Source organism: Blastomyces gilchristii (genome assembly GCF_000003855.2).
Source record: "Blastomyces gilchristii SLH14081 genomic scaffold supercont1.22, whole genome shotgun sequence".
In the NCBI taxonomy this organism is placed as follows: domain Eukaryota; kingdom Fungi; phylum Ascomycota; class Eurotiomycetes; order Onygenales; family Ajellomycetaceae; genus Blastomyces; species Blastomyces gilchristii.
In genome coordinates, this window is record NW_003101660.1 from 611,705 (window position 1) to 745,616 (window position 133,912).

A 133,912-nucleotide genomic window follows, 5' to 3' on the forward strand; every position below is an offset into this window, starting at 1 on the left:
GCGCACAGACACATACACCCGCAGACGTTCCTGAAACATGAAATGCGACAAATCCCCTGGTCAGCGAATGTCCGCGAAGATTTTTTGTTATAAACTTTCGTTCGGTGTCCGGCCGGACACGTAATCATTGTTCCGAAGCGATGAGAAACCAGCAAAGTTCAAAGAAGTAAGAGTAAAAGGGAAAGTAAAGAAAGCGAGCCGATTCGGGCATCCCATCCCTTAGTCAAATGCGCCGAATAAAATAAAAAGGAGAAATAACGCAACGAGAGAGCACCAAGCAGGGGGAAGTCGATAGAGAATATAGGGAAGTGGCGCGGATGAGGGAAGAAGGGACAGTTCGTACTTCCTAGGCCGATATGCAGTAGTGCGCGTCACGGTAGCGTCACGGTAGCGTCATCCCACGTTGCAGGCGTAAAAACGAAACAGAGCCCGGTGTAGGGTGGTTCGGAGGAGTGTTGTTGTTGAGCAAGACAGTAAATAGAAGTCGTAGAAAAGGAGACATGGAGTTAATGACAGCCGTACAGTGCCGAAATATGAAGTAGTAGGTGCGTCCGCGGTCCACACCAATCCCAGCAATAGCGTAAAACGGGAAAATATAGAAAATCCCAGCGATCGAAATGTTGCATCATTTCTTTCTGTTTGATAGTTCCATCATGCATCTCTTTCTGTAAATATTTTCTTCCTGGTTTTTATCTGGTTTTTATCTGGTTCTTTTTGTGTTTGATTTCCCCCTCTTCTATTAATTCAGAGGATCAGACATTTTAAGCCCCGCCCATGTCCTCTTTGGCGATTGTTTTGGAATCTTGCCGGATTGTCTACCCCGTTCTCCCCCCGCTGCGTACCAGGCGCTCTATTAAGTGGTTGTCGAACGCCCTGTTGTTGCCGTTGTTGCCTGAGCAGGCGAACTACATCATAGAATGCCTTCTCCACATTGATGCAGTTTTTAGCTGAGGCTTCAACGAAATCGCATCCAAGCTCCTTAGCCAGCGCGGACCCTTCCTGTGAAGAAACCGCTCGTTCGATAGCCTTGTCGCTTTTATTCCCCACTAGCATCACCGGAACTTTCATGCCGGGAGGTGGGGAGTTTATGGGGGCTCCAAGATAGCTGGCACCTGTTGGTGATCCAGAGCTTGCTGACTCCTTGACCAGCTGAATCTGGTGGTGGAACTTTTGTATCCGGGTGAACGAAGAGCGCGATGTGATACTGTAGACCAGCACAAAACCCTCGCCATCTCTAATCCATTGGTCCCTCAAGGCGGTGTATTCTTCCTGTCCCGCAGTATCCAGCACCTCCAGCATGCATGCTTGCTGGTCAATAACAACTTGTTTGCGATAAGAATCTTCAATGGTGGGGTCGTATGTCTCAACGAAATGGTTTAGGCACAGCTATCGTAGTGTAAGCAAGCGCCTTGTCACACAAAAAGCGTCACCTGCTTTCGAATGTGGAAAAGGGAGAGATTTTGTACGGGGTACGAACCTGGATAGTGAGGGCGGTCTTGCCTACACCTCCGTCTCCCAGCACCACCAGCTTGTACAGCTTCATTTTCCCCGCCATTGCTGCGGAAATTGTGGCGTCTGATAGAATGCCTCGCGAGCAAGAGCAGGACGAAGAAGAAGATGAAGGGAAAAAAAAAAAAGGGAGGGGGGGGGAGGGAGAAGAGAAATAACCGAAGAAGGGTTTAGAAAAAGCGCACAAGTGCGTTAGCGCCCGAACGAAGCCTACAGGCTGTTTTCCAAGCGGGGATGATAACGATTCGCAAAGATTCGCCGTTTCCCACGTATCGATATCGATAAGAAAGTGAAAACGCAGAGCCAGGCAGCTGCCAGAATGCCAAGATCTGGGGAGAAATAAAACGGAGGCGGGGGTTGGACCAAAGCAGCTCTGGTAGGTGAAAGAAAGGGTCTCTTTTTGTTCTTCAGGCGAGAGGCATCAAGGCATCAGAAATCCACTTCCAAGGTAGTAAGTAAGTAGAAGTTAGCAAGAAAAGGATCGTAATCGACGAGCTGGAGGTCAAGAGGAAGAAATAAATGATTAAAATTCAAAAATAAACCCTTAGATGGGACGTCGTCATTGGGGGAGGGAGACAAGAGCAGTATCGGATGAAGCACGCGCAGGGAATGCGACACAGCGATAGGCTTCGATGCTGTACAGCGTTGGGTCAGAAGGAGCTTACCTCTTGTGCCAATGGCTGGATAAGAACGACGGACGGCTGTTACACACTGACAGGCAGAGAGGCGTGGGAGGGGCGCAAGAGGAGATAAGGTAGAACTAAAAGTGTCCGGTGCACTTTGTCCGAGGTAGCACACAGGACCAGCTCTGAGAGGATGCAAATTATCACGGACAGCAGAGAAAGGCGAGAAAGGACATCTGCATAGAGATAGAGGGTGGGCTGAGTGATAGACCGGAGTCCCTTGAACTTCTCTGTAGCCGACAAGCACAGAATCGACTCGACGACGGGGAACAGAGCAGAACAGAGCAGAACAGAACAGAACAGAACAGAACAGACGAGAGCAGGCGAGAGCAGACGTTGAGGTTGAGGTTGAGTGAGGTTGAGGAGGCGAGGACAAACGGGCGGACGAGCGACGAACGAACGAACGAACGACGGCGGCGGCGGCGGCGGCGGCGGTGGAGAGACGGACAGAGACAGCGCCAGCACGTGAGGGAAAGGGAACCGGCGGGAAGATCCAGACACGACAGACAGGACAGGACAAGACAGGACAAGACAGGATAAGACAGGATAAGATGAGATAAGGAATGGTTAAATCAATAAATAATAATGCCTGGAAAATCGCTGACTATGCCGGAAGAAGAGAAAATAAGAGAAAATGATAGGTTGGTGGGCGCGGGATAATTATTCTAAATTCTATTTACTGGTTGGGTGTGGGAATAACAAGAATAGTAATAATAATAATTATTATTGTTATTATTGTTATTGTAACAATAATAACTAATGATTTAATTATAAATAACTCCGTCAATATTACTGCGCATTATCATTAACTAATATTACCACTTACCAATTTTATTCCCCCCTTCCCCCCCCGGCGCCCGCGGGCAAAAAGGCAGCCAACAGCCCGAGACACGCCAAGCGTACAGGGAAGCTTCGGTTAAGAGCGTCCTCCCTCCCCTCCTCCCGTGGTAGACTGGTAGTTAAAAGAAGGCCCAAAGAAGGCTCCCATCAGCCCCCAAGAACCCCCAAGGACCAGCGCCACTCTCCCAAGATTCAGGAAGCGGGGAATTAAATAAATTAAAAAAAAAGCATTTGGGCTCCTCCTACTGCTAACTTGTTGATAAATAAATAATTTTTTTTTTGTACTATCACTCCAATAATGCTCCATCCTATCCAGCAATCCGTTCAATTATCATTGCTAGGTGAAAAACACAGACTGAAGGACCAAAAACAAACAGCAGCGTTGGGTGGGAGAGGAGAGGGGAAACTCATCCATATTAACAACCCTCCAGTAACAATGATTTGTTCATTATTACTTCTGAATTCTGGACTATCCTAGTGCAGTGAGTGCAGTGTGTCCTTGTCCCCAAGTTGAAGAAGCCTCTTGTTATTCTTCGTTAGTTACTCGTCTCGAGGTCCCTTCTTCCACTCCACAACGAATCAGAAGAAATGCGCAGCGTAAATGCTACTACTCGCTACGACTAAGGAGCGACGAATAATAATAGCCCAGACGGCCCTCTTCAATAAATTTTCGTCCTCTTCTCCACCCTAAGAGCTCCTTAGTCCTTTAGCCCAAGGAACCATGCGGGCACAGGGTCTTCAGTCTACTAGAGAACAACACGGTCTGGTCTGTACGGAGTACTGCGTACAAGCCTAACGAAATGAATAACAAGCCAAAACCACGATGAAGAAAACGATTTACACTCTCACCGTCGTCCTGCTGGCTGCTTGACAAGCTGCAACAACCGGTTTCGTGGATGTTCATGTATATCGATCTGTATGTATGTGAGCTTCCCCCTTCTTGGTTTTGTTCTCCGAGTACCGGGCCAAACTATATATAAACTCCCCACGGCAAACCCGCGCAGAAACAGAGTGTGGGAGAGGAAATTTTGGAGTTTAACCATCTATTATTTTAGCTCATGCTGAGACAGTATCCGCACTTCTTGGCTCTGCTCTACTCTTTCTTTCGCTCGTGCCCGGCTTCGGGTGGAGATACGCAACCAAGATCGCAGAGAGCAGTAAGCTTGGAAAGCTTCGAGGAGAGCGAATTTACGCAGTACACCCATTTTATTGGCGCGCTTTTGCTGCGAGGCCATGACCGCCGTCAGGTTACAGAGTATTTTGGCTACGATCCACTCCTGGCTGGTCAAAATGTGCGGAATATCCTGCATCATATGCAAGTCTGGCTTGTTGGCTTGCTGGCTTGCTGGCCAATAATGGCGTTATCTACACTTTACTTGGCTCGCGAGTTCTTGTCAAGCAACAGGACAGCAGGATAACTAGAGAGGTTTTTAACTTTTTTTCGTCCCCTATTATTACGTTATTGTGTGTGATGCATTTGAAGAGGTATTTTGACTTTTGACTTCACCCTATGAACATACATCAATAACGCTCCATCGTCGACATTTATCACATTATATAATAGTATCCGACCAGGATTCCTTCCGATGCATCGCTCTCGTCTCGTGGCGGGCGCGGGACCTCCATCCCCCTCCTCCACTCCTCCCTCCACTCCTCTCCCCACGCATCCGCCGTCCAGTGGGCCGCTGCGCTGTTCTTCCGAGTCGAGACCTCACAGGACTCCAGGAGTGGGTGCCTTTATGCCGGAAGAGGCAAAACGTGGAGATGGAAAATGAGTTTGTCAAACTTGACACTGTTGACAGCCCGACCCCGAGCGGCGCTGGCTCTGGCGCTCGGATACTTTGCCAAATGATAATTGCTCGAGCTATTTTTTCCCCTTTTTTCTTCTTTTTTTTTTGGGTGGTTTTTTGTGGTTTCTATCTCCCGGTAGTTAACTAACAATGATGATATAATAAATGATATCGAGCTTGCAAGCCCGTCCCGTTCAACATACCTCGTAGAAACGCCGGTATATATTCTTCTACATGACTGTATTTATCATTATCTTGCTGTAGATAAAGAAGCAACACTCCTCCTCCTCCTCGTCCTCCTCGTCCTCCTCGTCGTTGATGGTATCAATACTGCGCACATTCATGTCACAAATCACCATCACACTGGACCATGTTTTTTATTGTTGGAACGAGCCGTCCAATCATCGTCCATAATACACATCACACAAGGCCTCTGGCACGATATGTGACACTCCCCGTTTCAGACACTACAAACTCTGATAATAGATTCCTTGAAATAGTTCATCAAGACGGTAGCTGAAGCATGGATCCAGAAGAAAGAAAGAGATAAAAGAAAGAAAAAAGGGGACATCATATCATGCCGTTTCATTTCATCTGCCAGCCAGGTCGATAATAATAGAGTAATTAATGAGGATTGCTCAAAAGGTACTTACTTCCCTTCATTCTTCATTCTTTCTGGAGTCAAGGATACATTCCTCTGCCCCCCGTAACTACAGGAGAGGAGAAACTTCTTCTCAACTTACTCTAATAGGATCATATTCTTTTTCCCTTTCGTCCCCTCCCGGCCCGTACACGTATCGTATGCGTTGTATTGATATCAGGCTTCCTGGCAATTTTACATACTACTAGTAGTACTAGAAACCCCCCGCCGACTTGATGAAACATCAAGAAAAACAGGGCCGATGGGAAGTTCCTTTGGGATTGGTTGTTTCTTGAAAGAAGAAGAAGAAGAAGAAGAAGAAGAAGAAGAAGAAGAATTGCGCTCGCCCGCTGGTTGATAGGTTCCATCTGTATCCTCGTTACAGGCTTATCCCGTCTTAGGTAATAACCCCTCAAAATTGGCGCGGCTACTATGACGAATATAGGGAATGGAGAGTTTACAAGACCAACCCAATTAATCGATTTGCAGATATCAGAATCGAGAGCTAAATATCAGAACTGGGGGTAAAAAACCGAACCAGCGCAAGGTTGCATCGCCCCTTGTCTGGAACCGCACGGCTGGCGAGCAACATTTGCATTTGCAGAGAGGGAAATCAGTCACATCAGTCACAAGCATCTCAGTTGGCTCACCAGCAGCTGCATAATGCAACCTTGGGGGGGAGTGCGCTCTTCCCGGAAAAAAAAAAAAAAAAAAATTCAATCCAAAATGGAAAAGGCCTGATACCATACCCCCCGGGGCATTCGGGATGTGAATGGAAATATATATAATCCGCCAATCAGTTGTTTCAAAAAGAGAATGGGATGGATTGCTTCATACAGGAAGAATTCGAGTTTCGCTTGTATGATGATGCGTACAACTTTCCACGAACGGCCCGTTCTCTTTCAAGGATAGTTACTCCGTACACATTTCTTACAGGGAATGAGAATTTTCGTTTCCCGATTGTGGCTCCCCGGAGGGAGACGCTCTGATGGCAAACCCGCAATAAGCACAAAGCTTATCCATTGAAACCAGCATGAAAAAGATAATAATACTATTTCGCTCTCCGAGTCGCTGCTCATCAGCCCTCGTCAAAACCGGGGACCGTACGCGGCGCTGCGTATATGCCCGTTCCGTTATCCCGTTAGCCTAGTGATTGTGGCTTACGGGGGTGAAGATATCTGGACTGTTTTGCAATCACATTCGACAGATTCATTCATTCATTCATTCATTCATTCATTCTTATTTTACCCGCCCTGTACTCTGTACTCTGTACAGAGTACTCCGTAGGTGAAAGCAAATGCGCAAAGTTTCGCCCAGGCAAACGAAAGCAAATTGCCATATCCATGGATAGAAGTAGCACCACGACATGAGTGGTTAAGCGTAATCCGTGTCTACTTGTCTACTTGTCTGCTTGTCTGCTTTCCTTTGCGGGTTGGGTTGGGCTCCCCTACACTACTAACTACCCGGATACAATAATAATACATGTAACCGTCGTCGAAACTGGCACGAACACACCTCGAGGCTAGCGGGAGAGAAGGCCACTAGCGAACGGTAACTAGTTAGTTACATAAATGCAGAGCAAAAGAGTAAGCAAAATTTTCCGAACCATCTCAACCATAACTAAGTTACCCCTTTCACCACGACACATTATTAGGCGCAGGCGCAGGGAAAAATCCAGTCACTCACTCACCTATTTCCAACAACCGCCGCCCCTTTCATGCAAGTGAGCATGCAAGCATCATCACTACGGACTTACTCTGTTGCCTTGTAGATTAAAACAACCCCCCCCCCCCCCCCCGCCCCTCTTTATTTATTTTTTATTTTTTTTCTTTCCCCAAAAACCCTGTCCATTTTCGCTTTCTGAATAGGGAAAGCTATACGACTCCCTGCTAATTCGAATGGCACCCTCACAGGCTCACATCCAAGCAGGCCATGGGGATGCGCGGCTAGCTGAAGATCCCCCCCTGGCCGACAATAGATTAATTAGGCGGCGGCCCTTTTTCTCCCAGGGCAAACACAGAGAAAGAGAAAGGGAAGGGGTGGGGGTGTTGGGGGGGGGGGTTGTCTGGCAGTCGCCGTTCCTATCAAATAATAGCTGGATTATCCCTTCGTCTGCTCTCACCTTGTTCGTTAGGGCCTTGCATCATCAACCTTAGAAACTGCCGTGGGCGGCCGAAACGGTCAACGGTCCGGGGATGGGTATGGTATCTCGTTGCTCCACCTCTTCCTCTTCCTCTCCCTCTCCCTCTCCCTCTTCCTCTTCCTCCCCCTTGCGCGAAATTACCCACTTTTCCACCGGGGCAATGGGGCTTTCCGCCGCTCTTCCACGCGGCTATGCTATGGAGCTTCTTTTGCAGCATAAGCCGCTTGTAGCTTCGAACAGAACATCTCATTTTAACCCCATGCTTCGTGGAGGGTGCCTTAAATTGCAGCGTAGTTAGGAAGCGGGTCGATTTTTCTTCTTCGGAGTCAGTTCGCGGCATTCGCCATGTGGCTTTATTTATTTATTTATTTTAGTTCTTCCTGAACCCCCGACTGATTGTCTTCAATGGGATCTACGCTGTATGTACGGAGTATATTGGCACAAGCACAACAGGTAACAGGACAAAACTCCGCTGAAATGTCTGAGTATTTCCCAGGGGTTGTTTGGGTTGGCTGTACAGAGTATTCAAGGCTCATAATGGAGGAGGAATCTTCTGGGAAAGGAAATCATGATTAACCTATAACTATGCTCTACATATATAGCTGTGAAATCCAAACACCACCAACACCACCACCACACATGCATATTCATGAACGAGAGTTGAATTAAGATGTTATGTCTCAGATTGGAAACCTGATCGCCTTGACCTATCATAATGATGATTTCAATGGCAAAATATCGGGGGATGGACCAGCAGGAACGACTTTGTCCGGGTTGCCCATTTTAACTTGCAGGGCGGAAAGATATGCTATTTTGTACTGGTTAATTTTGTCAGTTAGCATTCCCGATTCAATTTCGAAATGGAAATGGATGACCCTTCCAAGACGAAACAAAAATTGTTGGGAAAAATGAAAGAAGCAAAAAGGCTGACGGTCAACTCACCACCTCAAACTGCGTCGTTTTCCTAAAAGCTCCACCGTTCGTCTTCTCCGATTCATCCCAATACAAAGTCCTCAACCACCGATCAATCCGCGGATAGTCATGCCGGATCATTTTCAAATTACACTTGAAAATCCCATGATACGCCACATCGAAGCGGATAATGGTCGTATACAGCCTGATGTCCGCCTCGGTGATATGTTCGCCGAATAAGTACGGCTGATGGCCCGGCTGGCCCAGATGCTCTTCAATGCGGTCGAGCGACGCAAAGAGCGGATAGATACTCTGATCATACGCCTCCTGCGTCGTCGCAAAGCCGCATTTATACACCCCGTTATTCACCGTCTCGTACACCCATTCGTTCATCTCGTCAATCTGTCCCCGGAGGTTTTCGGGATATAGCCCGCCGCCAGGCCTATTAACCTCGCGCCGCGCCTCGTCCTCGCCAACCAGCAACTCGTCAAACTCCTCGTACAGAAACCGAATAATCTCGCCGCTCTCGTTGCTCACGATCGTCTCCTTCTTCTTATCCCACAGCATCGGAACCGTGAAACGGCCCTCATACCGCGGGTCGGCTTTGAAGTATAACTCCTTCAGATGCTTGAAGCCGTACAGCGGATCTGCGTCTGCGCTGCCGTATTCGCCGGAGAAGTACCAGCCGTCCGCAGTGAAGCGTGGGTCCAGGACGACGAGCTGGATTATAGATTCTAGCCCCTTCAGCGAGCGCACGATGTTGACGCGGTGCGCCCAGGGACAGCCGGTGTTTATGTAGAGGACATATCGGTCCCGTTCGGCGGGGAATGGGGCGGTTGGGGAGCGCGAGATGCTGGAGCGGAAGGCGGAGGATGGTCGTTGGAATTGGCCTTCCGGGTTGGCTTTTTGGTTGGTAAGTGCGTTCTGCCGGGTGGTGGTGGGGTGGTCAGTATATGCGGTCATTTTAAGTGCATACATACGTGCCCTACTGTCTCTGAATTTATATCATAGGGGGGTTAGTTACCTTGTCTGCCATTCTTGGTGCTAGATATTGATTGGTATGGAAAGTAAACGGTATTGGAGGGGACAATCAGGGCAAGAAATGATAGAATTATTTCATTCTTACCAAGTAAACATATGCCGCGAGAGAGAATATCCTTAGGAACCTACGGAACGGATTTACCCCCCACACCAGAGCCCCCGAGAGACGCCGAGCAGAAAATAGCGGGGCGGAGCGGATAGCCGAGCGAGGGGCAGGCCGTGATGAGGTCATCGTCGTCCCCTTTTAAACCTACTTGAGGATTTGCTTCCCGTTTTGGTGCTCAAGAGATGCCAAAAGAGAAGGAAAAGGGTCGGTCTGGAGCGCAGATCTCAGCAGTGATTCCAAATAAAATACTAGTTCAATTATGTGATTAGACAACATCAATCAATAATAATGGCGGGCGTGTGTACTTAGGTCTTCGTCTGTCTACATTATTGATAAATATCCGCGTTCGCACTGGCCTTGATGAAGCCTTTGTTCTTCACCTTCACGATATTTCCATATTTGTGATTTTTTTCCCGCTTCCCTCCGCTCCCGCCATAAGCATCCGTATGTCGTAAGACATCTATCTGACGGGCGGGAGTGCGAGCGGGAGGGTGAGAGGGGGTGGGGTGGGGCAGGGGGTTCAGTGTTTTATATTCCTCGGTTTCACGTTGTTTGCAATCAGTGTCCGCCCCCCGTTGTGGTCTTCCCTGTGGAGATGGCACTGGCGAGGCTACATTGTAGAGGGGGAGAGAATTGAAACCTTACTCAGGCGTGAGGACCAATTTGTTAAGCAATTGTTTCTGTGGCCTGTCGCTGGCGCTTGGTCTAGGTCATGAGCATTGAGCATTACATCTTCCTATCTTTAAACACTGACACGGGTGATTGACCCAGCTAACTCCCTATTCGATCAATTCTATCCTCAATTCTTATGCAAAGCCTATCAATTTCCTACTGTTGGATACAACGGGATTAAGCATCTAACAGTTCTCGACAATCCCCCCCCCCGCCCGGAGCCAGCCAGGGTAGAAACAACATCATCTAATAGAAAGAACATCATCATCCTGGGAGAGCTCCCCCATTGTGATATTTGGAATGGTCTGTATTGCCAATTTGCTTGCTTTGCTTGGTGTAAACTGGGCTGCTGCTATGATGGTTGCAGCTGCATCACTGTTGGCGCATTGAGAGGGAAGAGGGGTGATGTGGTGATGTGGTAATGTGTATTTTCCTACCGTCACTTAATTCATAGCCTCCTTTTTTCTTTACTTCCCTTTCGTTACCAGATCCCGTAGGACAAAGGTGGGGGGGTATATGAGAGGTAAATAAGTATATAGATAAATAGAGACCAAAAAAATATATCTTGAAAGTGCAATCATTACGTACTTCGTTTTCAGAATTGGTACTATTTTGCCAGACAAATGGCAGAACTGTGTCTGCCCTCTATACCGAGAAACCAATATGTGGCATCGTGGAGGTAGATATCTATTCGGTCCAAGGGCTTTCAAATGTGATGCTCCGACTTGCAAGGGCGTAAAAACAGTCCCTTATTTCTTTTTACTTGACATCGTTGAGTACCAAGGACCCATCCATACATGACAGAAAGAAGTGGCACGAGAGGTATGGACATAGATATACTCATTAGCGAGGACATGGTGCAGGATATTTTTCCTGATCTGTTTGTCTAGAAGAGGTTGTCTGCTTCTGTGGAAAGAAGCACATTAAATATTCATGTGAAGAAACGGAGAACACCAAAGCAAGGTGTGTAAATCAGACCCTTAGTGTCCATGACTATACTTGAATTATTGACCATGAGATAATGCAGATATCTCTAGTTATTCTCCGCTCAGATGAGGAAGAAAACCCATTGCGCCATTGGCAGAAGGGACGAAATAGAGTAGTAGGCATATGCGAAAGACAACACATAAGCCAAAGAAAATGCATAGCCATATGGTATCCAGATTACAGGAGTCCTGAGGGCTGTTGTCCATGTGATGTTTGGAAACCGTTTGTAATTCAGTTCCCTTGTTGAATTTGCATGTCAATTGCTCTCCAGGTCTTGATAGAAGCTGTTGCATGGTGCGGAAATGTGATGTTTTACCTGTAGCTTAGCAGGATATATATCTCAGCTCTCCTTTTGAGGACGTCAAGACCAAAATAAATTTCTAATCCTCAGACACCTAACTCCAGTTCCATTATAAATAAGAATGTTTCCTCTTTCTTTCTTTCTTTCTTTCCTTCCTTTCTTCACCAATTGGTTGCAGTAGAAATCGCTGCGCTTCACATGTAGGAAGTTAGGCTCCAAGGGAAGAAGAAGTAGCGGTGAGGAGAGAGGAAGTCAAATAAAAAGGGGGCAAGCGGAGAAAATGCGAATCCCAACAAGATTGGATAGCTTTTATTTATTTAAACCCTGGATGTGCAAGGAAAATGCAGACCTATATAAGAGTTAAACCGCGAAGTTTTGTTGAAGCGAGGATGGATGCCAGGGGTGGGGTGAGGTGGTGAACATTTTCTGGGTAGGCAAAAGGGTCTTCGCCTGTACATGTACGGAGTACAGTACGTAGTATATATTCCGATTGACTTTCGGGAGCTAGATTAGAGAGCCAGAGAAATGAATGGACCCTTTCGAGTGACAGAAGCTTGTTTGTAAGAGAGAAAAGAAAAGGAGGCGAGAATTGTCCATAACGAACATACCGACAGGAAAACAATATTGAACATAAAACAACAAGGATGAGAAATCACCAAAATATCCAACAGAGTGAACATGTACTGCGCCGCATACATGGAAGGTAATAAATATAGACGGGAGATGAAACCGTGATAGAAAGTCGTTGCATGAATAACGAGAGCAAAAATGGGGCGAGTCCGGGACTCAGGTGTATATATAAAATATCTTAATGCACACGAGCCTCTGTGTACAAAGACATTGCAGAGCTAAGCTCAAAACAGAAGACTCTGCAAGATTGATTTTACAGCTTATTAATAAAAGAGATAGAACTGTAACTACAGTGAAAGCATGTCTCTAAAGATGAAATAAGGTTGACTTGAGAATGAGTTGAATGATGACACAGATGATTGATGAAAGACTGAAGAGAGATCTATAGAACTGAGAGATGAATTAATTATTAAAGATAATAACTGCAGCTGTTTTCTTAATTGAGTTAAGAATGAAGTTAATAAGAGATATTCTCTATAACATCTGATAATATAGTGAGCTCTTTGAATGATAGTTTTCTTTTTATAGACTGCTGTTAATAAAGATATATCAGAACTATAAATCTCACAGTAATAAAACTTAATCTCAGATAATATATCTGTTTTAATAGACTGTTCACAGACTGTAAGAAATCTCACTTCTTACAGATTCTTTATCTCTATTTTCTATCTCTTATGTAATTAATAGAGTTAGCAGCTCTTGATTATATACAACTATATAGACTGAAGTTCATAAATACTATTTATAACTCAGCTTGAATACTATTATATATTAACTTTTACATTTTATCTTTCTACTGTGAATACTTCTAGTAGTTAACAGTATATATTATATCAAGCTGTAAACATCTGAATAATCATCTGTAAGCACTTATTCTTACACAGATTTAAAAGACTGCTATTAATTATATAAAGTGTTGATATATCTAGAATGATAGAGAGAGTTCAGACTTATTTATCACAGAATCTATGACTCTAGAAGAATCTGATTTTACTGTACATATTCATTTTCAGTTCTACACAGTGTAAAGAGATAATCAGTGATAGAAAAGATGTAATAAGTAGACTGATTATATAACTGTGTCTGTAAGAATAAGTGCTCATAGATGATTATTCAGGTGTTTGCAGCTTGATATGATATATACTGTTAACTACTAGAAGTATTCACAGTAGAAAGATAAATATAGAGATTAAATGTATAATAGCATTCAAGCTGAGTTATGAATAGTATTTGTGAACTTTAGTCTATATAGTTGTGTGTAGCCAAGGGCTGCTAACTCTATTAATTATACAAGAGATAGAAATAGAGATAAAGAATTCATAAGAAGTAGAATTTCTTACATACTCTCTTCTCTCTAAGACTTCATCTGTGAAGTCTTTCACTGAGTGACTTTATAGAATCAACTCAGCACTGCAGTGATACTCACTAAAAACTCTTCATATTTATAAAAAAAATCTCAGTGAGAAAAAATCTCTTATTATTATGAAGAGAAAAGAGTCTGTCACTCAGTTTCTTATTTTATAAAATTCTTTATAATCTACAGATTCTTCTCTGACTATTACACAGATTTATCTCACATCTTTTATATAAAAGAGTTTCAGTTGACTCTCAATTATTTTCATGAGATTCTTGTGTAATCATTACACAGATTCATCTTACAGATGAATCACTCTCTGTGAGATCACTCTTATCAAAGAGAAGTATTCACAAGTTAATTTTTCACTCATTCTCATAAATCATTGTTTCTTAACACTGTAGAATTGTGAGGAATTTTCCATTCTTTCATTAACTCTGTAGAATTATAGAATCAAGATATCTGTAGTCTGCAATCACTCTTTATAGTTGTCACGTCTCTGGCCGCGCCAAGGCCTCACTGTGGTTTTACACAGCTCATTACTTTCATGTGAATGATTTCATTCATTCTGCAGACTATTCAAACTGGTTTTCAATCACTCTATAACATCATTTGAATATATCATAGAAAGATTCAATTGATGAATAAGAGAACTCTGCTTCTATATAAGATCAGTAGATTACTCTTTCTTAGTAGTAAGACACTGCTGAGATATCACTTCAGTTATTCTTACTCATAAAATGAGAGAAGAGTATCAGCTCATTATCTATATAAAATAACTAGATACTAACTTCTTATTAAAGAAGTCAGTGATTCATTTTTCTTTTACTGAAATATATACAAGAGTTACTGTGTTTCTTATATAATCTTCTTAGTATATTAAGTATCATATCTGTGATATTCTTGTAATAACTCTGTAGCTCACAAGCTCACTATTCAAGTAAGATAGTTAAGCTCACTTATATAACTTCTTAAATAACTATTTCTATATAATATCACTGACTAGTCACTGCTTCAGTTTCATTATATTATAATTTAAATTACTTAATCTGATTACAAGTTTGAATCAGTTAAGCTCTAATAGACTGATATAATCTTATATATCTGTACTAAGACTGATCTGATCTCACTCTCTGAAGAAAACTCTACACTATTCTCTAGAGTGTATACATCTCTACTCTGACAGAAATCTGAGATTTCTGAACTTACTATATACTTTAATATAAGTTCTTTAATTACTCTATTACTGCTACAGTCTCTACACATCTACATCTATTATAAAGATAGAGAGATTAAGATTGAAGATTCTCTGAAATATAAGAGAAATATATTATCTGAATTTCACAGCTTTATCTATATTCTTGAATGAAAATTCTGTCTTAATCTGAGCTAGTATAATACTTATAAGATATAAGTAATATATATTATTAATCTTCTTGAAGACATCTCTGCAACTACTTGAATTATTAAGAAGAGAGAGCTTGAGTATACTGATACTATAATAACTTAGAAAGAATTCAAGAACTTTCTACTGAATTAAATTAAAGATTACTATAACTGTGACTTCACAGTAGTACAGTAGTTTAACTTATTATATTAATAGAATAATAAGAATTCTTCTGATTTCAATGTAAGATTTAAAGAATATTGAGAGAAATTAACTGATAATTTGAATTAATTAAAAATATAACTTTATCTTGTAAAGCTGACTTATAAGATGTAGATAATAATATCACAGTATCAGAGTTTATTAATTAATTATACTGAGCTTGTCAATCTGACTTTCTGAATCTATTTAAATAATCAATTCTCTGAGAAAAAGATTAATAAGATCTCTTCTAAGTAATTAATAATAGAATCTAAACAGTACTGTGATAGCTTCAGTGTGAAGAAAGTAAAGAAGAATTTTAAGTATTCTGATTCTTCACTTACTATGAAGAAATATTAAAAAAGATTTAATAAAGATCTCTATTTTAACTATGAAGCTGATAATCACTATACTAGTAATTATAAGAAGCTGAAGAAGAGAAGAAACTGAGAAGATATTTTCTTAAAGTTAACTTCTCTTCTGATAAATATATCTATAGAAGATAAAGAAGAGAAAGAAATAAAGAATTGATAATTCTCATATCTCTGAGTTTATATTACAATTATAATGTATACTCTGAATAAGAAGATATCAGTGAGATGTCTACTCAACTTCAGAATGAATATTAACTTTATATTCTATTTCTTTTCTTTAATGAAGAGTTGAAAGAAGATAGATCTATCAGATCATATAAAATTTATTAATAAAATAAAGTATCATTATTTTGACATAATTCAAGTGAAGTGTATAATCACAGACTTAGAAGAAATCTTCAAGAAAAACAGTCTACTTCTTCATACAGTTAATATTATAGATGAGAATATTATTTTAGATCTTTTATAATTAAGAGAAAATAATTCTCTTATTGACTGAGTTACTCAGATATAATAATACTGTCTTACTAATGAAGAGATAGTGATAGAGAAATCTGAAGAGTTTCATTGAAAGAATCTTGAGAAAAAGATAAAGTCAATATACTATATAGTAGATGATTAAGACTTGAGAATAGATAAAGAAGTTATCACTCTTACTGCAAGATTAGCAGTAGTATTTATTATTAAAGATGAATGAATATAATATTACTTTATAGATTATAAGAATATCTTTTTAAAAAGAGAAGTAGTGAAGTTTTCTGATATTAAAATATAATATAAGATTTGTCTTGAAGATGATGTAACAGTACTGTATAAGTCTCTTTATAACTTATCTGTAAAGAAATTAAATGTTCTGTGTAAATATCTTAAGAAAGTGCAATTAAAGAACTGAATATACTTATTAAAGAGTTCAGCAGAGACATCTCTACTCTTTATACTTAAGAAGAACAGTAGACTATATTTATATGTAGACTATAGAGATCTCAATAAGATGATAATTAAGAATTACTATTCATTATCATTAGTTAACAAGATAATTGATTGATTATCTGAAGTAAAGATATTTACAAAGATTGATATACAGAATATCTATCATAGAATCAGAGTTAATAAAGATAATATTTAAAAAATAACTTTTTATATCAAGAACAGTAACTTTGAATATCTTGTTTTATCTTTTAATCTTTGTAATACTTCAGTCATCTTTCAGATCTATATAAATAAGACACTGCAGAGCCTTGTTGACATCTTCTGTATAATATAGTTAGATAACATTCTAATCTTCTCAAAAACAGAGAAAGAACATGATACTCATATTTAAGAAGTATTAAGTCACTTAAGACAGTATTAACTCTATACAAACACTGAAAAATACTCATTCTACATACAGAAGATTGATTTCTTAAATTATATTATTAAGATAAACAGTATTTCAATGAATAGAAGCTGAGTCTTCATTATTAAGAACTGACTGATACTGCAGATATATTATAAGATACAGATATTTCTAAAATTTATGAATTTCTACAGATGATTCATCTATATATATTCATAGATTACTGTCTCTCTTACAGATCTGTTAAAGAGAAGTGTGAAAGACAGAAAAATGAGACTGTTTATTCTCATTCAAGACACTGTACAGATATTTGTAGAATTAAAACAAGCTTTTACAGATATTATAATACTGAATCACTTTAACTCTGACTTACTTAGTCAGTGTGAGACTGATACATTTAAGAATGAGATCTGTGAAATCTTTTCACAGTTGACACTGAAGATCTTTAACATTGAAAGAATTAGAGAATAATTATCTCTGAGAATACAGATAATGAAATGTCTGTAAGAGAAGACTTTTTCATAGAGTCTATAAGACACTATAAATAAAGATCAGTGATCTTCTTCTTTAAGAAGTTATCACTTATATAGAGAAGATATAATACTCATAATTAAGAGATATTAGTAATTATTAAATTCTTTAAGATCTGATAATATTATCTTTAGAGTAGTAAGTACTCAGTGTAAGTTCTTACTAATTAAATAAATCTATATTACTTCTTAATAATAAAGAGCTTAACAAAATGTTAAGTCAGATAAATGAAGCTGCTTTCAGAGTATAATTTCTATATCTGATATCATTCAGATCAGCTTAATTCTACTGATATACTATCTAAATAGTCTGATTATAATATTATTAATACAGAGAAGAATTCTATAAAAGAATCTCTATTATCACTGTAGAAGAAGCTAACTACAGAGAATTAAGATTCTCTAAAGCTTGAAAATAGCACTGATAAGACAGCTGTATAATTTAGTATAGAAGATGAAAGAAAACTCAGATCTCTGCAGAGAACTAACACTGAAGATTATAAACTTCTTATATTATATCTTACTATCATTGAATTAATAAAGAATAAAACAGTCTATAATCTTTCAATCTGACTACTTTTAAAATTCATTGATAAATTATAGAAGAGGAATATCTCTACTACAGCTTGAATTCAGAAGTTGAAGAAGAAAGAATCTGATTTAAACTTGAAAGAGACAGACTCTGAGTAGAGCAGTGTTACTAAGAAATCAAGTCACTGATAACTAGAAGAATATAAACTTCTACTACTGAATAATTCAGTCTTTATCTCTTATAGCAGAGCAGTGTGTCAGAAGTTATTAAGAATTCATTATAATAATTCTCATACAGAACACTTCAGATTAGAGAAGACTAAGAAGCTTCTAAAATATAAATATATTTAAGACAAGCTCTGAGCAGATATTAAAGAGTATATTAAGACTTATAATATCTATTAAAGAATAAAGATTCTGTGATATAAGTAATATAGTAAGTTGATATCACTATCTATTTCAAAGAGTTTATAACAGAATCTATTGATGAATTTCATAGTTAATCTACTGAAGTTGATAAGAGTTAAAGAATATGACTCAATTTTAATCATTATTAACTACTTTATAAAGATGATTAAATATATCTCTACTTATAAAAAGATTAAAGCCTCTGAATTGACTAATCTGTTTTTAGATATTATTATTTATAATCACAGTGCTCTGAAATTATTAATAATAAATTAAGAATTTCTCTTCATCAGTAAATACTGATCAGCTTTTTATTATCATCTTATAATAAGATATCTTCTCAGTACTGTATTTCATCTGCAGACAGATAGTCAGACTGAATACTAGAATCAGACACTAGAACAGCATCTTCAAGTGTTCTATTCATATTATCAGAATAATTAACTTAAACATCTTCTAATTACTGAATTTATATATAATAATGTAAAGAATGTAATCTTAAAGATATCTTCTTTCTATGCTTATTATAAATATAATTCTTCATTACTCAGTGATATCACAGATAACATTTCAAAGAAGAGAATAGACAGTCAGAATATTGAATAGATACAGAGAACAGAGTACTTCTCAGTATTAAAAGTAAAAATAAGATTAAAACTTTTAAATAAAATTCATAAGAAGATGATGAAAAGTATTTACTATACTCAGAAGTAGTAGATAGAATACTATAATTGAAAACATCTTTTAATGAAGTTCTTGATAGAGAATCAAGTACTACTTGCAGTAAAGAATATCAAGATAATAAGACTATATAAGAAGCTCAGTGAGTAATAACTAGAATCTTTCTCAGTAATAAGAGTGATAGATAAATAAATATATAAGTTAAAATTATTCTCAGAATTGAAATCAATTTATTCTGTTTTTCACATTTTCTATTTAAAGCTTTATAAATAATATCTTGAGACAGAGCTATCTCAGCTGAATAATATTGAAATTGAGAATGATACTGAATATCTTATGAAGAAAATATTAAATAAGTGAATATATTACAGCAAGCTTCAATATCTTATAAAATAAGAAGATTATTCATTATCAGAGAATTCATGAGAATTACTTAAGTATTTGAAAAATGCTGAGAAAGAGATTGTAAGCTATGAGACAGCTAGTAGAGACTATCTCATTATATATCAGAGATGTTGAGTAAGAAATACTGCTTAAGACTTCTTATTTTTTCTTAAAGAATTTTTTTAGAGATGATCTCACAGTAATAAGCTGATGTCTTATAAACTCTATAGTACTCTTCTTTTATTTTCTCTCAAAGAGGTTTTTAGAAGTTTAATAAGACTATACAAGTATAAAACTCCTGAAGTGATTAGAGAAAAGAGATATTTAAAATTAATAAAAAGATTAATATTATTAATTCATAGACTGCTGCTATTTTAATGAGATCACAGCTCACTGAAAAAGTAAAAAGAGAGAATCTCAGAGTCTACTTATCAATAATTACATTCTCATTAAACTCATTTTTCACTGTTAAAGTCTTTAATATCAGTATCTTTATCTGCTGAGAAGTTAGTACTGTGACACTGCAGAGAAGCATACTGTAGAAGAGTATATATGAAGAGTATAAGAGATACTGAAATTATTAACTTATTAACTTATAAAGTATCTTAATTATCTGCTTCAACTGAAGTGAGATTCTCTTTAATCAGTGATTAATCTTTATAGTGCTTTTAATAGTAGTGCTGACTGACTTCTTCTTAAGATCAGTCATTCTGAGATGTTTTTTCATCTCAGAGACTTATATTTTTATCTTCTTTTACAGATGAGTAAGAGAAACCTCTTCAATCTTAATAGAATTTATCAATACTTAAAGCTCTGAGACTCTTACTCTGTACTGCTTGAATATCTGAGCTTTTTATCAGAATTAATATGATATCTTCTTATAGAGTAGATAATACTTACAGAGAGACAGAAGTTATTATTACAGATATAATAAAAATAATGAGAGTAAGAGAAGAGATAGATATATAAAATTCTCTCTTTCTTCAGCTGCTTAGTATAGTGTAGATATGTAATAATACTGATCAGAGACTGTATCAGAGTCTTCTCACAGAGAGAAGATAAAGAAACTGCAGAACTCTGCAGACTTAACTTAACAGTATTTCAAGCAGAGCTCAGATATGTTATAAGAGAGAAACTATAAATTAAGCTTCTCAGAGTCACTGTCTCTGAAATCAAGCTCTCTCTGAGATTCTCTCTGAATGATCACACAGAGTCATACATTACTGTGTTAACTGAGAGAGAAGGCAGCATTACAATAGTAATAGAGAGAATAGAGAAAGAATCAGATATAGATGAACTGACTGACAGAAGAAATAATATTTCACTGTAAGATATGATAACTACTGCTGCAGCTGTAAGAGAAGCAGAAGAAGAAGAAGAAGAAGAAGAAAATGTGATAATAAGAGTGATGCTTTCACAGTCTATTAACACTGCTGTCTCTGCCTTCAATCAGAGACTGCAGCTGCATCATAAAGATATTTATTATTTACTAGAAAATGTCAGAATAAGTTTCTTATTATCTCTCAAGAATGATACTCTCATGCACTCACTATTACAGATGAGAGAGAGGAAAAGAAAAATATTTCATAGAGAGAGAGAATCTTTTCAAAAAATCCTGTCACTACTGTTAACTTTATCTCTAAAATACATCACTTTTATAGAGAATTTTATATATAGAATGAAATATAATAAGAGATCTGTAAGTCACTTATTAACTACATTTTTCATATCTCAAATTAATATATATAAGAAACTCACTTATCATATATTTGATTTGAATGAAGATGAGAAAAGAAAGATCTACACAGTCAGTAGAAAAACTCATCTATTTCTTTGTATTATATATAACATATACACTGTTAAATCAGTGAGTAACTATTACTATATAATAAAGATAATTTCTAATCTGATAATCTTAAGAGTATCAGAAATATATCTTTAAAGAAGAGAGTATTATCACATTTCTGACTGTGTCAAGACTCTGCTACAGTTTCACACAGCTCATTACTTTTATATGAATAATTTCATTTATTCTGTAGATTATTTAAACTGGTTTTTAATCACTCTATAATATTATTCAGATATATCATAGAAAGATCTGATTGATGAATAAGAGAATCTCACTTTTATACAAGATTAGTAGATTACTCTTTCTTGATAGTAAGATGCTGCTGAGATATTACTCTGGTTATTCTTACTCATGAAATGAGAGAAGAGTATCAGCTTATTATCTATATAGAATAATTAGATGCTGACTTCTTATCAAAGAAGTCAGTAATTCATTTTTCTTCTACTGAAATATATATAAGAGTTACTGTGTTTCTCATATAATCTTCTTAGTATACTAAGTATCATATCTGTGATATTCTCACAATAACTCTGTAGCTCATGAGCTTGCTATTCAAGCAAGATAGTCAAGCTCACTTATACAGCTTTTTAAACAACTATCTCTATGTGACACCGCTGACTAGCCACCGCTTCGGTTCCATCATGTTACAATAGTTATATAGAAAGATTCAGATCTGCAATTCATAATTACTCTTTATTTACTGAAGTAATCTGACTATTCTGCAGAATTATTCACAGTGTAAGTAAATCTCTCTAGAGTAGTATAAATATCTCAGATCTATTAATAGAATCTTATCTTCTTTTCTCTTTTTCTGTAACAGCTTTTATTCTTACAAACTATGAGTATTTCTCATTTATCTGTGAAGTGTTTTCACTTAGATAACAGAGAGAGAGTGTTTCTGACAATATTTATATATTAATTCAAGAACTTCTCAAGAATAAAAAATTTTTTCAATTTCAATATCTTTATAAATAATATCTGATTACTATTAAGCTTCTTATAAGCATCTCTGCAACTTCTCTGATCACTTTTTACTGACTGATGAAGCAGAGATATTATCACTTATAATAGTATCTTTATTCTTCTCAGTTCTGTCACTGCACTCAATCTTTGAGTCAGTAGTCAATTTCATGTCTTTCTCAGATCAGTCTCTGACTTTAAGTAGCACAGTTCTGTTCTTTACTGTAAGTCTCTCTGTAAGTAATTTCTTACAGATTCTAGCTAACAGTTCTTATAAAGCTCTCAGTGTTGTCAGTGTCTTCTATGACTCTGTGAATCTATAATTATTCTTTCTCTGTTCATACAATCTCTGATCAGGTATATATAAATATGTTTAGATTCTCTATTAATGATTCTCACACTGCAGCACATTTCTGCAATCTTATTATCAATGAGAGATGAGTTCTCAGATATCTGTAAAATTCACATAATTAAGACAATGCAAATGTCATGAATTTGTAACAAGAGTTGATCTGAGTAGATAAGCTCTCTCTTCATATCTTAATTATTTTCAGGCTGAATACTTCAGCATAACTAAGAGAGTAGACATAGCTTTATAAGAGATATCTGATCACACATACAGACAGCCAGCTCTTAAGACTCTGTCACAACTGTGTGTACTCTGATATTCAGCTTCTCTGAAGTCTGTGTATTTTTAACAGTCTTTATGCTAAATGCAATAATTGTCTGTATTATAAGTATAATACTTTCTGCTTCTTTGAAGAAGAAAATTGATAGTTATGAGAGAATTAAATATCATAGATATTGAGAATATGAGTGTGAGTTTTCTTTATTTTTTCTTTATTAATCTCTAAATTATATTCACAGTTCTGTTTCTATTTTCTTATTTTTTAGCTTTAATAAGAATATGATTTCTTCTTCTCTTTATATACATCACAGACTGTTCATCTCAGTAGAAACTCATTATCTTATAGATTAGAATTTACAAATGACAGTATTAATATCTTTATTACAATCAGATTCTTAGTGAAGACTGTATTATTCTGACTTATCAGAATTTACAGTATAAAAGTTATGTCTTAACTTCTACAGATATCTTATCTGCTTAGATAATTCTTAAGTGAACTCATTCATCTTATCAGAATACTCTTATCACTGAATCTTAAATCAGAGCTTATAATCTCACTTCTCTAAGTTAATAATCTCTTTAATCTGATATTCTCTTTCACTCTCTAGTACTTCATGAACAGAGTGATAAGTCACAGAGTTCTCTTCTAAGAATTTCTTATATTTATAAAGTAAAGAGATATGAAAAACATTATATATCTATAACTCAGATAACAGTTTCAATCTATAGAATAGTGAGCTAACTTTCTTTATAATCTTATAAGACTCTGTTTATAAGAGATTCAGCTTCTTACTAGATCTCTGTATAATGATATTTTCTAAACTCAGTCAGACTCTATCATCTTTTTTAAAACTCTTTATAATATACTTGAAGTCATAGTATCTCTTCTAATACTCTTGAGTCTTTCTCAAGAATTTGTGAACTTTCTTCTGAATATTCTGAATTCTCTCAGCTTATTCACAGATATCATCACACTCTATAGTATACTCTCATGAGTTTATCAAGATTATCTGCAGATAAGTCTCAGTAAGTATCTCAAAGAGAGTTTTATCTATACTAACATACTTTGAGTTATTGTATATAAACTCTGTAAGTGATAATCAATGCACTCAGTCATTCTGATTGTAATTGATAAAGTACTACAGATACTATTTTAATATACTTATCAGACATTCTGTCTGATCATCTGTCTATTAATGAAAAGTCATACTTAGATCTTATAAGATCTTCAGTATAGTTATTAGATCAGATCAGAACTTCTCTATAAAGATTGATTCTCTATCTGAGATAATATTTACAGATAATTCATATAACTGAATCATATTATAGATAAAGATATGAGCTAAATTCTTTAACTTTAAGTTCTTATAGATGAGTATAAAGTGTGTTATCTTGATAAAGTAATTCACTATCATCAATACACTGTTAAAGCAGATATTATATATATTCTTGCTTTCAGAAAGACTTATAAAAATGTTTATTTCTAGCTATTCTCAAGATTTTCATAAGATAAGTAGAGAAGTAAGTTCTTTATATAATCTGAACTGCACTACTTATAAACTCTGATAAATAGTATAAGAATTCACTATCTTCTTCATAAGTTCTTGTATCTTCAGTCAGAAGTATTTTCTTATAAGTAACTTATAAGTTCTAGTATCTGTAAAATGACTTACTAGAGAAGAGTCATGATATCTTTTAATAAGTTCTATGTATAGAAACTCATTTATAGATATATAAATTCAGCTCTCTCTTTATAAGAGACTATTTAAGTCTCTTTAATTCTTTATTTCTGCAGAATTAATCTCTGCTGTGAGCAGTTTTTAAATATACTGAGTATATTTATTCTTCAGTTATAGTTCAGACAATCTGAATAGAAGATCTTATAAAGACTTATACTCTGTTTCTTCTTACATCAGATCTTCTGCAGTACTTCTCAAAGTCTGTAAATTCTTCAGATTATAGATACTCTCTTCAAGAATTCTCACAGAGATTCTCAGAGTATTGACTCTTAGTATTATAGAGAGTAATTATACAGACTTCTTCTCTTTCTTCTCTTTCTTTTCTCATAGAGAATTAAGAGACTCTTCAGTCAATCTCTTTATAACACTCAGTCTGAGCATCTTATAAAGCTTTTCTATCTTCTCTAGTCTCTCTGTATCTGTTGCTCTGATCTTCTTAACATAGTCTGATCTGTAAGAGAGTCTGTCTGCTAAGTTCTTAGTTCTCTTGATATATTCTATCTTGAATCAGAACTCACTCAGTCTCTGAGCTCAGTAAATCTACTACTGTGAGAGTTTCTTGATTGAAGTAAACTATCATAAGCTGTTATAATTAGTTCTAACAGTAATCACTGTTATAAGACTCTTAAAGTAGTGATATCAGTGATGAAAGAATTTCACTATTATAAGAAACTTCTGATTATGAATATTATAGTTAATCTTCATGAGTTACATCTTCTATGAGAAAAAGACTACTGAAACTCAGTCCTTATTTAACTCTAGTTATAAGACTATTTCTGAAATTGTAAAGAAGAAGATATCTATCTTTAATCTGATTAAGAGTAAGAGATCAAAGTGAAACAGTATTACTATGTTTATAAATATCTGTTTTAATCTTGTAAAGACTCTGTAAGCTTCTGAAATAAGAAAGTTCTCACAGCTCTCTCTTCTTAATAATCTTTTTATTCTCTATTCATAGAGTAACTTCTTCTTATTTTCATTCTTCAGCATGTCTGTAAGAGTTAAGAAGATTCTTATAAACACAAAGATAAACTGTCTATAGAAATTCACAAAGCTGTAACGTGGCGGAACCGAAGCGGTGGCTAGTCAGCAGTATTATGTAGAGGTAGTTGTTTGAGAAGCTGTATAAGTGAGCTTGACTATCTTGCTTGAATAGTAAGCTTGTGAGCTACAGAGTTATTGCAAGAATATCACAGATATGATACTTAGTATACTAAGAAGATTGTATAAGAAATGCAGTAACTCTTATATATATTTCAGTAGAAGAAAAATGAATCACTGACTTCTTTAATAAGAAGTCAGCATCTAATTATTCTATACAGATAATAAGCTGATACTCTTCTCTCCTTTCATGAGTAAGAATAACCAGAGTAATATCTCAGCAGTATCTTACTATCAAGAAAGAGTAATCTGCTGATCTTGTATAAAAGTGAGATTCTCTTATTCATCAATCAGATCTTTCTATAATATATCTGAATAATATTATAGAGTGATTGAAAACCAGTTTAAATAATCTACAGAATAAATGAAATTATTCATATGAAAGTAATAAGCTGTGTGAAACTGCAGCAGAGTCTTGACACAGTCAGAGATGTGATAATACTCTCTTCTTTAAAGATATAGTTCTGATACTCTTAAGATTATCAGATTAGAAATTATCTTTATTATATAGTAATAGTTACTCACTGATTTAACAGTGTATATGTTTAGACTGACCGTGTGACCGTGTCTGAGACCAGGACCAGATTTTTTGATAGTTTCATTATCAATTCAACTGATTCCATTACACGGTTTTAACATTAGATAGTAGTCTCATACTGTTTCAGTGAGACTTACTGTCTACTCTTGTCACATTTTCCAAATGGGACCATGATTTCCACTTCTCAATTTAAATTATTTTTATTGCTTTAAATGACTTTAAATCTCATTTGAGTGTTATCAAAAAGTGTTACTTTTTAAAAAATTAAAAATAGTCTAAAAAAAACCTTAAAATGTCTAAAAATAGTAACTTTATGCCAAGAATAGAACTAAATGGGACCAAATGGAACCACTTTCTTATTTTTTTCAAGTCATGGTTTCATTTTAAGATCTGATATATAGTCACTTTACATGTTTTTTTAATAGCCAGTCCCAGCGGGATTCACGTCAAGAAATGTATGAGACCAGACCAAATGAGATCAAATGTGAAATTCATGATCTCAGCAGCCAGTCTATATATGTTATATATAATACAAAGAAATAGATGAGTTTTTCTGCTGACTGTGTAGATCTTTCTTTTCTCATCTTTATTCAAATTAAACATATGATAAGTGAGTTTCTTATATATCAATTTGAAATGTGAAAAATATAGTTAATAAATAACTTACAGATCTCTCATCATATTCTGTTCTATATATAAAATTCTCTGTAAAAGTGATGTATTTTAGAGATAAAGCTAACAGTAGTGACAGGATTTTTTGAAAAGATCTTTCTCTCTTATGAAACATTTTTCTCTCTCTCTCTCTCATCTGTAATAGTGAGTGCATGAAAGCATTGTTCTTGAGAGATAATAAGAGACTTATTCTGATATTTTCTAGTGAATAATAAACATCTTCATGATGCAGCTGCAGTCTCTGTGACTGTTAAGAAAGCTCAGTTAAAGATGAAGACAGTGATATTAACAGATCACAGAAGCATTACTTTCATTATTATATCTTTTTCTTCTTCTTCTTCCTCTACTTCTCTTACAGTCACAGCAGTAGTCATTATATCTTTGTAACGTGACGGAACCGAAGCGGTGGCTAGTCAGCGGCGTCATGTAGAAGTAGTTGTTTGAGAAGCTGTATAAGTGAGCTTGACTATCTTGCTTGAATAGTGAGCTTGTAGACTACAGAGTTATTATAAGAATATCACAGATATAGTACTTAGTATACTAAGAAGATTGTATGAGAAACACAGTAACTCTTATATATATTTCAGTAGAAGAAAAATGAATCACTGACTTCTTTAATGAGAAGCCAGTATCTTGCTATTCTATATAGATAATGAGTGAATATTCTTCTCTCATTCTATGAGTAAGAATAGTCAGAGTGATATCTTAGCAGTATCTCATTATTAAGAAAGAGTAATCTGCTGATCTTATATAGAAGTAAGATTCTTATATTCATTAATCAGATCTTTCTATGATATATCTGAATGATATCATAGAGTGATTGAAAACTGGTTCAGACAGAATGAAATTATCTGCATGAAAGTAATGAGCTGTATAAAATCATAGCAGAGTCTTGACACAGCTGAGAATATAATAATACTCTCTTCTTTAAGAGTATAGTTCTGATACTCTCAAGATTACTGAATTGAGAGTTATCTTTGTTATATAGCAACAGTTATTAACTGATTAATAGTACATGTACTGTGTGTGATATAAAGAAATAGATGAGTTTTTCTGCTAACTGTATAGATCTTTCTTTTCTCATCTTTATTCAAATTAAACACATGATAAGTGAGTTTCTTATATATTGATTTAAAATGTGAAAAATGTAGTTAATAAGTGACTTATAGATCTCTTATCATATTTCATTCTATATATAAAATTCTCTGTAAAAGTGATGTATTTTAGAGACAAAGCTAACAGTAGTAATAGAATTTTTTAAAAAGATCTTTCTCTTCTGTGATATATTTTTCTTCTTTTCTCTCTTAATTACAACAGTGAGTGCATGAGAGTATTATTCTTAAAGAATAATAAAGAACTTATTCTGATATTTTCTAGTGAATAAATATCTTCATGATGCAGCTGCAGTCTCTGTGACTGTTAAGAAAGCTCAGTTGAAGATAGAGACAGTAGTGTCAATGAACTGCAGAAGCACTGCTCTCATTATTACATCTTCTTCTTCTTCTTCTTCTACTTCTCTTACAGCTGTGATGATAGTCACTGTATCTTGCAGTGAGATGTTATTTGTTCTACTAATCAGTTCATCTATATTCAGTTCTTTCTCTGTCTTCTCTGCTACTGTTGTGATACTGTCTCTTCTCTCAGTCAACACAGTGATATATGATCTCATGTGATCATTTGAAGAGAAACCTGAAGAGAGCTTGATTTCAAAGACAGTGATTTTAAGAAGCTCAATCTGTAGTTTCTCTCTCACAGCACATCTGAGCTCTGTTTAAGATGCTGCTGAGTTGAGTTCACAGAATACTGCAGTTTCTTTATCTTCTCTCTGTAAGAAGACTTCAGTGCAGTCTCTGACTGATATTATTACTTATCTACACTACACTAAGCAGCTGAAGAAGAAGAAGATCTTATATATCTATCTCTTCTCTCACTTCTGTTATTTTCATTATATCTGTAACAATAACTTCTATCTTTCTGTAAGTATTATCTACTCTATAAGAAGATGTCATATCAGCTCTGATAAGAAGTTCAGATACTTAAGCAGTATAGAGTGAGAGTCTCAGAACTTTAAGTATTAATAAATTCTGTTAAGACTGAGAAGATTCTTCTTACTCATCTATAAAAGAAGATGAAAGTATGAATCTCTGAGATAAAAAAATATCTCAGAATAACTAATCTTAAGAAGAGATTAATCAGTACTGTTATTAAAAGCACTGCAGAGATTAATCACTGATTGAAGAGAATCTCACTTCAGTTAAAGCAGATGACTGAGATGTTTTATAAGTTAATAAATTGATAATTTCAGTATCTCTTATACTCTTCTATAGCATGCATGCTCTTCTGTAGCATGCTTCTCTGCAGTATCACAGTACCAACTTCTCAGCAGATAAAGATATCAGTGTCAGAGACTTTAACAGTGAAGAATGAGTTTAATGAGAGTATAATTATTAATAAGTAGACTCTGAGATTTCTTCTTTTTACTTTTTCAGCAGACTGCAGTCTCATTAGAATAGCAGCAGTCTGCAGATCAATAATATTAATCTTTTTATTAATTTCAAATATCTCTTTTCTCTAACTGCTTCAGAAATTTTACACTTGTATAGTCTTATTAAACTTCTAAAAAACTCTTTAAGAGAAAATAGAAGAAGAGTGTTACAGAGCTTATAAGATACTGACTTATCATTATAAGATTATCTCTAAAAAAACTCTTTGAGAAAAAATGAGAAGTTTTAAACAGTATTTCTTACTTAACATCTCTGATATATAATAAGATAATCTCTACTAGCTATCTCATAGCTTATAATCTCTTTCTCAGCATTTTTCAAATGCTCAAGCAATTCTCATGAATTCTCTGATAATAAATAATCTTCTCATTTAATAAGATATTAAAGCTTATTATAATATATTCACTTATTCAATATTTTCTTTATAAGATATTCAGTATCATTTTCAATCTTAATATTATTCAGTTAAGATGACTTCATCTCAGAACATTGTTTATAGAACTTTAAATAGAAAATATGAAAAATAGAATAAATTGATTTTAATTCTGTAAGTAATTTCAACTTATATATCTGCTTATTTATCACTCTTATTACTGAGAAAGATTCTAGTTATCACTCACTAAGCTTCTTATATAGTCTTATTATCTTGATATTCTTTGCTGAAAGTAGTACTTGATTCTCTATTAAGAACTTCATTAAAAGATGTTTTTAATTATAGTATTTCATCTGCTGCTTCTGAGTGTAGTGAATACTTTTCACTATCTTCTCATGAATTTTATTCAAAAGTTTCAATCTCACTTTTACTTTTAATACTGAGAGATACTCTGTTCTCTGTATCTATTCAATATTCTGACTGTCTATCTTCTTCTTTAAAATGTTATCTGTGATGTCACTGAGTAATGAAGAATTATATTTATAATAAGTATAGAAAGAAGATATCTTTAAAATTATATTCTTTACATTATTATATATGAATTCAGTGATTAGAAGATGTTTAAGTCAATTATTCTGATAATATAAATAGAACACTTAAAGATGCTGTTTTAGTATCTGATTCTGATATTCAGTCTGATCATCTGTCTACAGATGAAATGCAGTACTGAGAAGATATCTTATTATAAAATAATAATAAAAAGCTGATCAGTATTTACTGATGAAGAGAAATTCTTAATCTATTATCAATGATTTCAGAGCACTGTGATTATAAATAATAATATCTAAAAATAGATTAGTCAATTCAGAGGCTTTAATCTTTTTATAAATAAAGATATATTTAATTATCTTTGTGAAATAATCAATAATGATCAAAATTAAGTTATATTCTTTAACTCTTATCAACTTTGACAGATTAACTATGAAATTCATTGATAGATTCTGTCATAAGCTCTTTGAAATAGACAGTGATATCAACTCACTGTATTACTTATACTGCAGAATCTTTATTCTTTAATAGATATTATAAGTCTTAATATACTCTTTAATATCTGTCTGAAGTTTGTTTTAAATATATTTATATTTTAAAAGCTTCTCAGTCTTCTCTAATTCAAAGTGTTCTGTATGAGAATTATTATAATAAATTCTCAATAACTTCTGACACACTGCTCTACTATAAGAAATAAAGACTGAATTATTCAGCAGTAGAAGTTTATATTCTTTTAGTTATTAGTGACTTAGTTCTTTAACAGCACTGTCTTACTCAGAGTCTATCTCTTTCAAGTTTAAACTGAATTCTTTCTTCTTCAACTTCTGAATTTAAGCTGCAGTAGAGATATCTCTCTTCTATAATTTATCAATGAATTTTAAAAGTAGTTAAGTTAAAAGATTATAGACTATTTCATTCTTTATCAATTAAATAATTATAAGATATAATATAAGAAGCTTATAATCTTCAGTATTAGTTCTCTACAGAGACTCAGGTTTTCTTTCATCTTCTATACTGAGTCACACAGCTGTCTTATCAGCACTGTTCTCAAGCTTCAGAGAATCTTAATTCTCTACAGTCAGCTTCTTCTGCAGTGATAACAGAGATTCTTTTATAGAATTCTTCTTTATATCAATAATATTATAATCAGACTGTCTAGATAATATATCAGCAGAATTAAGCTAATCTGAACAGTATCAGATATAGAAATCATACTCTGAAAGCAGCTCTACTCATCTGACTTAACATTCTATCAAGCTCTTTATTGTCAAGAAGTAATGTAGATTTATATAATCAGTGAGAACTTACACTGAATACTTATTATTTTGAAGATAATGTCATCAGATCTTAAAGAATTCAACAATTGTTAATATCTTTTAATCATGAGTATTATATCTTCTCTGTATGAGTGATAACTTCTTGAAGAAGAAGATCACTGATCTTTATTCACAGTGTCTTATAGACTCTGTGAAAAAGTCTTCTCTTACAGACATTTCATTATCTGTATTCTTAGAAGTAATTATTCTCTGATTCTTTCAACATTAAAAGATCTCTGATATCAACTGTAAAAAGATTTCACAGATCTCATTCTCAGATATATCAGTCTCACACTGACTGAGTAAGTCAGAGTTAAAGTGATTCAGTATTGTAATATCTGTAAAAGCTTATTTCAATTCTGTAAACATCTGTATAATGTCTTGAATAAGAATAAACAGTTCTGTTTTTCTATCTTTCACACTTCTCTTTAACAGATCTGTAAGAGAGACAGTAATCTGTGAATATATATAGATAAATTATCTGTAGAAATTTGCAAATTCTAGAAACATCTGCATCTCACAGTATATTCACAGTGTCAGTCAGTTCTTAATGATGAAGACCTGACTTCTGTTTATTAAAATGCTGTTCATCTTAATAATATAATCTAAGAAATCAATCTTCTACATATAGAACAAGTATTTTTCAGTGTTTATATAGAGTTAATACTGTCTCAAGTAGACTGGCCGCTGAGATTATGAATTTCACATTTGATCTCATTTGGTCTGATCTCATACATTTCTTGGCGTGAATCCCGCTGGGACTGGCTATCAAAAAAACATGTAAAGTGACTATATATCAGATCTTAAAATGAAACCATGACTTGAAAAAAATGAGAAAGTGGTTCCATTTGATCCCATTTAGTCTCATTCTTGGCATAAAGTTACTATTTTTAGACATTTTAAGGTTTTTTTTAGACTATTTTTAATTTTTTAAAAAGTAACGCTTTTTGGTAACACTCAAATGAGATTTAAAGTTATTTAAAGTAATAAAAATAATTTAAATTGAGAAGTAGAAATCATGATCTCATTTGAAAAATGTGACAAGAGTAGACAGTAAGTCTCACTGGGACAGTATGAGACTACTATCTAATGTTAAAACTGTGTAATGAGATCAGTCGAATTGGTAATGAAACTATCAAAAAATCTGGTTCTGGTTTCAGACACGGTCACACGGTCAGTCTAGTCTTAAGCAACTCAACACTTCTTAAACATAAGTATCATGTTCTTTCTCTATTTTTAAGAAGATTAGAATGTTGTTCAGATATACTATGCAGAAGATGTTAACAAGGTCTCACAGTATCTCATTTATATAGATCTAAAAGATGACTGAAGTATTATAAAGACTAAAAGATAAAACAAGATATTCAAAATTACTGTATTTGATATGAAAAGCTGTTTTTCAAATATTGTCTTTATTAACTCTGATTTCATAATAGATATTCTGTATATCAATCTTTATGAATATCTTTACTTCAGATAATTAATTAATCATCTCATTAATTAATGATAATGAATAGTGATTCTTAACTGTTATCTTATTGAGATCTCTGTAGTCTATGCATAGATATAGTCTACTGTCTTTCTTAAGTATAAAGAGTATAGACATCTCTGCTAAACTCTTTGATAAATATATTCAGTTCTTTGATTACACTTCTTCAAGATATTTGCACAGAATATTCAATTTCTTTATAGATAAGTTATAAAGAGATCTGTACAGTGCTGTTGCACTGTTCTCAAGATAAATCTTATATTATATCTTGATATTGAGAAACTTCACTGCTTTTCTTTCTGAAAAGATATTCTTATAATCTGTAAAGAGATATTATATATATCTGTCTTTAATGATAAATACTACTGCTAATCTTACAGTGAGAGTGATAACTTTTTCATTTATTCTCAAGTCTCAGTCATCTGCTATATAGTATATTAACTCTATCTTTTTCTCAAGATTCTTCTGATGAAACTCTTCAGATTTCTCTATTACTGTCTCTTTATCAGTGAGATGATATTATCACATCTAAGTGACTCAGTCAATGAGAGAATTGTTTTCTCTCAATTATAGAAGATCTAGAATAACATTCTTATCTATGATATTAACTGTATGAAGAAGCAGACTGCTTTTCTTAAAGATTTCTTCTAAATCTATAATCACATACTTTGCTTAAATTATATTAAAATAATAATATTTCATTTTATTAATAAATTTTATATAATCTGACAGATCTATCTTCTTTCAATTCTTTATTAAAGAAAAGAAATAGAATATGAAGTTAGTATTTATCTCAGAGTTGAGTAGATATCTCACTGATATCTTCTTATTCAGAGTATGTATTATAATTGTAATATAAACTTGAAGATATGAGAATTATTAATTCTTCATTTCTTTCTCTTCTTTATCTTCTATGAATACATTTATCAGAAGAGAAGTTAACTTTGAGAAGATATCTTCTCAGTTTCTTCTCTTCTTCAGTTTCTTATAATCACTGATATAGTAATTATCAGCTCTGCAGTTAAAATAGAGATCTTTATTAAATCTTTTTTAACATTTCTTTACAGTGAGTGAAGAATTAGAATACTTGAAATTCTTCTTTACTTTCTCTACACTGAAGCTGTCACAGTATTATTTAGATTCTATCATTGATTACTTAGAAGAAATCTTATTAATCTTTTTCTTAAAGAATTAATTATTCAAATAGATTCAGAAAGCCAGATTAACAAGCTCAGTGTAATTAGTTAATAAACTCTGATACTGTGATATCATTATCTGTATCTTATGAGTCAGCTTCATGAGATAAAGCTATATCTTTAATTGATTCAAATCATCAGTTAATTTCTCTCAATATTCTTCAAATCTTATATTGAAATCAGAAGAATTCTCATCATCTTATTAATATAATAAGTTAAATCACTATGTTACTATGAAGCTACAGTTACAGTGATCTTTAATTTAATTCAGTAGAAAGTTCTTGAATTCTTCTTAAGTTATTACAGTATCAGTATGCTTAAGCTCTCTCTTCTTAATAACTCAAGTAGTCACAGAGATGTCTTCAAGAAGATTGACAGTGTATATTACTCATATCTTATAAGTATTATACTGACTCAGATTAAGGCAGAATTTTCATTCAAAAGTATAGATAAAGCTGTGAAATTCAGATAATATATTTTTCTTATATCTTGAAGAATCTCTGATCTTAATCTCTCTATCTTTATAATAGACATAGGTGTGTAGAGGCTGTGACAGTAATAGAGCAGTTGAAGAACTTATATCAAAGTATGCAGTGAGTTCAGAAATCTCAGATTTCTATCAGAGTAGAGATATACACACTCTAGAGAATAATGTAGAGTTTTTTCCAGAGAATGAGATCAGATTAGTCTCAGTATAGATGCATGAGATTATATCAGTCTGTTAAAGCTTGACTGATTCAAACTTATAATCAGATTAAGTGATTTAAATTGTAATATAATAGAACTGAAGCAGTGACTAGTTAGTAGTATTATATAGAGATAGTTGTTTAAGAAGTTATATAAGTGAGCTTAACTATCTTGCTTAAATAGTGAGCTCATAGACTACAGAGTTATTATGAGAATATCACAGATATAATACTTAGTATACTAAGAAGATTATATGAGAAACATAGTAACTCTTGTATATATTTCAGTAGAAGAAAAATGAATCACTAGCTTCTTTGATAAGAAGTCAGCATCTAATTATTCTATATAGATAATAAGCAGATACTCTTCTCTCATTCTATAAGTAAGAATAGTCAGAGTAATACCTCAGCAGTATCTCACTGTCAAGAAAGAGTAATCTACTGACCTCATATAGAAGTGAGGTTCTTATATTTATCAATCAGATCTTTCTATGATATATCTGAATGATATCATAGAGTGATTGAAAACCAGTTCAGACAGAATGAAATCATCCGCATGGAAGTGATGAGCCGTGTGGAACCGCAGCGGGGCCTTGACGCGGCCGGGAGCGTGACAATCTTACAGTGAGATATCATTTCTTCTGCTGATTGATTTATCTATATCTGATTCTTTCTCTATCTCTCTCACTACTGTTGTAACACTGCTCTTTCTCTCAGTTAATATAATAATGTATGACTCTGTGTGATCATTCAGAGAGAATCTCAGAGAGAGAGCTTGATTTCAGAAACAGTGACTCTGAGAAGCTTAATTTATAGTTCTTCTTCTATGATATATCTGAGCCCTGCTTAAAATACTACTGAGTTAAGTTCACAGAGTTCTGCAGTTTCTTTATCTTCTCTCTGTGAAGAGACTCTGATATAATCTCTGATCAGTATTATTACATGTCTGTACTGTACTAAGCAGCTGAAGAAAGAGAGGATTTTATATATCTATCTCTTCTTTTACTTCTGTTATTTCTGTTATATCTGTAATAATAACTTCTATCTCTCTGTAAGTATTATCTACTCATAAGAAGATATTGTATCAGTTCTGATAAGAAGCTTAGATGCTCAAGTAGTACAGAGTAAAAGTCTTAGAGCTTCAAGTATTGATAGATTCTATTAAGACTGAGAAGATTTCTCTTACTCATCTGTAAAAGAAGATGAAAGTGTGAATCTCTGAGATGAAAAAACATCTTAGAATAACTAGTCTTAAAAAGAAGTTAGTCAGTACTGCTGTTAAAAGTGCTGCAGAGATTAATTAATAATTAGAGAGAATCTCACTTCAGTTAAAGCAGATAACTGAGATACTTTATAAGTTGATAAGTTAATAATTTCAGTATCTCTTATACTCTTTATATATGTTCTTCTATAGTATACTTCTCTGCAGCACTGCAGCACTGCAGCACTAACTTCTCAGCAGATAAAGATACTAATACTAAAGATTTCAATGATAAAGAATGAGTTTAATGAGAGTATAATTATTAATAAGTAGACTCTGAGATTCTCTCTTTTTACTTTTTTAACAGGCTGTGATCTCATTAGAATAGCAGTGATCTGCAGATTAATAATATTAATCTTTTTATTAGTTTTAAATATCTCTTTTCTCTAACTGCTTTAGAAGTTTTACACTTATATAGTCTTATTAAACTTTTAAAAAATTCTTTGAGAGAAAATAGAAGAAGAGTGTTATAGAGCTTATAAGATATCAGCTTATTACTGTAAGATTATCTCTAAAAAAATCCTTTAAGAAAAAATAAGAAGTTTTAAGCAGTATTTCTTATTTAACATCTTTAATATATAATAGAGTAATCTCTACTAGCTGTCTCATAGCTTACAATCTCTTTCTCAGTATTTTTCAAATACTCAAGTCATTCTCATGAATTCTCTGATAATAAATAATCTTTTTATTTTATAAGATATTGAAGCTTACTGTAATATAGTTATTTATTCAATATTTTCTTTATAAAATATTCAGTATCATTCTTGATTTTAATATTACTCAGCTGAGACAGCTTCACTTCAGAGTATTGCTTATAGAGCTTTAAATAGAAAATGTAAAAAACAGAATGAATTGATTTCAATTCTGAGAATAATTTCAACTTATATATCTGTTTACTCATTACTTTTATTACTAAGAAAGATTCTAGTTATCACTTACTAAGCTTCTTACACAGTCTTATTATCTTGATATTCTTTGTTAAAAGTAGTACTTGATCCTCTATTAAGAACTTTATTAAAAGATATTTTTAATTATAGTATTCTGTCTACTACTTCTGAGTACAGTGAATACTTTTCACTGTCTTCTTATGAATTTTATTTAAAAGTTTCAATCTTACTTTTACTTCTAATACTGAGAAATACTCTGTTCTCTGTATCTATTTAATATTCTAACTATCTATTTCTCTCTTTAAAACATTGTCTGTGATGTCACTGAGTAATGAAGAATTATATTTATAATAAGTATAGAAAGAAGATATCTTTAAGATTGCATTCTTTGTATTATTATATATAAATTCAGTGATTAGAAGATGTTTGAGTTAATTATTCTGATAATATAAATAGAATACTTGAAGATACTATTCTAGTATCTAGTTCTGATATTCAGTCTGATTATCTATCTATGAATGAAATACAGTACTGAGAAGACATCTTATTATAAGATAATAGTAAAAAGTCAATCAGTATTTACTGATAAAGAGGAATTCTCAATCTATTATTAATGATTTCAGAGCACTGTGATTATAAATAATAATATTTAAAAATAGATCAGTTAATTCAGAAGCTTTAATCTTTTTATAAGTAGAAATATATTTAATTATCTTTATAAAGTGATTAATAATAATCAAAATTAAGTTATATTCTTTGACTCTTATCAACTTCAGCAGATTAACTATGAAATTCATTAATAGATTCTATTATAAGTTCTTTAAAATAGACAGTGATATCAACTCACTGTATTACTTATACTACAGAATCTTTATTCTTTAATAGATATTATAGATCTTAATATACTCTTTAACATCTATCTGAAGCTTGTTTTAAATATATTTATATTTTAGAAGCTTCTTAGTCTTCTCTAATCTAAAGTGCTCTGCATGAGAATTATTATAATAAATTCTTAATAACTTCTAATATACTGCTCTGCTATAAGAGATAAAGACTGAATTATTCAGTAGTAGAAGTTTATATTCTTCTAGTTATCAGTAACTTAATTTCTTAGCAGTATTACTTCACTCAAAGTCTATCTCTTTTAAGTTTAAACTGAATTCTTTCTTCTTCAATTTCTGAATTCAAGCTGCAGTAGAGATATCTCTCTTCTGTAATTTATTAATAAATTTTAAAAGTAGTCAGATTAAAAGATTGTAGACTGTTTCATTCTTTATTAATTCAATAATAGTAAGATATGATATGAGAAGCTTATAATCTTCAGTGTCAGTTCTCTGCAGAGATCTGAGTTTTCTTTTATCTTCTATACTGAATTATACAGCTGTCTTATCAGCACTGTTCTCAAGCTTCAGAGAACTTTAATTCTCTGCAGTCAGCTTCTTTTACAGTGATGACAGAGATTCTTTTATAGAATTCTTCTCTATATTAATAATATTATAATTGAGCTGTTTAAACAGTGTATTAGTGAGATTCAGCTGATCTGAATAGTATCAGATATAGAAATTATACTCTAAAAGCAGCTTCACTCATCTGACTTAATATTCTGTCAAACTCTTTGTTATCAAGAAGTAACACAGATTTATATAATTAGTGAGAACTTACACTGAGTACTTACTACTCTGAAGATAATATTATCAGATCTTAAAGAATTTAATAATTACTAATATCTCTTAATTATGAATATTATATCTTCTCTGTATAAGTGATAACTTCTTGAAGAAGAAGATCACTGATCTTTATTCACAGTATCTTATAGACTCTGTAAAAAAGTCTTCTCTTACAGATATTTCATTATCTATATTCTCAGAGATAATTATTCTCTGATTCTTTTAATGTTGAAAAGCCTTCAGTGTCAACTGTGAAAAGATTTCATAGATCTTATTCTCAGATATATCAGTCTCACACTGACTGAGTAAGTCAGAATTAAAGTGATTCAGTATTATAATATCTATAAAAGCTTATTTTAATTCTACAAATATCTACACAGTATCTTGAGTGAGAGTAAATAGTTTTATTTTTCTGTCTTTCATACTTCTCTTTAACAGATCTGTAAGAGAGACAGTAATCTGTGAATATGTATAGATGAATTATCTATAGAAATTTATAAATTCTAGAAATATCTACATCTCACAGTATATCTGCAGCACTGATCAGTTCTCAATAATAAAGACTCAGCTTCTATTTATTAAAATGCTGTTCATCTTAATAATATAATCTAAGAAATCAATCTTCTGTATGTAGAACAAGCATTTTTCAGTATTTATATAGAGTTAATACTGTCTCAAGTGACTTAATACTTCTTAAACATGAGTATCATGTTCTTTCTTTATTTTTAAGAAGATTAGAATGTTATCTAAGTATACTATGTAGAAGACATTGACAAGATTCTACAGTGTCTTATTTATATAGATCTGAAAGATAACTGAAGTATTATAAAGATTAAAAGATAAAATAAGATATTTAAAGTTATTATACTTGATATGAAAAGCTGTTTTTTAAATAATATCTTTATTAACTCTGATTCTATGATAAATATTCTATATATCAATCTTTATAAATATCTTTACTTCAGATAATTAATCAATCATCTCATTAATTAATAGTAATGAATAGTAATTCTTAACTGTTATTTTATTGAGATCTCTGTAGTCTATACATAGATATAGTCTACTATTCTTCTTGAATATAAAGAGTATAGATGTTTCTGCTGAACTCTTTGATAAGTATATTCAGTTCTTTGATTACACTTTCTCAAGATATTTATACAGAACATTTAATTTCTTTACAGACAAGTTATAAAGAGATCTGTACAGTACTGTTATATCATCTTTAAGATAAATCTTATATTATATCTTAATATCAGAAAACTTCACTACTTCTCTTTCTGAAAAGACATTCTTATAATCTGTAAAGAGACATTGTATTCATCTATCTTTAATAATAAATACTGCTGCTAATCTTGTAGTGAGAGTAATAACTTCTTCATCTATTTTCAAGTCTCAGTCATCTGTTATATAGTATATTGATTCTATCTTTTTCTCAAGATTCTTTTAATGAAACTCTTCAGATTTCTCTATCACTGTCTCTTTATTAGTTATTATTATTATTATTCTTCAATTATAGATGTATGCAGTCAGAGACTATGACATCTACCTGAGAACTTTTAGTTCTCAGGGTTTTTCCTATATCTGTAAAGTTAACTATTATACATTCATCAATTTCAGATATGCAAAATCAGAAAATTCTAGCCCAGAATACAAAAACTGTTTACAAATTGCAGTGTTTTAACATCATCTCATACTTTGAAATCATTTGACAATATCATGACAAAGGAAAAGAGAACACAGTCTTAAAGATAGACATATTAAATAGATAGACAGAAAGAAATTGAAATGAAAAGATAAAATAAAGAAAGACTGTAACAAAACAAATTATTAAAAGATAGTATATAGCTGTTTTAACAGACTATATCTGGTTGATTTCCTCCTCTTCATATTCGGATAATTCTGAATTTAGCCATTTTCTTGTAGCTGCTTGAGTTTCTGATAGAAAGTCTATTAAGTATTTAATTCCTGTCTCAGTTGAGAATAAGAATCTCATATTTAATTGATTTAGATCATACTTCTCTTTCAATCTGGCTCTGAGACTATTGTATAATGCACAGTGCATTACAATATGCTCAGAATTCTCATTTGTATTGCAGAATGAGCATTCTATTGAGTCAAATCTATCATCAAATCTTTGTATATAAGATTTAAAATAGCCATGTCCTAGTTTCAGCTGTATTATAGATGAGAATATTTTCTTTTTACATTTAATTGAACAAGATTTCCACTTGGGTTTTGTTTCAAATCTTGAATAATGTATACTCTTCTTTTGTTTCTGCCAGCTTTCATTTCACTTGTCTAAACAAGATTCTTTTATTTTTCTCTTTATAAAAGACCAGGACACAATTTTTTGAATAGATCTGCTTAATTCTGCACCCTTTTTTGCAGCTGAATCAGTCAATTCATTGTCATGAATATTCATATGAGCAGGAACTCAGTGCAGATGAATTATCAGCTTTGATGTTCTTCTCTTTTGAATTTTCAAAATAGAGTTTAAGATCAGTTCAAGATTCATTTGATTATTATGAATCTGACTATTTCTAAGTCTTTTTAAAGCAGCTTGACTATCAGAGAATATTTATGCCTCTTTCAAACAATTTCCTCTTTTATGAGATTTTATTTTAATGAGTTTGAAAGCTTTCACTATTGCAAATAGTTCAGCATCAAAGACTTCACATTCAGAGCCTAGATTTCAGAAATCTGAGATAAAATTGATATTATCTTCAGTATAAGCAATGCCTGCACCTAATCTATTCAAGTTCTCATTTTTTGAGTCATCTGAATAAATCAGAATAGAGTTCTTTATATTGATTGTAGAAATTCTCTTCAAATGCTGTTCATATTCTTTCTCTTTTGATAGTTCACTTATTTATAAGTCTATAAGAGATTCAAGCTTTTCTCTCCAGAGAGATAACTTCTCATGATCAACTTTTTCAACATTTAAAGAAGAAAATTGATTTTTAATCAGAGAGCATAGTCTGTACAGTTGAGAAGGCATTTTCTTTGAAGAATTATTTTCATTTCAATCAAGAAATCTATTCCAATCCAGTTCATTTCCAGAGTTAATTGATGGAAATGAAGGAGAGACTCTTTCTCTGATTATATGATTTGAGCTCATCTTTACAACTCTCAGAGCATAGTTCATACAGGCCTTTTCAAATCTAATAGCAGGAGGAGGAATTGAAGCTTCAATTTTCATTACTTTAATAGAAGATGATTTGAATACTTTCAGAATTCTTCTCAAGGCTCTGTTTTGCAGACTTTGAAAGAGTTCAGTGAAATTCCCTTGATTATTCCATCAAACTTGAACTTCATAATCAGCTACTGATGTAATACAGGCTATATATAACATCTCTTTATTAGTGAGACAGTACTGTCACATCTGAGTGACTCAGTTAATGAGAGAATTGTTTTCTCTTAATTATAAAAGATCTAGAATAATGTTCTTATCTATGATATTAACTATATAAAGAAGCAGACTGCTCTTCTTGAAGATTTCTTCTAAGTCTATGACTATACACTTCACTTAAATTATGTTAAAATAATAGTACTTTATTTCATTAGTAAATTTTATATAATCTGATAAATTTATCTTCTTTCAACTTTTTATTAAAGAAAAGAAATAGAATATAAAGTTAATATCTACTCTGAAGTTGAGTAGATATCTCACTGATATTTTCTTATTTAAGATATATATTGTGATTATAATATGAACTCAGAGATATAAGAATTATTAATTCTTCATTTCTTTCTCTTCTTTATCTTTTATAAATACATTTATCAGAAGAGAAGTTAACTTTAAGAAGATATCTTCTCAGTTTCTTCTCTTCTTCAGCTTCTTATAATTACTAGTATAGTGATTATCAGCTCTGCAGTTAAAACAGAGATCTTTATCAAATCTTTTTTAATATTTCTTCACAGTGAGTGAAGAATCAGAATACTTGAAATTCTTCTTTACTTTCTTCACACTGAAGCTGTCATAATGTTATTTAGATTCTATTATTAATTACTTAGAAGAGATCTTATTAATCTTTTTCTCAGAGAATTGATTATTTAAATAGATCTGAGAAGTTAGATTGATAAGCTCAGTGTAATTGATTAATAAACTCTGATACTGTAATATTATTGTTCATATCTTATAAGTCAGCTTTATAAGATAAAGCTGTATTTTTAATTAATTCAAATCATCAGTTAATTTCTCTTAATATTCTTCAAATCTTATATTAAAATTAGAAGAATTCTCATTATCTTATTAATATAATAAGTTGAACTGCTGTGTCACTGTGAAGTCATAATTACAGTGATCTTCAATTTAATCTAGTAGAAAGTTCTTAAATTCTTCTCAAGTTATTACAGTATCAGTACACTCAAGCTCTCTCTTCTTAATAGCTCAAGTAGTTGCAGAGATATCTTCAAGAAGATTGATAATGTATATTACTTATATCTTGTAAGTATTATACTGACTCAGATTAAGACAGAATTTCTGTTCAAAAGTATGAATAAAGCTGTGAAATTCAGATAATGTGTTTCTCTTATATCTCAGAGAATCTCTGATCTTAATCTCTCTATCTTCATGATAGATGTAGGTGTGTAGAGACTGTGACAGTGATAGAGTGATTGAAGAACTCATATCAAGGTGTGCAGTGAGTTCAGAAATCTCAGATTTCTGTCAGAGTAGAGATGTACATACTCTAGAGAATGATGTAGAGTTTCTCTCAGAGAATGAGATCAGATTGATTTCAGTGTGAGTGTATAAGATTATATCAGTCTGTTAGAGCTTGACTGATTCAAACTTATAATCAGATTAAGTGATTTGAATTGTAATATAACAGAACTGAAGCAGTGACTAGTTAGCAGTGTTATATAGAGATAGTTATTTAAAAAGCTGTATAAATAAGCTTAACTATCTTACTTAAATAGTGAGCTCATGAGCTATAGAGTTATTACAAGAATATCACAGATATGATACTTAGTATACTAAGAAGATTGTATGAGAAATGCAGTAACTTTTATATATATTTCAGTAGAAGAAAAATAAATTACTGACTTCTTTGATAAGAAGTCAGTATCTAGTTATTCTATATAGATAATAAGCTGATACTCTTCTCTTATTTCATGAGTAAGAATAACTGAAGTGATATCTCAGCAGTGTCTCACTACTAAGAAAGAGTAATCTGCTAATCTTGTATAGAAGCAGAGTTCTCTTATTCATCAACTGAATCTTTCTATAATATATTCAAATGATGTCATAGAGTGGTTGAAAACCGGTTTGAACAGCCTGTGAAATGAATGGAATTATTCACATGAAAGTAATGAGCTGTGTGAAACCGCAGCAGGGTCTTGACGCGGCCAGAGACGTGATAAAAGCTCAGAAAGATCTGAATCTCATAAATACTAGTTGACTTCAGTCATAATAGAATAGTATTAATCTGTGAAGATTTCATCTGAATATTATCTGCAGTAATTACATATTCTAGGAAATTAATCTGACAGATACTGAAGTTATACTTTATAAGCTTAATATACAGTTCTGTCTTATCTAAGGCCTTCAACACACTTCATACATACTCAGTATATTCTTTCTTCTTCACAGAGTACATCATCACATTATTCAGATATATTATTATAACAACATTCAGATATACATGAAGTATTTTATTAATAAAGAACTGAAATACTGTAAGAGTATTAATCAAATCAAAAGACATTACTAGATATTTAAACAATCTCAGTGCAGTTCTAAAGACAGTCTTTCATTTATTCTCAGACTGTATTTGCAGCTATGTATATATATTAATCACATTCAGTTGTGTGAATATAACAGCTTCTGTAAGACAGTTAATTACATTCTCAATCAGAGATAGAGAGTAGTAACTCTTTATTATCTTAAAGTTCAGATTATAATAGTCTATATATAATCTGAGATCTTTATTCTTCTTTTTTATAAATATCACAGAGACTTCTGTGAAGATCTGTGAAGATCAGATAAAGTCATTCTTCAGGTTCTTCTTCATATAGATCTGTAAGACCTCTGTCTTATAATGAGAGAGTTCATAGATTAGTTCTCAGAAGAGTTTCTGCTCTTCTATTAAATCTATTATCAGATTCTTCTCACAGTGAGAAGAAAGCTCAGCTGTCTTTACTATACTGAATATCTCTGTAAGATCTCAGTATTTCTCTGATATCTGAAACTCAGTTTTTATAATTACAAAGTTCTCAGATATTTGTAAAGTTATTATATAGATAAGCTTGTCTTCTCTAATTAACTCTACAGTATTAACTGATTCTATCTCTGTAAGTGAGTCTATCAACACTGATCAGAAGTATAAACCTGACTCATAAACAGCTATGTATGAATTGTGTCTTTGAAGTTATACAAGTCTCAAGTATATATTATCTGTGATGTCTGTGATAATCACAGTTTCTGTAAATCTTCTTCAGATTCTGTAAATCTTCTTCAGATTCTGAGAAGATCTTGTAATTCAAAGATAACTCTTATAAATCTCTCAGCTCTTAGATCTGAGTTCTCACATTCTGCTTATTATAAAAGCAGATTCTCAGTTTTCATTATTCAGCTCATTCACTTCATGAGCTTTAAAAACACTACAGTGATCTGAGATTCTGAGTTTATCAATACTTTTCATACTTACAGAGCAGTAGCATCATAGTGCAGTCTTTTCTCATAAGTAAGCATTTTCATTGAAGAAGTAATAGATTCAGATATCAGCTTTAAGACTCTTAAGAAGACTGTTACTGACTCAATTACTCTCAAATCACCGCTCCACCACGAACTCGCTCGATTTTTCGAATAAGAACCCGCCGATAGATCCATCGAAAAGCCCTCGATCATACGAGCATTCTGACCCCATCGCCGACCGCATACCCTGTGTGGTGGTGGAGTTATCCAGCCAAATGTGAACCGGACGTTGTTCGAAACTCCTGTGTGGGATTATCCCCCGTTCTCCCCTACCACACCACAACCCCGGGCCAGAGTGTCATACAAATTGTAAGGTGAAGTGACCTAGCCATATGCACCAATCTTCTTGATTTTGGAAGATCCCCGACCTGTAGTTGTGGAGATATCCGAGGAGCGACCTCCGCGAAAACCCTGTCCATCTTTGATGTTCCAAAACACCAATGCCAAGTCTCACCCTCGTACCGCCCTTCCCAATCTGGCCCATCCCCGGCAGAAAAATACAAAAAGATACCTCGGCGATAATATCAAGCACATAATCAACAGACTCTTCTGAAGTGCAACCTCCACAGTCTGTCACCAGTGTATCTAGACTTCAACACCAAGTCTCACCCTTGTACTACCTCTCTCAATCTGGCCCATCCCCAGCAGAACAATACAAAAAGATACCTCAGTAACAGCATTCAATACATAATCAGTGAATAACAAGTTAACAGCATATCAACAACTATAAAATCAGTATATTTCAAGATCTGACTGAGTCTTTGATCCCTGCACAGTGAGATATATTAAATCTAGTTTTAATATCTCAATATTCACTAGATTCTGCAAGGAATTGAGAACAGCAACACTAGGTTTCTATTGAATTTGAGAATTAACTCTATATTGATATAATCATTGACAAAGTCTTCTATTTTGAGATATAAATAACCAGTTTCTCTACATCCCGCTGACAATATTTATATTATCATATAGAAACAGACTTATATTCTCTATAATATCAAGACTCTGAAGAGAGAAAGTCTTGATAGAGAGTATACAGTAGTGTATATCTTAGCAGTTTCTATCTCATTCTTCTGCAGCAGTTAATACAAAAAAAAGATCTTAGAAATAGTTTTTTACTTCTCTTGAAAAAGTAAGGTGTTTTTCTCTGGATTTTATACAATATTCTTACAAAGAATTAAAAACAGAGTTGTTTTCTGTTATAATTTCATATTCTTTTAAGTAAGAATTACTTTTTCAGTGACTGAAGAGCTTTCATTAATACTTAATTCTTTTTTACACTCTTTATTAACTGATTTGAGTTGCACACTTGTTGTGTGAGAAGAATTGAATGATTTAGAATAAAATTGAATAGTTTTAATCAATTTCTCTGCAAAAAATTGATTTATTTTTTATTAGTTTTTCTCTTAAAAACTGTCATATTATCTGATTTATTATCAATTAATATCATACTTTTCCTCACTGTATCTCAAGAAAGAGATTATAAAGATTTTATTAATTTATCTTAAAAATCAATTTTAGTTTATTAGATTCTCTTTAAAAATCTAACCTAGTTACTGAACTAGTGTGAAAAAAATCAGGTGTTTTATATACAAAAGTCTGTTATTCTTCTTTTGAAATAGTCTGATTAACTTTTCAATTGAAAACAGACTTAGAAACCTCTTAATTGAAACAGTCTGATCAACTTTTCAATTCAAAAGAGTTTAATAAATATCTCAATTAAATTAGTCTGACTAACTTTTCATTGAGTAAGAATAATAAGTTCAAAAGTACACTCAGTTGATATGAAAAAGAATGCTTTCTCAAATACTATTTCTGAGATTGAAATTCTAAAGAGAAGAAAGAAAGAAGAAATAGAGAAATAACAAGTTCTTGAAATACAGAAACTTAAAAAAGCAAGCAAGATTCTTGAAAAGCAGTGTCTGAGTGAGATGAATGAAGAAGTTCTATTAATTCTTCATACTCAGGCTAGACAACTACAGAAGATGATCAAGTTCAAACTTGAAATCTTAAACACAGTTCAAAAAACCTTGAAAATTTCTAGTACAATCACTGACTCTTCATCTTGCTCTTCTTCTTTCTTTTTTTCTACTTCTTCTTCTTCTTTGAATCAGAAGAAAACATATGCTCAAGCAGCTAAATCTGCTATCTCTAAACCTGCTGTCTCAAAATCTGCTCAAAATCCTGAGAAAACTGAGAAGAATACTGCTCATGTCTCTATTCATAGAAAAGTGAAAAAGAAAATGCAAAAAGAGAAAAACTTTCAAATCTTCAGAAATAGAAGACTTATTCTCAAAGTCTCAAATCAGGATATTCTGCAAAGAAACAGGCTAAACTCAAATCTCATTTTCAGAATCAGAAATGAAATTAATCAGCAGTTCTTTTCTCAGTTGATGACTGATATTGAAGTTCAAAAATCAGTTATAGCTTCAATTGAGTCATCATTCTTTGAAAACTTCATTATTCTGACTATAATACCTGAATTCAGTGCTGAATTTCTTATTCAGAATGAGAATCTCTGAAAGTCAGCAGTAGAATCTTTACTAAACATAATAATTCTATCTGAAAGAGATGAAAAGTGAGATAAATTCATTCTTTATGATATTTCAGTTGAAATTTTTGACTGTGAAGAAGAAATGCTACTTCTCAAAAATGAATTGAAAGAATACAACTCTATTCAACTGAGAAAGAAGCCTGTATAACTAAATTCAATTGAGTTCAGACAAAGCAGGAGAAATGCCTCTGTTCTAGTATATATAAAAACACTTGAACAGTCAAAGATCTCTGAAGTAAGAGTAGCAGGTTTGAAAATAAGAGTTCATGAATACAAAGACTCAAGAATGAATCTTAAAGCTCAAACACAGTGTTTAAACTGTCAAAGATATGAACACTTTGCAATCTCATGTTTTAGAGACTCAAAATGTGCATTCTGTGTCAGAGATCACAAAACTAGTAAGTATAAATATGAAACATGCTTAAAAAGAGATGAAATATGTTAACATACTCTGCTTAAGTGCTCTAATTGTAAAGAAAAACATGCATCTAGCTCAAAAGAATGTATATTTACTTCTAGAACTCAAAAGAACTGGAGAAAAGATGAAGCTCAAAGTCAATCTAGAACTGAAGAGAAGAGTTAAATCAGTAGACTTATAACTATAAGCTCAAAAAGAAGAAACTCTTAACTATCTAAATCTTCAAACTTCAATTCTCCAGCTAAATGTAAACAGAATTTGAATTCTCAAACTTCTGTTAAGATTAGAGAATTGAGAAATAACTCTGATGATAAACTAGATATAATGTAAGCAGTTGAGATCTCTACTTTTTAAAATAGTTATAATCTATTATCTGATAATAGTGACTAGATCCTACTCTATCTCTACTCTCTTTTAGTATGAATATACAACAAAAACAACAAAAAAAGTTTAAAAACTCTTCAAAAATCACATTTATTCAAAATAATGTGAATAGAAACTTAAATTGTATTTATTCTTATCTTCAAATTGCATTTGAATAAAAAGTTGATTTTATACTACTTCAGGAACTGAATTTTAATGCTGAGTAAAATTACATCATTTCTCATTCAAGCTACTACTGCTTTCTATCTCAAAAGTCTGAGATAAAGTCAAGAGTAGTGATCTATGAAAGAAAGAGATCAAGATATTAATTTAATCTAAGATTTGATATCATGTCTGACTCTGATATTCTGGTGAGTGATATTATAGATAAAGAAAATGAGTTTAATACTATATAGCTTATAAATATCTATAATAAAAAGTCATTGAAGAAAAATAACAATATCTGAACAATTAATAAAGAATTTCTGAATATAACTTCATCAAGAAACTCTATAATTGCAGAAGATTTCAATGCACATCATTTCTGATGAAATTCAGAATGTAAGAGAGCAGTGAGAGCTGATAATCTGATTGAATGAATCTTTGAGCATTCAATAGATTTGATTAATAAGTCTGATTAACAAACATTCTTTAGAAAAGATATGAAACAGAAGTCTATTATAGATCTAATCTTCATATCATAAAATCTAATGAAAAGAAGACTTGTAAACTGGTTTATTAATTTAAATAAGACATCAGAATCAGATCATGAGATTATTTAATTTGATATTGAACTGAGTGAAAAATAAATGAGTGAAAATCCTCTTCTCTCTAATCAGTATAACTTTGAAAAAGCTGATTGAAAAGCAGTTGAAGAAAGCATAAAACTGTTAAAATCTGAAAGACAGAATGAGCTATATTGGAATTCTGGTCAAGAGATCTCAAATGAAATGCTTGAGAATAGAGTGAAGCTTATTACATTTATTATTCTAACAAGTGTTAGAGATAATATTTTAAAAAGAAAATCTTCTGAGTATTCAAAACCTTGATGAAATGAGAATATCTCATCTAAAAGAAAAGAATTAGCTACTGCTAGAAGAGATTGAAAGAATGATGTAATATCTGATAAAGAGTTCAAAGCTGTCAGAAATGAATATTTTTCAGATATTAAAAGAGCTAAAACAGACTGCTGGAATAAATTTCTTGAAGAAGTACAAGAAAAGGAAGTTTTTAAAGCTTTTAACTATACTAAAACAAGAAGTGTAGCAAAACTTTCAGCTCTAGAATATGAGTTTCAGAATGAATCATATACAGCAAACTCTTTTGAGAAAAAATGTTAAGCTTTTATAAGAATTCTCTTTCAGAACTCATCAGATTCAGATTCAGATTCAGAGGAAGAGAATATATCACTTCTCAACTACATTGATGAAAATGACTGGGAATGGCCTGATCTTACACAAGATGAATTAGAGTCAGCTATCTTCTCAAGTTCTGTTAAAACTGCTGCAGATTCTGATTCAATTAATCACTTGATTATTCAAAATACATATTCCTACTTAAAGAATGAATATTTTAAGCTCTTTTTCAATCTCTTGAAAAATGAATATCATTCTGAATGCTGGAGAGAAGTCACTGAAGTGATTCTTGCAAAACCTAATAGAAAAACTTCAATTTCTAAGTCATATAGAGTAATATCTCTATTGAACTGTCTAGAAAAGGTTTTAGAAAAGATAATAGCTACTCAACTATCTTTTATAAGCTCTATAGATAATTCTCTTTTATTCAGTGAATAAATGAGAGATAGAAAACAGTGTTCTGTAATTAACACTGTTCTCTCAGTTATTCATGATATTCAAATAGCAAAGTATGAGGATCTGGTCTCAACTGCAGTTTTTATTAATATAAAAGAAGCATTTGATCATGTTTCAAAGTCAAAGTTAATTCAGACATTGAAGATATTAAAACTGTCACTTTCTCTAATAAAATGAGTTAACTGTTTTATGTCTAAAAGAATTATACAACTCTTCTTTGATGAAATGAAATAAGATAAGACTGAGATAAAAATAGAAGTATTATAGAAATCTTCAATCTCACTCATTTTATTTGCAATATACACTGCATATCTATTCAAAAATAGAAATATGAGAATAGTGCAATCTTCAAGTTATATGAATGATATTGATTTAGTCTACAGCTTAAAAACTATCAAAGAGAATTTGAAAGTAATTGAAGAAGCTGTAAAGAAAATCTTTATTAAAGCAGATATCAATCAAATTCAATTTGATATGAATAAAACTGAGTTAATTCATTTCTTTCCTAGATTCAATGAGAAAGAACTATCTCTAACTCTTTTAAATAGAGAGATTAAACTCAGTGTAAATGTCAAATAATTAGAAGTATGATTAAACTCTAAGTTGAATTTTAAATATTACATTCAACAAAGAACTGTTATGACAGAAAGACTATTGAACAACATAATCAGACTATCAAATACAGAGAGAGATCTATTCTTTCAGACTATGAGACAGTTATATATAACCTGTATTACATCAGTAGCTGATTATAAAGTTCAAGTTTGATGAAATAATCAAGAGAATTTCACTGAACTCTTTCAAAGTCTGTAAAACAGAGTCTTGAGAAGAATTCTGAGAGCATTCAAATTATCTTCTATTAAAGCAATGAAAATTGAAGCTTCAATTCCTTCTCCTGCTATTAGATTTTAAAAGGCCTGTATGAACTATGCTCTGAGAGTTGTAAAGATGAGCTTAAATCATATAATCAGAGAAAGAGTCTCTTCTTCATTTTCATTAATTAACTCTGGAAATGAACTGGATTGAAATAGATTTCTTGATTGAAATGAAAATAATTCTTCAAAGAAAATGCCTTCTCAACTATACAGACTATGCTCTCTGATTAAAAATCAATTTTCTTCTTTAAATGTTGAAAAAGTTGATCATGAGAAGTTATCACTCTGAAGAGAAAAGCTTGAATCTCTTATAGACTTATAAATAAGTGAATTATCAAAAGAGAAAGAATATGAACAGCATTTGAAGAGAATTTCTACAATTAATATAAGAGACTCTATTCTGATTTATTCAGATGACTCAAAAAATGAGAACTTGAATAGATTAGACACAGACATTGCTTATACTGAAGATAATATCAATTTTATCTCAGATTTCTTAAATCTAGGCTGTGAATGTAAAGTCTTTGATGCTGAACTATTTGTAATAGTGAAAGCTTTCAAACTCATTGAAATAAAATCTTATAAAAGAGGAAATTATTTAAAAGAGATATAAATATTCTCTGATAGTCAAGCTGCTTTAAAAAGACTTAGAAATAGTTAGATTCATAATAATCAAATGAATCTTGAACTGATCTTAAACTCTGTTTTGAAAATTCAAAAGAGAAGAATATCAAAGCTGATAATTCATCTGCACTGAGTTCCTGCTTATATGAATATTCATAGCAATGAATTAGCTGATTCAGCTGTAAAAAAGAGTGCAGAATTAAGCAGATCTATTCAAAAAATTATGTCCTGATCTTTTATAAAGAGAAAAATAAAAGAATCTTGTTTAGACAAGTGAAATGAAAGCTGACAGAAACAAAAGAAGAGTATACATTATTCAAGATTTAAAACAAAACTCAAGTGAAAATCTTGTTCAATTAAATGTAAAAAGAAAATATTCTCATCTATAATACAGCTGAAACTAGGACATGGCTATTTCAAATCTTATATACAAAGATTTGATAATAGATTTGACTCAATAGAATGCTCATTCTGCAATATAAATGAGAATTCTGAGTATATTGTAATACACTGTGCATTATACAATAGTCTCAGAGTCAGATTGAAAGAGAAGTATGATCTAAATCAATTAAATATGAGATTCTTATTCTCAACTGAGACAGGAATTAAATACTTAATAGACTTTCTATCAGAAACTCAAGCAGCTACAAGAAAATGACTAAATTCAGAATTATCTGAATATGAAGAGGAGGAAATCAATCAGATATAGTCTGTTAAAACAGTTATACACTCTCTTTTAATAATTTGTTTTGTTATAGTCTCTCTTTACTTTATCTTTTTCTTTATCTTTTTCTTTCAATTTCTTTCTATACTATCTATTTAATGTGTCTATCTTTGAGACTGTGTTCTTTTTCTCTTTTCCTTTGTCATGATATTGTCAAATGATTTCAAAGTATGAGATGATGTTAAAACACTGCAATTTGTAAACAGTTTTTGTATTCTGAGCTGGAATTTTCTGATTTTGTATATCTGAAATTGATGAATGTATAATAGTTAACTTTACAGACATAGGAAAAACCCTGAGAACTAAAAGTTCTCAGGTAGATATCATAGTCTCTGACTGCATACATCTATAATTGAAGAATAATAATAATAATAATAACTGTTACTGACTCTGTCTATAACTTTTTAAATTTCTATTTTAATTTATCTGAACAGTTTACATAGAGATGTTCTAATTTAGAACAGATAAAGCAGAGTTTCTTTTTCTTAATCTCTCTTTTATATACTCTATTTATAAGAGCTTATGAAGCTCTCTCTTTCTGCTCAGCAGTCAGATATGAATCTCTCTATATTTTATCATTTTTTTCTGATAAATCTGTTCTCTGTTATTCTGACTCTTATGAGACTGATTGATAATTCACTCTTCATAAGTCTGTGACTCTCACAGTGATTTATAAGTGATGAATGAGAGTTATCAGTTTCTTCAGAGTTAAGAACTTAGAGTCTTACTTAATTAGCTTATTCTATATATCTTTATTCAGTCTTTTTATAAATATCATCATTCAGATCTTGTTTCAGAGCTCTGTTTTCACAGATCTCAATTCACATCATAATTTCATAAAGTATTATAAGTAGTCTTTATCAGATTTCTCATCTCTTTTTCTAATATTAATAATTACAGCTCAGATATTCTCTGTCTAATTTATAAAGTCTCTCAACTTATTCTCTAGATAGATTTTAAGAACAGATCAGTGAGACCTCTCATAATTATTCTCTAAATAATTCAGTCAGTTCTTGACTTCAGTGTAGTAGAGATCTGTTATTATATAGATAACAGCTTCTTCATCTTTTATATTACATAGTCAGACTTGTAAGTCAATTTCAAATACAAACTTATAAAAGCTTTTATAGATTGTGATTTGATAAGTGATCTTAAGTAATTATAACTTAAGAAAGTTTTCTTTCAGTTTGTAGATATCTCTGAAGATCATGTCTAGAGACTCAGTTTAAGAGTGTTTACAGACAGTAAGCATTTCTTGTAGAAAAATAGCTTAATTATACAGAAGATACTCAAGAATGTTCTTCACTGAGATTAGTTTATTCATGAGTTCAGAGAGTTCTTCTGTCACTGATATAGAGAATAATGTTCTATGAGTGATTAATAAGTTCTCTAAGACTTCTTTTATAGAGATTATTTATAATTCAGATAACTGCTTCTGAGTGTCTGCAGTAGAGTTCACAGAGATTAAAGCATGTGAGTTTCTAGTTCTTTCAGTCATAATAGATGATTGCTGACTGACTGAGCTTGAAGTGTAAGAATAAGTACTTACAGATAATTATTTAAGTGTTTACAGCTTGATATGATATGTACTGTTAACTACTAGAAGTATTCACAGTAGAAAGATAAATGTAGAAATTAAATGTATAATAGCATTCAAGCTGAGTTGTAAATAGTATTCATGAACTTCAGTCTATATAGTTGTATGTAGTCAAGAGCCACTAACTCTATTGATTACATAAGAGATAGAAATAGAGGTAAAGAATTCGCAAGAAGCGGGATTTCTTACAGTGTCTGAGATCAGAATCAGATTTTTTAATAGTTTTATTATTAATTTAACTGATCTCATTACACAGTTTTAACATTAGATACTAGTCTCATACTGTCTCAGTGAGACTTACTGTCTACTCTTATCACATTTTTCAAATGAGATCATGATTTTTACTTCTTAATTTAAATTATTTTTATTGCTTTAAATGACTTTAAATCTTATTTGAGTGTTATCAAAAAGTGTTACTTTTTAAAAAATTAAAAATAGTCTAAAAAAAACCTTAAAATGTCTAAAAATAGTAACTTTATATCAAGAATGAAACTAAATGAGACTAAATAAGATCACTTTCTCATTTTTTTCAAGTCATGATTTCATTTTAATGTGATTCAAAGGTTGCTTGAGCCAGCGTATGATTACAGGCGTACGCCGGCTTCTTATATACTGTATGCTAAATTAATTGGTGGCTGCTATAACCTCTTTACATTCATAAGTATGTTCAGAAGTATGTTCAGAAGCAGCTGTATTATTATTCAGTGATTATACATTCTTCTGAATAACATTCTCTCTCATCAGATTCAGTTATACTCATGTGATTATGATATACACTCTAGCTTCATGCGGATTAGCATGTCACTAGTATTTGTGATTGTATAATCTATCTCTGATTCAGCTAGCATTCTGTGTACACTCTCACAAAGAAACTTTTACTATATTACATCACTCATTCACTAACTTTTTTCATTCTTCAATCATCTTCTTCATTATTATTATCATTGAATGTTATCATCTTATTCAAGATTTCTACTTCTTCTTCTGTTCAACACTTTCTATCTGTTCATCTATTACATTGTATATATTTCTGACAATGACTCTCTGTTTTCATAACAAGTGTTATTATAGTGCTCATATCAGGCAGTTTATTAGTAGTAAGTGTAATATATTATGAAATGTGACTGAGACTTGTTTATCTTCTAATAATTATCAGAATATACTATTATAAATGATATATCTTCTTCATCTCTCTATATGTCTCTGACTCTCTTTTTTTTCAGTAAGTATCTAATCATATTTTTCTGATCATATTTTCTGATCATTTTGCATGGCTGCAGATACTAATATATTTGTTTTAATTCATGTAGAATCTTTATATGTTAACAGATTCACATTCACTGATAATCATAATCTCAATATTGAATTATTGATCAAGAACTTAAAGAATGTGATAATGAAGAAATTGTCTGTGTTATATGTGACTGAGTCTCTCACATTTCTTCCTGCTCTCTCTGTTTCTTTCTCTGTCACTTTCTTTTAATCTTCTACACCTGTCTCTGTGTCTGATTCTCTCACTCTCACTACCTCTGTTTCTGTGACTCTTACTTCTACTACTTCTACTTTCTCTGATTCTGCTGTCTCTGCTTTCATTACTAGCTCTCTCTATTTTAAGAGAATATTATATAGACTTAATAAATTATATTTCTTAGTATCTACACTCTCACTCTTCTTACTGATCTCTAGAATAATTTATTATACAAAGACTGTATATAATATAACTATCTGAAGCTTAGTCACAGATGCTAATTATTATATTTATTTTAAATATTCATAATAAGATAATTATTTATTTATATCAGAGAATCATTCTTCTCTTTAACAGTATTAAAATTATAAGTCTTTCTTTTTTTCTCTTCTCTTTCTAACACTGATTTTTCTGTTCTTAGAGAAAATCATTATGAGTTTTATTATACACAAAGTCATGACATTCACAGATATTAAGAAACTTTTTACAATTATTAAATTCAATATTACAGATATATTCACTCTGATAAATACTTTTGAAATGATTAATCTGTATCAGTCTATTCTCTGATATTTATCATTTAACTTTATAATACAGATGAAGAATATCTGTGTTTTCAGAAATAGAAATATGAATATTATACTCTTTTATACTCATAGATGTGAGACTTATATATCTTGTCTAAGATATCATTATAAGAATAAGCTGTTTATACACTGTATTCTACTTTCTATATTCTTCTGTATCTCTCTCTCTCTTTCTGAGAAGCCTCATACATGTTGTAATTATATATACAATTCTAAGATCAGTAGATATTTATTCAGTAATTATTATCTCTGCTTTTACAGTTTTATATACTAATAATAGTTCTCAGTTACTTCAGCATTAGAGACTATTTTAATTGAAGATGATAATATCACTGAGACTATCTTCTCTCACTCTCAAGCTTCTCTCATCACTTTCTCTTTCTTCTCTGTAGAAAAGATGATGTACATATCAGATTGTAAGTATTCAGCTCTGAGTGACTCTTACTATTATTTATCTAATTCTGTATCTTCTTCTTATTTTATTTCTTCTATCTCTGCTCTCTCTGTTCTGACTTCTAATTCTATAGATCTCACACTCTTCTTTAATTTTTCTATATGTATGTGTACACATTTCTATATTAGTATTTCAGTCAATCTTGTAATAAATGACATTAATGTCATACACAGAGTAGTAGAGAAATTGAAGATATATACAGTATTATTATAAGAGCAGCTTACAGCTCTCAAATTTCTTACAGATCTCAAGTTTTGAGATTTTCTTTATTTTTAATATTTTTCAGGTGATGTGATGTTGAAAATAGATTAAATGTATAGTATATGAAAATGAATGAGATGTATATAATAATATTTATCTTTTACAGTCAATTCTTATAGTTAATAATTAATTCATTTTTCTTTGTCTGTTAGTCACTACTCTTACATAATCTCTATATAATACAGTGTTCAGTGACTAGGTTCAGCAGCTTTTATCTTTTATAATTCTATCTCACACATTATACTGTCTCTCTTCACTTACTCAGATTACTATAATAAACAGTCTATTAAAATTAATCTTATCTGATCTCTGAGTATTCTCAGAGATTAAGATAACTTGATCTCATATATCTACAGATGTTTCAGATAATTCATTCTCTGTTATCTCTGTGATTGAACTGATATAAACAGTTAAATTCAACTCTGAATTTCTTTTTCTTCTGCAATCTGATTCATATATAAGTCTGTTACTTTAAGACTACTCTTTACTATGTTATACTTACTATCTGCAGTACATTATTATACAACTGACTATAGTTTCATCACTTATTAAAGTATAATATTCATCTGATTTCTTCATTTCTTCTCATTCTTTTCTTATAATTATGAAAAGATCAGAATAAGTAGAATTATCTGATTTATAAGCATCTATGATTTCTCTTACTTTGTGAGACTTTTTAATTATAAGTCTCTTCTTTTTCAATGCTGATAATAGTGCTGTGAATAATTATAATCTACTTAAGTCTTATATCTTTACTTTCATAAGTTATAAATCATTTATTAAGTTGTATAAGATCTGTCTCTCTGATTCCTTCAATGTGTAAGTTCTCAGAGAATGTGATTTAAGTATTTTATAGAGCTTAAATTATCTAGATTGAAACTTCTCAGAACTCTCATTATGTATGAGAACTCATATTCTCATCTTAAGACTTAATTTCTTAACTAGTGAGTCTCATATTCTTTTCAATTGAATTGCTCAGTTCAGAAGTAACTTATTAGCTTTTATATGTACATGACTGATCTCTTTCAATCTTGATTCTGTGTCTGTAACTGTTGTATCTGTAACTACTGTTTCTGCTGTGTTCACAACTGATGCATCTATAATCAGTGTATCTGTAACTGCTGTTCTCTCTCTCACCTTTTTCAAAGCATTTCTCAGAATGCGCGGATGCAATTCATACAACAGGTAGAATGATGAATACTTGAAGACTACATGCTGTTGAATTCACATGACTAATAGTGTCTGTCTGAGATATTCATCTCATAGTCTTATAGACTTATTTACTTGATATTTTATCAGTATATTACTCAAGATTTTATTTAAGCATTTTATCTTTCTGTTTATCTACAGATGATATGATATTATTCTACAATGTCTTATCTATAACTGACTTATGAAATGTCTTATCATTTCTTCTACAAGATTCACACTGTTATTAGTTAGAATCTTGCACAGTATTTCATAGTTAATATAAATTTTATTATATAGAAACTTCATCATTATCTTCTCTATCATCTCTGAAACTACTTTTATAACTAATCAGTCAGTAGTGTAATTAATAGCAGTGATTATTCATTAATTTTTATTTAGTATTCACAGTAATATATCTATAAGATTCATTTTTCATTGTTTAAATAGTTGTATTATACACTTTATCTGATATTGTACTTTCTCATATTCTAACTCTTTCTTAGATTCTTTCATAATCTGATAATTCAGACACTTATAAGTATATATCTGAATATTCTCAGTCATGCTTGATCAGTATACTCTTAATTTAAGTATACTTATAAGTTCAGAGCTTTCTAAGTAACTGAATTCCTTGTATATATAAGTTACTAAGTTATATTTAAATAAATATTCTAGATAGAGAGCTTCTGCATATTCTAGATTATAGTAAAGCATAATATTATTTTTCAATTTTCTCAGCTTAAAGTTCAGAAGCATCTCTTCTACTACTTTTATAAGATACTTATTATTTAATATCTTATCATTCTTTAAGTAAGAGATTATTATATTCACTCATTCTGATTTCTTACACTCTCTTAGTGTGTTTAATATGAACTTCTCTTATATCTAATTTATAGAACTCTCACTCATGAAATCAGATCTGTGACTGATTGTATCAGATATCACAGTATTCAATTTCTTTCAGTATTTAATATAAAGATTATACACTTAAAACTTCAAGATTCAATATACTAAGTATTTAAAAGATTTTATTATTAATTATAGATAGATAAGACTTTCATAATCTGTGATTATTATTATTATATATCTGTTATTAATATATTTATTTTATAACATCAGTATATACTTGATTATTAGTAATTTCTTTTTATACACTGAGTAATTGAGCTTAGTATCTGATAGTTTTCTATTATTATATATCACTAAGTACAGCTTGCTATTCTTACTCATCTGTAGAAGAGTATCTCTAATAGCTTATTCAGATATATTTGTCTTAATATAGAAAGATTTATTATAATCTAATTAAATAAGTATTAAGAATATTATTATATATTCTCTCAGTGTGAGAAAAGTCTCTTTATATACAGTATTTTAAATAATTGAATAAAACTTCTTCTTTTACAGATTTATATCTATTTCTTTTAAGAGATCTGAGAGTGATATAGATATTCATATAAAATTCTTGATAAATCTATAATAATATAAGATTAACTTAAGAAACTATTATATATAGTATACATTTCTTAGTTATAATTAATTCACTATAACATTCAATTTCTTCAGAATGAGATATATATAGTTATTACTTACTATATATTCTATAAACTTTAACTCTTTCATTTCAAATATATACTTTATTAATTTGATATAGAGCTTATACTCTGTCAGAGTTATAAGCACTTTATCAAGATACTTCAGATATTTATTATATAAGTTTAAAAAGACTAGAATATTATCAAGATATACAAGATATAAGATTTCATTCTGTTTATAAAGAATTGTATTCATTATTATTTAGAAGATAATAGATATATTTATCAGACTGAATAATATTATCAGGAATTTAAACTTCTCTTATTATATATTAAACATAGTTTATAGAACTGATAGTTTATTTACATAGATTTATCAGTATTCTGAGAGAAGATTAATCTTTGATAGATATCAGATATTTTTAACTGTATTCAACTGTTATTGAATCTGTAGTAGTGAATATTCATTCTTGATTATAAGCTTATTAAGTGTTTAATAATTGATATATATTCATCACTTCTCATCTGTTTTTTTTATAAATAGAACTGAAAAGTCTCATGTACTTGATAAGAGTTATATAAGATTATATTTTAAAAGATCTGTGATCTGACATTTCTGTTCTTTAAGATATATTTATAATAGAGAATACATATTCTGATTGACTGATTTCATATTCTCTATATCAATCTTATATATAAATTCTTATTTCAGTAGTAATTTCAGTGAAAGATCTGTTTAAAAGATCTTCTTATACTTCTTCAGAAGCTTCTTCATATACTTATTCTTTTATATATTCTTTATCTTAATTTTCTTCACTTTCAGATTCTGTATAATATACAGAATACTTTCAGATAAGATCTTATAAATTATTCTCTTTATTTATTAATATATAAGCAGATTTAACTCTTCTATATCAGAGATGTGAAATGTTCTTCTCATATCAATTAATAGAATTATATGAACTGTTTTCTTCTTATCAGTTAACTGTATATAATATGTATATTATTGAATCTACAGATTGAATCTTTGAAATTAATTAAGTTTAAGAATAAGATTGTATTTCATATTCTGCAGCTCTTATATCTAAATATAGTAAGATTATTCTCTGAAGTGTAAGAGAACTCTCACTCTTATAGATAATATTAAATATCAGTTATTAGATAATCTTATATATTGAGAATTCTTTACTTAACAGATTTCTTTCAGTCTTTAAATTATATAATTATTAATATATTATATAGAAGCTTCTATATCTGTTAATACTTTTACAGCTATCTCTCAATTCTTACTTAAGTACTTCTTATACATTAATATTTCAAGTCTTAAGATATTGAAATGAGTGTCTGCTTCATTCTCATCTGTATTTTATTTAAAAGCCTGCTTTCTCTTAATATTTACAGAATTCAGAGAGTTATTTAATATAAATATCTCTTTTATTTTAAAGACTTTTTATAGAATATTAGTAAGTGTCTCTGAGCTCACTAATTTTATTAGTTTTTTAACTCTCTTACTTCTCTTAACTGTGTATACTATGTATAATTCTTTATATTATAATTCTGATATCTGTAGTTGAAGCAAGCTTAATACTTATAATATTAAGCCCCGGTGGCTGAATGGTTAATGCGGCCACCCGGTAGCACCTTGGCGTGGGAAACCAAGGCGCGTGGGTTCGAAACCCGCAGGGAATACATTAAATCCGGAACTCAAGCACCTCAGGTTTCTAATAAATACAGAGGTGTACAAATCACTTCAATGAATTGCTCTATGTTTCTGAGCTGGGAAGTTATTATTGCATGTATCTAATTGTCACTTCTTTGTATTTTCCTATGTTCTTGTTATCTTGATGTGGTCTTAATACCTGTATTTCCTTCTGTATAATCAACACTTGACCTGTATTTAACATCACGCAAGAACTCATCATAAGCTCCGCTTGCATATGAGTATAATGAAAGAATAAGAATAATAATAATAATAATAACTTATAATATTAAGATTTTCACTCAGAGAATCTCTTTTTCAGAGAATTCAGTACTTTAATAATAATATTCAGATCTAGATTTATTATATCTGAGTGTATAACTTATATTATAGAAGTCTAATTATCTATTCTTTACTAAGATATACTTAATTACAGTATTTTCTATTATAATTGACTTACTTATTTCTATATAATAAGAATACTATATACTTCTTTCATTATATCTGATTATAAAGTTAAGTATTTTCATTTCACTCTTAACTTAGATATAAGATCATGAATAAAGATCTATAAATAGAAAAATATTAAAAGCTTTTTATTTAATATAAAATAGTATAAGCTGAAGTATATAAAGTATAATATAAGATTACTTATTTATCTATACTTAGTAAAGTATTTATAATATTTATCTTATATATTCATTTTCTCAAAGTTGTGTAAGATTTATTTGAAAAACTTATTTTATATTTATAAGAATAAATATTATTCTGAGTCTGTGAAATTTATCTTTTTATTAATTATTTATAATGACTTTGCTTTTTTATATAGAAATGTAATAGATTTTAAAACTTATTAAAATTTTATTAACTATCTATCTATAAGTTTATATTCAATCTGATAATATAATTATATCTGACTTAGTCAGCTGATTACAGTATTATTTTTTCAGTTATTATTAAAGCTTAATAACTCTGATAGATTTTCTAACTTAATATATTTTATACTTGAATTCTTATTCTGTATAGTGATCTCAGATAATATATATACTTCTGAAGAGATTATAAACAATTATAATAAGATTTTCAGATTCAGTGTAATTATCTATCTATATAAATATTTAATCTTCTATTATAGATCTAAGATCTGATTTTCTCTATTCATATTAATAATAATAATTATATCAGTGAAGCTTTTCATAGTAAATACTTAATTTACAGTGAATATTAATTATTATTTAATTTTTATCTCAGTCTGTTACTGTGTATACAAGATCTTGATTTTATTTAGAATTCTTATATATGTATAAAGCTTTAATTCTAGTTCAGTAGTCTCAGTTATTTTTCTTACTACTTTAAGTAAACTCTGTAAGAGATTCTGTATATCTTTCAGTTTAAATAGCAGAGAAGAGTATTATTTATATTAACTAGAGAAGATATTTATTTCAGTAATTTCTTATTAATTGTATAATATCTATTATTATATTACTATATTGTTATATTACTATCTTGTTATATAATTTCTATTATTATTATATAACTTCAGTGATAATCATCTCTTCTTTTTATTCTTCTTTTAGATAGAGAGTGAACTTTTTTGAATCTTATTCACTGTTTTTATTTTCTTTCTCACATCTTATCTATTCATGTATTATATATAATATTTATCTGAATGTGAAGTTTTCTCTTAATAAGTGAAGCAGTATTAATCAGATACTCTTTTACTTACTACTTTATATATACTATCTTTTGAGATGTTCTAGAACTATACTGATATGATAACTATGAATCACTTTATAGATGAAATTATCACATTCTGAAGAAGCCTGCACTTCTCACTGATTTTTAAACATGCTATCAGATGTTATTCAAAGATTGCTTGAGTCAGTGTACAATTACAGATGTACACCGGCTTCTTATATACTGTACACTAAATTAATTGGTGGCCGCTATGGCCCCTTTACATTCGTAAGCGTGTTCAGAAGCGTGTTCAGAAGCGGCCGCGTTATTATCCGGCAGTCGTACGTTCTTCCGAACCACATTAAGATCTAATATATAGTCACTTTGCATGTTTTTTTAATGACTAGTCCCAGCGGGATTCATGCCAAGAAATGTATGAGACCAGATCAAATGAGATCAAACATGAAATTCATGGTCCCGGCGGCCAGTCTAGTAATGAGAGAAGATTATAATACCTGAGTTCTCTGAGTGTAGTATTGAAGACAGACAGCTGTAGAAGTAGTAGAACACTGTAAAGAAATAAATTGATTAAGAGACTGATTTTGTAAGCAGTGAACACAGGCTTTTGATGTATTATTCATTCTTGAGAATCTATGAAAGGTGGTTGATCAGATGCATTATCTATTCAAGGGTCTGTACAGAGTAGATTGTTGATCAGATGTGTTATAGAATCTATTCAAGGATCTGTATGGAGTAGATGGTATGGTAGTGCAATGTCACGGGATTGCACTTCACTTAATTCTACACCAATCAGTGGGCTGTATTCACGCCAAGAACCTCAAAAAGGAAATTCTCCACTTTTAATGACCAGGGTTTTCATCATATATTTGCTTCGCTTCGCTCCGCAAATAATAAGTTTCTCGGTTATTTAAACCGATATCTCTCGCTCATATCAGTGAAGCTGATGCTGAAGTTGATGTGATGCTGCTGGAGTACATACATACTGTGTAGTACTCCATCCCGGCCTCAGGGTGTGAGAGACCTTTGCATGGATGTGTTGTTCCTGTAGCTTGTATCCCTTGCAGCGCCCTGGGGGGAAGGATAATAGCGAAAACGCTCGCTACCCTGGCCGAAGGAGGGGTTCCGTCACAAGCTCATCACAATCACATTCATGAACTCTTATCCTGGAAGAGCACTAGGGAACTGGTAGGATGGGAGAGCGAGATGTGTGGGAGGTTTTGAGATATGGAGTATACAGCGTATACACATATATATATATATATCCTACTGTACGGATCAACCGCGAGCATGGAGATACTGTGAAACGAACGCCTGGTATGTATGTATGCACATGTACATGTACGCTGTAGTTATCAAAAAGATAAACCACGCAAATCGAATACTATTAATTGATCATGAATCCACCCACCGTCACCAAAGGTTGTTGTTTATGATCATTCGCTTTTCACAGCCCCGTAATCCGTACTAGCATCGTCGATTACTGATTACGGAGTACTGGGGAAGGGACTGAAGGGAAGCTGGTGGGCCAGTGATCAGCAGTTGGACCGGAGCGAGCGCAAGGGGCGGCCTGGGTACTGGGAAATAATATTACGCTGTATTATTATTAACTTCTAGCAACCAGTTGTTCCCGAAACTTTGTGCGTACACAGAGTAGTATTAAGTAGTAAGTTTGGTAGAGATTGATAGTAGTAACATGGGTTTCGTAGGTGCAGGTCTGAGAGAGGCTCTTCTTGTTCTTCTTCTTCTTCTTCTTCTTCTTTTTCCAAGACTATGCGTATGTAGAGTACTTCCTCCTGGGTATGTATGGTATGGTGGTCTAGGCGATGGAATAATGGAGAGGGCAGGGGAGGAGGTGGCGGAGGGGATTTTCAAGGATAAACAACGAGATCTACAAAGGGGTTGTCCATAACCCACAAACATAACATGGCAATAGTTTCTCCGTAACTACATCCGCCCAGTACTTGGTAGTTTTTGTGGCCGGCCAGTCAATTGTGATACAGATGGATGGATGGATCCCTGTGCCTGTCAACTCAATCTGAAACATGTTCATCTTGGCGGCCTGGAGGCTGTCTGGTCTGTCACTTGTTGCTGTGAATTATCATTTTGCTAGATTCATGATATTTCTGCCGACATACGCAGCACGGAGAGACTCGGTATTATTGGGTGGTGGGATCCTTGTCTGATACATACATATATATATATATCAAGAGAGAGAGAGGGAACTGATAAGGTAGGAAACTCCTCCATCCTGAAAGCCTCATAGACAGGAGACTTTTTTTTTATTAGCTCTTCTAATGAAAATTTGAAAGCCAAAAGGAAAAGAAGAAAAGAAGAAAAAGAAAAAGAAAAAGAAAAAAAGAAAAATAAGAAAAGAAAAATAAGAGCCATTCATCAATTGCAGAACATTCAGTTTTCTTTTTCTCTTTCTTTCTCTTTCCTTTTTTTGAGAATGGCCTTGCCTAGTTCAGGTTGGTTGATTATTGAAGATGATTGCTCAGATAGGAAGGAAAAAAGAAAGAAAGAAAGAAAGAAAAGCGAAAAGAAAAGAAAAGACAATTTTATTGTCTTGACTCAGTTTCACACTGGCAAAGTAAAGTCAGATTCTGATAACTCTCACCAACGGCGAAGCAACAGCTAGCAGTAGCGAGCAGTAGCACTCAATATCATTCAGGATAACCTGCTAAAACCCATCTGTTATTTCCTGTGTATCACGATTATTTCGCTTTCCGCATCATCTTCCCATAAGTTACAACGCGAGGGCATCAATTGACTTTTTTTTACCCCTGAGTTTCAACTCGCTCTAGCTATCTATGCGACCATGCTTCTAGTGGCCCCCGTCTTACAACGCCATCTATGTATGTACGCAGCCGTACCATACAGGACACTTCCCAGCTAGCCCCGCAGTCCAACCACTCACCCGGCTCCATTCCTGGGCTGCCAATTGGTCAGACGAGGCAAAAAGGGATACAGATAGGTATTCGGATTTCAACAAAAAATAATAAAAAAAATAATAAAAAAAAGGAGTAAGAATAGTTTCCAACACACGGACGCCGACATATAACTATCCACTTCGCCGCCATGGAATCTGTATCATACGCAAGCGTAGGTCAGTCAGTAATTAGGCGAAGTTCCTGCACTTCCTTTCCATAGAAACAGAGCTTGGGTCGTAATGTGGATTAGGGGATAGAGAGCATCCGATTTTCATTCATAATATAGCAAAACTACGGAGTACTTTTGACCCAAGACTTCCACCACGATGTGTTTCAGACAACCATGCTCCTCCCGGGCCGGCTGGGGAACGCCGGCAACAACAGCTACTCTACTCTGTACTACGGAGTACTAATAACAGACTGACTGACTTGCTTGGAGCCATCAGAACGATCATGGCCCATGCCAATATTAAATAATGCCCCCGTTCCTGTTAGCAAGCAGTGTTAGGAAAAAAAGCTTCGAAGGAAAAAAAAAAAAAAAGAAAAAGGAGTGGATTGCACTGGACTGGACGGGGAAACCTTAATTAGTTTCGTCCCCCTCCCCCCTTATTTTATTGTTTTGTTTTTTGGGGTTCTTTTCCTTTACTTTGTTTGGTACGGCGCGGCTTCCCGAGCCGCGTTCTGGAGAAGCTTGAAACGGGAGCGGGTTGTTGTTTACCTAACTACGGAGTACGGAGTACACATAGGAGGTATATATACATACATATATATATATATACACCACCAACACCCTCCAGCGGTGAGTAGAATAATAGGTATGTATGTACAGTACATGTACAGACGTAGGTAGTAGTAAATGGTCATAGACGACGGTTAAACGAACGAGACTGAGTGAGTACAGCGTAAATGTATGAGGAAGTACTTGCAGTTGAAGTCAACTGGAACATACGGAGTACATGTCCAGCTAGCTAGCTGAAGTTGTTCTTCTGCCCTTAACGTAAACCAAGGGCCCCCCCCCCCCCGTATTCCTTAGTCTCGCCCCTTATGCACGCCCGATCTATCTCATGCAATGCAAATGCAAATGCAAATGCAATGCAATGTGCAGGGCACCACCCTCTCTCTCGCCTGCCTCTGTCTGTGTTTTCTGCTGCCGTCGCCTCTGTCTGTCACTCGGGACAGGACAGTCAACATCCTGACATCTGACACTCTTCTCATCTTTCTGAGCATTCCTTTCTTCCTCCTCTTCTACGGAGTAATACTATTTCTTCTTCCCGACAGTGAGCGCGACAGCCATAATTCACAATCCACTGTCTGTCCTCTGGCCTTCCTCCACCCGCCAATTGCCAACCGCCATGCAGCTGCCCATCTCCAACTCCTCCTCCACCTGACAAGCTCCAACCAACTCCGTCGTCCCTCCTTTTGTCCTCCCTAGCTACAGCACCACCACCACCACCACCACCACCACCACCAAACCACTACGACCACTACCGACTGCTACGACTGCTCCTACAAGTTATTTTATTTTATTTTTTTTATTTCGCTGTGCTTTGCTTTGCTTTGCTTTTTTTTTTTTTTAATTTAATTTTTAATTTCTCTCAAAGAGGAATCGAAAACGAGAACGAGAACCAAAAGCAGAAGAAAAGAGACGCCTTCTCTCTCCGGCTCGCCCTCGCGACATCACCTTGTCTGTCGATGACCCACCCACAATTGAAAACGCTCGTTTGTTTTAATAAGAAATAAATATATAAAAGAATAAAAGGATTCGAGATCATTTTATACATACATACCTACCTCAATGGCCGGACCTTGACCTACAATTCACCATCGAATCCTCCACGCGGCTCTGTATCTACTTCTCTCGTACGTTCGTCAAGAATCCAATAATAATATACAATGATATGCGTATCGACGCAGTACCATAGGGACACTGTTCTGTTACTTCCCATCCCAGCTAACGTCATCTGTATATGTATAGCTTTAGGTAGAACCTCGAGCGAGATAGCTATACTATACTCCTTCTATTCACTCCTTCATTCCCTCTCGAAGATCAACAACAACACAACAACACAACAACACATCGGACAATCCTTCTGCGAAGCATATAAACGGGAAAAGACACTCTTTCGATAAAGAGCAATCTTTCTTTCTGAATCGCGCGTATAAAACCCTCGATTTCGTCGTTCATTCCGCCTTTTGTTCCCTCCTTTTGTTCTCTTTTATTTCCCTTAAATGCCTTTTTGGATCGGACCGTTTTCCTTTCCGCCACCACCACCAACAACCAACTCCTGCCGTTGCTGTGTTATAGATTCATTCATGCACATGACTTACCGCTGCAAAGTGTAAATGCTATAAAGAGAAACAAAGTGCATGGGGGAAAACGGGGACTTTGACCTACCTACCAACCTGCCAACCTACCTCGATTCTCTCAAAACTGGCTGACCGTTGAGCGTTGAGCTTTGGACTGAGGGTCTTGCCTGATATTACGAATTGTCTCCTACCTTCAAATCTCTCACTCACCCCACTTCTTCACACCAACCCCTGAACACAACGAGTGCCTTGCGTTTTATTTTCCCCCCATTAGAACAATTCCCTTTTTCTGGTCTCCATTCCACCCAATCTCGCACTGACAGCTCTCCCCCCTCTTTTTTTTTTTTTTTTTTTTTTAATTCTCATTTGCTGATCGCGCCGTCTTCCCCGCATAGCCATGCATGCATGACAGCGGCAACTGGAACTAAAGGAAACGTCCATACCCACCTACATCCACAATGCCTTCTGACTTTGAAAATGACTATGCATACCTGGGAAGCTCCCTACCCGTGGGTAAGGATAAGAAGCCCTACAGGACCCCCTCGAACCCAATGTCGCGCCGTCCATCGCTTCACCGCAGAGATTCTTCTCCAGGCCCTTCCTCCTCCCCTCCGCGCTTCAACTCCGGCAACCGGTACGAATCCGATGGCCCAATCACCCTTATCGATATCGCAAATGATGAGACCATTTCGCCCCTAGACCCGCGGCGCTTCACTCCAACCCTACATGCGTCGCTCGTTTCTGAGATCTTGTCCTGCGGCGAGACATGGAGGCGAAAACAAGGGCAATCGATTCGCTTGAGATGACTCTGGAAAATGCAAAGGCGGAAACAGAGACTTTAAGTGAGACGCTCGCAAAGAGCTCCAAGGAGAACCGTTCGCTGAAAAAGCAGTTACAGCTTCTTGAGGGCGGTTCCCTGTCTGCCATGACAGAATTGTCCAAGGAGCGTGACGACGCCTTGGAGAACATTGCAGATTTCCGGAAAAGGCTTGAGCAGTCGCAGAAGAGAGCGCGTACGCAGGAGGATGAGATTGAACGGACGCAAAGGCTATGGGAGCGTGATAAGCAGAATTGGGAAGAAGAGCGGAGAAACTTGGAGCGTAAAGTCCATGTTGTGGAGGGACGGCTGAAGGTTGTCCTCAATGAAGTTGCAGCCGCTCAGGCAGCTGGCTCTTTTCCTCGTAGCGTCGATGGAGACTTCGACGATTTTGTTCGGGATGGCACGACGGCCAGGGCCAGCGATACTAACAGTGTCCGCTCGAGCAGTGTCCTGGGACGGCGACGCACGAGCACTGCGAGCGTAAGTACTCATGATGGTGATCTGCATAATCTTCGGTACTCCGTTATGAGTCTGGCCAACGGTCATGGACCCAAGGTCGATGGCTTGAACCTAGCAGACGAACTTGCCTTTGATGAGGAAGACGAAGACACATTGGGCCTAGACGACCACCGACCAGATTCAAGATGCACGGTTCCCGATCACGAAAGGCCCATGTCGATGCAATCACGGCCGATGAGCAGCATGATGGCCCGACATACGTTGGATTTTTCGCTTGACGGACATGAAAGGTTCGGCACTCCCGATGTACTTGATCATCCAAAGAATCTGGATGTAATTCCAGACATCGAGGAGGATGCAAAGGCAACCCCGGCTGTACCACAGTTCGAATACAGAGACGTTGGAATCCAGTATACCCCACCTCCATCCCCTAAGATCGTCCCTGAACCGGATGAAGTTATCGTCGACGAGGCTCCTCTGGTGAATTGCCCGAACTGTGCAGACCTAGAAAGGAAGCACACATCCTCTAGTACGGAAACAACACCCATATACGAAACAAAGGACAGTAGCACCGTCACCGTGCCTCTCCTCACTACCTCTTCTGCGTGCCAGACAACCGGAGAGCTGCCAAGTCCTCCATGGACTCCTAAGTTGGACGAAATTTCATCAGAGGAGTCCACCCCGTTAGCCTCCCCAGCTCCCTTTATTGCAACTCCTGCTGTTACAACAGCTTCCATCTCAACTCAAACCGATGATGTAATTATCAAGGACAAAGAAACCCAAAACCTAGAACAACTTATCCGACAGGCAATGCCAATCCCTATGATCACGATCGAACCCCCTGGCTCAAACCCACAGTCCGGCAGGAACAGTGTCGTCTTGCCACCGCAAACTAAGAGTATATCATGCCAGACAAACATCGAACCACTAGTCGATGTACGGTCATGTGGCATGCAAACAGAAGAAATCCGCGTCGATAAACGCAGTGCCAAACTCCCCGCCAAACTACTCCCATCCGCGATTATAGACCCACGGATAAGCCCAGAATACATAGATCTACCATCACCACCCCCCATCCAGGCATTCCACGTCCCTCCAAAATCCGCAAAAAGGAAGCTTCGGAAACCACCGCCAGTCGAGCCTGCACCGCTATCAAGGCCGTCCTCGAACGATAAAGAGCCTGAGAAACTGCAAACACTGCAAGCATATCCCGGGAATAATGACAATGGCCCCCTTTCTGACGATGTAAAGCCAGAGCTTCGACGGCCGTTCAGAAACAGCAGCTTATTTGCTGGATTTGAGCACATCAGTGACGATGAATGGCCAGTGCCACAAGGGGACCTGTTTAGCGATGACGAGCTGTTTAATCGACCCCTGGCATCTTACACGCTGAGGGCTGGTAAGCTGGTTACCAAGCCCTCACCCTCAATACTGGACGACAACCCTCTAGCGGAGCGTGAGGAACACCCAGACACAAATGAGGAGCAGTATTCGCCGAAATCAGTATCCGAACTAAGAGCTCACAACGGTCCTCAGCAGCGTGCTGTGGCATCTGGGAAATCCTCAACTGCCAAACGACCGCCCAGACCCTTGAAATTGGGCAACGTCGCGAAGCAACCAGATATTCGTCGCACTGCCATGATCTCTAGCTCTACCGCCGCACATCAGGCATTCAGGCCTCGCAGCCCCAGTGCGCCCAGTATCGGCAGCAGCGCCGCTTCCACTAGTACCGCAACCAAACCTCCCTTCCCCGTTCCCGTGAGGTTGAGTTCGCGCAAGATCCCTACCAGCGCAAGTGAGGGCGCTCAGAGCCCCACGCCATACAGCAACGGAAATTACCTAGAGCGGGGCTTTAGATCAAGAGATCCTCCACTTCGTAAAGTACGCTCGGCCGCTGTAGTGTCTAGGACGCAATATCATGATCGGCAGCAAAGCCATTCACCACCAACAATGTCGACAACATCAACCTGCCCGGAAAGCCCACACCTACCACCCATGCCCGTCGACGAAATCACAGCCCCTCGCAGTAAACGTTCTGGTAAACCGCGCTCAAATCGACAAATTCCACCCCCTCCCAGATCCCATCGAAGAGACGAGTCAAACAATACCAACACGGGTATACAGCAGACTAGTGTGGTCGATGCGATCGCACAGACCATGGTAGGAGAATGGATGTGGAAGTATGTTCGAAGACGGAAGTCTTTCGGTATGACCGATAATAGTAAGGAGGGATGGGAGCTGGGTAAAAGCACCGAAGAGGTCTCCGCAAATATCACTGGGAATGGCGTCAGGCATAAGAGATGGGTATGGCTAGCACCGTATGAGCGTGCAGTCATGTGGAGCAGTAAACAGCCCACCAGCGGATCTGCGTTGCTAGGCAAGAGTGGCCGAAAGTGTGAGTATTTATCCCGCCCAGGAGCTAAATGGCCTGTATACTCCTTTGGAGAAAAAGAAGTATTTTCGTTTGGCTAACTAGCACTCTCCGTAAAGTAACGATCCAATCTGTCCTTGACGTCAAGGATGATAATCCGTTACCCAAGGGCTCTAGTCCTAGTAACCATTTCAACCGGTCGATTTTGATACTCACCCCGCAACGAGCACTGAAGTTCACAGCCATGACAATCGAACGCCATTTCGTCTGGTTAACCGCTTTGTCATTCCTAAGCCACTCGTCGATGGGTGCCAACGACCTTGCGTCCTTGCCACCGGTCCCACACGAAGAGTATCGCCCTCCCCCAGGTAGTACACTAAGGCGCAATCCAATCCGCGACTCAATCCGCGTCGCAAAGGGTAAAGCAAGACCCACCCCAGCAAGTTCCAACCGTTCATTTGCATCCCACCCGTCCGCCGTCCCTGAGCTACCTTTTGATGAAGCTCAACAAGGCGAACCTATCAACGACGTCGCCGATCCCCCAAATGTCCCAAGATTCTCCTCACACTCGCGCAAGCGAAGCAACACAGCACCGCGCCTCCCTCCAAGTGCATTTAAAAGCTTCTCCAACCACACCACCGCCCCGTCCACATACAGCACCACAACCGCGTGCTCATCGGATCTCTACTCTCCCTCAACCATGGGGCCATCGGGCGTGCAGAGCGGCCAAAGCAGTTTTAGTCATCGCACCTCAGAAGCCAGCGGCCCATCTAGCGTTGGCATGAGCAATTTCTTCGAAGCAGTTGGTACAGTGCGGATGGAAGCTTTCGTGGATCGAAATGAATTCCCACGCCAACGAGTTGGTGGGCATGGACATAGATCAAGGCAAGGCGGCGGCGGTGGTGGTCGAAGGAGACGGGATGCGCATTACTGGCCCCCAAATAGCCCGGACACGGAGTTTTATGGTTCCGAAGACGGGGATGTGCTCTTTCGAAATGAGGATCCTTTTCGAGGGTTCTAGAACGGTTTTTGTTAGCCCTCGAGCCCTCGAGCCCAAAGAGAGTAGGGTAGTAGTCTGGTCTCGTCCTTGATATGAATCAAGGGGCGTGTGTAAATTTATTTTACATGCGTTTTGAAGTTCTTTTGCTCCTTTTCTCTTTTTTCCTCCTCGTTGAAAGAGAAGGATGGGCAACTATGTATGATGCGGAAGAAGGTAAGCAGGACTTCGATATAGAAGAAGGGCCATCAATTGATACGATACCACTGTACAAATAGTTGTTTGGAAACAAAGCGGACCACTGGCAACCCCAGTTTCTTGTTTCTGGTTTTTTTTTTTTTTTTTTTTTTTTTTTTTTTTTTTTTTTTTTTTAATGTATTTTTGTTTCCCGTGTTGAGCTTCCCGCCTTTCATTTCCCTCGTACTTATTTAGGTTCATCCTCTTCGGCAGGGGATATCAGCGGTGTTATGTTTTCATTTTCATTCATTCCTGAGCTCTTCGCCCTCTCTTTATTCACTCTTCCTTGCAGTTTTCTTTTTCTTTTTTTTTTCTTCAACCAGCGGCGTCCATGGATATATATATATATCTTCCTTGCGTTTTCCTTTCCGATCTTGTTATTATAGTATATTTTTGTTGGTATTTTCTTGTAAACCTCCCCCCCTGTTAATATACGTACGCAGCGGAAATTGACGCCGGTGGGCTTTTTGACTGATCGACCTCATTCATATCTGATCTTCATATTTTTTGTTCCCACTTTTGATGTATTTGTTTCGAGGAGGAACGGATGTCTTGTTTCGCCTTCTCCTCTGCTCTATGTGAAGGGCCCCAAGAGAAGAGGAATATGGTTCAGGAATCGGGGGAATACATATATAGATAGCTTCCCTAAGCGATCGAGTTTATTATATCTTCGCGTGCGTGACTCCTTCGTGATATGGTGACGCCTTTCTTTTCTTTTTTCTTTTCCTTTCTTCGTCCTTGTTGCATTGGTATCGTTGTTCTGATTCATCCGTTCGATCGCTCGATCGATCCACGATCAACAACCCACACCAGCCAGCATAAACGAACGGGTTCCTTGTGAAACTCTGGAACTCGGAGATCGATCGAAGTAAATTGATTGATTGATTCCGCTTTTGCTTTTCTGTTTGGATTAAACGACCAAGGCAAGAGGGGCGGTAGGTGGGGGGGGGGGAGGGGGGAGGTAATAGGATAGATAATAGGTGACTCTGGCTCTGTCCCACTGCGTCCTTCTCCCTCCGCATACATCTCTGACCTTCATCGAGCATGAAAAAGGTCGAGGTTCATTCAGATAGAAAGTTGGATGGATAAAAAAAGGAAACAAAAACAAAACAAAATTTATGAAAGAAAATCCTGATACTTTAGAGAAAGAAGAGGGAACACACCCCACCTTCCCCCCCGTTTTAAGTTCTTCCGTCAGTTAGTTTAGTAGATAAAAGTTTCCTTCGGCGTTTGTCATCATCATCATCTTAAAACTCACCGTAGCAAAAAATATTTCAATATTTCAATATCCCCTTGTGCTCGTGTACGACAGGACAAGAACAGAAAGCATACATCACACGGCATACAGCATACAGCACACGGCATACGGCTGGTTCGGCCCAGCACGCAGCCAGCCAGACCAGCCGCCTTTCGATTCCGTTTGTCAGAGTTTCGATCATCGCCATCATCACCATCATCACCATCATCTACTACTACCCGTTCAGAGCGAAACTAGTTGTGCAGGGAGCCGGTCGCACAGTACAAGGAGGCGCAGTGCCGTGTGTGGATAGATAGATAGATATATTGATATTATATATTCTGTTCGCTCAAGTGACACAAGCTCGGCTCGTAGTTGGTTCGTCTTCTTGTAGCTATATACATATACCCCCTTAAGAGCAGATCTTTGGAAAGGTGGTCGATAGCTGCTGGGTTTGGTGTAATCTATTAGATAGATGGCGGACTGATATTGGGGACTGGTAAAAAAGAGCGGAAGTTGGGGGTTGGACTGGGCATCTGTTTTCATTTATTTAATGTATGTGTTTCATTTCGATATGCCTGACTCCTGATTTAGATTAGTTATTGTACAGTACATCCTATTTGTGTTGCGTTATTTCTTATTTATTGGCTTTTATTTGTTGCATGGAATTTCAATTAATCCCACCACCATCATAAATTGCATGCAAGCAGTACGGAGTAGTTAGTTATAACTAATAAGTAACTAGTTAACTAACAAAGCAGGGAACTGGACTGAGCAAAAGAGAACAGAACAGGATTCCAATTGCAGCAAGCAAGGATATTTCATTCATTGATTGATTGATTGTCTGATTAACTACTCTTCGTATTGATTTTCTTGTTCAACATATCAATTTATATACTAGCGCTGCGGAATTCATGCAGGAACCGGTTTAGTGCGGACAACAGCTACATTTTTTGTTTGGTTGATACAAAGGGACATGTACTGTACATGTACATAGCATACATGTACGGGCAGACTACAGATAGATCCAAGGTTTTCAATAATTTCTTCACAAGGAGAGAATATGCAATGCTTCTGCTCAATTCAGATCTATTCTATCCCCTTTGGCCTGATATCCTATCCCTCATATCTCCCCCCCCCCAGCCTTCCCCCCCCCCTTTCATCCGCACCAATAACCCTTGCCACATCCGCCGGTAAAACATACTCCTCCTCCACCGGCATCATTTCCCTCGCCTCATCCAGTCTCCCCTCGCCTGCCAACCTCCCCACCTCCCGCATCAGCCCCGTAACATCCCTGATCCCCACAATCCACTCATCCACATACGATCCACCGCCTCCCCTTTCAACCCAACCTGCAGCGACCGATACTCAAGCGCGCGGAACTCGAAATCCCTCTCAGGATCCCACTGCACGCGCACGGGGCTCTCCTCCTTGCGCTTCTCCCACGTCGCCTGGTCCGCGTACAGGTGCGGAGACGGGTGGCTGGGGCACGCATGCGCCAGTGCCCAATGGAACCCTTCGCGTGTGACTTCTAGAGCCAGCACCCGCTTCTGGTCTTTCTTTGTCGCCCAGCCGTAGCGGTAGGCCATCCAGAGGAATGAGGGCTTGATCCAGGTCATGCGCCCGCGCTTGAAGGGGGCCACAAATTTCCCGGCGGCCACTGCTGCGTTGGCGATTGACGGTGAGTATGCATGGTAGATTGTGATGGTCGTTGGGGTGTGTTGAGCTCGGATGGCGTAGTTGGATGGGCCAGCTTTGAGTGGTTGTTGTTGTGACTCCATTGCTTTTCTGATTGAGATCTTTGAGGAGGGTACGTATGGATGGGGCGATTTTGGACTTGTATAATGGTTGGCGAGAGGAGTCGAGAAGAGTCGATTCGAGAAATTCGCGAAATTTTCATGCTCGCTCTCATTGACAGCTTTTAAGAGCGTTATGCACGGTGGTTTCCAAGCGTTTGTAGCAGCCACCTTGTTTGTCGGAGGCCTAAATAATACCTCCTCCTACCTATTGATATGAAGCTACTGAACTCAGCCAGGCTGTATCATTGAATATCCATTGAGAATCCTGAAATCCGTCCGCCCTTCACAGCGCTGAAACGAAGATAGCGGAGGGTTGCCTGATTGCCTGATTATATAGCCAATAATTTAGCCAGCTTAACAGCGGAGCCAGGCTACTCGTATATCTAGCCCGTTCTGCTCCCCGCGCGCTGGTTCAGGTCTCCGACACCCCCGGGGTTCGCAATTCCGCCGGCGCTTCTATTATTTCTTGAGTCATACATATCCAGTCACAAGCTGAAGAAGAGAATATCAAACATGAAGAGAAGGGCGGAAGGGGGAAAACAGACACTTCTCTTCATTCGATGTGTCTCTCTTGAAGTAGTAGTACTACTAACTGTAATAGGGATTGGCTTTTTGAACGAGCAATTTGGGTCACTTTTTTAAACGATCCAAACCGGAGATGTATGGAAAGAAAACTAATTTGACGGAGCTGAGAATAATATCAATCCAGCATCAACGAAGATCAGTGAGGGACATCCCATCCCGCCCCGCCCCGCCCCGCCCCTGACTACTTCTCCGCCTTCAATTGTTCCCACCTCCGCCTCCTCCCCATTTTTCATCACCACCATCCGGAAACTCCACCGTACGGGCTTGTATAGGGTTTGTGACCCGGCCACAAAAGTAATCTGGTCTGAAACCTTCAAGACATTTTTAAGAAGCAAAGACAACAGGTGAGAACGAGAACCCATATAAGGCGCAAACAGATAAAAAGAGGTCTAGATTGAACGTATGTAAAAGGCCGAAGAAAGGTAAGGAGAGATGTAACCTAGTGAAACAAAAAAGGATGTCCCGAGAATTTTTTAAAATACAAATAAACATATTCTATCCTTCTCTCGTCTTCTTTTTGAATTTTCCGCTCACGAAAACAGTCCCAGGTAGAGAACCATCCCCGGAACCCCACCACTGCCATCGAGCTGGCTTGTATATGTTTCTTAAAAAAGAAAAAAATCTGTAGGAGAATTCGCAATGAGAAAAACGAACATGGAAAAAGACAGAGCTGGAAACGAGGAAAAGAGATGTTAGGTTTTGAATTGAATTCGGTATCCAGATTTATACATATGATGTCACTAATAGGCGGCCGATGGGAAAGGATTTTGGGAGAGAGCGAAAAGAAAATAACGTGTCTATATCCATTTTATAGCTTCGCAGCCTCCTTGACTTCGCCAATCTTCAGCTTGCCGCCGTACTTCGTCAGGACGCCCGCGTTGTGATACTGTTTTTTGATGATAGGCGCAGAAGTTAGCAAAGATGGTAATTTTTTATGCATATAAGAAGCAGCACAATGCATGGATTATAAGGTAACAACTATAGATAGATTATGGAGATATTTCCCCTAACGAACCTTCCAGAACTGCTTCGAAGCATCCTTGCCCGCAACGCGCTTCAGAATCTTCGAGCCGCCGGGATGCTCGTCTAGGAAATCGGTGATGTCGTAGACGTCTGAGTCGATGATGATATACATGCCGTTCTCGGCCTTGTTGTGCTGAGCGACCTCAGCAGCTGTGAATGATTTCGACATTGTATTGGTGTGGATTCGGGGTTCGGAGATTTTTATTTTTATTTTCAAAAAAGAGGCACGTAGATAAGCTCTCTCCTTGCAGTCAGTGGTTATTGCTGCAGAAGATGGAGAGTGACAGGGGGGTTGTTCGAGCTTAGAGGGACAGCGGGAGCGGGATGGATGGGAGCTATTCACAACTTCTAGGGGTTGAGATATTGGTACGGATCAAGAGTGGAATCGCCTGGGGCGCTTGCGGTTATCTTTATAAGACTGGCAATGGCGAATTTTGGGGTTTACATATGGCCAGGTCCAGGAGGGGCTTACAGTTGGACGTGGTGCCAAAGAAGTTGATCGTGGTGCCAACTCGGGCCGGAAAAACAGTTTGGCGTGGTTTGAACCCAATTTCAATTTGGACTAGACATATCCAGCAGATCATCCCTACACCTCTCATAATATTGATTTTTCATATTTTTCAAAGGCTCTAGCTAGCTCTTTCCTATTTATTCTAATTCTAATTCTCTAATATACACCTCTACACTAAGATAAACAAGGATTGAGTGAGAGATTGAAAAACAGTTAGACTGGAATTAGTAGGCGTGTACGGAGTAGTGGGTGGGGGATTTTAGACGGAGCACTAAAGTGCATAAAGAATTGGCACCATGATCAACTTCTTTGGCACCACGTTCAACTGTAAGCCAATCGAACCGACGTATCTCGGTCGTTGCTTTGTCGCCTGTGCGCTGTGAGAGCCGAGGTAGATTTGGCCCGCACGAGGACGCCGGGAAAGCTAGGCCTATTTGGACATGGCGTCCAGATGGCGAACTCGGCTCCTTTGTCAGCCGAAACTTCCATGTGATGATTGGCTGTAAGCTACTGGAATAAGGGGGTCTACGGCGGTGGATATATCTAGAATACATATACATTTCTTCGACTAAATGGTTATCCAAAATGCATTATCTTCGTTGTCGGCCATCGCCATCATGATAATCTGCATCTTCACACCTTACTCTTCTCCCCCGCCGCCCCCTGCCCCTTCGGTACTTTTTTATCAATCCCCAACGTCTCCAAATCCTTCTTCTTATGATAATGCGGGGCCACCTCCACTAGCCACTCGGGTTGCAGTGGCATATTACTACGCATATACTCCTTGCTCGTCAGGACCAGCTCGTAATATATTACCCACTTCGGGTTCACCTCGAACAGCGTGCTGGACGGGTGTAGGTACACAGTCTGTCCATTCTTGACCGTCCGGTATGAATCACCGCCACGTTGTAGACGCGCCGCGTTCGGGAAGAACCCGGCCGTGATAGCCTTTTGGATGGGGACTAGATCATTGGCCCCCGCAGAGGTAATAGTTACCTCAACCCGATCACAGAGCTTGGCGAGCTGATCGCGCACGTCACGGGCACGCGTTAAGCTTCGTTGTTGTAGGAAGTTCTCGCGCGCCCAGACGTAGCTGAAGTCGGAGTCGACCCATTGGTTCCACACGTTTAGGAGTGAGAAGTGATCACCGCCGTCTTTAATGGTGAAACGCGCGCGAGCACTGTCGGCATGGATCTTTTTGTCTTTGGGTCGGAAGAATAGAGAGCTGGCTTCGCCTAGCATGGCGATTATCGAAAGCACCTCCTCGACACATCCATACTTATCGGCTGCTAGAATAGCCTTGGCAAGCATTGGATCGGTGGGGAACTCGGCCATCTGCCTCCCAACCTTGGTCAAATCGCCATGGTCATTTAACGCTCCGAGCGCGTATAACTGCTCGAGAGCACGGATAAGCGTTTCTGCAGGTGGTGGGTCCATGAAATCGAAATCGAGAAGCTGGTCGATCCCGAGTGATTTTAACATCAAGACGACTCCGTTGAGGTTTGTCCGTTGGATTTCTGGAGTGGTGTTTTCCTCTAGCTCATTGTAGAAAGCCCATTTTGTATATAGCCGAAAACATTTGCCTGGACCGACACGGCCTGCTCTCCCTGCTCTCTGGCCAGCAGATGCACGCGAGCAAGGCGTAACAACAAGGCTCTCCATTCCAGTGCGCGGGTTGAATACGTTTTCTTTCACGAAGCCTGGGTCAATCACATACACAATTCCGTCAATGGTCAAACTGGTTTCTGCAATGTTGGTAGCAAGAACCACCTTTCGCGCTCCGGGAGGGGTGGGTTCAAAGATCTTGGCTTGAAGTTCCGAAGGCAAGTTCGCGTAGATGGGACATATTATCAGCTCTGGTATCTTGGAACCTAGCTTCCGAGCTGTCTCTTGTATACTTTGTTCTGCAGCCTCAATTTCCTCTTGACCCGTAAGAAAGACCAAAATATCGCCAGCCCCCTGGCTTATGTGGATGTGGAATACGGTAGTGATCGCAGCGGCAAGATAATTTGCCTCCGGTTGTGATGTATAGTGTATGTCCACGGGATATCTTCGCCCAGGGATATTGAAGATGGGCGCATCATCAAAGTATTTCTGGAATTTTTGCGCATCAATCGTTGCTGATGAAATAAGCAATTTCAGATCAGGCCTTGCCTTTGCAATATCCTTCAACAGACCGCATGCGATATCGGTGGATACAGTTCTCTCGTGGGCTTCGTCGATCATCAGTGCAGAATAGGCACCAAGGTCAGGCTCCGTAAGCAGTTCACGTAGCAGCATACCATCAGTCATATACTTGAGCACTGTCTTGTCACTGGTAGCATCCTCGAACCGGATAGCATATCCAACTTCATTCCCAACCTTAACGCCCATCTCCTCAGCTACACGAGCAGCAACACTCATCGCTGCAACTCGTCTAGGCTGCGTGCAGCCAATCTTCATCCCCCCATTGGTATACCCCGCTTCGTGTAAATATTGAGGGATTTGAGTAGTTTTCCCACTACCAGTTTCTCCAACGATGATAATAATCTGGTGATCAGCCACCGCTTGTAAAATTTCCTCTCTAAACCGGTAGATAGGTAAGCTTTTCCTTGTCTCCTCAATGGACGTTGCTTTCTGTTCTGCCGCATCCAGCTTCTGCTGGAAGAGCAGCTGCTCCTTGGTTAACGGCTTCCGGTCCCCTTCTAACTTCGAATCCATGATGAAATTTATCTTCTGCGCATCGTCAAACACATACTCGTAATCCCCTTCATCAGCGAACTCTGCCTTGTGAATTTGTGCTCTAGCCTTAGCTGTCTGCTCATTCTCCCACTCCTCATGTTCAGTAACGAACCGCTCATGTCCATGCTCATCCCGATCAACATAACGTTTATAAAGCGCTTCTTCTTTCCGCTTCCGATCAATCTTGCCCTTTTCTGTAATGTAATCTTCAGGCAACGCATAGCCATCCCGATAATCGTCAATCCGCAATCGCTCCTCCGCCAGCCGTAGCACTTCTCTATTTTTCTTAAACTCCTCTTTTTCCCGACGTGTCAAGTTTGGATTCTCGCGAAGCTCGGCAGTTTCTTCCGCGACTTGCTTGCGCAGCAGAGCCAGTCGCTCCGCTTCGCGTTTCTTAAGATATTCCTGCCGCGAGCGAAGCCGCAAGTCTGGCATTGCCGCGGACCTCGCCGCAGCATCTTCAGCCAGCGCGCGACGCCGGGCTGCATCCGAGTCTTTCGTGGACGATCGATCTTCGACGATTTTCTTTGACTTCGAATCGTCCCTTTTCCGCGAGGCGTTTCGCGAACTCATCGCGCTCCTTGAGGTCGCGCTGTCTAGCCCGCTCAGCTCTGGTCTCTGGATCTCCATCTGAAGAGGGAGAAGAAGAACGAGGGGACTGGGAGCGTAATGTTGGTTCTTTTTCTTCTTGTTGGGCCTCTTCTTGTTGTAGTTGCTCATCATACATCTCACCTTCGTCTTCGGGTATTTCTTCATCGCCCCAGCGGTCTTCAAAATCCCTGTCGTTCCTTCTGCGGACCTTCTTGGACCGATGCCGACTTTCGCGATCATGATCGCCTTCCCGCTCCCGTTTTCGCTCACCTCGCACACCACGATACGCACGCTGCGCACGCTTGTGCCTCGACTCATCATCACCACCGTCATCACCGTCCCGACTCCTTCCGCGATCTCCGTTCTCTTTCGCCCTCCTGCTCGACTTCTTCCCCACTTCAGTAGTCTGTAACGGCGCCAACCCAGCATTAACATCCATATCGTCTTCCTCCATCTCAACCAATCTATACCTCTTCTTCAACCCGTCCGCTAGCTGTTCCTTGCTAGCCTTTGTACCACTATCTCCTTCCGCACCAGAACTGCCACGCACCCTTCTCCATAGCTCAGCGCAGAACGAATGGATTTCATTCTCATTCCCGTCCAGGAACGGTCCCAGTTTCTCTTGTAGGGAGCCGGCTGATTTGACGGAGCCCGTGGTGGCGAGGATGTAATCGATGACCGTCGCATCTGAGGCGCCTGTTAGCCGTAGGAGGGAGTCGGATATATATGTCCGGATATCCATGGCGCTGATTGTCGTTCTTCACCACCTGTCCTTTCGGGGGTGGGAACTATAGTATGGCAGCTAGCTGTTGAGGTAGTTCGTAATTCACAGCGGACCGTGAAGGCTGAACGGGGGGACCCGTCCACGGATGCCGGCGCGCGATTGGGATATAGGATATTTTTGGGGTTTCAGTGCTATAGCATGTCCGTCTGTCCCCTCAGTTTCGTCCAGCGCAACAAGAAGAGATCGAAGAAGGCCGTTTAAAGTGTATTTATTCAGGAGGTCGGTACTGTGTTTCCGCACAATAGAACTCAGTAAAGCGTGCTGATGTCGCTGAAACGGATGAAGTATGGGTAATATGGAGCTCAAAAAAAGACTCAAGAGGTGAGTGCTATCCTCCTGGTACTTGATTCTGAGGCTTTTAATTTCTTTTTCGTAAAACCCGCGCGTTTTGGATGCGAAATATTAAATTATCACCAGCTTGGCTTTTGAGCTGCGATCGCCCCAATGCCAAGGCTGATAATAAGGTTAGTCATGTGATATATAAAATCTCCGGAGAGAAAGAAGAGAACCGTTTGGGATTGAAGTAAGGGTAGGTAGGTTGACTGTTTCTCGACGCAATCTGTATCTATTATTTCATTTTGGGGAAGGAAAGTTGTGTGAAGTTTTAATATCTCTGCTACAAGCCAAAAGCCAAGCTACATTGTCTATCTATCAGAAGAAATGCACCTTGTGGTAAAAATCTAGCTACAAATTTTCCATTCTGCCTACAATAAATATATGAATTTATTTACTAAGTGACAGGTATGAGAGGGAACAACTGTAGCAGTAGCGGCACAACATACTCCGTACTAAGCTGAATGATGAGAAACATGCGCAGAAAAGAATATCAAGAATCATTCACAACAACAGGGCAGAAGCAAACCTCGAAAGCCTCTGAATAAGGTATCAAATTATACGGAATATCATAGGAGTGAACACAAAAGAACAAAAATGACAAAAATGAACTCAATATGATCATAACAACAGTCAATTGGATATAGTATCAGAATGCAAGAGGACAAGCAAAAACAAAGCAAAATAACTAAATTTCCCTCTTCTCTTCCTTTCAGTGGAAAAAAAAAAAAAAAAAAAAAAAAAAAAAAAAAAAAAAAAAGCCAGACAAATTCAATCAATGGATCTTGATCCCTTTTCCGTTTTCCATATTGAACATTCTAGTCCCATCTCCATCTCACCCTATCCTTTGCAACCCCAAACTTTCCCTTCTTCGAAATAAAAATGTGCATATGGCAACGGCTCCCGCCCAATGATCATCAAACAAATGACTTGTAGGTTCCCCAGGGTGAGCAGCCACGTAGCTCCCTGATTAGTTATAAAAAATATTAAAATGAAAATGAATAAACCCTGTAGGTTAAAACAACCACACAAAAAAAGGTTTTTCTCCAGCCCAAACGCCAAATAGGAGGGACTGTTTCGTACCCATCGCAAACCCAGATTCCAACTCCAGCCCATAACCTCTCAAGAAAACAACAAGAAAATGCAAACCCCCATAGAAATATATATATATATGAAGAACAAAAAATATATGCTCGAAACCAGTCGTTAATTAATAATATATGTTCCTTCCTTTTTCTTTCCTGCGGGCGCTGCTTAATCTGTAGAACATCAAACGTCAATCATCTCCGCATCTTCTGCCAGAACCTCATCCGCAGGACCCCAGTTCCCTTCATAGATGGTAGCTCCAGCTCGCCGCCGCCGCTCCGCCCATTGTACACCAAACGTCTGGATAATTTGATCCGCAACGGGCCGATCGGCCGGGTCGGGGGATATCATCCACCGAACGATGGTGTCCAGCGCTTGTTCATTCGTGGCATCAACCATGAAGTCAGGTGGTTCAGCAAGCTCACCGCTCCGTACGTACGGTGAGGCTTGTTTTCGAGATGAATCAAATGGACTATGGCCATTGCAATTGATGGTGTCGGACCCAATGCTGCAGTGCGAGTCGGTAAAGTGCTGTTGTTCGTCAGAGTTCGATGCACATAGCTGCTCGAATGAGCAACTACTGTCAGGGAGTGGGTTGCCTGAGGCATCGCGGAGGACTTTGCTAGTTTCTAGACTCCATGTTAAACTAGGAACATCACTCATGTCGCCGTTTCGAAGCTTTTGCCACGATACGCCGTTGTCAGGAAGCTCCACGTTCCCCGCGATTTCAAACATGATCAAACCCAGGGCAAATATATCAGCAGGCTTGTCGTAACGTCCCATAAGGACTTCAGGGCCGATATATTCACGGTCCCCTTCGCCTTCAATACCTGCTGCAGCAGGCCAACGGCTCGCCATTCCAAAATCCGCAATCTTGAGGACACCTTCAAAGGATATCAAAATATTTGCCGGTTTCAAATCTAGGTGAATGAATCCAGAATCGTGGACATGTTTCAGGCCCTGTTGAATATAACTTAGTATATAGACCTATAAGACAGAGGATATTTTTAATGTTCGTGTATTGCTTACCAACGACAACTCAAGCAGTATTTTCCAAATTCTAAAGTCATCAAGCCTGGCCTTAAGCCCAATCTGCGACAGGAACAAGTCCAGGCTCCCTTCTTCGCAAAATTCCGTTTGGATATATAGGATGTTGTTGTATTCCCAGCTGTCGGCGTAGGAAATGATATAGTCGCAATTAGCCAAAGCTTTCAAGGCAACAACCTCATTGTTCCTGCGCTCTCGATCCTTTGGACCCGTGCACGGCTGGTTAGACTTTTTCACAGCCCACACCCGTTCAGCGCGAGACGTTGTAGTTCTAGTTGGCTTTTCGGGGGGTTGTGAGAAGGAGGTCTGATGGAAGGGGGATCCAAATGGTGTCGTTGATTGAGGTTCAGTGACGCGATAGACCTGCGAGAATTCACCAGTTCCCACCAATTCAACCTTCTCAAAACGAGAAGTGAGGCTTGGATCTACATCGGGCGCATTGTAACCACCCAAAGAAAGACTTGACCTTTTCCCCACCTGCGCGAAATACTCGCGGGGTGCAGTTGGCGTTGCTGGTAGCGCCGATGGATCATCTCGTGGGTTGGACCGTTGGTCGCCTTGGGCTGATATAGATAAGCCACTTGGGTCGGGAGGGAAAATGTGTTCTTGCGGGGTATGAGGGGAGTCTCGTCTTAATGATTTATTTCCAAGAGGGCTTGCTGTTAAGTTGGCACTAAACTTAGCATTTCCGAACTGAGAACATTTGAGAGGAGACAGAGTATGAAATGAGATCTTTGGGTGCGGAGACGGAGAATTAAGATTCTGCAACAGACGTGATCTGGGAAGAGAAGACGGAACGGGGAAGGGGCGTTGGTTTAAGTTATGGGTCAAACCGGCAGATGGGGAGTCATCCATGTCGCTATCACTCTCCACATCCATATTGGGTGATGAATATTCAGTGGAAGGCAACTTACAGCAGGGTCCAGAGGGGCCAGAGAGCGAGTCAAATGAGGGTGTTTGGCTATGGGAGGGGCGATGGGGCCGCGATTTAGAGAAGTGGCTGCCGCTAGGGAAGAAGGTTTGCTTTGTCGGGGTAGGTGGTAATTCCGAGTCGTTGGCTGATTGGGTATCATTCTTTCCAGAAGGTGATTGAGACTGGGAGATGTCGTCTCCATCCGCACTGACAAAACTACTGCGACGCGAGATGGCTGACTTCGCATAGGAATTGCCAAAAATACCCGTGCCTTTGGAAAAGGGGCCGGGGGGAGGAGATACTGTAGATTGTTGCTGATTGAAAGGGGTCCAAAGGGTTCCAGAGGAAGAGCGATTCGAGCTCGCCTTTTCGACTGCCGCCTGGGGTAATGGCTTGTGCACACCTGGAAATAGATTGAGTGGCCGTTTACATGGAGTGTCGGGCATGTTTTTGCTAGTGATAGATGCGTTATGGACATCATCCATATTACGATTCTTTTTGGAGATGAGACCCGTGGACATAAACGCAGCTGGCAGGGGTTTCACAAGTTTATAATTTTCAGGCGTAGCGAAGGATTCTGTAGATGTGTCCGAATTCTCCTGACGTAGCTGACTGGGCCCAACTGGTCTAGTCGAACCAGTGGGAAGCGACCTGGAGAAATTCAGGATGGGTCTTGGTTTATCAAACCTGTTGATCGGTTCATGGGTGGGTGAATCGTCCACGAGGCTCGAATCAGACGAAGACTGGGTAATGGTTCTAGATAGTGGATGAGGAGCACCGTATGGAGTCTGAGTTGATTTGTTGTTCGTATGTGATGTGGAGAAAAGGGAGGTGGAAGAATTAGAAAAGATACTATTATTGGAGGAAGAGCCGTCATGAAGAGCCGGGAAAAATAGATGGCCATCAAAGGACTTCGGTTGTCGACTCCGTAGAACCATAGGGCTACTCGGAGGGGGCTCAGCGTCATTCTCAGTACCAGCTCTTGTACGAGAAAACAGGGACCGCTCCGATTGTCGTTGCTGGAGAGTTGATTTCCTGAGAGACGATGAGCGTTTCGGTATCGCCGAAAAGTTAGAGGGTATTTGGGCGAAGCCCGAAGTGGGAGTATCATTTTCAGTTTGCTTCGGTAGTTTATCTGGTGTGCTTCCTATGTTGTTATCAACTTCAAAAAAGTTGAAGTCTGAGCCGAAGTTAGCGCCGTGCAGACTTCGTCGTTTGGCGGAGGGACTCCGCAGTGGAGTTTGATCAAGATTCATAATGACATCGCTCCGCTTCAGTGGACTGGATGTTGAAGGGAAGGGCCTAAATGTACCACTCCGTCGTTTTTCAACTCTTGAAGCAGGTATCTGCGGAAACAAGCTATCTGCAGGCTGGTTAAGGTTGCTGTCACCGGAGCCAAGCTCAGGACTACTACTGATCTCTGTAGACGAAGCTTGTAGAGGTGGCACTGGTTCATCAGATTTCTCCCCAACGAGAGGTGGTGGAAGCGAATTTCCGTTATCGCGAGAGTCGAGCAGCACACGTTTCGCGGGGCTCGACGGTGTGGTACGAGATCTGGGGGGTTGAAAGCTGGTCGTTCGACGAATTCCCGGTCTGTTCATTCTTGCACTTGGTGGATATGGGACCGCTAAAGGCGACGATGTAGAACTGGCTGACACTAGGAACAGATTCCCTTGAGAAACTCGACGAGAGGGAGAGAGTGGCGAGGAAATGTAGTGTGTATTCTTGGATGGAGAATGGGGTCGCGAGAGGAGTCGGAAATCGCTGCTTTTTGAGGGAGATCTGGAGAGAGAGCGCCGCAGCTGCTTGATGGCAGAACTGGGGTTGACATGATGAATTCCGTTTGGCGACGGTAGATGGAGAGTCCCTCCCGCTTCACGGTGCGGTGAGAATGAAGCGACCATTGCGACCAGCGGGGACTAGGACTAAAAACTCCCGATATAGTTTGGGAAAGTGAAGGAATCCTGAAGATACGGTTCAATATGATTTGTGTGCGCAAACGCGGAGCGCAGAGAGTAAGTGGCAAAAGTATGCCTCACTGTAGAGACGAGGATACGGGCTACCGATTTAATATCTGGAAAAGACCGAAGAAGCGCATAAAAATACCGAGGGGAAAGTGACGTGAAAAGAATGCGTAAATGTCGCGATGTAGTTAGTGGTAAAAGCGAAGAGCGACGAAGAAAGGAGATTGTCGTGTATTATATTTGCCAATGATAACCCCAAAATCACGTAGAAACGTTAATCGATGAAACAAGAGAACAAGGCGGGAATGTTTCAAGTGTCTCAGCTTCTTTTCTTTTTTGTCGAAATTTATTTTGGAACAGGAAGGATAGTTCACAACAGACGCGAGGAATTCGCATCGGTTGCCACCTCCATTCATGCGCTCAGTGGAATATTCCCTCGTCTGTGAGAGCGGAATGACGAGTGCGGGCGCAGAACAGAAGGGAAGGGAGTGGTGGGGGCAAAGAAAACAAGTAATAGATATATGTATGGCAAGCGGCAAGGGAACCAACCGTGAGGAGCTGTGCGAGAGGGTTGTCCAAGGCAAAGAGGGTGGTTGGACAGCAGTGAGCGTGCGTATCGCAGCACAGCAAGATAAGATAGAGAGGGACGCGCGCGCGCAAAAAGGAGAGTAACGTCAGAGGACACGATCGATGGAGAAAACCTAGGATAGATAGAGGGAGGAGGGAACAGATGACGGACGGCCGATGATGGGTGATGGATAGACCCGAGATAAGAGGCGAAGGAGTTTGTCGAGGGCGGAGGAAGAAAAGCGACAGACAGAACGCGAGCGAAGGCGCGAAGGCGCGAAGGCGCGAGGAGGCGAGGAGGCGAGGAGGCGAGGACAGCGACGTGTGCGGCGAGAAACACACGGGGCGGCGGGAGTGGGAGTGGAGCCTCACCCGGGTGGATGTATATGATGTATGTTATGTATGTTATATGTATGTTGCCTGACACACACTTCCTGTCTTCTTTTTTTTTTTTTTTTTTTTTTTTTTTTTTGTTCTTTCTCTTGTTGGGTTTGTGTAAACTCTACCCGTGCTTAGACTTGGAATATAGAGAGAGGGAGAGAGGGAGAGAGAGAGAGAGAAAATGACAGTTGTTCGTCGTCGAAGGGGATGAGGGATGAGGGAGGGAGAAGAGGAATGGAATAATGGATGAAGGCTGTTGTTCTGTTGTTTCATTTCTCGTTCTTTCTTTTTCCGTCCACGCGATTTGGGAGGGCGCGTTGTTGTTGATGTCCCAGAACGGCTAGCGTTCGGCTTGGCAGTCCCCAGTCCGGACTAGTGAGCGGAAAGAACCATGGTTGGCGCCTTGGGGAATGGCAGATACTCGAGGGGTACGCGATAAGTGATAGCCATGATCGCGGGGTGCGAGGTACCGCCTTTGTATCTCTTATGGTTCAGTGGTTCAGGGGGGGGAAATAAATACCTTTAGAAATTTTCTTTGATTAGTTAACTAGCTAGTTAGTTAGTTACAGGAATACAATATCCCTTATATTATATAAATATAATACGTGAAAAGGCCTAGAGGAATGAAGAATGAAAGAAAGAAACAAGAAACAAGAAATAAGAAAAATAAGAAACAAGAACAACCTCCAGACAATTCTCTTTCTTAACTGGCTGTGGCCTTCTCCCAACCCCCCCGTCTGCAATCCAACCAATTCGATATGCAACAATACCGGCATTAGTGCTGCATTCTATTGGTTTGGTGTATACCCGGTGGGTGCTCGTCCTTTTTCGAGCAATAATAAATAACTGATGAAAGGGCTTCATCCCTTCCTATGCTATGGCTTGCTGGCAACGCCACATCCTCGCACAGAGCTGTCGTAATAATCGACAAATTATCTGGAAACAAGTGCCCGCTGATACCTCAATCCTCCATACAGAAAACACCTGATGGGGCCTGCATGACACACTAGTATCCTTCGCAATTCCCATATAGGAGGACAAAATATCTTCAGTACTACTCCTCCCTTTTTCCATTGGTCGTTTTTTTTTTTTTTTTGCACACCCTGGCTCTGTCTCCTCTCAGACAGCGGCTCACCACGCCACGCCATGGTGCCGACAACTTTCCGCCAGCTTCAACATTGTATGGACCCTTTGCGCTCTACGGACAGAGTAGAAGGCCATCAATCAATGAACACTCCGGCAATTATCCCGAAAACCTGGGCAAAGAGGAGAAGAAGCAATAGCGTGGCACCGAACACACACTGAGCTTGGCTTACTTGCAGCATGGCAGCTACAGTACATTATTAGCTGATGCAGGAAATACTTAAAAAAGTAACTTAGTTGGCTCTGCGTGGGTTTCTGGAGTGCTCGAAATGAGTGCTCACAGTGCAGCTAGCTGTCTTGTCTATTCTTCCAAATTTCCACCCTTTTTTTTTTTTTTTTTTTTTTTTTTTAATATTTTTTAACCTCTCTTTATTCCAAAAACAATGACAATAATGTGTAACTTACACGCGCGCACACACCTGGGAGTTGCTTTGTCTGTTCTGTTCCACAGAGCGTTGATGAAGATACAGAGCGTTGATGAAGAAAAAGAAAAAAAAAAAAAAAAAGAAGGAATTCAGAGGCTTCTGGTGGGCTCTTGCAGGTAGGTGCATTTGATCCCTACATTAGCTGCATTTGAAGCACGCAGGAATGGTTACAGATGAAGGTTCTTACCCGCATTTCTATATTTAGTCTTGACTGGAATACCTGGAAGAATGCCTTACTTGCAGTGCATGCATTTTGCTGTGGCTATTGAACATTGGTATAGGGGGAGCATGGCACGCCATCATCATTGTCATCATCAAAGAGAACCAATAACAAAGTGTAACGAAACTTCTTTGCTGAACATGTTTTTCTAAACTAGTAGTTACTGTACTTTCAACCAAACAAAATATGAGACAAATAATAACAATAAACATCAAAAGTAAATACAAAACAATAGCATAGAAAATAATAATGGAAATTAACTGTCCCAGAATTTACAGAATTTAATTCGCCATCGCATGGCCCTTTTCCTCAACCAGCATGATATCAACTATATCGCATCGTAGCTCATCAAGTATGGAGTCAGCTTCAGTCTCGCAGATCCGGCCGTCGCGGCTAAATATCCCCACATCGAGCCCGTTATCTCGTATTGCGGCTTCCACGTCAATCCCGGGCTGCGGTAAAGCGTATGTATGGTTAACAAAGACAAATCTCCTAAAAATAGATAGGAAACACCCGTCTTTTTTTTCACGACGAGGTAATTTTGCCCTGGGTTTTGGGGGGCTTACCATAAAAATATCTGCATATGTGTCATTCGAGGCTGATTCCGGTACTGTTCGGTTGGAATCCGATCTTTCTCCAAGGCCATTATTCAGTATGGTATTAGCACCGCTGTTGGAGTCAACGTTAACTGCCCCCCTTTCTTCCAACGGAACAATCCGAACTACCTCCTCTGCTGCAAGCTCTGCAGAACCACCGCCATCACCTCCATCAACTCCGTTCATTGTATCCGGCAACTTAATAAAATTCACAAAGGCATCCAGCTTCACCCCAGTCCAGTCCGCAATATTAATCAAGGACACGGACGAATGCTCCACGCGGCTTACTTCATGCAGGTCCCCCTGGATCCTTCGTGCGAGGTCAAAGATGGACTGTTGTTGGCCATTTGCATCTTGCTGGAGGGCAATGCGCAGGGGAACTATGTTTAGGGTAGGTGCGATTAGTTCGGGTAGGCCGTCCAGGGAGTGGGAGCGGTTTGCGAGGTAGATGCCGATGATGAGGTTGCTGGGGCCGTCTGCGTTCCCAGTATCAACTCTATTCTTTATTTTTGACCAGTGGATTTTGGCATAAATTGCCAAAAATATGGTCTGCACATTGACGCCGTACAACCGTCCGAGTTTCTCTAGTTTGTCAATGTCTTTCACAAGTGATTGGCGGTAGGTTTGCACCATATCTACGTTGATCGAGTGCTTGATTTTGGGAGAGGGCGGGTCTTTTTGTTTTTGCTGTTCGGAATTGACGAAAGGGGCAAGGTAGTTCGTCCAAAAGCTTTGTCGTTCATGTGGGCTGGAGTTTATATCCTGGTGGATGACTAGCTCTGAAATGTCCACTTTGGAAGCAATCCGGGGTTTGGCTCTGTGTTTCGGGCTGGCGCAGAGTTCTGCAAGCATATTCATCATTCGAGGTAGACTAACAGCATCGTACAGGGCATGATGGATATGAAGCATCAATATCGTTTTACCTAGTTGCTGTGAGGCATGTAATGTCACTGGTACTCGTTGGCCAGGTCGTGCTTCCATGATAGCACTGTTTTGGGCTTTCAGATCTTGCTGCCATATGATGGTGTTGTCCACATGCTTATGAACCACCTGGATATAGGGCAGAGTCCGTTCCCCTGTTGCTATAAATTGCGTGCGCAAGATTGGAAGTTCGCTAATTAAAGACGTCCAGGCTGCTGAGATGGTTTCCTTTGATACAGCCACATTTTCTACCTGGTAGAAGAAGCAGGGATAGAAAAGTTGCCTATTAGAATTCTCATAGACGTTCAGCATATATATCTGTCCAGAGGTGGCGGGAATAACTTTCTCGATATCCTGTGCATTAATCCCATGTGAGTGTAGAAGTGTTTTCGTATCCACTTCTTCCAATAACTTCGCTAGTATTTTGGCGTGGTCTTGCATGAGGGCTTCGTCTTGCTTTGACATTGCGAATTGAGCCATGTTAGGAACGGTACCAGCTCTCAGCATATCGCTTACGGAAAGTATGATGCCTTTCTTTTTCAACAGGGCTGCCACTTTAATGGCACTGATACTGTCCAAGCCAATATGGAAAAGCGTTGTATCTCTGCCAATTTCTTCTGCCGGGACACTAGAAAAAGAAGACAAGACAGCTCTAATCTCATTTTCTAGCGGAGAAAATGGCACGTCTGTTCGCGCAGCATCGTCAAGAGGCCTGTTGTCTTCATCGTTATCCTGCTCTTGGAATACAGGACATTGGCAGATCGATATGCCATCGTCGTTGAAGTCGATTGTCTCACTATCAGGCTGCCTGATAATGTTGTCGAATACAAAGTTGACCCTGTCTAGAAGCCTGAATACATCTGGCTCCCCTAGCACCGTGTCCTTACAAGCAACTCGCCACGCTATGGAATTATCAAGTGCTTCCATTTCAACACACACTGGGTACTCAACATCAGAGAAGCCACCAACGGACTCATATAGTGGCTCTTGCAAACTTCTGTCTCGAGGCGGTCTCTTCTGAAAAATGAAAATGGTATCAAACAAATTCTTCCCCCCGAAGCCCGACACTTGCTTGGCAATTCGAAGTGGGATGTGCTGATGCTCAGAAATAGGGCCCATTGTTTCCTGGGCATATTTTAGCATGTCTGCCCGGCTCCCGTGCAAGATAATGCGGACAGCCACTGAATTCATCAGCGGGAACATTATTTGTTCCGCATTCGCATCTGGGATATCTCTTCCCGCTAACATAGTACCGAAAACGACATCGAGCCTTCCCAAATAGCCAGCGAGAACGAGCGCCCAGCAGGTTAACCCGAGATTTTGAAGGGTGACACCCTGGCTTTTGCAAAAAGAACTGACTTCTACGCGAGGAATATCTAGAACCTTCTCCATGCGATGAACCTTTGAATAATCACCTCCCGCATCTATCTGCTTCGGGAATGCAGTCAGACAAGCTCCACTGAGAGCTCCTCTCCAGAATTGCAAGCCCAGTTCACTAGTCGAGTTCAGAATGTGGCCTAGGGCTTTGTCACACGATCCTCTGATATTGAGGGGTCGACCAGAGTAACAAGTCGCTATATCCTCATTGAGAAGATCTAATGACCAGCCATCGTACATCGCATGGGGCATTGAAAGGATCAAGCGCCTTTCTCGTCCTGAGATTTCCGAGACTAATAGTTGGATCTTGAATAGCGGCTGTCTCGTGCCAAAGGTAGCAGCCGCTTTTTGCTTCTCGTCTTTTAATATAGTATCAATGGATCTACCGTTCGTGTTGATCACTCTCCAGTCAATTGGTACCCCAGGAGCATAGACAAATTGCGCGTAGGTAGATGGGAAGCTATGGTCAGAGACCTCAATGAACGAGGTTCGAAAGATAGCATTGGCATCAACAACCTGCTGCCAGGCCCCTTTGAGCTTATCGATGTCCACATCGTCCTTAATCTCGAGTATGTCATGATTAAAGTAGCGATTGAAGCTAGAGGAGACCATTTCAGCGACCATCGCTTCTTGAAGAGGAGTAGCTGGCCAGATGTGTTCGATTCCAGTTAGATCATATCCGTCATTTTCAAAGTAATTCCAAAGTTCGAGTTCCAGAGCTTCTATCGACGTCTGTGGTTTGACCACTCCGTTCAGCTCGTCTAATTCCATGTTACGCACAATGCTCTTAATGGTTTGGCCACGCATAATCGCAGTAACTGTTACTCTGATGCCAGCGTTTGCCAGGCGGGAAGACAGTTGTATGGCGTCAATACTATCTAAACCAACTTCGAAAATCGAAGTGGATTCCTGAATTGTGAGGGCTTCAACATTGGCAAGAGAGGCAATCTCTTCACGAAGCCGAGATGCCATAGCCGTCCACTCAAAAGGATGGAACGAGCCACTGGAGAGGGACTCGTTGATAGGAGGTTCAGTATTGTCAGCACCAGAACGAGTTACCATTTTGGAGTCCCTCGATTCATGTGCCGCAAGCTGGAGCTTGCTGGACGGATTATCTAGGAAGTTAGCTAGTATGTCACGGAATTGCAACGTTAACTGTTGTGTAGTTTCAGGCGTAAGAATATCAGTTTGTGTGACAAGAGTTACCGTCAGAGAGCCATTCTGGTTCCGTTGCACCTCAAGAGCCACTGGATAGTCAGGTTCAGCCTGCGAAGTTATCGATGACCACAGTGAGTGTGCCGAGCCACCTTTATCGGCGGGTTCCCGTTGAAACACAAAAAGATTGTCGAAGAGGGGTGTTCCAGATTTTCGCTGCATCCATTTCATAATATCTCTGATCGAAGTATGTTGATATTGGAGCGTGGAGACATAATATTCATGGCATGATTTCACCAAATCAGCCATGGAGGAGATATTGGAACATGGTATATTACAGGGAAGGGTATTGAACAGTGGTCCAATGATATCCTGGGTTTCTTTAAAATCGAGCGCCCTGCCTGACACAATGACGCCCACTGTCGGAATGAGCTTGAGATGGGCTTCAAGGACGCGAAGCCAGCAAGCTAAGAATACGGATTGCTCTAGTACATCGAGCTTTCGTCTTAAAGTCTCAAGTTGGGTTAATCCTCCGATTTCTAGTGTTGCAACCAATGGGCCATCTCCATGTGTGCCGCTTATAAATAGTAGGGGTTTTGGAGGACCCTTAAGATGTTGAAGCCAAAACTCTTTTGCTTCTGGTAGCTTGCATAACGGGCCCTGAGCCAGGCATTCAAGATATGGTGGCGTCTCTGGAGCGCTCGTTTGGTCATCATATGCTTGTGATACGATATTTAATAGAAGGGGCAAAGAGTTCCCATCGTATAATCCATGGAAAATGTTCAACGACATCCACCTCCTCCCTGGCCCTATGATGACACCAGCTTCCCAAACTCTCCCAGTGAGGTTTGCGGGCTGATCGCGCCATTCCTTGTATCGGCCGTTGGCAACTTTTTCAACTTCAATATCATCGACAGCGGTTAATTCAAACCACGGAAAATCATCTTCTTTGAGAACAGCCTGGGAATAGTGGCCAGCCGTTAATGCAAACTTCGTTCGGAGTATTTGTACAGTACGTTGAGCTTTAAGCCACGCATGTTTGAGGCGATCAACCTCAACGGCCGGCGCCAATTCGAAATTGAAGTTTGTAAAGTAGACCGGCCTCTGGGTTTCTATAAATCGATATATCATACCCTCTTGTAGCGGCGTACAAGGAGCCACTCCTTCGATGGATGCTAATGGAATCCCCAGTTCGCGGGCAACTAGCGCAAGATTCCTATGGGCGAATGCTGTAATCCGTTGTCTAGTTTTTCGATACAACGCCTTTTTGGTAATGTCACCGGCCGTGGTTCGTTTCAATGCATCAGTGAGTGCCACGATCGTAGAATCTGTTTAAGGTTAGTATTAAGAGCAAAATTAATAGGAGTATACATGGCTGTTGCAAAGATACTAACTTTTCATTAACAAAGACGGTTGAGCTTCCTTAAATCCCGAATCTCTCAAAAGTCTGGAAAATGAGATGGCGGAAATGGAATCTAATCCAAGTTCAAATATGCTTGACCACGGTGAGATCCCGGAGATCTCTATTCCAGTAATTTTAGATATCAGACCCATTATTGTATATACGTCCTTCGAGAGTGTCTGGGAATGGTTTCGAGTCTGCGAAGATAGGTGTTGCATCTCCTCCAATGTCATATCCTCATAGATTCCTTTAAGATGTCTCTGGTCTATTTTATTATTTGCATTTAAGGGGAAAGCGGTAACAGGAAGAATATGCGTCGGAACCATATAACCTGGGAGCATTTTATGGCATACTTGATTGACTACCGATAGAATTTTATTCATTAGAGGATCGAAGTCGATTCGTGCGGTCAATTTATCTGGCCCTCTCGACGTATTTGTGGTGAAGAATGACACAAGCTGCTCTCTAGACTGACTTGGGTGTTTTAGAACCATTGTAACGACTTCCTCCACTTCCTCTGCAGCACTGGAAATAACTTGGTTAATCTCCCTAATTTCAAGCCGTTGGCCACGGAGTTTGACCTGGTCATCAATTCGCCCAAGAAAGCAAAAGCTGCCATCAAAGAGAAGGCGCACTAGGTCTCCAGTGCGATAAATCCGCTCGCCCAATGCTCTCAAATATTGAAACTTTTCTTGCGTGAGTTGAGGTCGGTTAAGGTAGCCTCGCCCAACAAGGCCTCCTGATACGCAGAGCTCCCCTACTCCGCCCCGTAGAACTGGTATCGTGGTTCCTGGCTTGCACACAATGCTGCCGACATTGTCGAATTGTGGACCAATATTTGACGGCTTGCCATTTTGCGGCACTCGAGGGAGCATCGTGCAGCCGATAGTTACCTCCGTTGGCCCATATCCATTGTATATCACACCGTATTCACCCCAAGCTTCGAGAATTTCTTGTTTAAGCTGCTCTCCGCCAGTGATAAAAACGCCCCGACGGAGTGAGGGAACCTCGTCTGGGTCAAGCAAGCGTGCCAAACTGGGTGTCAAGTCAATATGCGTGATCTCAAGTTCCCGAATAGTGCCGGCCATGTCTGCAAACAAAGTGTCTCTGGGACATGATGTTACGCATATTCCAACGCTCCAACTCCAGTACTGTTCTAAAACGCTGACATCAAAATGGAACGCTGCAAATTGCAACCACCGAGATGTCTCATCCCAGTGGCCGTCGAATAGTCTTTGGAAAGCGAGCATTGCCTGTATAACGTTGTCATGCGTTATTTCGCAACCCTTCGGAGTGCCCGTCGTTCCGGACGTGTATAGGCAGTAGCAGCAGTCCTCTGCTTGTATCTCCTCTTCTAAAACTGGAGGCTGAGATCGAATCCCGTCCAATATCCCCAGGCGATCCAAAAATAAAACAGGTAAACCTTTCAGTTCATTTTCCTTCTCTGTCGTGGAAAGTAATAGTTTTGCGCCTGAATCGTCCAAAATGAACTTTTTCCGCGCCTCTGGAGCCCCAGGATCGAGAGCAACATACGCGCAGCCAATTTTCAGTATGGCCAATATCGCAAAATATGCCTCGGGGCATTTATCGAAACAAATCCCGATGAAATTTCCTGCGGACGCGCCGTTCCTTTGTAGTAACCTAGCGTATCGATTGCTGATGTCGTTGAACTCCTTGTATGTCCATATTCGCTTGACAAGTCCTTTCGTCCCACGAATTTTGGATGCGAACTCAAGAGCTATTTTTGAAGGAGATTCTAGAGCTTGTACTTCAACAAATTGATGCACCAGCTTAATGGGGGACGGAATTCTGGACTCCTTCGCTGCGATGGCTGATAGGAGATCCTTGCTCTCACCGCTTGGAAGGTGAGTACAGGCTGAATCGAGAGAGAAAAGAGTATGAATCAAAAGACAATCAAGCTGTCTCAAGAGAATTTCAGCTTGACGTTCTGGTAAAATATCGGTCTCAAATGTGAGCTGAAATTCAAGCCTCCCACCTCTAAGTATTAGTTCGACTGAGATTGGGTACTGAGCGTCACGTTAGCTTCAAAAATTGTAGCCTGTTGATAGGACAGGAGTAGACATTCTTACATTAGTTCTGGCATCTTCATCGTAAATTTTCCAGATATTGTTCTCAGCTGTCGACGAGTATTTTTGAAACACAAATATCGAATCGAAGAGCGATGATCCAGATCCTACCAACTGGTAAATCTTTGACAATGGGGTAAACTGATATTTTACCAATGATGCATCCAGCTCCATCACACGCTCTAGTAGGTCTCTATTAGTACCATCGATATTGTACGATGATGGAACGGTTGTTAGGCACGGAAACACAGCTCTCTGGGCTTCTTCGGAGGTATTTCGTCCAGATAACACAAGGCCAAACGTAACTCTGCTCTCCCCAGTGTAGGATGCCAATATTCGAGCCCAAGCAGCTTGTCCAGCAGCTTGAAGAGTGACACCAGCAGCTCTGCAACCCTCTTGTAAGGACTGGAGGGTTTTCGAGCACGGCTTAACCAACACATGCACCTCCTTTTCTTCATGCAGTGGGTTTAAGTCAGGGAACTTTGTGATACAGAGGTCCTTGCCAAATTCTTTCCAGAAGGTTTCACATTCCAAGTCTTTATGGGCCTGGTTACTTGCAGAAATAATATAATCCTGAACTGGTAAAATCGGAATCACTGGAGCTAGTAGCTCCCCCTTGAGTAATTTGGAAAGATCCGAAACAAGCAAATTTAGGGACTGGCCATCGTACAAGGAGTGAAGAGCCGAGAACTGTAATAATACATTCAATTGACATTGTTGTACCGATACATGCCACGGCGGCCGATGAAGATGTGAGAATGCATTCTTCAAGATTCGCTCTCTGTCCGACGATTTTTGACGCCCCTTAACCGTGAGGTCCTCTACTTCAGTCCATGGAAGCTCAAATGCCCCGCTTCGGTAAGTGATCATTGCGAAGGGAACCTCTTCATCATTAACGTGAGTAAAACCTGCCCTAAGTATTTCATGAATCTCTGTTAACGTAGTCCATGCTGCCTTGAGCGTCTGTGAATCAATGGGAATGGTTGATTCCAGGATTAAATGATTAAAATACAGGTCGCCCTCGGACTGTATAAACAGAGCCAACATTCCGGATTGTACAGGAGTACATGGACGAATTGACTCTACGCATTTTTCTGGTACGCCTATTTGCTGGGAAACAGTCGACCAATGGCGAGTTTGAAAAGACTTGAAGTCAAATGATAGAAGATTATCATCGCTAATATCCTTCTGTCGTGCAAAAAGGGAAGCAAGCTCGCCCACGGAAGGATTCTAACATCCCGTTAGTAAAATGGTCGAGGGAAAGAGAGATGAGATTGAAAATAAATCACCTCAAGAACGTCGTTCACAGTTATATCATATCCAAGAACTTTCAATCGAGCAGATATCTGCACAGCATTTATACTATCGAGTCCCAATTGGAATATGGTGGTGTGGTGTTTAATGTGTTTGTGTTCGATATTCGACAAACTCGATAGCACCTCCTGGACTTGTCGGATCTGGGGAGACTCTGCATCATAGCTTAAACGGTGTTCCTCATCCTCGACAGAGCCTGGCCTCTCAATCTCTTTTTCGGCCCGTGTTAGGCGTTGGCGTAATTCATGTACGAAGGACGGAAGGCCAGGACGAAGAATACTTGAATCCAGAGCTCTACCTGACGGGTAGAGGAGCATATTTTGAAGGGCTGCTGTGAAACCGCGAAGGATAACATTCATATCTTCTAAACAGAATTGGGCGTCATCGTAATAAAGAATTATCCTCAAAGTGTCAAGTTCGTTATTAGGAACAATTTCACAGACAAGGGGGAAGTCCATGTCTCCCTTTTCTTCAACCAGTTTCCATATTTTATCATTCAAAGGGCGAGGGCTCTTTTGTAAAAGAACTATCGTATCGAACAGTTGAGAATTGTTGTGACTGAATGTTGATTGTAGGCGGCGAAGAGATGTTAATTGATAGGGTATAACCGATGCATTATATTGTTGCAGATTCCTAGCAAGATCTACGTTCACTGTATTCGAGTTCACTTTAATTCGTATGGGAAGTGTATTGAAGCACGGGCCGACGATGCGCTCCGCCCCATCCACAGGGATGCTCCGGCAACTAAACACGTTTCCAAAACAGATATCAGGCTTTTGGGTATATGATAATAGCAGTTTCGACCATGCCGCTTGAACGGCAGTGAGAAGAGTTACCGAGACTCCTCTGCAAATTTCCATAACTTTATTAAGAGGGGTATCAAAATTACTCTCGACCGTGCGAAATACCCTTGACCTACTGCGAGTTGGGCGATGGCGTGGATCAAGGAGGTGAGACGGAGAAAAATTCGAGAGAAGTGGCCGCCAGAATCGGTCAGTTTCTTCTATATCCATTCCTACCATCTGCTCAAGATATAGATCAAAAGGAACGATGGAGGGCAAGCTAGCCCCAGACATAACGAGCTCGATTTGTTCCAGAAGCTGCGCCATAGCTTCGCCGTCGTATAGCGCATGGTGTATTAGGAACAGAAATAGGTAGTTTCCGCTTTCAGCGATTCGAAGCACCGTCAATGAATATGGCAGGATATTTCCTTCGCCTTGTATGAGTCTACGTTTTTGCTCTTCGATTTGGTCATCGAGTCCCTTAATTTTCGTGCTGATTTCATTCCAGGGCGGATCTATCGAATCCAAAACAATCTGCGCAAAAGTAAACCGAGAATGGTCTGTGGAAGCGAAATAGGAGCGAAGAATGTCGTGCCTCCGGACCATCGAGTCCCACGCATCCCTTAATTTTTTAACATCCTTAACCTCGAAAAGGAGATGATTATAGTAAGCCGTGGAGTTTTCACTGCTTGTTTGCATGAGCATCGCTTCTTGTAAGGGTGTGCACGGCAATATCTTTCGAATCTGGCAGCCGAAACTTTCGACCTTCTTTCTAATTTGACCCACAAATACGTCAGAGAATAATGCCCGAACATTTGGCAAGCTTTTTTTCTTGGCTAGCTGAACGCTCTCCCCAATACTCCTGGACAGGCGATACACGGTGTTATATCTCATAATTACCGAAACATCTATCCGTCCCAAGCCACTTAGTTGAAGATGTTTTGACAGAGATATTGCTGAGATTGAATTTAAGCCTAGGCTGTAGAACGAAGTGTGAAGGGCGATATCTGTCTGTGGTGTCAAAGTAACTTTAGCCACAGCTTCCGCGATTCTTGTCTCGGCGTCTGAGAATTTGCGTTTATCACTGAAGGCTTCTGTCACGGAGGAGGACAAGTGTAAGGTCTCTGGATCTAATGTCCGGAAATGCTTTAGAAGCTCTGTTTTATCAATTTTTCCAGACGTCGTCATCGGTACAGCTCGGATCGGGATGAGCATGGACGGAATCATGTACTCTGGAAGTCTGGTACTAATGTGATCAAATAGTTTGAGAATTTTAGACCGATCCTTGAGAGCTGCACACTTCTCGCCAGGGTGCGCTGCCGGCACCCAGAAGCAGATTAACTGCTGCTGTTGATTTAGAGTATCCGCAATAATGAATGTTGTGCAGTCGTCAACTTCCCGATCCTCTAACAGGACACGATTAATTTCACCCAACTCGATGCGTTGACCCCGTAACTTAACTTGATCGTCTCTGCGGCCTGTAAATGATAGTGATCCGTCAGGAAGCATGCGTCCAAAATCACCAGATCTGTATACTTTTCCGTATTGAGGATGTTCAATAAATTTACTCCTTGTGAGATCTGGCATATTAAGATACCCGGACCCCTGTTCGACTGTGAGCAAGCATAATGAAACGGATTAAAGTAGAATAACTCACGACTTGATCGCCACCGAAGCAAAATTCACCAACAGCACCTCTAGGGAGCAATTGAAAATCTTTCTCTTCAGAAATCACGAAGGCGGAGGTGTTTTTGAACGGCGGTCCAATATTGTTTATAAAATCGGTTGGCTGGAGATTAGGACGAACAGTGCAAATGTTGGTGGTCTCACTCGGGCCGTAACCTGTTCAGAATACAAAATTAGCAACTCGCAATATATGCGAACGAAGCAGTTACGAAAAATAGGAAAGATAAATGTACCTTGGTAAACGCCACGGCTAGCCCACGACTTAAAGACCTTCTCAGTAATTGCCTCTCCAGCAGTAACTAAGAATTTGACTTTTGGAATATTGTCAGGGTTAAGCAGTGCTGCGACAGTTGGGGTGAGGCTAAGGTGGGTAACATCCATGGCCCGAATGGCCTGTTCCATATCTCGGAATAGCACATCGTTGATTGCAGAGCACAAAGTCAAGCCCCTGGTCAACGAATAAAATATCTCAAACACAGAAACTATGACTAGTCAGCACGGATAGATTGGTAGGTAGAAATTTCGCATCGACCAGTCACTAACCATCAAAAGCGTGGGAGCATGATTGGAGTAATTTCGATCCGGGTGGGTTTGGGTATATTTCTGATAGCATAGCTATATTGCTTTGCAAATTACGATGCGTAATAAGGACCCCCTTCGGCTTTCCTGTGCTCCCTGAGGTAAAAGTACAATAGGCCACTGACGAATCTGAAACGGGCACTTCGGGGCGCGTAGCTGGAAAGTCATCAAGTCTGATGGAATCGATAGCGATGAGTTTTGTGTCCTGCCGTTCTCCTAATTTGAGTGACAAAGGTGAATCAGTTATGCAAATCGAACATTTTGCCTCTTCTATAATTGTGTTAACGCGGTTCACTGGCGTCTGTGCAGTTATTGGAACGTAACCACAACCGGCTTTGATAACGGCTAGGATGGAAATATAAAGGTCGATGGATTTTTCCAGGAATATAGAAACGAGATTATTCGGTAACAGTCCACAGGATAGTAGGTAATTTGCCAGTTGGTTCGAGCGAACATCCATGCCACCAAAGGTCAGTCTCGTTATGCTTGTTGTGCCCAAAGAGGGGTCAAACGCGTCCAGGAATTCGATTGCCACTCTTTCTGGTTCCGACTTCGCCAATCCTTCTACCCCATCTGCTAGGCCTGGCAAGTCTGTCTGTTTCATATAATCAGCGTTCTCGATGGATAAAGTAGAACTAGGTAGGTGGCCGTTAACATCTCGCAAGAGAATCTCCGGAGAGCCGATAAAGATTGATGCAAGCTGCTCCACCTGGAGAAGAAATATATCAACCTGGCTGTCCGGAAGTATCGATTGTTGGAAATTGGCCCGCGCAGACACATATTCTCCTTTAACTTCCAGTTCAAGTGTCATGTTGAATTCTAAGAAATCCCTGGCTTGAACTTCCCGAACCAATTCGGAATTGGGGTGTCCCCCACTTAAGGTTTCTTGCCAAACGAATGCACTATCGAATAAAGCAATGCCAGGGTCAATTCCAGCAGCTTGTTTAATATCAATCAACGGTAAGAACCCATGTTTCAGGGAATTCCGATTTAGGTTGTGAATTGCCCCAATGAGGTCGCGTACGGTGCGCAACTGGTCCAAGTTAATCCTTAGAGGGTTTGTTGCCATACAAGGCCCAATAATGTCTTCAATATCGGCTATAGGAAGCGTGCGACCAGAAGCGACAGAACCAAAAACGATATCAGGCTCCCCGATGTACGCGCTAAGAATATAACCGAAGGCAGCTTGGAATATTGTCTGGCGGCTAACTCGAAGGTTTTGCACTGCAGTGTCAAGGTCCCTCACCTTTATCTCTAGGAGTCGTTCGACGGTTCTAAGGCCGATGGGGATGTCGGATGTATCCTGGAAATTTGGCCAGGAACTCGGCTTGATGCTTTCCATTTGCCCTTGCCAGTAGTTGATGGCATTCTCTCGATCTTCCGCGCTGATATGGTTTAAATGGTAGTCAGTAAGTAACCGATATTGTGGCCGCGGCTTTAACGTCAGCGAAGATAAAAGGGTCCCAATATCACTGAGAATGTGATCCCAGGACCATCCATCGTACAGGGCATGATGGATATGAACGAGCGCGCGGACTTGACCATCGATCTCTGCGAGATCAACGTGAAATGGACGCATTAAGGGAGATTCCATGTTGAAAGTGAAGTGGTGCCTCAATTCTGATACTTCCTGTACCTGATCTTCCTCCAATTTATTCCAGATCACTTGGACGTTGGGATGGCTAGGGTAACCAGTGGGGATAAAGCCAGACCTAAGTATCTCGTTCTGCAATCCGATCTCCTGGAAGGCGTTTTTAATATCAATTATCCGGATGCCTTCTTGGAATTGCAATTCGATCCAATTCATATATGCTTTCGGATCGCGCATGCTTTCGGAGAGAATGGCCATTTGCACAGGGCTGCAGGGAATCACTTCCACAAAATCTGCGAAATATCCCTTTAACTTGAGGTCATCGAAAGTTGCATCCATAACGACTTTCCAGTCACTTGACTCGAATTTCCCCGAGCTTGTCGCTAGAGATTTAGCATTGGATCCGCGAAACAGGGCCCCTATCCCTTGAATAGAGTCGGCTTCTAGAACTCCCAACACGTCGATGTTTATGCGGGCATTTCGCAAAACAGACGTTAGTTTAATTGCTTTAAGAGAGTCAAGGCCGGCTTGAGCTAGGCTATCTGATTTGCTGATGCTTAAATTTAAAATATCTTCGACACATGACGCTACTTTTTTCTGAACTTCACTATCGAACACCTTGGAGTTGGTGCGTTGCGAGTTTCTCCGCTCAAAATAGTCGCTTTCCAGAGCTGTCCTATCGACTTTCCCCGACGCAAGCCTGGGGAGGTGATCTAGGAGTTCGACATCGCCAGGTACCATAAATTTGGGCAACCACTTGCGACACATCTGGTGTATTTCATTTACCCCTGGAAAGGACTCGTTGACAGACACAAAAGCGACCAAAATACTTTCCAATATACCAACCACAACACTTCGAATGCCAGGAACTCTGCAGATGATCCGTTCGATTTCTCCAAGCTCAACGCGTTGTCCCCTAAGTTTCACTTGGCCGGTCGTGATTCTTCCTAGGCACTCCAATTCTCCAGATGGATTCAAACGGGCCATGTCACCAGTGCGGTATATCCTCCCATACTTTTCGGTCACCAAAAAGGCCTTCTTAGTTTCCTCATCACGATTTATATAACCTTCTGCAAGCTGAGGACCACCAACCGCAAGCTCGCCAATATGGCCAACCGGAAGAATATGAAGTTCATCTCTAGAATGGTAACCAGGAGACTCCGGGGAAATAATGAAAGAGGACACTGTCTGGAGTGGAACACCAATATTTCCAACCCGCGATTCAGCTAAGATCCTTGGAGCAAGAGTGCAATGAATCGCGGCTTCCGTTGGGCCATACATCGCATAAAGAATGCCGTCATTATCGGCTGAGGACCCGAATTCATCAACCACATGCCTGGTTAGCATCTCTCCGATCGTTAATAGTACCTTTAGACATGGAACAGCGGATCTTTTCTGGAGTAATTCCCCGGCGATGGTTGGGGTGAGCTCGGCTGCATCCACATCTAGTTCCGTTATAATTCGCGGCAGATCGCCTAGCATTAAATTCCGATCGCAACCAACAAGCGTCGCGCCACGAAACCAGGGAAAGAAGATCTCAAATATGGACACGTCAAAGGATGGGGAGGCAAACTGTAAGAATCTTCTGAAGGGCGGAATCCATTTGTCATGCGCGAGTAGTGATTGTGTAGCAGCACGATGTGAAACAGCAACGCCTTTAGGAAGACCTGTGGAGCCAGACGTGTATTCCAGATATGCAACGTCATCGGTCAGTATTTTAGGAGGTTGGAACTTTTCGATTTCGGCCGTGTTGATATCAGTATCTTCCGATATGATGATACGGATAGGTTTGTTAAGATGTGTCAATCTACCAGCCAATGGTCGTGTAGTAACTATGATGTCTGCGCAAACATCATTCGCGATAAAGTTGACTCGCTCTGGAGGGGCGTCCAGGCTGAGTGGGCATACTGCAGCCCCCACTTTCAATATAGCCAACCAGGCTATATAGAGATCGACGGATTGGGGTATAAGTACTGGAATTACTGGGTTTCGCTTGCGTGGGTCAGGGAGGGATTTCAGAATATCTGCCAGACGTAAGGACAACGCAGTTGAATGGAGATGAAGCAATTCGAATGACAGATTGCTCTTTGTCTTATCAGCGTTGAGGAAGTCTATCGCCGAGTTACTTCCATGTCCTTCGGATCGGACAAGATCATGAAGAAGCTGCGGTCCGGAAATAAGCTCGGGTGTCGGATTCAAGATGGAAAGCTCAGGGTTGTCATCAGCGGATTGCGAATCTTCTAGTTTAGAGTTGAGACGTTTACGAATAATTGATGTCAGTTGTCGACTAATCTGGGTTAGATAACGGGTACTCGTGCATCTTGTCGATATGACACGCCCACCGGATTGCTTGGGGTCGTATGTCACTACCAGATTGCAGCCGGACGGGGGTAACGATAACTGAAATCCCAGTTAGCTGATGGGATCTGGGTATAAAGAACGTGGAAGAACGATAATATCTTGCATTCGTAGTAAATATCCCTGTATAACTCCGCTCGCCTTGTACCCATCTATCTAGGTGGACAGTTTGGAAGGTTCCTGCATCCAGATCTGCCTTTATTGATTGGCCATCCAAACAAAACGTTGGGCATTCATGGCCAGTCACGGACTTAAGCAGGGAAGCCCATGAAAGAATAAGCACATCCACTGCCAATTGGCAGTTTCCAACGTTCCAGGAGATAGCTATGCTGCTTGGTACCTCTTCCTGGCCATAGTCAAGCGCAGGGAAGCTTGTATATCTCCCGTCTAACGTAGGATCCATGGCCTTGGAAAGGCAAGCACGCAGGATTTGTTGCTAGTAAGAAAAAAAAACTATCAAACAACCCAGCTGGCCAAATATATCTCAAAGTAATATATGATTATACTCAGAGATAAACCATCAGCTCGCAAATCCTTGGCTAGCGCGGGGAGTGTTTAAACGTCTTTAGACCGATATCTAGGGTAATCTTCCCCCCATTTCAAGGAAGTATGTCGATGTTTTTCACCGTAGACGGGGCCACCGTCTCTTGAAATAGAATATTCTCTTCGCGTATGTTATCTGGAAGAGGGGTTCCTACTGCATTTCGTTAGGCTCCACCGGAACATTGAAATAAGCTTGATGGATGGAACCGGCATCGTATGGAGAATTCTCTGGAATGTATCCACAAGCAGGATCAAAATTTAAGTCATAACATGGTGGTCCAAGGGGTCCACTTACTTGAATGTCTGGAAACTGTCCAGCGCCCGACAGAATGTCAATCAATGATTTGAACATGCAATGACTGTCGAAGGGCGAGATCATACCAACTCTTCGGTCAGGAGAGAGAGGGGTTATCGTGCTGACAGCCTTCGTTCTATAGTTTGGCCTATATCCCAATAGGTGGATATTCCGCGCCATTCGCTGTCCCCGTGGTCAGTCGAGTTATGGTGGTTGTGGTGGTCGGGACGGATCTAATCTTATCTCCGACTGATCCGAAGCAGTGGCAACCATAACGTGCGTGGGGGTTGGCTTGCTCCTAAATCGCTTGGCGTTTCAACAGGCCAGAACGACATCCACGCTGCATTTTGCATTTTCACTTTACATGAGGAAGAACAAGTAGACAGACTAAGCGCTGTGTAACATAGTATAGTATATATACATTCCAACCCGCTGAAGAGAATAAATCAATATGTAATGTATTAAGCAGCAAAGAAAACTGTCATTAATTGGAAAATTAATATGTCCCGCCAGTCCGTCCAGACCACAAAGGGGTAGGTAACATCAAGTCATTTAAAAGGAACACGAAAAGAGATCAGCACCATCAAGTCTATACAGCATCTTCGGCAGCAACGCTCCGATACACCATACCGGAACCAGCCCTACTTCCCCCCGACCTCGTCATAAGTGGCATATCGAACATGCGAGCATAATTCACCGCCTCGCCACCTAACATTGCGCTCCCCGTATCTCTTTTGCCAAAATAAGGCTGACTATCGCACCAAAAATCTTTGCAATTCGTAACAACACCGCGTGAGAAAGGGTTCCTGTGTCGAGCCCCGCCCCGCCGATCAAGTCCATCCTGCGCCGTGGCTACGAAGGTATCCAGACCCAGCAGCGTCTTCCATTGGGATAGGCAGCCGTGGTCGTGGCGGTGTGGAAGCGGTCGGCGGTGTGATGGTATTGTAGTTGGTGGAATTGCTGGGTTAGGACCCTGGCTTGTCGTAGAGAGGCCGCCAATATCGGTCGAAGTAGTGCCGGTTGTACTGGCGGAGGTAATGGCTTGCGAAGCTGAGTTCGCATAGTCGAATGTGTGTCCCCGCAGATTTTCGTACGTGGTCTGATTGCGGGATATCTGGACAAGCTGGACGACACAGAGCATGCTCACCCATATGAGTTGGAGACTGGTCCACATCGTGAGGATGATTGTGAAGGTATCTCGGTTGAGGATATCGCAGAGTGTTGAGGAAAGGATGTTGCATTCAGCATCCGCAGGTACAGGAATTAAATCAATATCTGTGGCCTCGTGAGTAAATGCTTCTTCTTCGTGGACACCCTCCCCCTTTAACTTCGCTGAATATCAAGACTTACGAGCAATTACTAATTGTATATAGAAAACGATGCCAATTTCCATGCTAAAGATATACAGAATAAAGTGGCGCAAGTTATTTGCGCCAACGCAATTATCGATCCATGGGCAATGGCTATGTTTCCCCAGTAGGTTAGTCTAAAGTAAATTCACCCAAATAAAAAGAAAAGAAAAGAAAACTACTGACTGGTCATGCTTAGACACACAGCGCTTACACCGTCTGCAATGTTTGCTGCGTAACGGCTTTCTAGTCATGCAATATACACAGAAGTTGTCTTCGTCGAATTTCCAGAGCTCAAAAAGTTCTGCTATCGTGTCCCTCTGCTGATTTCTGCTTCCTAGTTTAGGGACAAAGCCTGGATCTTCGAACATTGCAAGACCATAGAAATACGTTGTCAGGCCGAAAAACACTGTGAAGAAGAAGTTCAAAAAAGGGCGTGAAGAATATGTATCTAGAGTGCAACATTAGCTATTCAACGTAATTCTCGAATTAAATGGGAAATATTCATTTGGGTCTTACTGGGTAGCACCTTCAAGGCCCAACGTGCTCCAACCCAAAATAGAGTTCCAGCAAAAACGCCTGATAAGAAGGGCTATATGTAATGGGTTAGAAGGCGAGTTCACAATGCAATTCAAACTCCTAGGAAGGGAGAAACGAGGAGGAGTATGGCCTTCTCCAGAAAAATGAGCATACCGTTCGTTGCAGGACTCTATACTCCGGGGGCCCAAGATTTGCAACCCGTTGTGCAACCCACTGCATGCCAAACACAATCCCTATGGTGACTGGGATACCAATATATATAGCCGTATTGCTGAGGGTAAAGATAGAAAAGAGAATGACAAGGAATGGCCAAAAGAAGAAAAACTTCGACGTGAACTGCTTTGTCCGTACAAAGTTCGCTAGCCCGAATGGCATCGCTCGAAGGTTGCCCTCTCGGTTGTAACCACATTCGTTGAGAGCCCGATACCACACGTTGAGCGTGTTCATTTCCCCCGCTACTACAGCGGGAGTCTTGCCATCTCGCGTCTCCGCAAAGCGATCCGAGCCATACTCTATGATCTTTTGAACGCAGGCTGGAGAACCCTTAACCAATGCCCAGTGTAGTGGTGACAGCCCGCCTTCATCAACAGCGTTTACATTCGCTCCCCACCTTAGAAATAGGTCTACACAGGCCGGGAAACCCTTGTACGCCGCCCACATCAGCCCAGTGTGGCCTTGACGGTCCGGCACGTCAACGGGGATTTCTTGATGTAGGAGAAGGGCGAGGAGGAACGCATTTCCATCGATGGTGGCAAGATGTAGTATGTTATATCCTTGGATATCGGTCGATAGAGGGTCCGCGCCGTGTTGTAGTAATAGGTTCACGATGTAATAGTGGCAGCGCTGAGCTGCCCACATGGCCGCTGTAGCTACAGACTCGCCCCCTTTCGCATTCACGTCGGCGCCGGACTCGAGCAAGAACTTGCAAAGGGCATACTGATTGTTTATTGCCGCCCACTACACAAATAGCAGATTTGGTGCGTAAGCAAACTGATCCTCTTTTAACGAAGGCAGGGAAATTACTCGATTATCCACTTACATGTAAAGGCGTAATACCCTCTTCATCTGCATATCTGGCATTAAATTTCCCGCTTTCGAATAGCTTTTGTATGGCCCCTATTTCACCTAGTCGAGCCAGCTGCATTATATCCTCCTCGATGGGCAGTGATCGTTTGGATTTGCTAGTGTTTCCATCCTCCCGGTTGATATCCTTCAATTCTAGCTCATTTTCTCGCGTCGAGAGTTTTGGAGGAACAGCTGTCCCAGTCCCGGTTGTCAGAGACGTAGAGCTGGAATTTCTGTCTGTGGAGCTTTGAACATCACGAGATGTCGATGAGGAGGACATGGCTCAGCGCGGAGTAATTTAGGGCTGATATATTTATCTGGGTGGAAAATGCGCCGGGAGTGGAATATAGCGGTGTGTTGTACTTGTCCCTCAGTTGCGAAGTTCAATCATTTCGTCCTTCGGGGGAACGAGCGAAAAGGGAGGACTAAATTTCCGGATGGGTTTGGTTCTCCTGCATATTATTGTTGCGATGGAGCAAGATTATTTTTCCCAGGCTGGCATTACGAGGCTCTGGGGTGGAGTATGGGGAGCGCGGATTCGGATTGGGCAGCAGCCCCAAAGCGGTTAAATAGAGCTGGGGAACGTCTTCACCGCGGCTCTTGAGTTCCTGAGATGATGAACATTTCCTCATGGATTCCATGAAACTGTGAATTACTGTTATTCTATTTACTTGTCTTCATAGTCTGTGTCTAGCCTAATAATCTATTATTTATCTCTTCAACAACACTGTGATGTTTCCTGCAAACAAAACATCTTTTCAAGCATGCCATTCTCAAGCTAGCTATCTGGGTCATGCTGGGCTTGATCTGCGCAAATTGAGGCTGAACATTTTTCATCTGCGAATGCTGGTGTCTTGTATTAGCTCTGAGCAAAACTGACTGCTGTCAGCCTGACAAAACTGGTACGAGAAAGGTCTAGGCCAACTCTGCATATATGTCCAAAACTATGATTTTTAGGACCAAATCCATCCAATATTTAATGAAAAATGTCGGTATGAAGAGAGGGAAGAAAAAAGACCCCCTTTTTCTTTCCCTGCAAGCTGGGAAAAATCTAACAATCAAGAAAGCAGGTAGCTATAGGTACTTTCTATTCCGCACCGCAGGTCTTATTTACTGTCACCCCTCTCGATATGCCTCGATTTCCCGAAACATCATCTCGACATCAACCCACAACTCGAAATCCATCAAGAAGCTGAAATTAATCTCGAGCTTCGCCAGCTCCCGCTCCGTCACTCCCCCAACTCTAGCAAACCGTCCATGTCGGTAGCAGAGATCCTCCATCATCTTCGCTGCTACCCGCAACCCTCCTAGAACGAGCCGATGCATGTTGCGTGGTGTAACATATATGATTTTCTCCACAATCGCTAGGCGTCTGATATATTGACTTGTGGCGAGATATACTGCCGTTGACATCGGGCAGTAACGATGGACTCGGAGGAGATAGTCTTCCAGAGATATCGGGGATATCTGCTTGCAGTAAAAGCTCTTGATCAATATCATTGGGGAGACGGTAGAAGGATCTTTTGTCCCAGCTCTCGGGTTAGCGTTCAACGAAAAGTTGTCTGCCATGGCGCAGTTATCATTCGCCGTCTGGTATGAGATGGTGGTTTCTCCCATTGGTGTAGTAGATGAGGGGATATCGCCAGTAAGTTTGGCTAATTTTTTCACATGTGCGCAGAGAATCATCAAAGCTGATTCAGGGGGAACACTGGTTACTTTATCGTAATAAGGTGATTTAGTATCCCCAGCAGAACCAGAAACAGGCTGGGGCCTCGTCTTCGGGGAAAGAGAGAGCCGCCGCACCGGCGAGGCTAGATCAGTAGCCATATCGCCATCTGATTCCTCGCTTCGTCTGTTCATTTCTGTGAATGTTCGCGACATCTGAAAGACTTCATTTACTCTTTTCCTAGAGACTAGTACGTGCCAGGCCAGGTTTCCTCACGTACGGGACATCCGGGGCTTGCCGCATCTCAGTGTCAGGTGAAAGTTCATTTCCGGCAATGAGGCTTGCATTGTAGAGTGGTGTCGGGCTAAATTCGGCGAGCACGAAGGTTTGATTGAATATACATGCAACTGCAGATATCCAGGCGGTTGGCTCGGATTGTTCAAGTGCGTCTTGTATCTCTGAGAGAGACACTTCACAGAACATCAAGAATGCCAATTGCGTATTTGTCGTTGCAGGTTCCCCACGATTAAACATTTACTCCGAGGTGAACCCCAGAGTCCATAGGATGTGCGAAAAATAACAGACAAGACTAAGCAAGGCGTGTTTGTGTATTTTTATCCAGACGATAAGACCTAAGAGCGTTGCCCTGTTGAGCAGGAGGCGCCCCGGAGCAGAAATTAACGAGAACAATTAAATAAAACAGCGAAGGGAGAAGATACCAAAAACAAGGAATAGTAGCTTATGCATTACATGAGTTCACGGCGATTTAATGACTAATCATGTAGTCACATGATGTTGACCGTTACAGCCGTTGCGGCTATTGGCCAGGAAGAAGAAAACTTGACCTCGCTAAGTGCGCCACTTGACCTCGTTATGTAAGCTGACCTTGGCCCATGCCACTACCTGACCTCGCTCAATACATCTTTTCTTGTAATTTGAAACTACTCAATTATTTATCATCAATTCTACAATCAATTCAAAATCAATTTAAAATTAATTTAATACTGAAATTGTTCTTGAATTTAATAATAAAGTAAGTATTTATATAATTTACACTGAATTAATTATTAACTGATTTTCAATCAATTATTAATTACTTAAATATATAAATTGAATTTATTTTTATTACTATAATTAATTAGCAATTAATTTAAAATCAATTTAAAATCAATTTAAAATCAATTTAATACTGAAATTATTCTTGAATTTAATAATAAAGTAAGTATTTATATAATTTACACTGAATCGATTATTAACTGATTTTTAATCAATTGTTAATTACTTAAATATATAGATTAAATCTATTTTTATTATTATAAGTAATTAATTGTAAAATAGATTCAATCTATATATTTAAGTAATTAACAATTAATTCAGAATTAATTCAAAATCAATTCAAAATTAATTTAATACTGAAATTATTCTTGAATTTAATAATAAAGTAAGTATTTATATAATTTACACTGAATTAATTATCAACTGATTTTCAATCAATTGTTAATTACTTAAATATATATATTAAATCTATTTTTATTATTATAATTAATTAATAATCAATTCAGAATCAATTCAAAATTAATTTAAAATTAATTTAAAAGTAATTATTAAATATTTTTATCTTAATATATTTTAAAATTCTGTAAAATATCTTTTTATACTCTATATAAATTTATCTGTTTATTTAATTAATTATAAATCAGCTATATATACTTTAATTAATTAATGAACTAAGTGAATAAAAATGAGTGAATTGAAAGATTAAGTGAATTAAAAGATTGAAAGTTAATTATCAACTGATTATTACTGTATTATACAAGGTCAGAGTTATAATTATGTAATAATATTAAGTAATATACTTAGCAAGGTTAAGTTTTTTATATACATTTATTGACTGTGTAGTAATCTTCTGTTAATAATTACTACACTTACTCTAAACATGTATTACTTAACTTATATATAGTTTTACTCTAGATAGATTATAGATTGTAAGAGGCTACGCTAAATAGATTAGTATAATATTTATAGATCTTATATAATAAAGTGAAAAACATTAAAAAAGAAAAAGAAAGAGAAAGTGTAAGAATCAGTAATTAAAGTGAATATTTATACATATATACAGTGATATACATAATAAAGCTTCAGAGTGAAAGAATAGAAATTTCATAGATTTTTTAGTCAAGAATTAATAATTAAGAATGACTGAGAATCAGAGCTTTCAGTGAAATCTATAAAGTGTAATGAAATAGTCTATTATAATTGATTAGATACAGTCTATTATATTAGTTCTCTCTTCTCAGAAGTAATATAGAGTTACAGATATATAGTTTTCATCAGTCAAGAGCTGCTGTCTTGAATAACACAGAGCTTAGAGTTCAGATCAGATGATTATAGCTAACTTATTTTATAAAATATTATTAATTACAGCTGTGAAATCTCTTATTAATAATATCTTTAATCTTTTATTCAAGTTTATTATCTTCTTCTATAATCTCTGACAGCTGTCAGTCAGAAGTCAGTTGAGAAGAAAATGAATTAATGATAATTAGACTGACCGTGTGACCATGTCTGAAACCAGAACCAGATTTTTTAATAGTTTCATTATCAATTCAACTGATCTCATTACATGATTTTAACATTAGATAGTAGTTTTATACTGTCTCAGTGAGACTTACTATCTACTCTTATCACATTTTTCAAATGAGATCATGATTTTCACTTCTCAATTTAAATTATTTTTATTGCTTTAAATGACTTTAAATCTCATTTAAGTGTTATTAAAAAGTGTTACTTTTAAAAAAATTAAAAATAGTCTAAAAAAAACCTTAAAATGTCTAAAAATAGTAACTTTATGCCAAGAATGAGACTAAATGAGATCAAATGAGATCACTTTCTCATTTTTTTCAAGTCATGATTTCATTTTAAGATCTCATATATAGTCACTTTGCATGTTTTTTTAATGACTAGTCCCAGCGGGATTCACATCAAGAAATGTATGAGACCAGATCAAATGAGATTAAATGTGAAATTCATGATTTCAGCGGCCAGTCTAATGATAATACAGTAAAGCAAGCTCATGTGAAATATATTATAAATCTCTGACAGAGTATTAAGACAGTAATTATAACTGTCTAGAACTTCTATTACTGTGTATTTTATATGATAATAATTCAATGTATAAAATGAATATATAATTTATATATTTTTAAGATTTAATTATATAAGATCTTCTATCTTATACTGCTCTATGAGATCTTGTTAAATATTAATTTAATCTTCTTAATCTTATTTAGCACTTATCATGAAGACTTCTGCTCAGTTACAGATATCTTAAAACTTTGTTACTATATTATCAGTAATCTGAATTAAACTGCAGAGGTTCAGTATAAACTGTGTAATCTTTAAACAATTTAACACTTTCATATAATAACTGTATGTAAGAAAGAATAGGCTTATATCTGTTAAGACAGCATCTCAGCTGTTGATAGCAATCTCTATATATAGAAGAAGATTATGTCAATTATCTTATAAGTAATTACAGAACTTATAAAGATAATTCTTTATAATTTGAATTATTCATTCTGATGTATCATTAGTCTCAGAGTGATAGATAGTTAATAAATGATATGTAATCTTGAGAACTTAACAGATTCTTGTTCAGAGAGTACTTATGAATTAACAGTCTTAATTTAATACTATAGATTTCAGTAATTTATATATTTAATAGAACAGACTCTGTAGAAAGACTTCAGTGACTTATTCAGTATTTATCTTATTACAAAATTTCAATATTATATCTTTGCTTAATTGATTCATGATAATCAGAATGTTTGTACAATTCTTACTCTTAGAGAGATTAATAGTGAAGTTAATTATCACATCTCATCAGATTCTATTAGAAATATTAAGTGATTTTAACAGGTCTTTTCTACAGTTCTTTCATATAGTGATGAAAGAATAATAATTACAGTTTCAGATAAAACATCTAATACTGTTTAATATCTCAGATCAGTAGAACTCTTAAGAGATTATTTAATACAGTTATTTATAATCTGAATAACTGATTATATAAGAATCATGTATCTCTTGTATTATTCAGATGTGTAAGAGTTCAGAGTAAGAGACTCAGCATTATTTATGAAATTATAGAGTGTTATTATCATTGATTGAGCATTCTGAGATGTTGATTCTTATACATAGTTCTAGAAGAAATTAAGATGCTTCTTGATATACTGCTTCAGTGAGTACTTGAAGAAGTTCATCAGTTTAAGCTGTTATATATTACAATTTATTCAGTGTAGATTTGAGAGATGTTCTGATCAGTAAAGTATATATAGTATTATAAGTAATCTCATTATAATGAACTAATATCTTCAGATTCAAGAGCTGATGTTCTTAGTTTATTTAATACATATCTGTTACATCAGATGACATATTTTACTCTTATTATAAGAGAGTATCTATTATCAAGTTCTGACTGATAAGATAATAGTGTATAATAAAATAAAAACAGCTTAATAGTTCAGATTATTATATGTGATATTCAGTAAGCTTACAGATAATTATGAAATACTTGAGATTCTTATAATCTATAATTATCTTACATTTGAAGATACTTTGAAGTTCAGAGTTTCATTTTTCTAGACAGTATACAATTGTAAGAAGCTTCTTATCATAGATCTCATAATTGCATTCAGCAGGACTCAGTTTCTTAGATATGAAGATGCACAATTATAAGATATCTTTATTATTATACTGTAATATAACTTCTTCTATAATATAGTCATAGAAATCAGCTTCAATGACTATCTTATAATCAGAATTAAATATTATTAGCAGAGAGATATTAATGAATATCTTCTTTATTTATATAAATACAGCTTCAGCATCTGCTGATCACTGAAATACTGAGTTCTTCTTAATAAGTTCTGTAAGTGATCTCATAATATCTGAGAAGTGTTGTATAAATCACTGATAGAAGTTAGTAAATCTGATAAAGCTTCATACATCTTTCACAGTATGTGAAGCTTCTTATTCAAGAATGACAGAGATCTTCTCAGAATTCATTCAAATACTCTTACTAGCTTCTATGATAAAACCTAGGTATTTTATACTCTTAACTTCAAAATTTCACTTGTTAATATCTATTAATAGTTCTGCTTCTTATAATTATTATAATACTCTCTGTATATGTTCTTGATATTCCTTTCTGAATTCATCAGTAAAGATGAGAATGTTATCTAGATATATAGATACAAACTCATCAAGAAAATCTTGAAGTACTTAGTTGATATACTTCTGAAATATACTGAGAGTATTAACCAGTTCAAAAGATGTGACTACTTATTCAAAGAGATTATAATATGTTCAGAATGCTGTAAGTTATTCATCTTTTTCAGTGATATAAATCTTATATAACACAGTAATAATATCTAGCTTTGTAAATCATTGAGCTCATCTGATATATGCTAAAATTTCATTAATGAGAGATAAGAGATAATAATCTTTCTTTATCAATCTGTTCAGATCTTAATAGTTCACACAGAATTGAAGTTCTTTATCTGATTTCTTTGTAAAGAGAATAGAAGCTGCAGCAGAGAAGTTACTAATGTATATAAATTCTTTATTTAATAGATTATTAAGTGTCTTTCAAAGAAGAAGAAGTTCATCTCAGAATATATTATAAAGAGAGTCTTATAATGATTCAAGATCTTTATCATTCTTCTTTTCTAACTTAATACTGTGATTCACTTCTGAATCTTATAAGAGAAGTAGTGTAAGAATAAGTACTCACAGGCGATTTTTCAGGTGTTTGCAGCTTGGTGTGATATGTACTATTAACTACTAGAAGTATTCACAGTAGAAAGATAAAATGTAGAGATTAAATGTATAATAGTATTCAAGCTAAGTTATAAATAGTATTCGCGAACTTCAGTCTATATAGTTGTATATAGTCAAGAGCTGCTAACTCTATTAATTACATAAGAGATAGAAATAGAGATAATGAATCTGTAAGAAGTGAGATTTCTTATATACTCTTTTCTCTCTAAGACTTTATCTGTGAAGCCTTTCACTGAGTGATTTTATAGAATCAGGCTCAGCACTGCAGTAATACTCACTAAAAATTCTTTATATCTATAAAGAAAAATCTCAGTGAGGAAAAATCCCTTATTATTATAAAGAAAAAAGAGTCTGTTACTTAGTTTCTTATTCTATAAGATTCTTTATAACCTGCAGATCTTTCTCTGACTATCATACAGATTTATCTTACATCTTTTATACAGAAGAGTTCTGATTGACTCTCAATTATTTCTGTAAGATTCTTATATAATTATTACACAGATTTATTCTATATTTGTAAGAAATCCCGCTCCTCGCGGATTCTTTACCTCTATTCCTATCTCTTGTGTAATCAATAGGGCTAGCGGCCCTTGGCTACACACAACTATATAGACTGAAGTTTGTGAATACTATTCATAACTCAGCTTGAATACTATTATACATTTAATCTCTACATTTTATCTTTCTACTGTGAATACTTCTAGTAGTTAACAGTACATATCATATCAAGCTGTAAACACCTGAATAATTGCCTGTGAGCACTTGTTCTTACATTTCAAGCTCAGTTAGTCAGCAACTGTCTGTTATAACTAAAAGAACTAGAAACTCATATACTTCAATCTCTGTAAACTCTACTGCAGACACTCAGAAGCAGTCATCTGAATCATGAATAACTTTCATAAAAGAAGTCTCAGAGAACTTATTAATCACTCATGAGACATTATTCTCTACATCTGTGACAGAGGAACTCTCTGAACTCATGAATGAATCAATCTCAGTGAAGAACATTCTTGAGCATCTCTTGCAGAATCAAGCTATTTTTCTATAAGAAATACTTACTATCTGTAAACACTCTTGAACTGAGTCTCTAAACATGATCTTCAGAGACATCTATGAACTGAAAAGAAACTTTCTTAAGCTATGACCACTTAAGGCCACTTATTGAATCACAATCTATAAAAGCTTTTACAAGTTTGTATTTGAAATTAACTTACAAGCCTGACTATATGACATGAAAGATGAAGAAGCTGTTATCTATATAATGACAGATCTCTATTACACTGAAGCCAAGAACTGACTGAATTATCTAGAGAATGATCATGAGAGATTCTGCTAATCTGTTCTCAAGATCTATTTAGAGAATAAGTTGAGAGACTTTACAAGTCAGACAGAGAACACCTGAGCTGTGATCATCAATATTAGAAAAAGAGATAAGAAATCTGATAAAGACTACTTACAGCACTTTATAAAATTATGATGTGAATTGAAGTCTGTGAAAACAGGGCTCTGAAACAAGACCTGAATGATGATATTTATAAAGAGACTGAATAAAGATATGTAGAATAAGCTCATTGAGTAAGACTCTAAGCTCTTGACTCTGAAGAAACTGATGACTCTCATTCATCACTTACAGATCACTGTGAGAGTCACAGACTTATAAAGAGTGAATCACTGACCAGTTCTGCAAGAACTAGAACAACAGAGAACAGATTTATTAGAAAAAGATGACAAGACATAGAGAGATTTGTATCTGACTGCTGAGCAGAGAGAGAGAGTCTCATAAGCTTCTGTAAACAGAGTGTATAATAGAGAGACTAAGAAAAAGAGACTCTGCTTTATCTATTCTAAATCAGAACATCTTCACACAAACTGTTTAAATAAATTAAAATAGAAATTTGAGAAGTTATAGACAGAGTCAGTAACAGTCTTTTTAAAAGTCTTAAAGCTGACATCTGAATCTATTACTCTCTCAATGAAAATACTTGCTTACAGAGAGAGACTGTATCACAGTACTACTGCTCTGCAAGTATGAGAAGCATTGATAGACTCAGAATCTCAGGTCACTGTGATGTCTCTAAAGCTCATGAAGTAAATAAGCTGAAAGATGAAAACTGAGAATCTGCTCTTATAATAAGCAGAGTGTGAGAACTCAGATCTGAGAGCTGAGAGACTTATAAGAGTCATCTTTGAATTGTAAGATCTCTCTGAAATCTGAAGAAGATTTATAAAAACTATGATTATCACAGACATCATAGATAATATATACTTGAGACTTATATAACTTCAAAGACACAATTCATATATAGCTGTTTACAAGTCAGGTTTATACTTCTGATCAGTGTTAACAGACTCACTTACAGAGATAGAATCAGTTAATACTGCAGAGTTAATTAGAGAAGATAAGCTCATTTATATAATGACTTTATAAGTGTCTGAGAATCTCACAGTCATGAAAACTGAGCTTCAGATATCAGAGAAATACTGAGATCTTACAGAGATATTCAGCTCAGTAAAGACAGCTGAGCTTTCTTCTCACTGTAAGAAGAATCTGATAATAGATTTGATAGAAGAGTAGAAACTCTTCTGAGAATCAATCTATAAGCTCTCTTATTATGAGACAGAGGTCTTACAGACCTATATAAAGAAGAATCTGAAGAATGACTTTATTCAATCTTCATAAGCCTCTGCAGAAGCCTCTGTGATATTTATAAAGAAGAAGAATAAAGATCTCAGATTATGTGTAGATTACTGTAATCTGAACTTCAAGATAATAAAGAGCTACTACTCTCTATCTCTGATTGAGAATGTGATTAACTGTCTTATGAGAGCTGTTATATTCATATAACTGAATATAATCAATATATATACATGACTGCAAATACAGTCTGAGAATGAATGAAAGACTGTCTTTAGAACTATACTGAGATTATTTAAATATCTAGTGATGTCTTTTAATCTGACTAATATCTCTACAGTATTTCAGTCTTTCATTAATAAAATACTTTATATATATCTGAATATCTTTGTAATAATATATCTGAATAATATAATAATGTACTTCATGAAGAAGAAAGAATACACTGAGTATGTGTGAAGTGTGTTGAAGATCTTAGATGAGACAGAACTGTATATTAAGCTTATAAAGTGCAACTTCAGTATCTGCTGAATTAATTTCCTAGAATATATAATCATCACAGATGATATTCAGATGAAATCTTCATAGATTGAGACTATTCTATTATAACTGAAGTTAACTAGTATTTATAAGATTCAGATCTTTCTGAGCTTTGTGAATTTCTATAGATAATTTATCTTTATATTTGTGAGAATCTTCTTGACTCTTACAGACATGCTGAAGAGTGAAAATAAGAAGAAGTCATTCTATAAATAAAGAATAAAAAGATTATTGAGAAGAGAGAACTGTAAGAACTTTCTTATTTCAGAAGCTTATAAGATCTTTACAAGGTTAAAACAGATATTTATAGATATAGTGATGCTATTCTACTTTGATCTCTTACTCTTAATCAGATTAAAGACAGATATTTTCTTCTTTATAATTTCAGAAATAGTCTCATAACTACAGTTAAATAAGAACTGGGTTTCAGTGATCTTTTTCTTATAAAAGATGTAACTTATGAAGATTAACTATAATATTCATGATCAGAAGCTTCTTATAATAGTGAAATTCTTCTATCACTAGTATCACTATTTCAAGAGTCTTATAACAGTGATTACTGTTAAAACTGATTATAACAGCTTATAACAGTTTACTTTAACTAAGAAACTCTTACAGTAGCAGATTCACTGAGCTCAGAGACTGAGTAAGTTCTGATTCAAGATAGAATATATTAAGAGAACTAAGAACTCAGTAGATGAACTCTCTTACAGATCAGACTATATTAAGAAGATCAGAGCAACAGATATAGAGAGATTAAAGAAGACAGAAAAGCTTTATAAGATGCTCAGACTGAGTGTTATAAAGAGATTAACTGAAGAATCTCTTAATTTCTCATAAGAGAAGAAGAAAGAGAGAGGAAAGAAGTCTGTATAACTACTCTCTATAATACTGAGAGTTAATACTCTGAGAATCTCTGTAAGAATTCTTGAAGAGAGTATCTATAATCTGAAGAGTTTGCAGACTTTGAGAAGTATTATAAAAGACCTGATATAAGAAAAAACAGAGTATAAGTCTTTATAAGATCTTCTATTCAGATTGTCTGAACTGTAATTAAAGAATGAATATACTCAGTATATTCAGAAACTGCTTATAGCAGAGATTAATTCTGCAGAAATAAAGAATTGAAGAGACTTAAATAGTCTCTTATAAAGAGAGAACTAGATTTATGTATCTATGAATGAGTTTCTATATATAGAACTTATTAAAAGATATCATGACTCTTCTCTAGTAAGTCATTTTACAGATACTAGAACTTATGAGTTACTTATAAGAAAATACTTCTAACTGAAGATGCAAGAACTTGTAAAGAAGATAGTGAATTCTTATACTATTTATCAGAATTCATGAGTAGTGCAGTTCAGATTATATAAAGAACTTACTTCTCTACTCATTCTATGAAAATCTTGAAAATAGCTAGAAATAAATGCTCTTATAGATCTCTCTGAAAGTAAGAACATATATAATACTTACTTTGACAGTGTGCTGATGATAGTGAATTACTTTATCAAGATAGCATACTTTATACTCATCTGTAAGAACTTGAAGTTAAAGAATTTAACTTATATCTTCATCTGCAATATAATCTGATTGCATGAGTTATCTATGAACATTATCTCAGACAGAGAATTAATCTTTATAAAAGAGTTCTGATCTGATCTGATAACTATACTGAAGATCTTATAAGATCTAAGTATGACTTTTCATTAATAGACAGATGATCAGATAGAACATCTGATAAGTATATTAAAACAGTATCTGTGATACTTTGTCAATTATAATCAGAATGACTGAGTGCATTGATTATTACTTATAGAGTTTATATACAATAACTTAAAACATGTTAGCACAGATAAAACTCTCTTTGAGATGCTTATTAAGACTTATTCACAGATGATCTTGATGAATCTGTGAGAGTATACTATAGAGTGTGATGATGCTTATAAACAGGCTGAGAGAATTCAGAAGATCTGAGAGAAAGCCTGTGAATTCTTGAGAAAGGCTTAAGAGTATCAGAAGAGATACTATGACTTCAAGCATATTATAAAGAGTTTCAAGAAAGATGATAGAGTCTGATTAAGTTTAGAAAACATTATTATATAGAGATCTAGTAAGAAGCTGAATCTCTTACAGACAGAGTCTTATAAGATTATGAAGAAAGTTAACTCACAGTTCTATAGATTGAAACTGTTATCTGAGTTATAGATATATAATGTTTTTCATGTCTCTTTGCTCTGTGAATATAAGAAATTCTTAGAAGAGAATTCTGTGACTTATCACTCTGTTTATAAAGTACTAGAGAGTGAAAGAGAATATCAGATTAAAGAAATTATTAACTTAGAGAAGTGAGATCATGAGCTCTGATTCAAGGTTCAGTGATAAGAATATTCTGATAAGATAAATAAGTTTACTTAAGAATTATCTAGATAGATAAGATATCTGCAGAAGCTGAGACATGACTTTCATACTATAAATTCTGATAAGTCAGAATAATATAATCTTTACTAAGAATCTGATTATAATAAAGATATTAACACTGTTATTTATAAACTCTAGTTTATAAGATAATAAGTTTCTACTGAGATGAACAGTCTGTGATATACATAAGAAAAGAAGAAATCATATTCTTATTAAAGCTAAAAAACAAGAAAATAAACAGAGCTGTGAATATAATTTGAAGATTAATAAAGAAAAAATAAAGAAAATTCAAACTCATATTCTTATTATCTGTGATACTCAATCTCTTCACAACTATTAATTTTTCTCTTCAAAGAAGCAGAGAGTATTATATCTGTGATACAGATAATTGTTGTATTTAATATGAAGATCATTAGAAATGCACAGACTTCAGAGAAGCTGAATACCAGAGTGTATACAGTTGTAGCAGAGTCTTGAGAGCTGATTCTCTGCACATGTGATCAGATACTTCTTACAAAACTATGTCTGCTTTTTCAGTTATACTGAAGTATTCAGTCTGAAAATAATTAAGATACAAAGAGAGAGCTTATCTGCTCAGATCAACTTCTGTTATGAATTCATGACATTTGCATTGTCTTGATTACCTGGATTTTACAGGTACTCAGAGACTCATCTCTCATTGATAATGAAATTGTGGAAATGCATCACAGCGTGAGAATCATTGATAGAGAATCTAGGCATATTCACATATACCTGGTCAGAGATTGTGTGAGCAGGGAAGGAATAATTGTAGGCCTGTGAAGCTGTAGAAGATACTGATAACACTGAGAGCTTTGTAAGAACTGTCAGCTAGAATCTGTAAGGAATTACTTGTGAGAAGACTTATAGCAAAGAGAGGAACTGTGCTGCTTGAAGTCAGAGACTGATCTGAAGAAGAGATGAAATGAGCCGCTGACCTGAAGATCAGGTGTAGTGATGAAACTGAGAGAAGTGAAGACATGATCATGAGCAGCAGCACCTCTGTCTCATCAGCTGATAAAAAGTGATCAGAGAAGTTACAGAAACACTTATGAGAAGCTCAGTAGCAGTCAGACATTATTATGAAGATATTGAAATTGAAAATTTTTTATTCTTGAGAAGTTCTTGAATTAATACACAGATATTGTTAGAAACACTCTCTCTCTATTATCTAAGTGAAAACACTTTATGAATGAATGAGAATACTCACAGTTTATGAGAATGAGAGCTGTTACAGAAAAAGAGAAAAGAAGATGAGATTCTGTGAACAGATCTGAGATATTTATACTACTCTAGAGAGATTTACTTACACTGTGAGTGATTCTACAGAATAGTCAGATCACTCTAGTAAATAAGAGTGATTATAAATTACAGATCTGAATCTTTCTATATAACTATAAAGAGTGATTACAGACTGTAGATATCTTGATTCTACAATTCTACAGAGTTGATAAAAGAATGAAAAATTCCTTACAATTCTACAGTGTCAAAGAATAATAATTTATAAGAATAAGTGAAAGATTAACTCATAAATACTTCTCTTTAATGAGAATAATCTCACAGAGAGTGATTCATCTGTGAGATGAATCTGTGTAATAATCACATAAGAATCTCATGAAAATGATTGAGAGTTAATCAGAACTCTTCTGTATGAAAGATGTGAGATGAATCTGTGTGATAGTCAGAAAAGAATCTGTAGATTATAAAGAATCTCACAGAATAAGAAACTGAGTAACAGACTCTTTTCTCTTCATAGTAATAAGGGATTTTTCCTCACTGAGGTTTTTTATACATATAAAGGGTTTTTAGTGAGTATCACTGTAGTGCTGAGCTAATTCTATGAAGTCACTCAGTGAAAGGCTTCACAGATGAAGCCTTAGAGAGAGAGAAGTATGTAAGAAATCTCACTTCTTGCAGATTCTTTATCTCTATTTCTATCTCTTATATAATTAATAGAGCTAGTGACTCTTGACTATACACAACTATATAGACTGAAGTTTGTGAATACTATTCATAACTCAGCTTGAATGCTATTATACATTTGATCTCTATATTTTATCTTTCTACTGTGAATACTTCTAGTAGTTAACAGTACATATCACGCCAAGCTGCAAACACTCAAATAATTGCCTGTAAGCACTTGTTCTTACAATATTTTTCAATCTGAAGAGTTCTAGTTAATCTATAATTATTTTTTCATGAGATTCTTATGTGACTATCACACAGATTCATTTCACAGATGAATCACTTTCTATGAAATTACTCTTATCAAAGAGAAGTATTTGTAAGTTAATCTTTCACTTATTCTTATAAATCATCATTCTTTAATACTGTAGAATTGTGAGGAATTTTTCATTCTTTCATTAACTTTATAGAATTATAGAATCAAGATATTCACAGTCTGTAATCACTCTTTATAGTTATATAGAAAGATTCAGATCTGTAATTTATAATTACTTTTTATTTACTAGAGTAATTTAACTATTCTGTGAGATTACTTATAGTATAAATAAATCTCTCTAGAGTAGTAAAAATATCTCACCAGCGTGGCTCAGTTGATAAGACTGGTAATCAAGGCCGCACATATTAGAGATGTGTGAGTTCAAATCTCATCACTGACATCTGTCACTTCTTACTCATGAAAGCTCTTATATAATAGAGGCTGAGTCTAATTAGTAAGACTTGATATGAAGTAGAACTCTCTACTATAAGTTAAGTCACTAGTTAAGTGAGATTCTGTGAATACTTATCAGAGCTGATATAAGATATCAATGTCTCACTATTCTACTGTACATCTGTCAAGATTCTAATAATATAGAGTTAAGTCTAATATAGTAGTTATACACTACTTAAATAAGTCTCTAACTAGAGCTGTCATTGAAGCCTAGCTTTCTCTTAAATACAGAGAATGATTTTGATAATCATCTGACTAGCAGGTCTAGATATGTATCTAGACTCTAGACAGAGTATTCTGATAGACTAGAGTCTGCAAGCTCACTGTCAAGCTCTAATACTGATAGAGAGAACTGCAGTCATCAAGTCTATGATTAGTTTCTAATACAGAGTGAGATCATGACAACTAATTAATAGGTCTATAAACATCTAATGAGGCTGAGATCAGCAATCAGAAGCTTGATATGTACATTATCAAGTGAGTGATGACAGTCACTAACTATGCCTCTGAAAAATTAGTGACTGGCCTGAGAGAATGGACGCAGTGATCAGTTAATTATAGAGAGTTAAATGTAATTAGCTTAAGATGCATTGTGCGAGTAGCTAGCATCTGTAGCATCAAGGCAGAGAGACTACTGAATAGTATAATCAGACTATCAAATACTGAGAGAGATCTATTCTTTCAGACTATGAGACAGTTATACATAGTCTGTATTATCTCAGTAGCTGATTATAAAGTTCAAGTTTAATGAAATAATCAAGATAACTTCACTGAATTCTTTCAAAGTCTATAAAACAGAGCTTTGAGAAGAATTCTGAGAGTATTCAAATCATCTTCTATTAAAGTAATGAAAATTAAAGCTTCAATTTCATCTTCTACTATCTGATTTAAAAAGGCCTGTATAAACTATGCTCTGAGAGTTATGAAGATGAGCTTAAATTATATAATCAGAGAAAGAGTCTCTTCTTCATTTTCATCAGTTAACTTAGAAAATGAACTGAATTGAAATAGATTTCTTGATTGAAATGAGAATAATGCTTTAAAGAAAATGCTCTCTCAACTGTATAGACTATGTTCACTTATTAAGAATCAATTTTCTTCATTAAATGTTGAGAAAATTGATCATAAGAAGATATCTCTCTGAAGAGAAAAGCTTGAATCTCTCATAGACTTATAAATAAGTAAACTATTTAAAGAGAGAGAATATAAACAGCATTTGAAAAAGATCTCTATAATTAATATAAAAGACTCTATTCTGATTTACTCAGATAACTCAAAAAATAAGAATTTAAATAGATTAGACACAGACATTGCTTATACTGAAGATAATATTAATTTTATCTCAGATTTCTGAAATTTAGACTGTGAATCTGAAGTCTTTGATGCTGAACTATTTATAATAGTAAAAGCTTTCAAACTCATTGAAATAAAATCTTATAAAAGAGAAAATAGTTTGAAAGAGATATGAATATTCTCTAATAATCAAGCTGCTTTGAAAAGACTTAGAAATAGTCAGATTTGTAATAATCAAATGAATCTTGAACTGATTTTAAACTCTGTTTTGAAAATTCAAAAGAGAAGAACATTAAAACTGATAATTCATCTATATTGAGTTTCTGCTCATATGAATATTCATGATAATGAATTAGCTGATTCAGCTGTAAAATAGAGTTCAGAATCAAGCAGATCTATTCAAAAAACTGTATTCTGATCTTTCATAAAGAGAAAGATAAAAGAATCTTGTTTAAATAAGTGAAATAAAAGCTGATAGAAAAAAAAGAAGAGCATACATTATTCAAGATTTGAGATAAAATCAAAGTGAAAATCTTGTTTAATTAAATGTAAAAAGAAAATATTCTCATCTATAATTCAGCTGAAACTAGAATATAATTATTTTAAATTCTATATACAAAGATTTAATGATAGATTTGATTCAACAGAGTGCTCATTCTGCAATACAAATGAAAATCCTGAGTATATTGTAATACATTGTGTATTATACAATAGTCTCAGAGTCAGATTAAAGAAGAAGTATCATTTAAATCAATTAAATATGAGGTTCTTATTCTCAACTGAGACAGGAATTAAATACTTAATAGACTTTCTATTAGAAACTCAAGCAGCTATAAGAAAATGACTGAATTCAGAAGTATCTGAATATTAAGAGATGGAAATTGATTAGATATAGTCTGTTAAAACAGCTATACACTATCTTTTAATAATTTTATTTTGTTATAGTCTCTCTTTACTGTACTTGTTTCTTTCTGTTCTTTTTTATCTATCTATTTAATGTGTCTATCTTTAAGACTATGTTTTCTTTTCCTTTGTCATGATATTCTCAAATGATTTCAAAGTATCAGAAGGTGTTGAAATACTGCAATTTGTTAACAGTTTTTATATTCTGAGCTGAAATTTTCTGATTTTGCATATCTGAAATTGATAAATGTATAATAGTTGACTCTATAGATATAGGAAAAACCCTAAGAACTAAAGGTTCTCAGGTAGATGTCATAGTCTCTGACTGTATACATCTATAATTGAAGAATAATAATAATAATAATAGTATAAATATCTCAGATCTGTTTATAAAATCTTATCTTCTTTTCTCTTTTTCTGTAATAGCTTTCATTCTTATAACTGTGAGTATTCTCATTCATCTATGAAGTGTTTTCACTCAGATGATAGAGAGAGAGTGTTTCTGACAATATTAACATATTGATTCAAGAACTTCTCAAGAATAAAAATTTTTTCAATTTTAATATCTTTATAAATAATATCTGATCATTATTAAGCTTCTTATAAGTATTTTCATAACTCTTCTAATTACTTTTTACTAGCTGATAAAGTAGAGATATTATCATTCATAATAGTATCTTTATTCTTCTCAGCTCTGTCACTGCATCTGATCTTCAAATCAGTAGTTAATTCTGTATCTCTCTCAGATCAGTCTCTGACTTTAAGTAGTACAGTCTCACTCTTTACTGTAAGTCTCTCTGTAAGTAATTTCTTACAGACTCTAGCTAACAGTTTCTATAAAGCTTCTGATACTGTCAGTGCTCTCTGCAGTCTCACAGATCTATAATCACTCTCTCTCTATCTGCACAATCTCTGATCAGATATATATAAATATGTTTAAATTCTCTATCAACAGTTTTTGCACTGCAGCACATTTTCACAATCTTATTATTAATAAGAGATGAGTCTCTGAGTACTTACAAAATCTGAGTAATTAAGACAATATAACTACTATGAATTTATGATAAGAGTTAATCTGAATAGATGAGCTCTCTCTCTGTGTTCTAATTGTTTTCAGACTGAATACTTCAGCATAACCGAAGAAGTGAACACAGCTTTATAAGAGATATCTGATTATATGTACAGATAATCAGTTCTCAAGACTCTGCTACAACTGTATGTATTCTGATATTCAGCTTCTCTGAAGTCTGTGCATTTCTGACAGTTTTTATATTAAATATAACAATTGTCTGTACTGTAGATATAATACTCTCTGCTTCTTTAAAAAGAGAAATTGATAGTTACAGAGAGATTGAATGTTATAAGTATTAAGAATATAAGTATAAGTTTTCTTTATTTTTTCTTTATTAATCTCTAAATTATGTTCACAGCTCTGTTTTTATTTTCTTTATTTTTTAGCTTTAAATGAGAATATGATTTCTTCTTCTCTTTATATATACTACAGACTGTTCATCTCAGTAGAAACTCATCATTTTATAGACTAGAATTTATAAATAATAGTGTTAATATCTTTATCACAATCAGATTCTTAATGAAGATTATATTATTCTGACTTATCAGAATTCACAGTATAAAAGTCATATCTCAGCTTCTACAGATATCTTATCTGTCTGAATAATTCTTAAGTAAACTTATTTATCTTATCAGAATACTCTTATCACTGAATCTTGAATCAGAGCTTGTAATCTCACTTCTCTGAGTTAATAATCTCTTTAATCTAGTATTCTCTTTCACTCTCTAGTACTTTGTAAACAGAGTAATAAGTCACAGAGTTCTCTTCTGAGAATTTCTGATATTTATAAAGTAAAGAGATATAAAAAATATTATATATCTATAACTCAGATAACAGTTTTAATCTGTAAAACTATAAACTAACTTTCTTTATAATTTTATAAGACTCTGTCTATAAGAGATTCAGCTTCTTACTAGATCTTTATATAATAATATTTTCTAGACTTAGTTAGACTCTATCATCTTTCTTAAAACTTTTTATAATATACTTAAAGTCATAGTATCTCTTCTGATACTCTTAAGTCTTTCTCAAGAATTTATAAGCTTTCTTCTGAATATTCTGAATTTTCTCAGTCTATTCACAGATATTATCACACTCTATAGTATACTCTTATAAGTTTATCAAGATTATTCATAGATAAGTCTCAGTGAGTATCTCAAAGATGGTTTTATCTGTATTAACATGCTTTAAGTTATTATAAATGAACTCTGTGAGTAATAATTAATACACTCAGTTATTCTGATTGTAATTAACAAAGTATCACAGATACTGTTTTAATATACTCATCAGATATTCTGTTTAATTATCTATCTATTAATAAAAAGCTATGCTTAGATCTTATAAGATCTTTAGTATAGTTATCAGATCAAACTAGAACTTTCTTATAAAGATTAATTCTCTATCTGAGACAATATTTATAAATAACTCATGCAATTAGATTACATTGCAGATAAAGATATAAGTCAAATTCTTTAACTTTAAGTTCTTATAGATAAGTATAAAGTGTGTTATCTTAATAAAGTGATCTACTATCATCAGCACACTGTTAAAACAGATACTATATATATTCTTCCTTTCAGAGAGACTTATAAGAGTGTTTATTTCTAGCTATTCTCAAGATTTCTGTAGAATGAGTAGAGAAGTAAGTTCTTTATATAATCTGAACTGTACTACTTATGAATTCTGATAAATAGTATAAGAATTCACTATCTTCTTTATAAGTTCTTACATCTTCAGTCAGAAGTATTTTCTTATAAGTAATTCATAAGTTCTAGTATCTGTAAAATGATCTGTTAGAGAAGAGTCATGATATCTTTTAATAAGTTCTACTTATAGAAACTTATTCATAGATATATAACTTCAGCTCTCTCTTTATAAGAGATTATTTAAGTCTCTTTAACTCTTTATTTCTGGAGAATTGATCTCTGCTGAGAGCAGTTTCTAAATATACTGAGTATATTTATTCTTCAGTTATAGTTTAAACAATCTGAATAAAAGATCTTATAAAGACTTATACTCTGTTTCTTCTTACATCAGATCTTTCACAGTACTTCTCAAAGTCTGTAAATTCTTCAGATTATAGATACTCTCTTTAAGAATTCTTATAGAGATTCTCAGAGTGTTAACTCTTAGTATTATAGAAAGTAGTTATACAGACTTCTTCTCTCTCTTCTCTCTCTTCTCTTGTAGAGAATTAAGAGACTCTTCAGTTAATTTCTTTATAACACTCAGTCTGAGTATTCTGTAAAGCTTTTCTGTCTTTTCTAGTCTCTCTGTATCTATTATTCTGATCTTCTTAATATAGTCAGGCTTGTGAGAGAGTCTGTCTACTGAGTTCTTGATTTTCTTAATATACTCTATCTTGAATTAGAACTTACTCAGTCTCTGAGTTCAGTAGATCTGCTATTATAAGAGTTTCTTAATTAAAGTAAACTGTTATAAGCTGTTATAATCAGTTCTAATAGTAATTACTGTTATAAGGCTCTTAAAGTAGTGATACTAGTGATGAAAGAATTTCATTATTATTAGAAGCTTCTGATTATAAATACTATAGTTGATCTTCACAGATTATATCTTCTGTGAGAAAAAGATCACTGAAACTCAGTTCTTATTTAACTGTAGTTATAAGACTATTTTTGAAATTATAAAAAAGAAGATATTTATCTTCAATCTGATTAAGAGTAAGAAATCAAAGTAAAATAGTATCACTGTGTCTGTAAATATCTATTTCAATCTTATAAAGATCTTATAAGCTTCTGAGATAAGAAAGTTCTTACAGCTCTCTCTTCTTAACACTCTTTTCATTCTTTATTTATAGAATAACTTTTTCTTATTTTCACTCTTTAGTATATCTGTAAGAGTTAAGAAGATTCTCATGAATGTAAAGATAAACTGTCTATAGAAATTCACAAAGCTCAGAAAGATCTGAATCTTATAAATACTAGTTAGCTTCAGTCATGATAGAATAGTCTTAATCTGTGAGAGTTTCATCTGAATATCATCTACAGTAGACTGGCCGCTGAGACCATGAATTTCACGTTTGATTCCATTTGGTCTGATCCCATACATTTCTTGGCGTGAATCCCGCTGGGACTGGCTATCAAAAAAACATGTAAAGTGACTATATATCAGATCTTAAAATGGAACCATGACTTGAAAAAAATGAGAAAGTGGTCTCATTTGGTCTCATTTAGTCCCATTCTTGGCATAAAGTTACTATTTTTAGACATTTTAAGGTTTTTTTTAGACTATTTTTAATTTTTTAAAAAGTAATGCTTTTTGATAACACTCAAATGAGATTTAAAGTCATTTAAAGCAATAAAAATAATTTAAATTGAGAAGTGAAAATCATGATCCCATTTGGAAAATGTGACAAGAGTAGACAGTAAGTCCCACTGAGACAGTATGAGACTACTATCTAATGTTAAAACCGTGTAATGAGATCAGTCGAATTGGTAATGAAACTATCAAAAAATCTGGTCCTGGTCCCAGACACGGTCACACGGTCAGTCTAATCTGCAGTGATTACATATTCTAGAAAATTAATTCAATAGATACTGAAGTTGTACTTTACAAGCTTAATATACAGTTCTGCCTTATCTAAGGTCTTCAACACAGTTTATACATACTCAGTGTATTCTTTCTTCTTTATAGAGTATATCATCACATCATTCAGATATATTATCATAAAGACATTCAGATATGTATGAAGTGTTTTATTAATAAAAGATTGAAATACTGCAGAAATATTAGTCAAATCAAAAGATATTACTAGATATTCAAATAATCTCAGTGCAGTTCTAAAGACAGTCTTTCATTTATTCTCAGACTGTATTCACAGCTGTGTATATATATTGATTATATTCAGTTATATGAATATGACAGCTTCTGTAAGACAGTTAATCATATTCTCAATCAGAGATAGAGAATAGTAACTCTTTATAATCTTGAAGTTCAGATTACAGTAGTTTATATATAATCTGAGATCTTCATTCTTCTTCTTTATAAATATCACAGAGACTCTTATAAAGATCTGTGAAGATTAAATAAAGTCATTCTTCAGATTCCTCTTTACATAAGTCTATAAGATCTCTGTTTCATGATGAGAGAGCTTATAGATTAATTCTCAGAAGAGTTTCTACTCTTCTATTAAATCTATTATCAGATTCTTCTTATAATGAGATAAAAGCTCAGCTGTCTTTGCTGAGCTGAACATCTCTGTAAGATCTCAGTATTTCTCTGATATCTGAAGCTCAGTTTTTATAACTGTAAAGTTCTCAGACATTTATAAAGTGA

General features: G+C 36.7%; 15 protein-coding genes across 18 annotated transcripts in view; 3 read left to right on the forward strand and 12 right to left on the reverse strand.

Annotated features, from left to right (window-relative positions):
* The window catches only part of BDBG_08199 (Ras family, other), a 3,062-nt gene extending 117 nt beyond the window's left edge, over window positions 1–2,945 (reverse strand). Inside the window, exons 1-3 of the mRNA XM_002621530.2 lie at window positions 2,175–2,945; window positions 1,478–1,949; window positions 1–1,386 (exon numbers count right to left, since the gene is read on the reverse strand). The exon at window positions 1–1,386 is cut by the window's left edge and continues 117 nt beyond it. Of these exons, the coding sequence (XP_002621576.1) occupies window positions 745–1,386; window positions 1,478–1,555 (720 nt within the window). The 5' untranslated portion in view covers window positions 1,556–1,949; window positions 2,175–2,945 and the 3' untranslated portion in view covers window positions 1–744. The remainder of the gene's footprint in view (window positions 1,387–1,477; window positions 1,950–2,174) is intronic.
* A 1,640-nt stretch (window positions 2,946–4,585) lies between these two features.
* On the reverse strand, window positions 4,586–4,699 carry BDBG_17722 (uncharacterized protein; the record flags this gene model as incomplete). The annotated part of the gene is made up of 1 exon (XM_031725376.1): window positions 4,586–4,699. One exon carries the CDS (start codon window positions 4,697–4,699, stop codon window positions 4,586–4,588), a length of 114 nt encoding a protein of 37 aa, XP_031580620.1.
* Window positions 4,700–7,870: 3,171 nt separating this feature from the next.
* On the reverse strand, window positions 7,871–10,281 carry BDBG_08201 (glutathione S-transferase). Of its 3 annotated transcripts, none has more exons than XM_002621532.2 (4): window positions 9,990–10,104; window positions 9,542–9,874; window positions 8,548–9,441; window positions 7,871–8,423 (listed from the first exon to the last, which is right to left on the reverse strand). In XM_002621532.2, exons 2-4 carry the CDS (start codon window positions 9,551–9,553, stop codon window positions 8,316–8,318), a joined length of 1,014 nt encoding a protein of 337 aa, XP_002621578.1. In that variant the 5' UTR covers window positions 9,554–9,874; window positions 9,990–10,104; the 3' UTR covers window positions 7,871–8,315. The 3 variants fall into 3 exon arrangements, with proteins under 3 accessions (XP_002621578.1, XP_031580621.1, XP_031580622.1); XM_031723454.1 differs by having other exon boundaries at window positions 7,884–8,423; window positions 9,542–9,912; window positions 9,970–10,281; XM_031723453.1 differs by having other exon boundaries at window positions 7,931–8,423; window positions 8,548–9,511; window positions 9,644–9,912; window positions 9,970–10,232.
* Window positions 10,282–67,427: 57,146 nt separating this feature from the next.
* Window positions 67,428–67,860, forward strand: BDBG_08202 (uncharacterized protein). Its single transcript, XM_031723455.1, has one exon. The coding sequence runs from the start codon at window positions 67,468–67,470 to the stop codon at window positions 67,828–67,830; it is 363 nt and encodes a 120-aa protein (XP_031580623.1). The 5' UTR covers window positions 67,428–67,467; the 3' UTR covers window positions 67,831–67,860.
* Window positions 67,861–69,066: 1,206 nt separating this feature from the next.
* On the forward strand, window positions 69,067–74,469 carry BDBG_08203 (nuclear migration protein). The gene is made up of 2 exons (XM_031723456.1): window positions 69,067–72,379; window positions 72,475–74,469. Exons 1-2 carry the CDS (start codon window positions 69,472–69,474, stop codon window positions 73,374–73,376), a joined length of 3,810 nt encoding a protein of 1,269 aa, XP_031580624.1. The 5' UTR covers window positions 69,067–69,471; the 3' UTR covers window positions 73,377–74,469.
* Window positions 74,470–74,806: 337 nt separating this feature from the next.
* BDBG_17723 (uncharacterized protein) lies at window positions 74,807–75,743 on the forward strand (the record flags this gene model as incomplete). The annotated part of the gene is made up of 1 exon (XM_031725377.1): window positions 74,807–75,743. A coding segment is annotated over one exon (333 nt), but the record flags the coding sequence as incomplete, so codon positions are not given.
* Window positions 75,744–75,990: 247 nt separating this feature from the next.
* On the reverse strand, window positions 75,991–76,607 carry BDBG_08204 (uncharacterized protein; the record flags this gene model as incomplete). The annotated part of the gene is made up of 1 exon (XM_031723457.1): window positions 75,991–76,607. The coding sequence occupies one exon, from the start codon at window positions 76,605–76,607 to the stop codon at window positions 76,104–76,106; it is 504 nt and encodes a 167-aa protein (XP_031580626.1). The 3' UTR covers window positions 75,991–76,103.
* A 724-nt stretch (window positions 76,608–77,331) lies between these two features.
* On the reverse strand, window positions 77,332–78,713 carry BDBG_08205 (cytochrome b5). The gene is made up of 2 exons (XM_002621536.2): window positions 78,226–78,713; window positions 77,332–78,096 (listed from the first exon to the last, which is right to left on the reverse strand). Exons 1-2 carry the CDS (start codon window positions 78,400–78,402, stop codon window positions 78,019–78,021), a joined length of 255 nt encoding a protein of 84 aa, XP_002621582.1. The 5' UTR covers window positions 78,403–78,713; the 3' UTR covers window positions 77,332–78,018.
* A 664-nt stretch (window positions 78,714–79,377) lies between these two features.
* Window positions 79,378–81,900, reverse strand: BDBG_17724 (adenosinetriphosphatase; the record flags this gene model as incomplete). The annotated part of the gene is made up of 1 exon (XM_031725378.1): window positions 79,378–81,900. The coding sequence occupies one exon, from the start codon at window positions 81,898–81,900 to the stop codon at window positions 79,378–79,380; it is 2,523 nt and encodes an 840-aa protein (XP_031580627.1).
* Window positions 81,901–81,925: 25 nt separating this feature from the next.
* BDBG_17725 (uncharacterized protein) lies at window positions 81,926–82,798 on the reverse strand (the record flags this gene model as incomplete). The annotated part of the gene is made up of 1 exon (XM_031725379.1): window positions 81,926–82,798. The coding sequence occupies one exon, from the start codon at window positions 82,796–82,798 to the stop codon at window positions 81,926–81,928; it is 873 nt and encodes a 290-aa protein (XP_031580628.1).
* Window positions 82,799–83,379: 581 nt separating this feature from the next.
* On the reverse strand, window positions 83,380–89,446 carry BDBG_08207 (WEE protein kinase). The gene is made up of 3 exons (XM_031723458.1): window positions 86,221–89,446; window positions 85,289–85,965; window positions 83,380–85,219 (listed from the first exon to the last, which is right to left on the reverse strand). The coding sequence occupies exons 1-3, from the start codon at window positions 88,121–88,123 to the stop codon at window positions 84,443–84,445; spliced, it is 3,357 nt and encodes a 1,118-aa protein (XP_031580629.1). The 5' UTR covers window positions 88,124–89,446; the 3' UTR covers window positions 83,380–84,442.
* A 1,154-nt stretch (window positions 89,447–90,600) lies between these two features.
* Window positions 90,601–107,827, reverse strand: BDBG_08208. Of its 2 annotated transcripts, XM_031723459.1 has the most exons (11): window positions 107,692–107,827; window positions 107,606–107,620; window positions 106,874–107,464; window positions 102,783–106,809; window positions 102,473–102,721; window positions 102,211–102,395; window positions 99,747–102,158; window positions 98,461–99,687; window positions 96,363–98,397; window positions 91,486–96,296; window positions 90,601–91,371 (listed from the first exon to the last, which is right to left on the reverse strand). In XM_031723459.1, exons 3-11 carry the CDS (start codon window positions 107,168–107,170, stop codon window positions 91,201–91,203), a joined length of 15,414 nt encoding a protein of 5,137 aa, XP_031580630.1. In that variant the 5' UTR covers window positions 107,171–107,464; window positions 107,606–107,620; window positions 107,692–107,827; the 3' UTR covers window positions 90,601–91,200. The 2 variants fall into 2 exon arrangements, with proteins under 2 accessions (XP_031580630.1, XP_031580631.1); XM_031723460.1 differs by having other exon boundaries at window positions 90,922–91,371; window positions 106,874–107,461; window positions 107,606–107,815.
* Window positions 107,828–107,871: 44 nt separating this feature from the next.
* BDBG_08209 (palmitoyltransferase akr1) lies at window positions 107,872–111,081 on the reverse strand. The gene is made up of 6 exons (XM_031723461.1): window positions 110,534–111,081; window positions 109,648–110,451; window positions 109,474–109,546; window positions 109,141–109,405; window positions 108,956–109,068; window positions 107,872–108,880 (listed from the first exon to the last, which is right to left on the reverse strand). The coding sequence occupies exons 1-6, from the start codon at window positions 110,837–110,839 to the stop codon at window positions 108,195–108,197; spliced, it is 2,247 nt and encodes a 748-aa protein (XP_031580632.1). The 5' UTR covers window positions 110,840–111,081; the 3' UTR covers window positions 107,872–108,194.
* A 594-nt stretch (window positions 111,082–111,675) lies between these two features.
* On the reverse strand, window positions 111,676–112,440 carry BDBG_17726 (uncharacterized protein; the record flags this gene model as incomplete). Its single annotated transcript, XM_031725380.1, has 1 exon — window positions 111,676–112,440. One exon carries the CDS (start codon window positions 112,438–112,440, stop codon window positions 111,676–111,678), a length of 765 nt encoding a protein of 254 aa, XP_031580633.1.
* A 65-nt stretch (window positions 112,441–112,505) lies between these two features.
* Window positions 112,506–112,759, reverse strand: BDBG_17727 (uncharacterized protein; the record flags this gene model as incomplete). The annotated part of the gene is made up of 1 exon (XM_031725381.1): window positions 112,506–112,759. A coding segment is annotated over one exon (252 nt), but the record flags the coding sequence as incomplete, so codon positions are not given.
* Window positions 112,760–133,912: the final 21,153 nt, after the last annotated feature.

Coding starts and splice junctions, on each gene's coding strand:
- BDBG_08207 (XM_031723458.1), bottom strand. CDS start 88,123: ATGGTCGCTTCATTCTCACCGCACCGTGAAGCGGGAGGGACTCTCCAT. Junction 85,966..86,220: donor TGGCCCCTCTGGACCCTGCT/GTAAGTTGCCTT, acceptor CCAACTTAACAG/CAAGCCCTCTTGGAAATAAA. Junction 85,220..85,288: donor TACTGCTTGAGTTGTCGTTG/GTAAGCAATACA, acceptor TATATTCAACAG/GGCCTGAAACATGTCCACGA.
- BDBG_08205 (XM_002621536.2), bottom strand. CDS start 78,402: ATGTCGAAATCATTCACAGCTGCTGAGGTCGCTCAGCACAACAAGGCC. Junction 78,097..78,225: donor CTTCGAAGCAGTTCTGGAAG/GTTCGTTAGGGG, acceptor ATCAAAAAACAG/TATCACAACGCGGGCGTCCT.
- BDBG_08209 (XM_031723461.1), bottom strand. CDS start 110,839: ATGTCCTCCTCATCGACATCTCGTGATGTTCAAAGCTCCACAGACAGA. Junction 109,547..109,647: donor ATAGAGTCCTGCAACGAACG/GTATGCTCATTT, acceptor CATTACATATAG/CCCTTCTTATCAGGCGTTTT. Junction 109,406..109,473: donor GGCCTTGAAGGTGCTACCCA/GTAAGACCCAAA, acceptor GTTGCACTCTAG/ATACATATTCTTCACGCCCT.
- BDBG_08203 (XM_031723456.1), top strand. CDS start 69,472: ATGGAGGCGAAAACAAGGGCAATCGATTCGCTTGAGATGACTCTGGAA. Junction 72,380..72,474: donor AGGCAAGAGTGGCCGAAAGT/GTGAGTATTTAT, acceptor CTCTCCGTAAAG/TAACGATCCAATCTGTCCTT.
- BDBG_08201 (XM_031723453.1), bottom strand. CDS start 9,495: ATGTATGCACTTAAAATGACCGCATATACTGACCACCCCACCACCACC. Junction 8,424..8,547: donor AAACGACGCAGTTTGAGGTG/GTGAGTTGACCG, acceptor AAAATTAACCAG/TACAAAATAGCATATCTTTC.
- BDBG_08208 (XM_031723459.1), bottom strand. CDS start 107,170: ATGGATCCTACGTTAGACGGGAGATATACAAGCTTCCCTGCGCTTGAC. Junction 102,722..102,782: donor ATGCTCCCACGCTTTTGATG/GTTAGTGACTGG, acceptor GACTAGTCATAG/TTTCTGTGTTTGAGATATTT. Junction 98,398..98,460: donor ATGAAGATGCCAGAACTAAT/GTAAGAATGTCT, acceptor CGTGACGCTCAG/TACCCAATCTCAGTCGAACT.
- BDBG_08202 (XM_031723455.1), top strand. CDS start 67,468: ATGCAAATGCAAATGCAAATGCAATGCAATGTGCAGGGCACCACCCTC.